The sequence below is a fragment of the Acipenser ruthenus genome, chromosome 2, assembly GCF_902713425.1.
Source record: "Acipenser ruthenus chromosome 2, fAciRut3.2 maternal haplotype, whole genome shotgun sequence".
Classification (NCBI taxonomy): domain Eukaryota; kingdom Metazoa; phylum Chordata; class Actinopteri; order Acipenseriformes; family Acipenseridae; genus Acipenser; species Acipenser ruthenus.
Genome location: NC_081190.1, coordinates 29,567,505 through 29,707,468, shown reverse-complemented (window position 1 = coordinate 29,707,468; position 139,964 = coordinate 29,567,505). Strand labels below are relative to the sequence as shown.

The 139,964-nt window shown below is 37.4% G+C and overlaps 3 protein-coding genes and 3 long non-coding RNA genes across 15 annotated transcripts; 3 read left to right on the top strand and 3 right to left on the bottom strand.

The window, feature by feature from the left end:
- Nucleotides 1-236: 236 nt before the first annotated feature.
- LOC117411714 (uncharacterized) lies at nt 237-2,315 on the bottom strand. Its single transcript, XR_009307910.1, has 3 exons — nt 2,218-2,315; nt 1,858-1,946; nt 237-557 (listed from the first exon to the last, which is right to left on the bottom strand). It is a non-coding gene; the product is annotated as an uncharacterized LOC117411714 (long non-coding RNA).
- A 45-nt stretch (nt 2,316-2,360) lies between these two features.
- Nucleotides 2,361-9,866, top strand: LOC131698907 (uncharacterized). Of its 5 annotated transcripts, none has more exons than XR_009307903.1 (5): nt 2,361-2,505; nt 4,083-4,312; nt 5,003-7,606; nt 8,029-8,130; nt 8,413-9,866. XR_009307903.1 is itself a non-coding variant. In XM_058993634.1 (5 exons), the coding sequence occupies exons 4-5, from the start codon at nt 8,061-8,063 to the stop codon at nt 9,293-9,295; spliced, it is 1,125 nt and encodes a 374-aa protein (XP_058849617.1). In that variant the 5' UTR covers nt 2,393-2,505; nt 4,083-4,312; nt 7,431-7,606; nt 8,029-8,060; the 3' UTR covers nt 9,296-9,855. The 5 variants fall into 5 exon arrangements, 4 of the variants coding, with proteins under 4 accessions (XP_058849617.1, XP_058849623.1, XP_058849615.1 ...); XM_058993634.1 differs by having other exon boundaries at nt 2,393-2,505; nt 7,431-7,606; nt 8,029-8,302; nt 8,413-9,855; XM_058993640.1 differs by lacking the exon at nt 8,029-8,130 and having other exon boundaries at nt 2,396-2,505; nt 7,431-7,606; nt 8,413-9,854.
- LOC131698908 (uncharacterized) lies at nt 7,015-12,177 on the bottom strand. 2 transcript variants are annotated; one of them, XR_009307904.1, is made up of 3 exons: nt 11,871-12,171; nt 10,983-11,112; nt 7,015-7,106 (listed from the first exon to the last, which is right to left on the bottom strand). It is a non-coding gene; the product is annotated as an uncharacterized LOC131698908 (long non-coding RNA). The 2 variants fall into 2 exon arrangements; XR_009307905.1 differs by lacking the exon at nt 7,015-7,106 and adding an exon at nt 7,809-7,947 and having other exon boundaries at nt 11,871-12,177.
- Nucleotides 12,178-15,621: 3,444 nt separating this feature from the next.
- Nucleotides 15,622-54,808, top strand: LOC117963307 (sushi domain-containing protein 1-like). Of its 5 annotated transcripts, XM_034902783.2 has the most exons (25): nt 15,625-15,932; nt 17,063-17,203; nt 17,579-17,734; nt 18,386-18,538; nt 19,312-19,491; nt 22,110-22,250; nt 22,625-22,780; nt 23,442-23,594; nt 24,368-24,547; nt 26,500-26,652; nt 28,126-28,305; nt 29,437-29,616; nt 30,335-30,514; nt 30,980-31,159; nt 31,690-31,869; nt 32,956-33,135; nt 34,003-34,182; nt 36,365-36,544; nt 40,156-40,244; nt 42,131-42,317; nt 45,835-45,928; nt 47,271-47,526; nt 50,174-50,213; nt 51,410-51,503; nt 54,060-54,808. In XM_034902783.2, the coding sequence occupies exons 1-25, from the start codon at nt 15,836-15,838 to the stop codon at nt 54,085-54,087; spliced, it is 3,738 nt and encodes a 1,245-aa protein (XP_034758674.2). In that variant the 5' UTR covers nt 15,625-15,835; the 3' UTR covers nt 54,088-54,808. The 5 variants fall into 5 exon arrangements, 3 of the variants coding, with proteins under 3 accessions (XP_034758674.2, XP_058849599.1, XP_058849603.1); XM_058993616.1 differs by lacking the exon at nt 18,386-18,538; XM_058993620.1 differs by lacking the exon at nt 32,956-33,135.
- A 6,328-nt stretch (nt 54,809-61,136) lies between these two features.
- Nucleotides 61,137-67,902, top strand: LOC131698905 (uncharacterized). Its single transcript, XR_009307899.1, has 6 exons — nt 61,137-61,700; nt 64,905-65,021; nt 65,138-65,223; nt 65,345-65,494; nt 66,349-66,627; nt 66,749-67,902. It is a non-coding gene; the product is annotated as an uncharacterized LOC131698905 (long non-coding RNA).
- Nucleotides 67,903-90,506: 22,604 nt separating this feature from the next.
- LOC117411687 (ceramide glucosyltransferase) lies at nt 90,507-133,206 on the bottom strand. The gene is made up of 9 exons (XM_034902778.2): nt 132,903-133,206; nt 118,927-119,068; nt 103,388-103,490; nt 101,332-101,433; nt 100,958-101,070; nt 99,468-99,646; nt 97,647-97,733; nt 96,872-97,061; nt 90,507-93,925 (listed from the first exon to the last, which is right to left on the bottom strand). The coding sequence occupies exons 1-9, from the start codon at nt 132,998-133,000 to the stop codon at nt 93,755-93,757; spliced, it is 1,185 nt and encodes a 394-aa protein (XP_034758669.2). The 5' UTR covers nt 133,001-133,206; the 3' UTR covers nt 90,507-93,754.
- Nucleotides 133,207-139,964: the final 6,758 nt, after the last annotated feature.

The window sequence follows — 139,964 nt, the reverse complement described above, 5'->3', positions numbered from 1 at the left end:
CTAATTAACTTTCAATCACATTTTCTGGGGCTATTATGGTTTAACAATATACGTGTATAAAGAACAATCTTGACCACAACATTTAGTAGGATTTCCTTTGGATTTATCATAGTGGAGACGTATTGTCATAACATGTTCATAGATTTTTGCATGTCTAGGGTACATTGTTTGACACACTGTTTCAATCAATTTCAACTGCTCAATACTTAAACTTGATTGGATTCAGAAACGTCAGAAATAATAATGCACACAATGTTACTTTAAAAATAGTTTTATTTTACATGTGCAATATTTAAAATACCTGTTTCCATATATATTTTGATTAAACCATATTTAATGAAAAAGGGTCAGTTGAGCATCAAATGTAATTTTTATTTATTTATTTTTTTAACATTGAGTTTCTGACACAAGTTTCTAGTTTCATTCGTGTTTATATTCAGTTCCAAATCGAGGGTTCAGTTTGTGGTCTTGAATGTTTTTTCCAGTTGCCATTTTGATGCGATTCTTGTTGCGTAGATGACATATCCCCAGGACAGAACCACTATTACGAGAAGTATCTGAAGTGAAAATTAAAAGTATAGATGTATACAGCGTGTTATATGAGGTGTGTCAACATCACATGAAGAAATAATAATCTTACTAGGAGTAGGTAAAATAATAATAATAATAATAATAATAATAATAATAATAATAATAATAATAATAATAATAATAATAATAATAATAATTTGTCAAATCAGGAATACAACATAGCAGATATAAAAGTAAATTCTTCAAAACTTCTCTGAAAACAAGTTTTTAACAGACAAGTTAGTGTATATTTTATATGAACTTCATTGTTGTCTCATGAACTTCACGTTGTCTCTTTTTAATCTCTGAACTTCGCATAGGCTAGTTTTAAAACGTTAGAATTTAACTATATTTTTACCGTTTTTTTTTCCAGATTTAATGTAAATTGCGTATTTTTTTTCCTAGATTTAACCACAAAAAGTTCAGATGTAGCTAAATACATAAATGTTAAACACATTCTTAAAAGTTTTGAAATTTGTAGTTCCAGATATAATTTATAAGTGTTGAAAACGCGCATCACAAATTCCACATGTAAAGTCTATAAATCTTTGTAAGTCTTTTACACTTCTGGGTTTCTGACAAATCGTGAATACAATGCCAATAATAATAATAATAATAATAATAATAATAATAATAATAATAATAATAATAATAATAATTCACATCAATCATGCATGTAATAAATAAGGCAACACATGTGTTTCAAAAATGTCAAATCTTTTAAGAATGTGTTTGTTAACATTTATATGTAGCTAAATTAAATCTAGAAAAAACAAATGACAAAAAAAAACACGATATATATATATATATATATATATATATATATATATATATATATATATATATATATATATATATATATATATTAGCTCAAAGAGCCAGCTGATATATATATCACGTAGTTGGATGCCGCCATTTCGGCTCAGTTCACTGCAGTTTCAAACATAATTTATCTGGTTCTACAAGTCCTACAGTCATCGTCAACTGTCATTTTATGTATTTATTTAAAATGTTCTATCCTTTAAAAAAAACTTTCATAAGAGGCGCGCCCCACCAGTACGCTGCAACTGACACACAGTGACCGTTAAAATTACGCAGGGCGCCTCACCCACCGCTTGCTTTATTTATTTGGTATACCACGATCTGTACAGAAAAAAACAATACATTCATTCTTCGTAAACGTGTTGTGTCACTTCTGTCTAATGCTTGTGGCACAGTACAGTACTTAACAAAGATAAGATCCTGTCGAGTACACGTTCGCTGACATCAATCATTTAAAAAAGTTACTTCAGTTCTATCCTGTCTGAAATTTAAACGCCAGAAGCAGCCTCAGTCTTCCCGTAGCAACACCGTTGTAGCAACATAAAGCGAGTTACCTGGAAATAAACAAAGCATACATACGTCATGGTGTGAAGTGGTTAAACATACTGAAACGCTGGGAAGATTATTTAATTAACTACTGAAGGCAAAGTCATAATTTTTTAAAGTTTGCAGTGGTGGTTTCATTGTATTATTACCAGAACTGCATATCCCTGTTCCACCTGGCCTTGTCCCTTTAGCAATACTAGTACAATTAACAAATTGAGTTGTTTGACCTCAGGAATACTGAGTTTTTATTTTGAACACAATCCACATATTTTTGCTTACTTGCCCCTCCAAGTCGCCAGGGGGTATCGTCAATTCGTCAGGTTTATGTGTGGAGTTCAGAGTGTCCCGCTAGCACAGGGGAGAAGTTTGCCCCTAACTTCGACTGGCAGGCAGGTCTGCCTATTAGGCAGATAATAAAACAGCTCTCTGCGAAAACCCGCCTCCTCAGTTACATCACAAAGGAAACACGCCTTCTAAGGGCAAAAGCTGCCTGTTTCCACGCCCTCACATTCAAACTGAAAACTGCGCGCCAAGGTTTTGCAGCAGAACAGATTTGGAATGAAAAAGGTAGGATGTTTTATTCATCTTCTCAAAATACACCGTTTTTAGCAGAACGTATGCACACAAAGGCATTAAAAAATGTTGAGTTACGCCTTAAATATGAATATCTTCTTCTGTTAAGTTGTATTATATAACGTTTTTTTTTTTAAAGTGTAGCTATCATTTCAAATTTTAGTGATGCTTAATCTCTACCTTTGTCTCGTTTTGTTGTTCAAACGTATATTTTAATTATTCACTTTATGTGCAGCATAGTATTTATGCTGTACTGTGTGTGCAAGTTGTTCACAGTGATCCACAACATTCAGTTACACATAATTTATAATTGCTTTGCTGTTAAAAATGATAATACAAAATATAATAAACTTACCAGGCATGTCAGCTGAAGTTATGCTAATGTCCTATGTCTTAAGCAAATATTGGTAACAGAATAACAAGGTTGGTTACTCTAAACTAAATTATTAATTTACCAGCTGGTAAGACTACTGTAGTTAAAACACAGAGGCCTGGAAGGCAGGTTTACATTGGCTGGTTTACATTGGCTGGTTTATATTGGGCACATGCCTGGCAGGCTGGTTTATATTGGGCACATGCCTGGCAGGCTGGTTTATGTTGGGCACATGCCTGGCAGGCTGGTTTATATTGGGCACATGCCTGGCAGGCTGGTTTATATTGGGCACATGCCTGGCAGGCTGGTTTATATTGGGCACATGCCTGGCAGGCTGGTTTATATTGGGCACATGCCTGGCAGGCTGGTTTATATTGGGCACATGCCTGGCAGGCTGGTTTATATTGGGCACATGCCTGGCAGGCTGGTTTATAATGGACATTTGCCTGGCAGGCTGGTTTATAATGGGCACTTGCCTGGCAGGCTGGTTTATAATAGGCACATGCCTGGCAGGCGGGTTTATATTGGGCACATGCCTGGCAGGCTGGTTTATAATGGACATTTGCCTGGCAGGCTGGTTTATAATGGGCACTTGCCTGGCAGGCTGGTTTATAATAGGCACATGCCTGGCAGGCGGGTTTATATTGGGCACATGCCTGGCAGGCTGGTTTATATTGGGCACATGTCTGGAAGACTGGTTTATATTGGGCACATGCCTGGCAGGCTGGTTTATAATGGTCACATGTCTGGCAGGCTGGTTTATAATGGGCACATGCCTGGCAGGCTGGTTTATAATGGGCACATGCCTGGCAGGCTGGTTTATAATGGGCACATGCCTGGCAGGCTGGTTTATAATGGGCACATGCCTGGCAGGCTGGTTTATAATGGGCACATGCCTGGTAGGCTGGTTTATATTGGGCACATGCCTGGTAGGCTGGTTTATATTGGGTGTTTAAATTGGGCACATGCCTGGCAGGCTGGTTTATAATGGGCACATGTGTCTGGTGGCATTTGATGGGCACTGTGTTAATGTTTGCATAAGGCTGTTCTCTATGTTTTATTCTTAGGAGGTGAATTGATGATGTACGTGAGAAGGTTCCTTTAAATGTGGGTCGAAATCCAACTTTTCTGAGTGATTTGTTACGGAATGACACACATCACTGAGAAGTTGTTTAACTTTTTATTTTCTTCCTTTTAGTGAGATAATGGAACATTTCTGGATCTCATCACTTGAAGACTCTCTGCGCAAGGAGTCTGACGCACGTGTGCAGAGAACGATACATATTGTAAAACGAGGTTCAAGAGAGGATTTTATGCAAAATCACTTGACATGTCTTAAGGAGAATGGAACTGGCACATTTGTAGCTATCAAAAAAAGAGGGGAAAATCACTTTCAGTGGCAATGTGAAAGGTCCAATAAACCAAAAGGTAAATCCTCAGGAGCACCTTCAATAACTCGTGCCAATAGATGTGGAGCGTACGTTTCTTTTACATTTGTGAGCAACAATTCTACACATGGGCGCAACTCAGTATGGTTTTGCATTTTATGCTGTGCTAGTGAAGAGCAACCAAGGCCGAGGAATACCTGTAGCATTTTTTATTGTGAGTGAGGAATCCAGTGACATCTTGTCACTGTCTGAAAAAAGTTCAGCAAGCTGTTGGAGAGTTTCAGCCAAGATATGTTTTAAAATTCATAGTTGAAGTTTATGTATGAAATGCAAAGGATAAACAGATTAAGATGAGTAATTTACATGGCAATGATATTTCATGATTGCATAATTTACAGCTTATACTGTAGAATGTTTCGGGTGGTAATGTGTCGTTTGATATAAAAATGTGATATTTGAAACAACATAATGCCAATATAGGGTTTAATTTAAAACTGAGTTTAATCTGGTTTATATAGTTATCTTATTATGTAGAATTTTGTTTAAAAAAAAAAAAAATTAAAAAAATTAGCAGTCCATCCAGTAAAACTACAAGTATGGCAGCAATCAACCATCCCACCCATCTCACGCTACCCGATTTGGCAGCCTTGTAGCGGTACAATCAGCTTTCTTAATTTACGAAGTGATAGACAGATTAAGTATTACTTCCTTTTTATATTTCCCTTTGCAGATGTGTCATGGTAGATAGGGACATGAAAGAAATCAATGCAGTACACACAGTGTTTCCTTATGCAAAGGTGTTGCTGTGCTGGTTCCATGTACTTCAGGTAAAAAACCAAAACCACTTTCAGTTAGGGGTCATTCCGGGTTGATTGCAGTGTAGCAATGACTTTGGTCCATACCAAGTGGACTAAAATGCAGTCTAGCAAATGCTGCAAATTAGACCTGATTGCACCGTACCAAAACCAAATAGTTAATCATGTGAATTGGTTCAGCTGATGTGAACATGCAGAACACGTTAGACCGCCCATGTGGACCAATATCAGAAGCAATGCAGAAGATAAGTCACATCAAACTTTTAACAGTTTAAAACCCTCAGTAGAATAAATGTCATCTAAAAGAGTTCCAAAATTTTCCATAGAGGAAAAGATGTATTTAGTACACCTAATTAAAAACTACATTAACAAAGCTTACAGCACCAGCAAAGAAGACGAGAATGTTGTATTACGTAAAATGGCATGGAAAAATATTGAACAGAATTTCAATGCTAACCTTTTGGGGCGGCCGCAAATTTTTCAGGATAGAGGTGTACAGTACTAACTGTAGTCCAAGCACATGGACTAAACCTCCTCATTCCACTAGTTCAGGGGTGGCCAACCCTGGTACTGGAGAGCCACAATCCTGCAGGTTTTATAGGTCTCTCTAAATCATCAAACACTAATCAACTGGCACCCATGGGAATTTTGACCAATTAAGACCAATTAATAATGTCAATTAAGTTATCAAGGGCTCGGTTAAAACAAAAACCAGAAGACCCTGTGGCTCTCAAGGACCAGGGTTAGCCAGTCCTGCACTAGTTAGATGAATCAAGTGGACTAACTGGTACAGTGCAATCGACCCTCAATGACTAATTATTTAAATATATCTATAGATAACCTACTGATTTCAATTGCACTTAGTATAAAAGTACTTGAGAGTGGGTATTTATATCCATAATGTAGAATTCATATACAAGGTCTTAAAGCCTTATATCAGGGGTAGGCGACCCTGGTCCTGGAGTGCCACAATCCTGCAGAGTTTGTAGGTATCTCTTAATCATCAATTATTAAATCCCTGGAACAAATGGTAATTCTGATAAATTAAGCTAATCAATGAGTCAATGAATTTATTAAGGGTCTTGGGGTAAACAAAAAACTGAAGTGTTTGTGGCAGTGGTTCCCAACCCTGGTCCTGGAGGACCACCTACCCTGCTGGTTTTTGTTCCAACGAGCTCTCAATTACTTAATTGAACCCTTAATTTAAGCAATAGTTTAAACTGGACTTTTCAAATCATGTAACTTATAAAAAGTTGGAGAATTCAAGTTCCTTATACAATTTTACACCTAACTTGGAACCCCAACTGTTTAACAGAATTAAAAGGCTCTGATTAGGCAAATTATTAGTTCGATTAAGTAATTGCAAGCTCGGTTGGAACAAAAACCAGCAGGTTAGGGGGTCCTCCAGGACCAGGGTTGGGAATCACTGGTCTGTGGCACTCCAGGACCAGGGGTGTCTACCCCTGCCTTATATATTCAGAAAAATATCTGCCTCCTCCCAGACCAGCTTTTGGCAAAATGACAGAATGCAAACTTGTGTGCATTATAAAATAAAAAAAGATTTTATGGTAGAAATTTGGTATCTCCTAAGTCTGAAGGTTACAGGAAGGGAATTGAATGACAATCTGATTGATAAAAAATGAAAACATTGTTCCTTAATGTGATCTAACAAAAGTGAAACAAAGTAGCAGAGTCAGAAAACTGTTCATTCCAATTGCATTTTACATGCGTCTTCATACTTAGATTTGATTATACTTGATTTATTATAATGATCATTTTTATTATGTAATTTACACAATCCATGATACATAGCAAATTCAAAACTAATATACAATACGTTTTAAAAAATCAGTGTACAATAGTTACAATTTTGAAAGCAAACAAAAAACAGACCATGTGCTATAGTACTTTCTAACACAGACTTAGACAGTGATAATTATCAACGTTTAGTTTTTAGTTTTTTAAAGGCGGTACACAGATGGATTGTCCGACGTGATGGAGGATGCAGTCAGAATCTGTCTGCAAAAAATGAAGTGATTAGGTCTATGATTGCCTTAAAACAATGCAGTACAGTAAGTTTCTTTTTCTTTCTTTCTTCCACGTTAGCAAACGTCATAAGGTGCTGATCTTTATTGATGAGTTCAAAGTTTGTTTTTTAATTTCCTTCTCACCACAATAATGACATACTGTTGCTCATTCATGGATAATCCATTTACCATAATTATACTACCCATCTTTGTAATAGAATTTGTATATTGACAAACGTGTATTTTTTGAAAAAAAATTATTTGGTATGCATGTCTTTCTGTTAACATTTTTTTTATTTATTTTCATTCATTTTAGGCTGCCGAGTTTGAAAAGATGTCAAAGGAAGTGATTGTCAAAACAGACAGATAAACTGGCAGTTCAGTAATTTCACAGTATCTACAGGACCATTGGTTTCGAAATGCAGACATGTGGGCCAATTTTGGACGGAGAGTTTACCACCAAGACAGTGAAACGAACAACCTTGTTGAGAGGTATGCATTATGTAAAAATAGTGATTAAAACAAAAACATAAGTTGCAGCACTATAGGCAAGAGACAGACTTGTCTCGAATCCTGCCTATGCCATTGCCAGCTTTGGCCAGGAGTTCTGAGAGGGTGGCGCATAATTGACCTGGCGCCTGCAGGTTCAAGGCGTTGGCATTTCTAGCTGCATCGACTCCTCCAAACGATGTGTTTGCTAGGGGGTGGGAGCTCTGGGCTTGTAGTGCGAAAAATAGCATATGGCTTTGACAGTGCTCGTATCGGAGGGCGCATGTTTTGTCTCATCCCTCCTGAGGAGGCGGGGAGTTGTTGCGGTCAGCCAAGTTGAATTGCTGATAAAGGGAAAAAAATTGGTGATACTAAATAAAAAAAAAAAAAAAAAAATTGCTTTTGCTTTTCTTTTTTTCCCATAGATTTTTTTTCAGCATGAAGTATCAGTTTCTTCATGGCTATGCAAACAGACGAGTTGATGAACTACTTCTACTACTTAATACCAAGGTGGTCACTTACTAGAGGTTTGTGTAACATTTCCAATACTAGCATTTTTATGTGGTCTAGTGTTGCAAATGAGTGTTGGATTTCAAAAAATAAATACATTATACTTTATATTTGTAATTTTCTAGAACATAAAGTTGTTGTGTACATTTATTTCAGTATCTGTACAAATAAGGAGATAGTGTACCACAGGTAAATGCATTTTTGTCATGTATATAATTTACACAACCCATAACTTTTTTTAGCATGTGAATAATAGAATACTGCTCTACTAATTGTATTCTGTCTTGTATATGGTGCAGGTATCTGGAAGGTCTTCATGGTGCTCAGAGGATTTCTGATTCCAAAACACAGGATACTGCAGAATCTGCATTACGTATGAAGAACAAAGGCCTTCAAAATAATTTTGTTTACAAATCAGGTGGCCATTGCACAGTGCCTTCAGAAGCAGATAAAGCAAAATGTTATGCTATGGATTTAATTAGCAGGACATGTGAATGCGCCGTTTCTGAAAGGGGTAATTTGTGCAAGCATATTGAGTTTGCAAAAATGATGTGCAAAGAACAGGGGATTGATATTGATGGAATTCGAAAAGAATTAGCCAGTTCACTAACTGAACAGCATTGCTATGAGTGGGATGGAAAACATTTAATTGTACATTGTGCTGGTAGTTTTGGAGTAGTACATGTGCAAAACCAACAGTGTACCTGTCTTGCCAATAGTCTTGGAGAAATATGTGTCTGTCTAAGACTTTCTGAGTTAATTGGTACACAGAACCCTAACCAAGAGGTAACTGACTGCTTTGTGAATACCACAGCAAATTGTCAATCACACAATAAACAGTTGTGTGTAAAGAAGATGATTTCAGACTTAAAGGAGTGGTGTGACAGCAGTGATTATAAGGAATCTCCAGAGTTGAATGCTGTAGTAAAACGTGCACACCAACTAGCATTTGGACAGTATAGCATGGCCAGCAATAAAATAAAAATTATAAGGCTGCATGCTTACAGAAAACGCATTGAAAGAGCAAGAAGCCATGCTATAGACATGCATTCATATCAGCTCAAAGAACCCCTTAATCAAGCTTTATATACCCATAGACCTGATTCCAAATTCAAAGTCTGTTCCTTTAGAAAAAGAATAATTGGTAGCAGAGCAAAGAATCGGATACTAAAATCGAGCTGAACGTGTGCTGTTATGAGCCCACGCCTTTATTTTTGAATTACAGAATGCACACAAAACTGGACAAAGTATAGAGGTTAATTACAACTGTTAAGGACCTCAAAGGTCTCTTCAAGTAAGAGTGAAATAGCTATTTCACTCTTACTTGAAGCAGCATGTTATCAAAAATAAAATATATGTTGCATAGTTCTAATTGCTGATGATTGTATTCTGGCCAAGTTGGTCGATATTTGATATGGTATGTCTCCCTTTTCTCTCTTAATCAGATTACTTAAATAACACTTAAATGTGCATTATTGTAACACTTTGTAAAGAAGTTGTAAAAATATGATTTGTAGTAAATAGAAAGTGCAATCTTTAAGTAGCGAGTAGTGTAAAAGCAAATTGTTAACATAAAAATCTAAGCCTGAACTGAATTTCTTTCAAAGGGGGAACATGTCAGGGGGTCATTAGAGCTGAGAAGTGGGGAGGAGGGTTCTTCTGTACAGCACTTTTTTCCACAATTGGGTCCAGTACTTTGTATTGCTCTGTATCAGTCTGTTGAAGCATGTATGTGCAGTTTTACATTTCAATACTGCTAATATTTAAATCATAAACAAATAAAACAAGAAACTATAAATATGAGATGTTGTACAGTACCTTTATTTATGTATGTTTATGGTACATTTTTAAATATATATTTAAGAGGTTGTATAGAAAAGAAAATGCCTTACGTAAAATGCTATTTTAGGTTTTCTTTGCTTAGAAATGTTCTTAATGTTTTGAACAAGCCCTTTTTTAAAATAATGAACATATATGCAAAGGATGCCTTATTTTCAGTGTCATCTAAAACTACACATTCTGCAGTTTTTCTATCTGGGAATCGGCACATTTTTGAAGTACAGAACTGTAAACATCAAGCATTTGAAAGCCCAGTCCATGAGTAGCCATGTCAAAGTCCGTAGCACTTTCATTAATTTGGTCTGTTGTATTCTTGATGCCATCGAGAAATAAAAAAAAATTATATATATATATATATATATATATATATTTTTTTTTCTTCTTCTTTTTTTAAATAATGAATAATACAATTAGTACTGCAATACTCAATAAACCAGGCATGTGGTTTTATGTAAGCTGCTTTTAGCCTCAGACACTGATTTTACCCAATATTTAATGAGGATTGTTTTTAGCTCCTAACATTTTATCTTGTAATGGTATGTAAATAAAAACAAAAAAATATTGAGATGACCAGCGGAAAAAATCACCCTGAAAAATCTGCAAGTCTATTTAGAAGTTTTAATGTGTACCTTTACACTTTAAAAATAATAATTTGTGGCTCACAAGTGGCATAGCGGGTAAAGGCAGAGTGCAAATCCTGCCTTCTGTATTTAATATGATATAATTGTGCTTCCACAAAATGAGTGCCATGCATAAAGAACTGGAGAGGTAAAATATATAGTTTAATTAAGTCTTCTGTTGACTTTATTTTTACAATTTTGCACATTTGATTGCAATCATATATTTCTCTGGTTGACCCCTCTTTCTAACTTTATTGTTTTTTACATAGGAAATATTTTGGTCTGATTTTACTTTTTCTATATTTAATATTCATAGTGTATTTTTTGTTACAGATTTGATGTAATTTAACGTTTTGGTTACAGTACACCTGCGTTTTTCATCACTAGTGTAAAACAGTAAAGAAACATACTTAAATTCATGAAGCTTTCCAATGGCAACATCTTTGGTTGTGATCGAGCCCTCCAAAACTGCGATCCTGTCAAAAGGAATCATCCTTACTGCCAACTTGCCGATGCCCACACCTAAATCGCAGGCTTCTCCTGAAGACAGAAAAGTGTTACTATTATTGTAACAATCAACTTTTAACGTACAATAAGACTGACATTACATTTTCTATATTCACAAATAATGGATTTATTTAATGATAAATATAATGTTTACTGTTTGCATGTTACATTTGACTTAAGCTGGTGCCTGAATGCAAGACAACTTAGAATGGAAACATATAATTAGATTGTTAGGTTTTAAAAACAAGGCTACCCACACTACACTATTAAGATAAGGTATTTTGAAGCTGTTGAATGCAGTGGTCTGTATATTGTACCATGTGTTATACTACTAATTGATATGTTTTAGTGTGTTGACATTGCACTGGACATTTACTAATGTACCCTCAGTCAGTTTGGAACACAGGGAAGTTACAGTGGTTGTTGGGCCAGGACTAATGCCAACTGTCTCTTAAATCTTCTTTTTAAGCTCACTCTTTTTATTTTTCTCTACCCTTAGATATGCAACCAGGGAATTGGCTGACACATTCTCAGGTGGACCTATCCTTTTCCTGATCTCCTCTGCTGTCACACTGTATCTTTGGGGGAAAGGTATAAGAATAATAAGATACAAAATATGGCCAACATTGCAAAATTGATACACAAATGTAAATTTAATGAAACCATAAAAAGGTATTTACTTAATTCAGAATTAATTTAATTCTGCATTAAGCCTTTGGAATGAACTTGAGAATACTTAAATTATGGAATGTTCCAATATCACATTAATCTGTTTATTTATGTTATATTACCTTTTCTTTCTCTTGTTGAAAGAAAGAGGGAGAAGGCTCTCGACTTCAGCAAATACTTGTGGTGTAGCCATGCTGTCGGGTATTACAGCTGGGCGAGGCACAGCCAGTGATACAGGTGGATGCTGAAGTGACACAGCGACTGTGCTGGAGGAAGGAGGGCATGCCTGTGGCAGTGGGGAAGCAGTGTCGCTTTCTCAACAAGCAGCAGGGGTTGCTGATGTAGCATGAGCTTCTTCTGCATGATTTTTCACTGAAGGAAAAAAATACAACACCTTACTTGTAAATAACACTACGTTTCTTGTTTTAAGAGCAACTATTGTAGGTTGTAGAAAATGTTGGTATATGGTCTAATGTGTTGTTATATGGTCTAATGTGTTGGTATATGGCCTAATGTGTTAGTCCAACTGCATCAGTAAAGTATCTGATTTTTTCTCTTTCATTGTTAACATCCTGACACAGATCCTAATGTGTTGGTATGACTCTCAGTAAAGTATCTGATATTTTCACTTTCATTGTTAACATCCTTTCTAACAACTTATAACACTTTAAAATGTATGCGCCAAAGTGCTGTCCATGAGCAGCAATACTGAAGACATTATTGTGGAGTGTACATTTTAAAGTGTTATAAGTTGTTAGAAAAAAAAAAAAATCAGATACTTTACTGATAGTCATACACATTAGGCCATATAACGTTTTCTACAAACTACGATAGTGGCTCTATACATAAACTATTCAGTAATTTGATAAAGTACACTTCCTACGCTTTCTGGGAGGCATTTCTCTGAGAAAAAAATATCAGAATGAAATTATGATAATGGCAAGCTACAGCATATTTTTTTTTTCAATCACAATTTTTTTTAATCAGCCTGCCAGCCATGTGCCCCTTATAAACCAGCCTGCCAGGCATGTGCCCATTATAAACCAGCCTGCCAGGCATGTGCCCATTATAAACCAGCCTGCCAGGCATGTCCACATTATAAACCAGCCTGCCAGGCATGTCCACATTATAAACCAGCCTGCCAGGCACGTGCACATTATAAACCAGCCTGCCAGGCATGTGCCCATTATAAACCAGCCTGCCAGGCACGTGACCATTATAAACCAGCCTGCCAGGCACGTACCCATTATAAACCAGCCTGCCAGGCACGTGCCCATTATAAACCAGCCTTCCAGGCATGTACCCAATATAAACCAGCCTGACAGGCATGTGCCCAATATAAACCAGCCTGCCAGGCATGTGCCCAATATAAACCAGCCTTCCAGGCATGTGCCCAATATAAACCAGCCTTCCAGGCATGTGCCCAATATAAACCAGCCTTCCAGGCATGTGCCCAATATAAACCAGCCTGCCAGGCACGTGCCCAATATAAACCAGCCTTCCAGGCATGTGCCCAATATAAACCAGCCTTCCAGGCATGTGCCCAATATAAACCAGCCTGCCAGGCATGTGCCCAATATAAACCAGCCTGCCAGGCATGTTCCCAATATAAACCAGCCTTCCAGGCATGTGCCCAATATAAACCAGCCTTCCAGGAATGTGCCCATTATAAACCAGCCTGCCAGGCATGTGCCCAATATAAACCAGCCTGCCAGGCATGTGCCCATTATAAACCAGCCTGCCAGGCATGTGCCCATTATAAACCAGCCTTCCAGGAATGTGCCCATTATAAACCAGCCTGCCAGGCATGTGCCCAATATAAACCAGCCTGCCAGGCATGTGCCCATTATAAACCAGCCTGCCAGGCATGTGCCCATTATAAACCAGCCTGCCAGGCATGTGCCCATTATAAACACCCAATGTAAACCTGCCTTCCAGGGCTCTGTGTTTTAACTAGGGGCAGCAGTGTGGAGTAGTGGTTAGGGCTCTAGACTCTTGACCGGAGGGTTGTGGGTTCAATCCCCAGTGGGGGACACTGCTGTTGTACCCTTGAGCAAGGTACTTTACCTAGATTGCTCCAGTAAAAAAAAAAAAAAAAAAAAAAAAAACTATATAAATGGGTAATTGTATGTAAAAATAATGTGATATCTTGTAACAATTGTAAGTCGCCCTGGATAAGGGCGTCTGCTAAGAAATAATAATAACTACAGTAGTCTTACCAGCTGGTAAATTAATAATTTAGTTGAGTTGGGTTGCTTGAATAAGACTTTCCAATTAGTTTCAAGACATTACAATTTATTAGAACACTATTAATTAGTTATTTTAAAGCTGCGCACGCACGCCCTCCCACAGAACAGCTTCTCACAGGACAGCCGCTGACAGCAGGACCCCAGCCTGCAGTTATACCTGACGCGATTCAAGTTACAACTGTAGTTGCTGTCATATCGCATTTAAAAATACAAGTCATGTGTAGAACATCTATTAAATATTTGGCAACGACATGCCCTGCTCTTGGTTTTTATAAGTTTCGATTCCCCGAACTCTGTTTCAAAACCACTTTTAACTGATGATTTTCTTTTTTTTTTTTATTGAGCAGCAATCCTTCTTTTGACTGGCATGCTCTTTCTAATCTCCCATTCACAGCATGTTTTGTGTTAATTTTTTTTTTTTAAAAAGCGGGTATTTTGTACACGAGTGAAGAGTGGGTGTGTCACTGCAAAGCTTGTTAATGGTCAGATAAGGGTGTTCTGTTTACTATCTTCTTCCATGGCTGTTGCCGTTGCCATTGGCAACGTAAATGTAAAAAAAAAAAAATAGCTGGGCCTCAAATTTGCAACATGCAGGTACCGGTTTGTTCAGTTTGACAATTTTTACATGCTAGCACTATAAAAATGATGACTTTGTGGTCAATTTAATTAATCTACAGCAGGGGTCTCCAATCCTGGTCTCGGAGGGCCGGTGTCCAACTGTACCCTAAATTACTTATTAAGTGCTTATTAGAAGCTTAATTAGTCCAATTAATTTAGTGTACAGTTGGAACAGAAACCAGGAGGGACAGCAGCCCTCCAGGTCCAGGATTGTTTAAAGAAGGCCTGGTTTATTACGGCAAGGTTTAGGTCAGGGGTCTCCAACCCTAGTCCTGGAGAGATACTGGGGCTTCTGGTTTTCATTTCAACCAATCTCTCAGTTACGTAATTGAACCAATTATTGGCTTAATTAGTCAAGATTAACAGGTGTTCCAGATCTTTAGCCACTGATGTAAAGACACCTATAAAACCTGCTGGATAGGGGCTCTCCAGGACCAGGGTTGGAGACCCCTGCTTTAGGTTGATGATGGTTTCCAAAGCAAGAGCATTCCCACTACTTTATGTTTCAGCACACATAAGGGTCTCAGTTGTGACATATATTGAAGGAAACCTTTAAGGTTTCTTGCCTTGGAGGGACAGTTTGTGGGACAAAGTACAACTTAAGTAGTTGCTAGTTTACTTAATACAAAAGTCAATAAATGCAGTGACCCTGTAGAGAATTCCACATCAAGGAACCAAGAAACTAAAACATCTTCCACCAAGTACTGTTTGAGTCTTAGGACCAGCAAAATGGACAATCATTTGTAAACTAGATGTTTTTGAAAGAGACCTAAAACAGTGTTCTACTCAAAAATATCCTTTTTACATTTCAAGTGGTAGTAAATAAAGTTATGAATGGCAGAGTGACACGTTTTTTACAAGTCTATATATAAATATATATACAAGGAGCTTGGTGATTCTTGTATAATAATAGACCAAATATAGCTGCTGTCATGTCTAAGTCAGTGACACAGCACTTTATCAGTGAGGCTGTGGTCTAAGCTTAGAAGTCAACAGGAGGGCATCCAATAGCGCGGTCAGTACAATCATGTTTAACTGGATTAGATAGATTCCCCTCCAACACCAGAAAGGCGAGGAAACTCGTTTTTGAAAACCACCTTTTCCAGCCTGTTCCGAATCCCGGTTATCACTGCTGGTCAGAAGTGAAAAGACAGCAGACAGGAAAGGGTCTGAGATGTGGATAAATAGAAGAGACCCCACTCTGGAGAAACCAAAAGCAAATGAAAAGGAATATTGTCAGAATGGTGTGGAGCAGTGCTGAGGGGTGCTTTGCCTTGCTTCTGCTTCTCATGTTCACAAGAGTACAAGAGGGTCAGGGTGAGAAAACTTAAAGACAACCCCTTATAATCCTGTTGTGTATTAAAGTTACATTTCTAGGAAAGTAGACAGATACCTGAACTTGTGCCTTCATCAGTGCTTTATGTTTGGTATTATGTTTGTCGTATTGAAATAATTTTCTTTGTAGTTTTACAGCAGAATTTAGTTTTTGTGCAAGAGCAGCTTTTCTGAATGGTAGATAACAATTTGATCAGTATAAAACTAAAGGTGTTGCTCAGAATAATAATTCACCTGTTGTTTATTTCTAGTTGTAAACCAATAAAATGGTTGTGTTCCTTTCAGAAAATGTGCCTTCACCCTTGCACTTGTTTCAGTATTTCTTCAATTGTTTTAAGGAAACTGGTACAGGGTTTAATTTCTATACCAGTATACCTTTTTTTTTACTTCTGAATTTATTATACTGTATATATTCTATCTAAACATAAAGAATTCCATGTCAGCAAAATATATGTATGCATCTGAGAAAGAACACTTTATGAAGGTTTTTCATATATTTTTTAATAGGGTAAAAAATTGTTAGGGTACTTTGGCAAAAATAACTGACACAGAGGGAATTACAGTAATCTCTGGTAATTATTCCCCACTGGGCATGCCATACTGTAATGGAGGAATGTCACACTCTTCATATAACTGGAGAGCCAGCATTAACTTGGTATTAACATGTATGTCACACATTTTTGCATATGCAGTCTCTGGAGAATTGCTTATAAAAAATGTGATTAAGCGTGTCATTGCTTTTGTGTATGAAGCCATTGTAAAGTGTGTTTGTTTCAAGGCTCCAATGAGCTTTAGAAGGGCATATACTGTAGGATAATGACCACTCTACTCAAAATGTGAGAAGATCAATGAAGCTTATCATTTTATGTTTTTAGCTCTATTTTTTTTTTACATTGATCTGCTGGTGCTCAGGGATATTACTTCTGGTCATAAGGTCTTAGACAGGTTATGTGGGATTAAGGGCTTGCGAGTTTTGTGGTCATTGACATACAATATATATATATATATATATATATATATATATATATATATATATATATATATATATATATATATACACACACCAATAGATAGAGATTAACAATCAAACTGTATCTCTCTGCTTTTTTAAGCCATAACAACTGGTAACACCGTAGACATCTGTACCACTTGTCATGCCAATGCTACGTGTGACAAGAAGACAGATGGCAGTGGTGGGATGGTCTGCAACTGCAAGTATGGGTTTCTAGGAAATGGGAGGACACAGTGCCATGGTAAGTCTTTACTTTTCATTCTTTCAAAGGATCTAAACTAAACCACTGGATTTTTTTTTTTAGAAAAACTTTATTATAAGAATTAAGAACAATGTCTGATACAGAATTGACCACTATCAGGAATGAAGAATTGAGCATGAGAGTGGTACACAGATTTGGTGGGCTCAGCCAAGATAAGCCATGATAATTTCACAGAGATGTGCACTGTGTATATTGTAAGATTTGTCATGGATCTTATAAGACTATATATACAGGGTGATTAGAAAGTAAGTTTACCACATCAACGCACCATATCACATATAGTAAATGTACGTTCTAATCACCCTGTATAATTAAATTGGCAGCAGAACAATACAGCTTGTTCTTCTTACACAGACAAAGACGAGTGCCAGATTGGTGCCACCGACATCTGTGGTGAACACACAGCCTGCTATAACACATATGGGAGCTTCTACTGCACCTGTCTGGATGGGTACAGCCCCTCCAACAGAATGGCCTCGTTCATTCCAAATGACGGAACCTACTGCGATGGTATGTGGCTTAAACAGTCTTATTGATAAAGCTTACGCAATTGGTCAGAAGTGACCATTGCACTGAATTCTGCATAGTATGCAACACAAAATTTTTTACCCACAAACATTACACATGTTATTTTATAACAGTCTTTTTTAAACATACTGCTGATAACAACAGTTAAATTCTGAAATAACCTATGATTGTACTGATAGCAAACATAGCTAGCAGCACAACTAATGCACAACAATGTACATTAATAGTACACCAAAGCACCAACCAAAAAGGAAATGCATGCACATATTAGAAATAACTTAATATTAACAGGAAATAGCTTTTTTTTACATTTAAACTGCACTTTAGCCTACACCGACACCCTTTCTAAATAATTGAATGTATATTTTTGTGATTTGGTACTATAGTTTCATATGAAAGTAGCCAGGGGTTCAAGACATCAGAAAGCACTATTTTTGTAGGGTCCATATGTTTTGCTGAAAGTATAAATTATGCATGCATTCTTTTGTTTTTCATGTTTGGCAATATAGTCAAATTTAATTCCTCTGCAAAATGACTTTCTCATGTTGTAAATGAACATGTGAAGGGCAGATCAATCTTACTCAGTAGAGTTTATATTGTATTGTTCACTGACGATTCTTTGTTTGTTTTAAGATATTGATGAATGTCAGGTCAGTGGTATATGTAGAGAAGGAGGGCTGTGCAAAAATCTCCCTGGAGCTTTTAACTGTACCTGCGCTGAAGGATACACAGTAACAAATGCAAGTGAACCATTCAATCCTGTCAAGTATGCAGCTTTTTGCAAAGGTAAAAGAAGCTTTTTTCAGAGGTAAAATAAAAAATGCAAGACACACTTTAGTTTAAAGGAATGCTCTTCAAAGCTTTTCGGAATGTATTTCTCATAAGGTTGAAGGCATGATCATTACTTTCTCTTGATAGATAACTAACTGCTTCTTCTAAACAATAGAGATACTGTAAATGCAGATTGATCACATGACCCAATTGTAAAGATTGGGAGCACAGAGTAAGATATTGTAATGGCTTTGGTTTTCTACTGCTACATCACTGTTACTGAATTCAAGATTATGTCAGCTGCCGTCACTGGCACATCACTCAGGTCTCGCAGGCACACATTTACCCACGGGCATAGCTTTGTACCGCTGCACCTTTATGCTGACTGAATTTGAATGTTTTTGATCTGTTTATTGTCCCATGATATGTGATATTAATCATCACGTATCACTGTTCCATCATGTATCAGTGGCATGTTTATTAAACCCACCAGCAAGAGTATTATAAAAATGATCACTAATGGTTGACCTAGGAACTGGGGGCAAGTATTTCTTCTCCCTGAAACAGCTTGTTAAAGATTTGCAATGGGATTGTAAATAGAGTGCTGGTGGACATCACAAAACTCACAATCAAAGATATTACTGAGATAATAGTAAAAATGTGTATGTAAATTATACTAGTTCATATACTGAGTGCATAATGGCGAACTTGTTTTGAATAATAACACTACTATGAAGCATTACATTTTCTTATTTAACATTTTATTTATTTTTGAATTTTTTTTTCAGCTGTGGATTGTGGTCCCCCTCCTATCATTCCGCATGCTTACCTGCTTTCAGAAACTGGAACAAGCTATGGGAATGTAGTTAAATACAGTTGCTTCCAACGGTATGTCTTGAAAAGTGGAAATGACACAACCGTATGTAACGCAGGGGGAGAATGGGAAGAGCCCAGTTTGGTGTGTGAAGGTAAGTCTGTTAATTATTTTCTGGTTTTGACATTTTTTAGTTTTGTACAGTATGTGCATTTTGTGCAGTTTGTGTATTGGTGTGTTTTGAAGTTTTGGTGTGGCAAAATTTAATCCATTTTAAAGGAGAATGAATATATATATATATATATATGGTACAGACACATACAGGCGGTCTCCCTTTGGTAAGATTAATGTCATGCTGTAGGTACCTATGCCTACCTATTGAGAAAAATATGAAAAATATGAAACTGCTCCTAGCAACTGATACCATGTTTCCATTGGTTTGTAAAAATGACCACCTTGTCACTGGTTTTGTCTACAATCCAATCTTCAACTGGAAGTTTTACAACAGTCAGTGGGCAGCAGTGTGGAGTAGTGGTTAGGGCTCTGGACTCTTGACCGGAGGGTTGTGGGTTCAATCCCCAGTGGGGGACACTGCTGTTGTACCCTTGAGCAAGGTACTTTACCTAGATTGCTCCTGTAAAAACCCAACTGTATAAATGGGTAATTGTATGTAAAAATAATGTGAAATAATGTATAATGTGATATGTTGTAACAATTGTAAGTCGCCCTGGATAAGGGCGTCTGCTAAGAAATAAATAATAATAACGGTCAACATTTTTGGTGTAATTGTCATTTATAAATGAATTCACCATCCTCCAGTGTTTCCCTGACAGTTTGTGGGACAAAGTACAACTTAAGTAGTTGCTAGTTTACTTAATACAAAAGTCAATAAATGCAGTGACCCTGTAGAGAATTCCACATCAAGGAACCAAGAAACTAAAACATCTTCCACCAAGTACTGTTTGAGTCTGAGGACCAGCAAAATGGACAATCATTTGTAAACTAGATGTTTTTGAAAGAGACCTAAAACAGTGTTCTACTCAAAAATATCCTTTTTACATTTCAAGTGGTAGTAAATAAAGTTATGAATGGCAGAGTGACACGTTTTTTACAAGTCTATATATAAATATATATACAAGGAGCTTGGTGATTCTTGTATAATAGACCAAATATAGCTGCTGTCATGTCTAAGTCAGTGACACAGCACTTTATCAGTGAGGCTGTGGTCTAAGCTTAGAAGTCAACAGGAGGGCATCCAATAGCGCGGTCAGTACAATCATGTTTAACTGGATTAGATAGATTCCCCTCCAACACCAGAAAGGCAAGGAAACTCATTTTTGAAAACCACCTTTTCCAGCGTGTTCCGAATCCCAGTTATCACTGCTGGTCAGAAGTGAAAAGACAGCAGACAGGAAAAGGTCTGAGATGTGGATAAATAGAAGAGACCCCACTCTGGAGAAACCAAAAGCAAATGAAAAGGAATATTGTCAGAATGGTGTGGAGCAGTGCTGAGGGGTGCTTTGCCTTGCTTCTGCTTCTCATGTTCACAAGAGTACAAGAGGGTCAGGGTGAGAAAACTTAAAGACAACCCCTTATAATCCTGTTGTGTATTAAAGTTACATTTCTAGGAAAGTAGACAGATACCTGAACTTGTGCCTTCATCAGTGCTTTATGTTTGGTATTATGTTTGTCGTATTGAAATAATTTTCTTTGTAGTTTTACAGCAGAATTTAGTTTTTGTGCAAGAGCAGCTTTTCTGAATGGTAGATAACAATTTGATCAGTATAAAACTAAAGATGTTGCTCAGAATAATAATTCACCTGATGTTTATTTCTAGTTGTAAACCAATACAATGGTTGTGTTCCTTTCAGAAAATGTGCCTTCACCCTTGCACTTGTTTCAGTATTTCTTCAATTGTTTTAAGGAAACTGGTACAGGGTTTAATTTCTATACCAGTATACCTTTTTTAACTTCTGAATTTATTATACTGTATATATTCTATCTAAACATAAAGAATTCCATGTCAGCAAAATATATGTATGCATCTGAGAAAGAACACTTTATGAAGGTTTTTCATATATTTTTTAATAGGGTAAAAAATTGGTAGGGTACTTTGGCAAAAATAACTGACACAGAGGGAATTACAGTAATCTCTGGTAATTATTCCCCACTGGGCATGCCATACTGTAGTGGATGAATGTCACACTCTTCATATAACTGGAGAGCCAGCATTAACTTGGTATTAACATTATTTAGCGTACATTTTTATGAATATCAGATTCAGCAGATATATCGTTTCATACATCATTCCATCTGTATGTCACACATTTTTGCATATGCAGTCTCTGGAGAATTGCTTATCAAAAATGTGATTAAACATGTCATTGCTTTTGTGTATGAAGCCATTGTAAAGTGTGTTTGTTTCAAGGCTCCCATGATCTTTAGAAGGGCATATACTGTAGGATAATGACCACTCTACTCAAAATGTGAGAAGATCAATGAAGCTTATCATTTTATGTTTTTAGCTCTATTTTTTTTTTACATTGATCTGCTGGTGCTCAGGGATATTACTTCTGGTCATAAGGTCTTAGACAGGTTATGTGGGATTAAGGGCTTGCGAGTTTTGTGGTCATTGACATACAATATATATATATATATATATATATATATATATATATATATATATATATATATATATATATATATATATATATATACACACACCAATAGATAGAGATTAACAATCAAACTGTATCTCTCTGCTTTTTTAAGCCATAACAACTGGTAACACCGTAGACATCTGTACCACTTGTCATGTCAATGCTACGTGTGACAAGAAGACAGATGGCAGTGGTGGGATGGTCTGCAACTGCAAGTATGGGTTTCTAGGAAATGGGAGGACACAGTGCCATGGTAAGTCTTTACTTTTCATTCTTTCAAAGGATCTAAACTAAACCACTGGATTTTTTTTTTAGAAAAACTTTATTATAAGAATTAAGAACAATGTCTGATACAGAATTGACCACTATCAGGAATGAAGAATTGAGCATGAGAGTGGTACACAGGTTTGGTGGGCTCAGCCAAGATAAGCCATGATAATTTCACAGAGATGTGCACTGTGTATATTGTAAGATTTGTCATGGATCTTATAAGACTATATATACAGGGTGATTAGAAAGTAAGTTTACCACATCAACGCACCATATCACATATGATAAATGTACGTTCTAATCACCCTGTATAATTAAATTGGCAGCAGAACAATACAGCTTGTTCTTCTTACACAGACAAAGACGAGTGCCAGATTGGTGCCACCAACATCTGTGGTGAACACACAGCCTGCTATAACACATACGGAAGCTTCTACTGCACCTGTCTGGATGGGTACAGCCCCTCCAACAGAATGGCCTCGTTCATTCCAAATGACGGAACCTACTGCGATGGTATTTGGCTTAAACAGTCTTATTGATAAAGCTTACGCAATTGGTCAGAAGTGACCATTGCACTGAATTCTGCATAGTATGCAACACAAATTTTTTTACTCACAAACATTACACATGTTATTTTATAACAGTCTTTTTTAAACATACTGCTGATAACAACAGTTAAATTCTGAAGTAACCTATGATTGTACTGATAGCAAACATAGCTAGCAGCACAACTAATGCACAACAATGTACATTAATAGTACACCAAAGCACCAACCAAAAAGGAAATGCATGCACATATTAGAAATAACTTAATATTAACAGGAAATAGGTTTTTTTTACATTTAAACTGCACTTTAGCCTACACTGACACCCTTTCTAAATAATTGAATGTATATTTTTGTGATTTGGTACTATAGTTTCATATGAAAGTAGCCAGGGGTTCAAGACATCAGAAAGCACTATTTTTGTAGGGTCCATATGTTTTGCTGAAAGTATAAATTATGCATGCATTCTTTTGTTTTTCATGTTTGGCAATATAGTCAAATTTAATTCCTCTGCAAAATGACTTTCTCATGTTGTAAATGAACATGTGAAGGGCAGATCAATCTTACTCTGCTCTCCTCAGTAGAGTTTATATTGTATTGTTCACTGACGATTCTTTGTTTGTTTTAAGATATTGATGAATGTCAGGTCAGTGGTATATGTAGAGAAGGAGGGCTGTGCAAAAATCTCCCTGGAGCTTTTAACTGTACCTGCGCTGAAGGATACACAGTAACAAATGCAAGTGAACCATTCAATCCTGTCAAGGATGCAGCTTTTTGCAAAGGTAAAAGAAGCTTTTTTCAGAGGTAAAATAAAAAATGCAAGACGCACTTTAATTTAAAGGAATGCTCTTCAAAGCTTTTCGGAATGTATTTCTCATAAGGTTGAAGGCATGATCATTTTTTTCTCTTGATAGATAACTAACTGCTTCTTCTAAACAATAGAGATACTGTAAATGCATATTGATCACATGACCCAATTGTAAAGATTGGGAGCACAGAGTAATATATTGTAATGGCTTTGGTTTTCTACTGCTACATCACTGTTACTGAATTCAAGATTATGTCAGCTGCCGTCACTGGCACATCACTCAGGTCTCGCAGGCACACATTTACCCACGGGCATAGCTTTGTACCGCTGCACCTTTATGCTGACTGAATTTGAATGTTTTTGATCTGTTTATTGTCCCATGATATGTGATATTAATCATCACGTATCACTGTTCCATCATGTATCAGTGGCATGTTTATTAAACCCACCAGCAAGAGTATTATAAAAATGATCACTAATGGTTTACCTAGGAACTGGGGGCAAGTATTTCTTCTCCCTGAAACAGCTTGTTAAAGATTTGCAATGGGATTGTAAATAGAGTGCTGGTGGACATCACAAAACTCACAATCAAAGATATTACTGAGATAATAGTAAAAATGTGTATGTAAATTATACCAGTTCATATACTGAGTGCATAATGGCGAACTTGTTTTGAATAATAACACTACTATGAAGCATTACATTTTCTTATTTAACATTTTATTTATTTTTGAATTTTTTTTTCAGCTGTGGATTGTGGTCCCCCTCCTATCATTCCGCATGCTTACCTGCTTTCAGAAACTGGAACAAGCTATGGGAATGTGGTTAAATACAGTTGCTTCCAAGGGTATGTCTTGAAAAGTGGAAATGACACAACCGTATGTAACGCAGGGGGAGAATGGGAAGAGCCCAGTTTGGTGTGTGAAGGTAAGTCTGTTAATTATTTTCTGGTTTTGACATTTTTAATTTTGTACAGTATGTGCATTTTGTGCAGTTTGTGTATTGGTGTGTTTTGAAGTTTTGGTGTGGCAAAATTGAATCCATTTTAAAGGAGAATGAATATATATATATATGGTACAGACACATACAGGCGGTCTCCCTTTGGTAAGATTAATGTCATGCTGTAGGTACCTATGCCTACCTATTGAGAAAAATATGAAAAATATGAAACTGCTCCTAGCAACTGATACCATGTTTCCATTGGTTTGTAAAAATGACCACCTTGTCACTGGTTTTGTCTACAATCCAATCTTCAACTGGAAGTTTTACAACAGTCAGTGGGCAGCAGTGTGGAGTAGTGGTTAGGGCTCTGGACTCTTGACCGGAGGGTTGTGGGTTTAATCCCCAGTGGGGGACACTGCTGTTGTACCCTTGAGCAAGGTACTTTACCTAGATTGCTCCTGTAAAAACCCAACTGTATAAATGGGTAATTGTATGTAAAAATAATGTGATATCTGTATAATGTGAAATAATGTATCATGTGATATGTTGTAACAATTGTAAGTCGCCCTGGATAAGGGCGTCTGCTAAGAAATAAATAATAATAATAATAATAATAATAATAATAATAATAATAATAATAATAATAATAATAACGGTCAACATTTTTGGTGTAATTGTCATTTATAAATGAATTCACCATCCTCCAGTGTTTCCCTGATAATTTAATTTGTTCACAGGCCTCCGTTCGGCCTTGCGATCGTGGTCTAGAAGAACATTATTACTGTTGGAGCACAGCAAAGGATCTTTAAAATAACTGCAAAAAATAACCAAATTCCATTTTAATAACACTTGAATCTAAATGACTGAAACTACACTACTGTTTTTGTTAAAGATATAATAAGATATAATTTGGTATAAAATGCTTTTCACTGGAAGAAAGATATAATCAGTGTTCATGAGGATAGGCCTCTTTTACCTGCTGGCAATTCATCAGCAGCACTCAAATACTACATCTCTTGTTGATCATGTGTTATGTCACATGGTTCAACTACGTTGCATGATATTGCATAATGAGTTGCATGTTTTTAAATATCATACAATGTTGTTCTGAACAATCATACAAGATATGTCAAACAAAACTGGCAATGGTCATAATGACAGTTCATGGGATTACTTTATTAGAATGCAATACTAAATAGTAATTGAATCCATGTATATCTACATTTGAATTAACTCCTCTTATTTTAACCCGATTAGACAATTCGATAAGCAAAAAATAACCTCATAGTAATTTGTTATTGCGAATTGAATTATAATGAACAATACAGGGTATTCTAGAAATGGAGGTGCACTTTGCTGGAAGAGGAAAAAATGGTCCTAAATGAAATATAACAAGAAAAATTAAGGAGGGACCGTCTGAAAAGCCTAAAAATAGTATTCCTCTGTCTCCTGCTGTCAAACCCTGTTGTATTTTTGTGTTGCCTTCATTCCTCAATTATAATCAGTTCCTGGGTTTTCTACATGTTACATTTGCATTTCAAAGCATATGTAAACTAACATTGGATTCAGTTATCAAAAACGCATTCGAAAATATCTTCTATAACCTCTTTTGCTTGGTAATTTATTCAAATGTTGTAGAATACTATTCCTCTGAAGTTTCATTTGTTTTTTTATATTTGGTACCATCGTTTAATATGTAAGTAGCCAGGGGAGCATCGGAAAGCACTCTTTTTGTAGGTTTTCCATATGTTATGATGAAAGTATAAATCAGGTATGCATTTTTTTTTCATAATTGGCCATATAGTCAAATTTAATTCCTCTGCAAAATAACTTTCTCATGTTGTAAATGAACATGTAAAAGGCAGATCAATCTTACTCTCCTCTCCTCAGTAAAGTTTATATTGTATTGTTCACTGAGGATTCTTGTTTGTTTTAAGATATTGATGAATGTCAAGTCAGAGGTATATGTGGAGAAGGAGGGCTGTGCAAAAATCTACCTGGAGATTTTAACTGTACCTGCGCTGAAGGATACACAGTAACAAATGCAAGTGAACCATTCAATCCTGTCAAGGATGCAGCTTTTTGCAAAGGTAAAAAATTGCTTTATTCAGACGTAAAATAAAAAATGCAAGACACACTTTAGTTTAAAGGAAGTGCTCTTCAAAGCTTTTCAGAATGTATTTCTCATAAGGTTGAAGGCATGATCATTATTTTCTCTTGATAGATAACTAGCTGCTTCTTCTAAAGAACAGAGTTACTGTAAATGCAGATTGATCACATGACCCAATTGTAAAGCTTGGGAACACAGAGTAAGATATTGTAATGGCTTTGGTTCCTCTACTGCTAGATCACTATTGCTTAATTCAAGATTATGAGGAACGATTGGTCTTAAATGAAAACTAACAAACATGAGGAATAAGGAGGGCAGTCTGAAAAACCTAAAAAGAGCTTGTTTTAAATCAGCTTCATATTTTCAATGTTATGGAAACTCCTCGGACAATATCAAATGGTATCATTCATGTTGACCTATGACCTTATGAGGCTGCCATATTGGTCATGTATCTTTTTGGATGATAAAGACTTTTGCGCTTTGCAGTATACAACTGTATTCTATAATTCTCTAGGCCAATTGAGGTTATTACACAAGAACAAAATTAAAGGTGTTTTACATACAAATTGAACTGTTTCACAGCCACATTGTTTTAACCTTTGACCATATAAACACCATGCCCCTAGAGCATAACTATTAACCTGCCTCGCCTGCAATTACAACAGCAAGAATATTACATGTGTTATTTCTCATCCACTAGGGGAAGAGTGTTGCAGGGGGACAGGTTTATGGTTACACTCTGGTGTTCTAGATGTGCTTCGAGGTTAGACAGCAGAACCTTTAAAAAAATAGCTCCTGGTGATTCCCTTTTGGTGCAGAAGGTGACAGGACTGGAGTCTGAAGACCTCTTTATTTTTGGACTCTTTTGGGGTACTTGCTTACTTTGCTGCCACACACCACTTGTTAATGTAAAGAAGGATTATACAATACAGAAGAAAGGAATTGTTCTGTTTATTCTATAAACGGTTACTGGGAAAATGTATGGAGAAAAAAGTATTTTAAAATAACTTTATTTATCCCATTTTTAAAATGAGTTAGTAATCTGAAAGAATGACAGTGGGCCATTAGTCAATTGAGATTATATGACCCTACATTGGTTAGCATTGGACTTTTATTGCCTAACATATAATGGCCCCAGTTACTGTTCTACATCTATTGTTGTGTCCTTAGGTCTCACACACATTGCAATGAGCTTTGGAACTTGTTCCTTAGCCATATGTTCTTTATCTTGGAATTACATATCATACTAATAGCACTATATACAGTACAGAGGATTTGTAACGTGGGAATATGTTATTCTCTTTTAAAAACAATATAGGGTTTTCCAGGTAAAAATATAATAACCACTTGTGTTTACACGTGGGTGACATCGGTACTAAGTAATACCAAAAATGGAGTTACATAGCCAGACTGAAAGTGAATAATAGCAGCACTGTGTTGATTTCCCTCCTAGAGATTGACTGCGGTCAGCCCCCCATGCTGCCACACACTGCTATGCTGTGGAACAGCAGTGCAGGACTGGGCAGTGTGGTGCATTATAACTGTAAAGAAGGATTTTACAGAGCTGGAGGAAGGAATTTCTCGGTTTGCACTAAAAGCGGTTATTGGGAAAATGCCTCTTTACTTTGTAAAGGTAATGATTACTGCATGAGTTTTTGTTCCTAATGTTTTCCAGCTCATCATAAAAAATATAAAACAAACAGCCTGCTTCATAAAAATTTGACGATGAGTTTTTTAAAGCCTGTTATAGATAATTAATAAGGCTTTTGTGAAACCTTGTCGTTAGTCAAATTGATTATTTGTTTAGTTTGGTGAATGCATATGTAACTGGAAGGAAAGCCACCAAAATTAAGATGCAGATGAACCATCTTAAATACAAATCAGGACATGCACCTGATACCAATGTGATAATTAATACCTATTAGGCCACTATTTCGTCTGGTTGCATGTAGATGCAGCTGCCTTGTATGTGGAATTGTTCAGGGCCCCCTGGTATTTACTAGCGAATGTAAAAGAATCAGTGGGATACCATTATAATACCAGTTTAGTACTCTTGAGTAAACTGTGGAAGAACCAATAGTAGGCCAAACCATTACCAGCAATGCAGTACCAGAAAACAAAACCTGATACGGTACAGGAGTATCTTTTGCATCTTGTACCATTGAAATAAAATACCTCTATATTCTACCACTGCCATTTTACCAATAAGCCATTATAGATTCTGCAATTAGTTTGCTGTTCTCTGTTAACTCCATATGAGGAGCTTTGTGTGATTCCTTTTGCACTTGAAACTACAAATGGAAGTGTAGAAATGTCGTATCCTTCATGTTTGAAAAATGTCCACACAAGGTCTGTTTTAGATAAGTCCCTCTGTGTCAGATGATGACATTCCAAACCTGTGGGATACTTCCAGTTACTGTTGTTTCTTTCACTTATGCTGCCATGTTGTAGGCATTCTCTTTCTCTGTAAGAGCTGAGCATCCCACACAAGGGAAGCAACAAAGACACGGCAGTAAATTCGTAACACTGAATCTCTGGTACAAATAGACAGGGGAGGGGACTTGCCACTTCATTGATTTATTTTGGAGATATTATTCTGACCGGAGTTGGGATTTACTGGGACATCAGGGTTCACGCTCCCTGTATTATAATCAGCTTCACTTTTGTTATATGGACTGGTCCTCCTGGGTCCCACTGCCAGTTAGGACTGCCATAGTCACACTCATAGTGAATAATGGCAGCACTGTGTTGATTTCCCTCCTAGAGATTGACTGCGGTCAGCCCCCCATGCTGCCACACACCGCTATGCTGTGGAACAGCAGTGCAGGACTGGGCAGCGTGGTGTATTATAACTGTAAAGAAGGATTTTACAGAGCTGGAGGAAGGAATTATTCGGTTTGCACTATAAACGGTTACTGGGAAAATGCCTCTTTACTTTGTAAAGGTAATGGACTTCTTTTGTAATAACCTGCATGTTTTTTTTTGTTTTTTTTTAATTGTTACCAACTCCAATGAAACAAAACTTGTTTATCAATCTACCTTCATACAAAAACAACCTTTAATGCTGTTTCCAAGCAGCTAACACTTTGAATACCAGAATTGTCCTGAACTACTGCAATTCAGTTCACCCTTGGGAATCAAAGGGGTCTGTTCAAGTTTAATGTCTAGAAATGCAAAGAAACACAATGTGGCACAACATAAATTCCAAAGATCTGAGTATTGTAGTTTGCGCAATACATCTATGAAAACTCAAGTGATATAATTCACAGATTATGTTACCTCAGCAATATCAGTAATAGAAGTATGCCATACAGTACAACATTAGACTGTTACAGTCACATATATGAGATACAGATGTTGTGTGAGTATACTCTAAAACAGCATTCAGTGTCATCTTACCTTTGTCATGATTAGAATGAACACATCTTTTTGGCTAAATGCATTCACCATTTGCCAGTTTACGGATTTATAAAATCTGTTTGATTGAAGAAAAGTTATCACTTTTAATTTTACTTAACTTTTTACTTTTACTTAAGTACGTTTAATTTTCTGCTTCAACTTTTGTTATATGGACTGGTCCTCCTGGGTCCCACTGCCAGTTAGGACTGCCATAGTCACACTCATAGTGAATAATGGCAGCACTGTGTTGATTTCCCTCCTAGAGATTGACTGCGGTCAGCCCCCCATGCTGCCACACACCGCTATGCTGTGGAACAGCAGTGCAGGACTGGGCAGCGTGGTGTATTATAACTGTAAAGAAGGATTTTACAGAGCTGGAGGAAGGAATTTCTCGGTTTGCACTAAAAGCGGTTATTGGGAAAATGCCTCTTTACTTTGTAAAGGTAATGATTACTGCATGCGTTTTTGTTCCTAATGTTTTCCAGCTCATCATAAAAAACAAAACAAACGGCCCGCTTCATGAAACTTTGACTATTACAGTTTTTTAAAGCCTGTTACAAATGATAAATAAGGATTTTTGTGAAACCTTTTTTTAATAGTGTGACCTGTGTCGTTAGTCAAATTGATTAATTGTTTGTCTTTGTGAAAGTGTATGTGACTGGATGGAAAGCCACCAAAATTAAGATGCAGATGAACCATCATAAATACAGATCAGGGCAGGTACCTGAAACCAATAACCATTCATGACGTGATAATTACTATCTATTGGCCACTATTTCACCTGGGATACCATTATAATACCAGTTTATTACTTTGAGTAAACCTTAGAAGAACCAATAGCACTGTTAGGACTGCCGTAGTCACACTCATAGTGAATAATAGCAGCACTGTGTTGATTTCCCTCCTAGAGATTGACTGCGGTCAGCCCCCCATGCTGCCACACACCGCTATGCTGTGGAACAGCAGTGCAGGACTGGGCAGCGTGGTGTATTATAACTGTAAAGAAGGATTTTACAGAGCTGGAGGAAGGAATTATTCGGTTTGCACTATAAACGGTTACTGGGAAAATGCCTCTTTACTTTGTAAAGGTAATGATTACTGGATGCGTTTTTGTTCTTAATGTTTATCACCTCGTCATAAAAAAATCTAAAACAAACAGCCTGATTCATAAAACTTTGACACTTACATTTTTTTTAAAGCCTGTTATAGATGATTAATAAGGTTTTGTGAAGCCTTGTCGTTAGTCAAATTGATTATTTGTTTAGTTTTGTGAATGCATATGTGATGAAGGAAAGCCACCAAAATCAAAATGCAGATGAACCAACTTAAATAGAAATTAGGGCAGGCACCTGAAACCAATAACCATTAACAAAGTGATAATTAATACCTATTAGGCCACTATTTCATCTGGTTGCATGTAGATGCAGTTGCCTTGTATGTGGAATTGTTCAGAGACCCCCTGGTATTTACTAGCGAGTGTAAAAGAATCAGTGCTTTACCATTATAATACCAGTTTAGTAGTCTTGAGTAAACCTTAGAAGAACCAATAGCACAGTTAGGGCTGCCATAGTCACACTCATAGTGAATAATGGCAGCACTGTGTTGATTTCCCTCCTAGAGATTGACTGCGGTCTGCCCCCCATGCTGCCACACACTGCTATGCTGTGGAACAGCAGTGCAGGACTGGGCAGCGTGGTGTATTATAACTGTAAAGAAGGATTTTACAGAGCTGGAGGAAGGAATTATTCGGTTTGCACTATAAACGGTTACTGGGAAAATGCCTCTTTACTATGTAAAGGTAATCGATTTATTTTGTACTTTTGTTTATTTGCTTTGTTTTCAGCTAATGAGCTTCCCTGGGATGTACAAACCCACCCTATAGGGGGCATTAGTGATTTAGGGGCTGATGTAAGGATGCGTGCAAAGTGATTTAGGGCTGGAAAACACCCATTTTGCAGCAAAAATCTGCGTTTTGCAAACTGTGTTTAGCTGCCATAAAGTGGGACTTTAGCGGCCACTAAAAATGCGGCATATGCAAAGACTCTACATATTCAAACCCAAGGCGTTATTGTCTCACTCTGCAGGTCATCCTAGACCTAATAGCTGAATTACACCTTTTCATCACCTAGTTGATTGTCCTCCAGCAGCATTGACTTTGTCCACTATAGAGGACCATATGACCTCTTTGGTAGCAATTTCATATTGAGTGACCTCAGCCGTAAGGACTCTCGGCTCCTCCTCAGAAAACCTTTCTTTTGCATGCGCCAAGAGGACTTTGCTGCCCTTCCTCTGACATATATTTTTGTTTGATTTTCATTCTCCCAAAATCTCATACAGCGCCTACTGCTCTCTGTATTCCTAAATCACCTCACCTCTGGGCTGTAAGTGCAGCTGCTAAATACCCCGATGCACAGGCGGCGCTCACTGTGACCCTCATTATCATGATTGCAGCTCATTATTTGTGTGTGTTGAGTAATTTGCATTGCTCTTAAGCTTACATAGGCCGTAGGGCCTTTAGGTAATTTAGATTTTGCAGCCGCAATTGTTTGCACTACGCCTATCTTTACATCAGCCTCTTAATGTCTATGTGCTGCTACAGACTAGATATATGACTTGCAGAACTTCAGTGTATGGTGATGAATACTGTGTATGTTGAGTGTGGGCATAGGGCAGGAGGTTAAATGGAGGGACAATCACTGTAAATCGCGACAGTTGTCAACCCTTGTGTTCATTGTGAGTGCCTACAAAAATCTGCATGCATAGTAAGATTAAACTAATCAGCTAGCCAGTTTAATCTGACTAACTCATGCAAATGAATAATTGAGTGTCTTGAATTGAAGTTTCCTCGTCTATCCCTTTACTAATACTTGCTTTCAACATATAGAAATCAACTGTGGCGTGCCAGCGCTGGTACCTCATACTGACATTCTGTGGGACAAAACAGCACATCTTGGGAGTGTGGTTTATTTCAAATGTAAAGAAGGATTTTTTGTAGAGAGAGGAAAAAATCGCTCTGTTTGTACAGCCAACGGATTCTGGGAGACTGTTACTCTAACTTGTAAAGGTATTTTTCTATTTATCAAATGCAAACCTCATAAGACAAGTAAAGGAATTGGGTAATTGCTATGATACTAATAAAATCAGTAGTACGTAAGAGCAAATTCAAATGAGAGGAAATAAATACAGTAAATAATTACGTTTGAGAGTGATTATGACTAAGAGCAGTTAAACTTAAAAAATATTTGTTTATAAGAGTAAATTCCATTAAGAGCAAGTTGTAAGTACAATAAATGGATAAGAACGATTTAAAATAAGAGCAATTACACGTGGTTACGGTTACTTTTATGAGTAAAATCATATGTAGAATCTCAGCAGTGGAGCCTAGTTTAACACAGGCACAGAAATGACAGCAAATATTTTTATTTGCCGTTTTACCAAGAAGTACAATCGTATTTTTACACTATATTCATCGTGTCATTTTTTAATGACCTCTTTAAGTTTTTTTTTTTTGTCTATTTTTAACAAGTTATTTAATTGGGCAATATTAAAAAACAATTAACAAACTTGTAATTAAAAAAAAAAAAAGTGAAGGCTTTTAAAAGATGTCGAGATCCTTCCACACCACGTTTCATCAACGCATCAACCGCCAGCATTCTGAAGTAAAACGTTAATATATTTCTTTTTTCATTTAGGACATTTACAAGGGTATTTAAGGTTGCATATCTAGTTTATGGTTAGTGCTGATATTTAAGGTGTTGCTTCATTGTTTTAAATGAAGACTGGCCTTTCAGATTAAAGATGCAATAATAACATAAAACTTTATCTAACAATGCTACTCTCAGCCAATTAATACCACCTTAAGTCACATTACATCACACTCCTATGTTTGTCCACACAGTAACTAACTTTTGATTGCTTCTTTAACATACAGAAATCAACTGTGGAATACCACCGCCTGTACAATATACTGATATGCTCTGGGACAACACCTCACAGCTGGGGAGTGTGGTTTACTATAAATGCAAGGAAGGATTTTACACAGAGGAAGGAAAAAACTACTCTGTTTGTACAGCAAACAGGCGATGGGAAAATATTACTCTAAAATGCAAAGGTATTTGTATCGCACTGTAAAATTTACAACACTGTATATAAAATATGTTTTCAATGTTTTTTTTTTCAGTCCCTGTAAGATTAATGGTAATATGTAGTAATGCTATAAGGGGATGTATCACTTTTTTGGTTTTTCAATTTGGTTTCCATAATATACTGTACAGCAGTGTACAGTAAGCAATAAGAACTATTGTGGTACTGTAAGGAGAGGTTGGATTCTGAACCATGCACACAGCATAATGGATTTCTATGAAAAGTTGATATTTAATTTGTTAGACTATTAATCAACTAACAAACCTGTCAACATTTACAGTGTTATAATGGGATAATTTGCTGCAGGCAAGACTAAAGCTGCTAGCAAGATGTAGTGTCCCTAACGGTCCAGGTATTGTTATGGTTCATGAGGACCAGGGTTGAAAATCATTGTATGAACTCGTATGAGTTGTCAGTATGTAAGAAACATTGATCTGAACAGCAGCTGACCACAATATCGCCAGTAAATTACTGCCAGGTATAAATAAAGCTATAAATGCCCAAATAGCGGAAACTCTTACAAAAATTGCTTTACGTTTTCTGCAAAAACCACATTGCTTTGAGATGGGACTTTCTGAACGGCAGTGAGTCTGTGATTTTCTTTCCTGCAAATTTCCCAAAAAAGTTCCAGACTCTGTTGCTTTGAAACCAAAATGACTCGGGGCGCTGTTTCATTTTTCAATAACTTTATCTTTACTTGATTGCACTTTAGGTATGCGCAGCTAAAGGGAACAGAGGACATTATCGCTCCTGTAAACATAAGCCTGTCTTACTGGATCTTTTTTGGTAATGTAATGAGATGTCAGGCTCAACATCCAAACAGTTTAGCAGCAGGCAGGTCTACATTATCAAAATATGAGGGGACGGGTGACTTGTACCACGTTTCCATGAACCACATAACCCGTGCTCGAGTTGAACACCCACACCTCTGTTTCCTTGTTTTTAAATGACTCCAGTTGGTTCCCAATTTGGGCGGGAGCCCGAATTATCTGGTCCGATTTCACTCCTCGGGCTGGTCTGAATTCTAAAGTCTGAATTCGGACTGGGAGGAAATTACATCACTAAATGTCAATCAAAAATGTTGTAGGGGGTGGGAACGTACCGTATAATGGGACATTTTGGGTGGTATGAAAATCGGATTTGCTACTTTTTGACGGTTTTTGAATTGACGTTTTTTACATCGCATGGTCACAAAAAAATGCAACACATTTGGCTGTTAATTAAACCCTTGTAAAAAAAAAAAAAAAAAAAAACCCTTCACTTAATGCTTTTTTTTCTTCTTCACTTGTCCGTGAACAACATCTAAATGAAGTAAATACATTTCATTTAAACGTGTCACCCTTTAGTACATGAACAGTGCAGGAAACAGTTTGTTCTAAACACTACATTAGGTTACATGTTCAGAAATTGAAAACACAGTTCAACCTTGAAAAGATTCCAGAAGTTTCATTTTGAGACTTAATACTTGATAATTATATTTAGAACTTTAATTTGACAAGTGGGTCTAGCAACTTAGCCTGCCGCCACATTTTACAGTGGGCTTAGGCTCAGATTGTACAACTACAGATCAAGTCAAGTCTGCACCCCCATAATACAATTTAAATCATTAATTTGGCATTTGCACAAGGTTGTTATGAGTAAATGCCTGCAGCAGGGGGCACACTTACGCTGCAGTTTTAGCACAAGCAGTCTCCAACAATGCAGACGCTGACAGACTAGTACACTTCAGCTGTAACACACACACTAGAGACAGTGGAAGTAACTACGTTACTTGATATTAAACACAGCAGTGCATTTGCAGTGGCATGGGAAGGGTGTAGTGGGCTAAAGGCTTTTAACCTGCTTTTAGTACTACCTGTAACATCTCGAAAACCACAAGTATTGTATTTTATGGGTAGTGGAAAATGACGATTTAAAAATTAATATATAGGTCCTGGTTTAAATAAAAATGTTGACTGTTTGTGGATAAGTTCAGAATCCTTCAAATCTGATTGGACTGTTTTGTATTTTTTTTTTTTTCTCACAGCAACATAGACTGTACTTGATGATTAATATCATGTCCACTTTTTTATACCCTAATTTGGAATATTTTAATATATATATATATATATATATATATATATAATAATGTTTGAATTGATATTTTCTAGAACTGGACTGTGGTTCTCCACCAGTACTAGCCTACACAGAGATGCTGCAGCCCAACACAACAAGCCCAGGGAGTGTGGTTTATTACCAGTGTATAGACGGCTTCACCAGCAAGGGAGGAAGAAATGTTTCTGTCTGTACAAAGAGAGGAGAATGGGATGCTGCTACATTAATATGCAAAGGTAAGCTTTACTTGGCCCCTGCCACAGGGAACAGTTAAATGTTAGTATGTTAAAGCTACGGTGCCCTTAATTACATAAATAGTTTTTTTTTTTTTTCTTAATGCCACTACATGGTGTTCACTAACTGAAGAGACCATCATCAATGAGCTTTAGTGTTCCAAGGGTTTCACTTTTTATTTTGAAAATGATATTCAGTAGTAGGTAACACAATGGAAGACACAGTGACATTTCAATACGCTGTTGCCTAGACCAGGAGCTCCCACACTGTGGTCCGATTTGGCTGTGGAAGCAACGACATTCTATGTAGTTTTATATACCGCTGTTCTATTGTGATATTGTTTTTAACCTTTGTGATGTCACTGCTGGTAATGCTGTGGTTTGGCTGGTTTCATCAGGGTAAACTGGTTTGTAATAAAAAATAATGGTATATACATTTTCAGAGTTGTTAAAGCAAGCAAAGAGGAGGTCTGATGTATGTTACCCAGTTATCATTGTTATAAGCCACTAGGCAGACTGCCACAGAATCTCAGAGTCTGGAGTCAAACATGTCTAGACTTGAGTTTTCCAAGGAGTGCTAATAGGGGGCCACAGCTAAACAGGTGTGCCTCAGGTACAAAAAAAAAGTTTGGGAACCCATGGCCTAGACCACATGACCAGAAAGAACAGAAATAGGTTACATTTTTACTAAAGGCTGACCAAAACGTGCTCTCTGGAAACCCAGTACTGCAGCATTCATATCTGAGACTAAAACCTCTTGCCAATGCTTCTCCTTCAGTCCACATTAATAAATACATATCGGTCAATCTTATTTATTCTGTCCTTTACTCTCTGCAAGCTGCTGATGAAGTATGTTTTATTGTGTCGTTTGTGCTCTATGATTGATTGATTGTATTTTTATTGTTTTACTTGACCCCCCCCCCCCTCTGTACTAGCAGTACTCCCTCTCTGTACTAGCAGTAGGTTGTCTTAAAAAAAGAATAGACTGCATTGTTCTGGGTAATTAGATACATGGTTCTCCCATCACTCTGATTATTATCTACATTTATATATACAGAATATACATTTCCTGCTTAGTACTGTGGGTGACATTCATAAAGGAAACCTAATGCTTGCCTTAACTTTGACCACAAACTCATGTGAATGTCTTTAGTTGTGTAGAAACTGATCTGATGGATACTGATGGTATGTAATACACCACATAAGAACTCAGATTGGTGAGTCACTTACAGGGATATCATTCCAGCTGTCATTCCAGCTGTCACCTGCATAGACGGCACACCAGAAACACAATAGCACTCTGTGTGACAGGGAAGCACAAAGTCCATTTTTGGGCAGAGGAATAGTCGGTTCAGCCAGGGCAACTACACAGGGGCCCCGCGCACTCAGAGGGCCTTAGAGGGGTCCGAAGGTTTGGAGAAAAAAACACTAAGTAATAATATCCTTCACATTTATATAAGAACATAAGAAAGTTTACAAACGAGAGGAGGCCATTCAGCCCATCTTGCTCGTTTGGTTGTTAGTAGTTTATTGATCCCAGAATCTCATCAAGCAGCTTCTTGAAGGATCCCAGGGTGTCATATACAACAACATTACTGGGGAGTTGGTTCCAGACCCTCACAATTCTCTGTGTAAAAAAGTGCCTCCTATTTTCTATTCTTTATTATTATTTTATTATTTGTTTATTTAGCAGACGCCTTTATCCAAGGCGACTTACAGAGACTAGGGTGTGTGAACTATGCATCAGCTGCAGAGTCACTTACAACTACGTCTCACCTGAAAGACGGAGCACAAGGAGGTGAAGTGACTTGCTCAGGGTCACACAATGAGTCAGTGGCTGAGGTGGGATTTGAACCGGGGACCTCCTGGTTACAAGCCCTTTTCTTTAACCACTGGACCACACAGCCTCCTATATCTAATCTCCATTTGTGACCCCTGGTCCTTGTTTCTTTTTTCAGGTCAAAAAGGTCCCCTGGGTCGACATTGTCTATACCTTTTAGGATTCTGAATGTTTGAATCAGATCACCGCATAGTCTTCTTTGTTCAAGACTGAATAGATTCAATTCTTTTAACCTGTCTGTATACGACATGCCTTTTAAACCCGGGATAATTCTGGTCGCTCTTCTTTGCACTCTTTCTAGAGCAGCAATATCCTTTTTGTAACGAGGTGACCAGAACTGAACACAATATTCTAGGTGAGGTCTTACTAATGCATTGTAAAGTTTTAACATTACTTCCCTTGATTTAAATTCAAAACTTCTCACAATATATCCGAGCATCTTGTTGGCCTCTTGTATAGCTTCCCCACATTGTCTAGATGAAGACATTTCTGAGTCAAGATAAACTCCCAGGTCTTTTTCATAGTTTCCTTCTTCAATTTCAGTATCTCCCTTATGATATTTATAATGCACATTTTTATTGCCTGCGTGCAGTTCCTTACACTTTTCTCTATTATATTTCATTTGCCATGTGTCTGCCCAGTTCTGAATGCTGTCTAGATCATTTTGAATGACCTTTGCTGCTGCAACAGTGTTTGCCACTCCTCCTATTTTTGTGTCGTCTGCAAATTTAACAAGTTTGCTTACTATACCAGAATCTAAATCATTAATGTAGATTAGGAATAGCAGAGGACCTAATACTGATCCCTGTGGTACACCACTGGTTACCTCGCTCCATTTTGAGGTTTCTCCTCTAATCAGTACTTTCTGTTTTCTACATGTTAACCACTCCCTATTCCATGTGCATGCATTTGTTTGAATCCCTACTGTGTATGCATTTATATATTCATATCATTGTAACTACTAGTGCCAGTAATTACGTTTGTATTCTCCCTCGTTTTATCAGGTACTGCTGTTCTCTTAATTATGTTTTTAAAAAAATGGTTGACTTGAAATGAGCTTACTAACTTTTTTTTTTCTTCCCTAATAACTGTCTTTGCATGGAGGCTTGTATGAGGCCCTGTTTTATGTTTCGTTGGCGTCTCTTTTTCGAACTCTGCAACCACTTGTACTTTAGCCTAGTGGTCTCTCAATATTGCAAAACAGTTTCCTGCTGTCTTCATGGAAGGTTTGGGGGTACTGTTCAGCATACTTTTGCAGTTATATTCTGTGTGCACGATTCATCCTGTAGTTTACGCCGAAGCTGTTAACGGGTGCTGCTGGGTACCAAAATATACAAAAGCAAATTAGCATGCCATTATTTCTGATTGGAACAAAATGATTTTTTGTGCGAGAATTTCTGTGAATTTCTGTGGAATCCTGCAGGGACTGGTGATTAAACGTGTTGGCTTGTGATTAAAAAGTGTGTGGTATTGGAAGTAAAGATGCACACAAAATGCAATTCAAGGTGAGTAGAAAAGCTTCTTATTACATGTTGTCGTATACTGTTTCATATACGCTAACATTCTGAGAATAAAATATTGTTAAATATTGAACAGTTGACTTGGCATGTTTTGTGTTTATAAAAGTATTACATAAAGGTTGGGGCCCACAATAAGTCCTGCACCGGGGCCCATCTTTCTCTTCCTCCACCACTGGGTCAGAATATATATTTTAAAATAATTACTTCTATGCTTGTTTTAAAATTCTTTTGTATTTCTTTTCTTTTTTTTGTAGAAATCCCTGCCATCAGCGAACTTAGTTTTAAAGAAGGATGTTTAAAATGGAGAGCACACAGAGATGACAGACTAAAGGAAACATACAATGTGAGTAGGGTTCTTTTGTTGATAATACCGTATTCCTTCGAATTTAAGACGCACTTTTTAAACCAGTTTTTTCTTCTTAAATGAGTATAGTGATGCATGTATTAAAACAAGAGGTGACTGCCTGAGTACACAAACATGACTGACTGCGCTAGAAGAGACAAAGACGTCACTGCCTGATCTCAAATCACCCGTGACTTGCAGCCAGACATTTTCACAGAAGCGTCATTAGCTGCTCCCTGAGGAAGTCGTAGAGAAGTTGTGGTTACACTGCATGATTAGTTTATTAGTTACAGCGCACATCATGACTGTAAATTTATGAATCATGCTGAATTTATGCATTAATTTCTTTCAGTTTAGGGGCAAATTTAAAAACCTGTCCTTTCTCAAATGTGCACAGTATGCCTCTTTTACATTTTAGAACCTTTCTTAGGGTTGGAATTTTAGAAAAAAAGGCAGGTAATAGTAAACTTGTACAATGAGGGAGGAGGGTGGGAGGCTGAAGGAAATTCAAATGTGGATGTCTGCAGCTAGCAAGAAAGGTTTCTCTCCCTCTCTCTCTTTTTCATAGCTAAAGTTTAACCAAAAGTTTAAAGCAAAAAGGAAGCAAAGGACAGTCAAAGTTATTCCCTTTTTTGTTAAACTAGATTGTTTTGCTCTACTGAATGTAATGTTACTACTGGTCTGGAGAAGGGATCTACGAAAAAATGCAGTTAAAAAACATTTGTTTAACAAGCCTCATAGCTTGAGTGTGGCTTGGCTTAGATCCCTAGCGCAGGGCCAAATTAACCAAGACGGCAATAACACCATTCACCATAATATCTATGGGGCCCCCAAAATAATGCTTATCATAGGGCCCCGCCATCCTTTAATCCAGCCCTGACTACAGCCCACAGAATCTGGGATCTCGGTTCAAATCGAGGTGTTCTGTAGCACAAAACCATAAGCAACAAAAAGGCTGCAAGCTGGAATTTGACCAAATTAATCAAAAAAAAAAACACATGCAAGCAGGAACTGATTCTGGACATGCATTGTTTGTGTAAAATGTTGATTTTGCAACACTTTATAGGCAAGATATCTACCAGTGCATGGGGTTTGTGGTGTGTAATCTACATTCTGTAATATAGAAATCTTGAAGCAAAATTGGTCTATGACAAGATTTACTAATCTTAACTCCAAAAAAATGCAATTTGTAAACAAAGGCTGTCACGATTATCTTATAATACTTTTAAAATGAAGGAAAACTCTGAGAGTCAGTACTTGGAATTTTGACAGAAGTTAAAAGCGGAAGTTTCAGTTCTACGCTGCAGGGAAGTTAGTTTTATCTCAAAGATAAACAATTGCAATTTTAAAACAAAACCAATTCCTTTATTTACCATGTATATTTCAGTTACTGGGGTCAGTGAAGGCAGCAGTTCAATTTTGGATCACAATATATAGAGTTCAAATAAAAATTATAAAATGTCAGATTCACACTAAAGATAATTTTAACAAAAAACACCTTGTGCAGTTACTATACACCTAGCTATATCACTATTAAAAATAACATGGGGTTATTGACCCCAGTACTGAGGAGGCTGTGTGGTCCAGTGGTTAAAGAAAAGGGCTTGTAACCAGACGGTCCCCGGTTCAAATCCCACCTCAGCCACTGACTCATTGTGTGACCCTGAGCAAGTCACTTAATCTCCTTGTGCTCCGTCTTTCGGGTGAGACGTAATTGTAAGTGACTCTGCAGCTGATGCATAGTTCACACACCCTAGTCTCTGTAAGTCGCCTTGGATAAAGGCGTCTGCTAAATAAACAAATAATAATAATAATACAGAGACTTATATTCATTTGTTACTGCTTCAAGTTCCTCACATATGCTAATGGTATTTTCCCCATCACAGTTTAAATTGGATGGGCTCAGGGGCTATCAGAAGGACTTCCTGGATAAAAGGATAATCAACTTTACCTCAGGAGACGACACTCCAGAAATCTGCTTGAACCTGCAGCCGGGGACAAACTATACCATCAACATTACTGCACTGTCAGTAGGGTATTCGATACGGGCCATCATCACTACAAGCATTACGGGTACGTGCAGACTGCTTTAAGTATGGGCTATCCTCAATTAGCAACTGTCTATCAGAATTATCTTAACTATTGTTTTCCTGTGGCTTTAATAGAGCTGAGAGAATCATGCCAAACCTCTGTAAGTACAGTTTGCTTAACCAGAGAGTATCCATTAACCTGTTCCTCGTCCACACTCGCGTGGATACAAGACAGACATTAGTAAGAATGTTACGTTTTACAAATCAATTGGTCGACCCCATGTGCAAGAATGTGATGTTATAACACCAATTTAAATTGGGTTTAAATGCTAATATTTACTGCAAACCCTTTTATTTTCACAGCTTTCTTTCGTAATTTTCAAGAAACTTAATAATAGGTGACATACTGTACATAAAGAAAATGGATGACAAACAATAAAAGTGTTGTATTCTGTAGGTTACAGTAACACACTGCAGTGTAGTATGTAATTCAGAGCCATTTAAATTAGCTATTAAATGGACATGCCAGAATTAGCTAACTAAACTTGGTTTACAATATGTGGGAGTGTTTACCCTTTTGACTTCCACGCAAATCAAATGTTTGTGTTCCTCATATTCCACCTCTTGGCTCTTTTTACACCGTTATATTAAAATGTTTTACAAACACACAACATCAGATCATTCATATAATCAAAGAGGTAACACTGGATGGGAAATGTTTGTGTCAGTTTTAGAAACAGCTCTGTCAAATTCTTATCTCTAACACATCTACAGCTATGGCCAAAAGTTTTGCATCACCCTATAGAATGAACACATTTTGCTTAATAAAGTCAAATGATACGTGCTGAATAATTTACATATTGAATCACATACCGCCTTTTGGTTTTCCGTATATTTAATGAAAAACTGACAAAAATTAAAAAATGTGACATTTCAAAATCTATCATGAAATACTGTACTACTACAGTATTATAGACTTTTGCGATATTTTGTAGTTTTTTTGATTACATTTTTTAAAAAAAAGTGCAGTTAGCACAAAAAGTCAAAGTACTACTTATAGAAAATCTTTATTTACAACCATAATGCCTCTGAAATAGGTGGAAATGTGAAGGGCGGGGGGTAAGAAGATTGTGAAGAGCTTATAAGAATTTAGGAAGAGAAGTAAATAGCATCATATGACAGGAACAGAAGTACAGAACTCTTCATTTTAAGCTGTCATGACAACCTTGCTGTATGCAATGAATTATAAAAATGTAAGTAAGTCCATCACACTTGGAAAATTGGTCCTCTATGAATATGACAATCCATGTGATTTACAAGGAGACACGTATGGTCATCTTAAAGAATGATGTTTTCAAATACCTTTTACAAACTCATATATTGTAAAACAATTGGCAAAATATGAAATGCGCTGTCACACAGTGAACTACAGTTTGGTCAGTTTTGTTAATTTACACATACCCATGTGTGTACGTTTTTCTGTCAAACAAAACCTCAAACACATCAGAATTTATTTTGAATCTGACATCCATGCGTGTGACCATTATTCCTCTGAACTACTCAGATCTGAGATCTGGGTCAGTCCAAACTTTTGCTCTGAGCAGCTGAAATCTCTGAGTGTAATATGTGAGTTTTTGAAAGCATCCTCAGTCTGGTTAATACAGTGCCCCCTGTTCTTATTAACATTCTTATCATCACACTTTCGTCACATGGCAACTAAATTATGTTACGAAGGAGACCTTAAGTCAAGGGCTACAGCTTTGAAAAGGTTCTGAAACCCAAACAAAGTGACTAGTAGTCATGAACATACAAATTGATAATCACACATTTCATTGTGATGTGCTAAACCAATTCTATCCAGTCCAATCCAGTCATTGAAATAAGTCCCTGTGTTTTCAGAAGCAAGAGACCACCCATTTCCATTAAAACAAAATATTTCCATTAAAACTCATTATATAAAATGTACAGTAATTGAAAGGGGGATTGTTCACACATATTTCATGCTCCAGCAGATCCTGAGAGAAATGTCTATTAGTATTCTAGCTTTTGGCCTTGCGTGGCCTAAGAGTGAACTTCAGATTGCAAATGTTTTCCATGATCAAATTAGGGTTAAACTCATTTGCCTTGATTTGACAGAATGCAAAATGTGGGTTTAACCCACTCATCGTTAGAATTTAAATTCTGGGACAATAATGGGCTCAGTTACTTTGGCAGTACAGTTTATTATTATTTGTTTATTTAGCAGATGCCTTTATCCAAGACGACTTACAATGTGAACTACACATCAGCTGCAGAATCACTTACATCTACGTCTCAACTGAAAGACGGAGTACAAGGAGGTTAAATGACTTGCTCAGGGTCACACAATGAGTCAGTGGCTGAGGTGGGATTTGAACCGGGGACCTCCTGGTTATAAGCCCATTTCTTTAACCACTGGACCACACAGCCTCCTCATTTTATAGAACAGAAAAGTAACAGAAGCTCTTTTGGTATGAATGCATGGGGGCTTGTTATTCTATCCGACTTGTATTTAAAAAAAATAATAAGGTCCCCAAAAAAATACTGTATTAACTGCAGAGGATCTGGAGGCTGCCTGGGACAGAGTAGATGATTTAGGAAAAAAATAATCAGAAAAATGTATTTGTTCTGTCTGTATCAAAAGTCTTATCTCTGATTTTGTAATTGTCTGTTTTATTTGTGTTTAGGTGAATGTAAACAATGATTTGTAAGGTGCAAACTTCAGTTCAGCATTCCATTCTCAGTTTAGGTTTTCTAATTAAAATGCAAATTAAATGTGTAATCAGCAAACGTGAGGGGAAAAAATGGCCGTGTCAGGATGCAGCTGTGGCTCGCAGTGTAAGGGAGTACTGGTCTGGCTTGCTCAGACAAAGTCTGCCCTGTTTAGTGTGGATGCATGCCTTAGTTAGTGATTGGGTTTGTCTTGGGGAATAATGTTCACATAAGAATAGTCTGTATAGAAAGTGTTACTATAAAGAAACTGCATTTAATGACAAAACATAAACTGCCCTACCTGAAAATAAGTTTTTCAGTATTATGTAATTAACATTTATCTTTGTATTTGCTTCAAAATAGGGCCAATAAGGTGTTACAATTGGGCACCAGATTAAGATTCATAAATGGACAGTGAGTCATTGATGAGTCATTTATGAATGTGGCAGGAATAACAAGCTCAAAGCTAGCTAAAATCCACCATTAGATATGTAATACCCTGTGCTTGCATTAAACACACATTGCAAACGATGGATAAAACACATTATCCTGGGATTAAGATTCATAAGTGGACAGTGAGTCATTGATGAGTCATTTATGTCATTAATACAGGCCTAAGGTTGATTGTTGCAGTTTTTCAACATATATTTTATACAATTTATTTGTTATTCACTCAATTTGGATGTAGTTTCTTTTAGTATTTCTAAAGTTATTCACGTTTAATAAAGTGTCATCTATAATGCCCTTCCACCCAAGTTTAAATGTATACAATAATCTCATCAGGTTTAGGTCATCTTTAATAAAACAATTTTCCCTCTTTATGTTTTTAGATCCTCCGGTACCACAAGTTGCATTCATAGTTGCAGAAGGCCCATTGCCTCCTCTAAGACTCCTAAGAGCAGCAGAAACTAATGGCCCGATAAGGTTTTCCTTTTTTTTTTCCTAAATCCTCAGTCTTGTTAAACATAAATCAGTATGTCTTTCTCAATGTCTTCAAAGACTTCTAGTTGAAATGTTTGTCATTTTAAATTAAATGTTAGCACTATTAAGTTATTGATAATAATAATTTCATGCATTTTACCTTCAGTGCACTGCCATTGCCTGTGTACAGAATGCCTCAAATTCTGTGGGTAGATAGCACCACGAGGACAGTGTCTTCAGACCTTTCAATTATTTCCTACTGGAAATCCCTGGGTCAGTCAGTTGATTCATTAATGTGTTCTAGGGTTCAAACATAATGCAATAGTTTTATTCCTTGATGAGGGGACATCAGGATTTAAAGGGACTTTTTTCTGAAAAAAAAAAAAATCCTTCTTTGCTTTTGAACCATCAGAAATGTAATTTCCTCATTATAAACTAGCTAGTACCATTCTATGTCCTGTATATTAACCTGCTGGTGGGCCAAATGACTAACATGATTATAAGCCTGCCATTGCCCTTTTTACAGACTAAACTTTCACAGGAAACCAACATGTTTTCTCTGAGATGACTAAATAAATAATCTCATGATAGCTGCAAGGCTTTGTATATTTTGTACTGACAATGTTATTTTTGGTTTCCTTTGTTTTGTTATACCCAGAAATAAGCATTTTCATTTTCTCATTGTATTAATTAAATCTGAAACTATTCTGCCGTTAAAGACCAGTTACCCACTGTGCGTAATCTTCAACCATCTCTCAGAGCTTGGTAAGGGATACTGGATACAAAGCCTATGTAAAAAGACTTATACAGACACTATAGTACACTCCAATTCAGGTCTCTGAGCCAAGGGTTTTGCGTGATATAACCAAGTTTATATTAAAATCACATAAACCAGGGTCTGAGTGGCTCATCTGGTAAATGCTAGACTATGTGGTGTGCAGAGTGAGCCATACAGTCAGGGGAGTGACAGATACACATCGTAGCTATAGTTGCCCATCTTCACTAGGAATTCCACAAGGGGCGTTGTATTAGATCTGGCACTCCCAAGAATTAGGCAGGCAAATTCTACAGGGACTGTGTCACCTCCCTGCAATACAGCAGCCCATACTGGCCAGGAACATCTGTAGGCTTGCCTTTGTCCTCCAGTAGATGGTAGCTCAACAGGTTTCCAAGGCTTAATCACTGTAACTCCATCATGCAGATTTGTTATTGAGTAAGAAAACTTTGGAAACCAAACTGCATTATAAATAACCAAGATAAAGTTAGGTATGACAGCATTATAATGTGAAAGTAGGATATTTCCGAGTAGACCTTTATGACTTACATGGTATATTTATATTTCCAGTCTTTATCAGGTGGTTGTCTTACCAATGGATGGGCCCCTTGTGTTCAACTGCAGCTCTCTCAATATGCCAAACTTCTACAGTAAGAAGGGGGGAGGGGGAGCATATGTGACGGCAGAGCTCTATGCAGAGGATATAGCAGACGAGCTGGTCTTCAATGTCGGAGACCGCCAATACTACGGGGACTACTACAATGCTCCTTTAGAGGAGGGGAGGGGCTACAACGTCATATTGAGAGTGGTTAGCGAATGGTGCCAGGTAAGCAGCTTTTATTTATTTATTTTCATTGACTAAATGGGAGTTAAGGATGAGGCCTGCACCCACTTTTCAGTCATTCCATAAGGACTGTTGCAATATTGTAACTGCTTCAAACCTTATTTAGTGCTTCCTTCATTTTATTTTAAAAATCCCTCTATGTAATTTGTGACCTTTCAGTATTATTCTTGTTGTTTTATTTGCTTTTATGCTCATTGGTCACTTTATGACCTCACTAAATATTGCATTGGCCCACATGCTTTTGTAGCAATGTCAGCCTGGAGTGGGTGTGGTATAGACTACACAAGGTGCCTTAAGGCGTCTTCAGATTGCGGACTGTTCGTCCAGGTCTGGGGCCTACAACAGAGTCAATGAGGGGGGCAGATTGGGGTCACCAATGAGGTGTTCAAGTAAATTCTTCTACTTACATACAAATCTCTTCATAACTCCGGCCCCTAATACTTGTCCTCCTTGTTGTCCCGCTATATCCCCACACATAATCTGAGATCCTCTGGCTCTGTCCTTTTAGTAATTCCCAAGCCAGAGCGTGTAACTCTCGGCAGCCGTTCTTTTAGCTCTGCAGCTCCTACACTCTGGAACGCTCTTCCCTTCTTTGTTCGAACTGCTCCCACACTCTCACTCTTCAAGTCAAAGCTAAAAACTCACCTTTTTTCATTGGCTTTTTTCTTAATCTTTTTATTCTATTCTGCTTTGCTGTTTCGTCATTTTAAATGTCCTTTTTAAAATTGTTTCTCTTATTGTCTTTTATTACTTACTATTTTTATTTAGGTATTTTATATTTTTAAATTTTTATTGTTTGTTATTTTTTCATTGTATTGAATTGTTTTAATGTTAAGCACTTTGTGAAGGTGGCCAACTTGAAAGGCGTTATAGTATACAAAATAAAATTTGATTGATTGAAACTACAAGCGCTAAAACACAAAGTGGTCATATTCCTGCCCATATATGGTCATTCTATTTAGGCAGTCCAGGCAGTCTGCTGTCTTTGCAAACTAACAGCATTAAGAATATATAAAGCAACATGGTTACAATACATACCTTCAGGCAGTCTAAGACATATAACAACATCTCTAAAGCTAATAACAATCCTATCCTATAGCATGCTTCAATATAGGTGAGATGTAAAGTCAAGATTATACTTACCCTCCTGCAGAGAAGTATGTCTTAAAATATAAAACAGAAAAAAGAAAGGACAGTCGTCCAAACTCGAGGCTCTAAGTACAACACCAGTAGCCAGCTTCACAGAGAGATCTGCAAAAGGTGGACCAGTTAGTCTGTGTTACCAAACTCAACTGATACCTAATTGTAATTTTGCTCCCATATTTATAGGATGTTTTCTCTCCTTCGTGCATCAGAAGGCTTAATTAAATCTAAACATAAGAATCCTGGTACCCCCACAAGGCTTAATTAAATCTAAACATAAGAATCCTGGTACCACCACAAGATAAGAGTAAAAAGCAAGAAGCTCTCCTGTTCTAAGTTGTAGCTGCTGATAAGAAACAGCTATATGCAAATTCCAAGAGGCCCCATCAAGGTTATTAAATTAGGTGGTCAGAGTCTCTCATTTAGGCTAACACAGATTTCTGCAATAATATAAATGTTTGTACTGCATTGACGAAGTTTCTATGAAAAGGATTTTTTAATAATAAAGATACAAGCTTGATAGCTGACATTTGGTGAGTGCTTGGCGTCTGATTGTTTAATTTTGAACATTTATTTGAGCCTTCAGCTCCCCGTGAATACAGAACATTGCTACACATGCTTTTTACAGCGTGCTCCTATTTCTTTAATAAAATACCTGAACCTTATTATAAGTAGGTTGAGGTTAGAATTCTGTTTGGGACAGACCACTCCAGTAGGCCAGGCTATTCTAAGAAACTAATGTGGTAACAATATTTATCGTAAGTTGTGTAACTAAGATATAAATTGATATGCAATCAGATGTTACTCTGTATCGATTTCTTACTGAATTGCTGTGATGTAATCCCAAGGAATACTTCATTAAAATATAAGCTAAGGTTACAATTTCATACAGGGGTGCATATAAGAATCGACACTCCTTTGATTAATTTCAGTATTATGCAATAAATGCTGGTTTTTGGTTAATGTTTTAACGCTGAGGTGGAAACATTGAGGTTCTTGGTCCAGAGCCCAGTTTTCGTTGCTGGATTGAGTTGAAGAGTTTATGAGTGAAAAAAGTTATCCCTGAGATCATTTAAAAAACGTGTTCATATTATGACTGAGTTGACAGGATGCTGAGATTAATCCAAATAAACAGCATACCAAATTTTTGTATCCCGAATGTGTGTCATAAATTTCCTTTTCTTTATTTTGATTTTGGACAGCTTCACACGCAAAGGAAAATGTGACCTTTAACCTGGTATAGCTGTGCTGCGTTGTAGTTTGCGAGACATGGTTCGTAAAACTTTGTAGTATCTTATCGAACAAATTATGGAGTTCCTTTCTCCTCGTTCCAAAAGGATCTTGTTAGACATGGTTAACATTTGAATTAAAAAGTGACAATTTTCTGACATAAGCGGAGGAAGATCTTAATGTAACCATGGGCATATTCAAAACTACATGTGTGATTACCTATTTTCTTAATCTTACCTTTCATACTTGTCAACAGGTGAGGAAACAGTCCTGTGTCAATTGGGCTCAGACAAAAGGTAAGCACTTTATGGATTGACTAGGTTTTTGAATGCTACTGCATACCGTGCTCGAATTGAATGAAACTTTTCACGGACTTTCTTTGCAATAGAATATGCATTTGCCAGTTTTGTGGCAAACCCCACAATGGTAGTGGTAGTCAATATGAACACTAAATAATTTAGGACAAATAAGCTAATAAATAAATGTACATTTTTAGCATTAGACTGTACTGTATATGCCATTGCATAGCCGTTTTACCAAAGTAACTCCTTTTTAAACTGCATGCAGTCAATTATCATAAAGTTTCACAGCCTAAAGGAGGTTTTCCTATGTAACATACTTACATAGGTATGCAAGCTTTATTGATAATTGCTTAACTTTGTACTTGAAGTAGGTTGATTTTCCTAACTAAATTTAGAGTGACTTCAAAAGCAAAGAGGAAATAAATCAATTCATATTGACTCACTGTAGTTGTCAGAGATCATTAAATGCAGAGTTTTGCTCTTTGTTACCCTGAAGACAGACAGTAAAGTATTTTGTCTGGAGGAAGCCTTAGGGTTTTCTTTGTAACACATGCTGGAGGTTGTTCCAATACCCAAAATAAAACCAGCAGTATTAATAAAAAATAACATCTGGTGATGTCTACACAACTATATCCAGGTAAGTTTGCTAGCTTACGAAACACATATTTCTCCCTAAAATCTCTTCACCGCCAGCTGATGCCTAAGAGATTGAGGTGATAAGCCCTGATGTGGATGCACAAGAGTGTTTCCTTGAGGACAAGCTTGGTTTTAATGGGGGGAGTATCCCTTATAAAAGTTTACCATAGTAAAAGCACAGCAAAGTGAAATAAAGCATAGTGAAAGCATGGTAAAGCATTACAAAGAATAGCGAGGTACGGTAAAGCATATTAATAAACATCGCAAACCAGGGTAAACTATGGTAAATGAATAGTATAACTATGTGCTTGGTTTGGTTTAGATAACTAAAATACTGATTGTTGATTGTAGCAAACACAATATAATACAGTATGTTGTTTATCTCGACAAAACTTACAGAGAGAGCCCCCTGGCAGCTACTTACCCCTGTTGAATATATTATTTTAAGACTGACCTTTTCCATTCATATTGCTTTTGATTGGGTCATGTGCCTCTATTATGTGAGCCCTTGCTTGTGATGCTAACAGTCCTTCATGTGAGTTCTTCTCTTTCAGGGTTATCACACACCATACAGCATGTGACTATTTTGGCTGGAGGATCAGTGGGAGTGATAGGATTTATTTTATTCCTGGGTTTTTCCATTGTTTGGTATGTACTGTGGTAATGAGATTACTCTATATACTTTTATATTACTGTTGATATTCGGCATCATTTCCACGTGCTTGTTTTTTGCACATTACACACGGGCCAGATTCTCAAAGCTATTTCCTCCAAATCTTAGTGAAAAAAACCCACCAAGAAAAAAAAAAACAATAAACTAACCAAAACAGAAATAAATGTAGTGTCTTATAAGGATTCTTAATTTGCTTATTACTCGTTTTAAAATTGTTGTATTTTTAAAAATGGTTTATATTTATCTCGTGGAAATGGAATCTGGACCATAGTATATTAACTAATGACGTATTGCTGGGGTTCCCAGACCTGTTTACCTGAGGCTCACCTGTTCAGCTGTATTACACACTGCAACCCAATATTAGCACTTATTTGGAAAAATGACTTAAAAACATTTTAAAACCTGTAACACTGTAAATAAACTTAATCTGATGTATTGGACAGATAAGAACATTTGCGTTCATGAATTAGCTTTTTATTCAAATACTGTATACCACTTATTATTTGAGTACCAATACTACAGTTATCATAATTTGTTCCATTGCATTCAATGACAAACGTTTCGACTAGACGACTTTCTCAATGTATTGAAGACATTAAAAAAAATCAACTCGACCTGCAGAAGAAAGGTACTTTAAAGTGCTCCTATTTTTTTAAAATAAATTTCAGGAGGGAAATGGTTAATAACAAACCCCATTGTTACCACATTACTGAAATTGAAAACTCGAGTCCTTATACTTCTGTACTCTGAGATTCTGTGACAGTCTGCCTAGGGGTTTATAACTATGATAACTGGGTGACATACATTAGACCTCCTCTTTGCTTGCTTTAACAACTCTGAAATGTATATACCATTATTATTATTACTGATGAAACTTTAGCTAAACCACAGCATTACCAGCAATGGCATCACAAGGGTTATAAACAATATTGCAGTAGAATTCCTATATTGTGTCCCTATCCTTCTGAGGACCCGCTAGCTCTAATTTTTAATGATAAATGTACACAAAGTGAAATGCATACCCACATGACATTGAGCACCCAGTCTGTCTGAACAGAGAATGTGTGTTAGAAGAATATGTCTGGAATGCAGCATGTGAAGATTGAAAAGTAAAACCAGGTCAAAGTACAGAACATTTTACTCCTGAGTGGAGGAAAGTATCTTAGATCCATTATTTATTTGTTTATTTAGCAGACGCCTTTACCCAAGGCGACTTACAGAGACTAGTGTGTGTGAACTATGCATCAGCTGCAGAGTCACTTACAACTACGTCTCACACGAAAGACGGAGCACAAGGAGGTTAAGCGACTTGCTCAGGGTCACACAATGAGTCAGTGGCTGAGGTGGGATTTGAACCGGGGACCGTCTGGTTACAAGCCCTTTTCTTTAACCACTGGACCACACAGCCTCCAGGCCACTTTTAAAACCGTACATTAATGGTTTGACGGATGATGTTTTAAAGGGCAGGGTTGAATAAAAATATACGTAACAAAAAAGTTAAAACACAGATCTAATTTCTGCAATTATGCAGTAGGATATACCAAACATAGATGCACTGTCCAACACAGGGATTTCTTTTCTGCCTTTTTAATAGTATCAGCAGTATTGTTAGACGCTACAGTGGATATCTCAACAGTAAAAAGCCCCCCCAAGCCAAATGTATACAAATAATATAGATAAAGGACAGCAGACCTCTGTGTATGAGGGTATATAGGCACAAGCAGAAGTAAAGAAGGACGACACATACAGATGCTCACTGTCTATTATATACTGCTTTACTGTTAATATACACGTTTTAAAAATCCAGCTATATGTTTTCTATTAATAGCCAACCCTTATAGAGTCCATTGTCATTTTCATTGAAAAGAGTGAAACCGGGTAATGAAGAGAATAATCATTAAGTGTCTAAGCTAGGTGGCTGATTGTGATGCCACTGATTTAAATTGACTGCAGCTGAAGGGAATTCCCTAGCGGTGCCTCAGGTATGATTTCTTTTAAAGCAGGTGAGATCAACCGTACCAATATTGAGAATAAAGTACAGTAGAAACTTCAGTATGGTACAAGTGATATCATGAATTGGGTTTCTTTGTAATTTCTTATGGAAACACCAGGTGAAGCGTGCACTCTGATTGGCTGAAAGATCCTTAGTGGTCTATAATGAAGCACACAATACTGCATATACTGGACGATTCATAAACAAAGCACCTTAGGTTTCAGTCATGGCAGGCAGGAACATATAAGGTGAGGGCTTAATTTGCAAGTCATAATGCAGCAGATGCCTTCCTTGAAAAGCATCCGGCCTGGCCGAGTCACACGAGCGTGTAGTTGCATAGATTTGTGTAAATTACTATGTGCAAAGCCAATGGCAAAGCTCATTTCAATCATGCTCTGTTTTTATTTTATATTTGGTGCCTTGTTTCTGAATCGCTGTGTACTTTATATACAGTATACCATAAAGTTTTACATAGGATTCGGCTAAATGTTTTTAAAGACATCAGCAATTTGCACTAATCATGATACCTCTTCCCAAGGTGCTGCAAGAAGAGACAAGACACGTGATCAAATGGCTGACAACATCCTACAGTACCACTTCTCACTGTGATTACAACTCTTTCATATTGATGAACAAACTGTTCCCAGATTCAGACATGTAGACCATGGAAATGCTTCAAGTATTCAATTCAAAGAAGTTGATTTGCAGCTGCTCTGATTAAAGCCAATTTAGTGCTTAGCTTGTTTTTAGGAGTGCTTTAATGGTCAACTTAGGGGTTGTGGGTGTAATCCAATCAACGTTTTAATTGGATTTAGATATTTATAGAAAATGCCTCTATTTGCTTATATCGTGGTTTGATGAAAATCACCACCACTACCAACAACTAATGCCAGACAGTTTTCTAGCACACAATGATTCCAGGGGAGTTCTAAAGAGGAGTCTTAGTGTGCTGTATTAGTTGGCTCTGAATCTCTAAGGCCATTTTTTATATTGAATTTGATACCTAGATAACAATCACCTATTGGGAAATGTGTAGGGGTACCTCATATTTTACATCAAATCCAATTTGGGGTGCCTGGCAGCCATCTTGTGAATTTTCCCATTACCACGATTGCCCCTTAGTCAATGGATTCCCCCTTAGTCAATTATTACCCTTTGTACCGTGTAACAGTTTGTTGAGTCGAGTTTGGAACGAATCCGCTCAGAAATGTATATCCAGTGACCCTTTTTTTACATAAATAAATAAATAAATAAATATAATAAAAGTAGGTGATTATTTTGTACATGTGTGTATATGTATGTGTGTGTGTATATATATATATATATATATATATATATATATATATATATATATATATATATATATATATATATATAAAGGAAGTTTACAAATGAAAGGAGGCCTTGGGTTGACATTGTCTATACCTTTTAGGATTTTGAATGTTTGAATCAGATCGCCGCGTAGTCTTCTTTGTTTAAGACTGAATAGATTCAATTCTTTTAGCTTGTCTGCATACGACATGCCTTTTAAACCCGGGATAATTCTGGTTGCTCTTCTTTGCACTCTTTCTAGAGCAGCAATATCCTTTTTGTAACGAGGTGATCAGAACTGAACACAATATTCTAGGTGAGGTCTTACTAATGCATTGTAGAGTTTTAACATTACTTCCCTTGATTTAAATTCAACACTTCTCATAATATATCCGAGCATATTGTTGGCCTTTTTTTATAGCTTCCCCACATTGTCTAGATGAAGACATTTCTGAGTGAACATAAACTCCTAGGTCTTTTTCATAGTTCCCTTCTTCAATTTCAGTATCTCCCATATGATATTTATAATGCACATTTTTATTGCCTGCATGCAATACTTTACACTTTTCTCTATTAAATTTCATTTGCCATGTGTCTGCCCAATTCTGAATGATGTCTCGATCATTTTGAATGACCTTTGCTGCTTCAACAGTGTTTGCCACCCCTCCTATTTTTGTGTCGTCTGCAAATTTAACGAGTTTACTTACTATACCAGAATCTAAATCATTAATGTAGATTAGGAATAGCAGAGGACCTAATACTGATCCCTGTGGTACACCACTGGTTACCTCACTCCATTTTGAGGTTTCTCCTCTAATCAGTATTTTCTGTTTTCTATATGTATGTGTGTGTATATATATATATATATATATATATATATATATATATATATATATATATATATATTAGTGAAGGGTTTTAGTCCTTCGGGTTCTTTTTCAGCACTTTAAATGACCCAGCCACACACAAAACTTGATTTTTAAAAGCACTGTTGCGCTATTTTTTTAATAGTCACAAAAACCAAAATAAACAAAACAAACACTTAGCTCTTTACGAGCACTAACTAGACAGGCAGGTCCCTGACTCACTCGCAGGACGGCTAAACCGTTTACCTGCCAAACACCTTAAACAAAAACCATACAGGTTTAATGCAGCATACTTTTGTACCTCACGACTGCCAGGAAGCAGAGCACTCCTTTCTGTCTCCTTCTCCTTAGCAGCCTAGAACAGACTGGCTGCTCTCTTTAAATACCCTGCACCTGGCTCTGATTTACAATGATCACCAGGTGCAGGGGATAATTAAATAATAAAACAATTAACAGAAAAACAATTAAACAATAAGCGAATTAACAAAATGTGCATACGTACATGTTTTCTGCAGGGAGGATATTAACCCCCTCCCTGCTGTGTTACAATATATATATATATATATATATATATATATATATGGTATGACTTTTTTATGTTTTGAATTTTGAATTATTTGTGACAACAAAAAAAAGATAATTTAAATATTACTTCATCAGAACCTGATTGTCTAATAAAGCATGTTTGCAGTAGGTTCATAACAGTTAAAATGCTATTGTTGAAAGCATAGCTCTAAATCAATTATCAGTAAGCCTTTGAGAGTGCCTTACCAAATGTTGGATACATGAGGTTATTTTCTTTGTAATAAACTTATGTGCAATAAATCGTGTTTTTCATTGTGTGGTGTGCCACACCCATGTCATGCATTCATTCGATCTGCATTTAGAATTGTTGTGAGTGAATCAAAACTTCAAATCTTAAGTTGCACTGTTTGTTGAACTCCAGCTGAATCAGAACCTGCTTTGCTAGAAATAACGAGATATCTTAACAAATAACATTTACATATTTTAACACATCAATGATATCAGAATGTTATAAACCAATACACACTCGCAATGCATTGCAATACCACAGTACCATGTCATTACCAGTGTGCTACCATAAGAGGACTGTGACAGGGTGGCTGAGTGGTGATGTCACGGCAGAATCAGGCACGAAAACAAACTGACACCAATACTGCAGTTCAAAAGAAAGAATCGGCTGTGCCGTTTTTATTCAGCAAAAATAAATAAAATATTTAAACAAAAACACTGGCGCTCACAGAGCAAAATAAGAGTGTAAACAAAAACAAATCTCGAACACAAAATCAACAATAAATAATAAATAAACCATACAGGTCAGGCTGGGCAGTCGTTGTCACTGTTCCTGTATGTTATAATTTAATTTAGTTTCGTTTCCATACGATCGCTCCGCTCTCGCTCTCTTCACTCCTACAACACCCACCACCAGTGCCGAGAGCTGCAGGCTTTTATTAAGGTGAACCATCTCCCAATTAGCAACAAAATTAATCCCGTAATTAATTCGGGAGATGGTTCACCTTCTGCACAAGTTTTTTAAACTGGATGGGACTACCCATCCACGCTAAACAAAATATAAAACAACAACACGGCTATGCCGACAATACATAAATACAAATAAAACAATACAAAAATAATAACACACGGCGCCTCGCCGTCCTATAATGCAATAAATAAATCATAAAACAAATACAAACTAACACAGGGGCGGAGGGGGAAACCCTGTTCTAAAAATAAAACGAACAAACACATATCAATAAGCAGGGCTAACTACCGCCCTGCTACAAGGACCAATTCCATTACGCTCCCATTGCTGGTAAAGAACTGATTATATAATGGTATGCTATTAGATGAAGTAATTCTTTAAGGCCATCATTTATAATGATGTATTTATTTACAACCCCTTCATCAATTAATTAAAAAGCCAATGCATATAAATCATGGCAAAATTCAGTTTCTGGAAGTGCAAAAACTCTTGTTCATCAGAAAACCATAGCTATTTCAACCAGAATTTCCTGTTTCACAGTATATACATTGTTCTGTTAACCACATCTCCATCCCTCCCCCCCTGCAAACAGGCCATGGCACTTCACCAGACACCACAAACTTGTGCTTCTCTGGAATGCCCCAATTATTTCATAAACCGCTCTGAACTTTCCACTTGACTTGACCAATGAATTTCCAGTTGGTTTAGAACATTTCAATGTCTTTATTTTTTAATGTTATTAATGATGTGACAGTATTGTTCTATTAAAATGTATGTTTAAGCATATTTGCAGAATTAAAATATTGATATAAAAACCCCTTTCCTTTAGTGATAAAATATGCATTTCCCACTTGACCAGAAAAGGCCAGTTATGTATTTATTTTTTTTAAGACAAACGCAAACAGAAAAGCAAACGATAACTTAAAGTTAAATGATTAAAATAGCAATATTTTAGTTTTCAGCTAGGTTGTTATGTATTTATGATACAAATTGTGAACCAGAAATGCAATGCTTGATAGCCCCCAGACGTCCAGATGAGTTGGAGATGTGGTTGATTGCTCATGTCTGAGCTGACTAAAGATGCTGAAGTGGAGGCAAAGGGGAAAAAGAGATCTGCATCTGTAGAAATGGCAAACATATTGTCAAGTCTGCTTTTTGAACTGAAGGACTACCATGTTGTGTGTTGTTTGCAAAACTCGCTAAAGCAACTGTTTTACTACACAGCGATGTATTTCCTGTATTGTGAAACTGCTCTCTCCTAACAGACCGTTCAGTAAATGCTAATATATGATACAGGGCGCCACCAGAGAGCGCTCTGCTATTGAACTCACCCCAGGAGTGGTGGAGATATCTTGCGGGTTAGTTTGGAAAAACTGTTAACATCCAATACAGCTTTTGCGATATTAGTCTATTACAAGACCGACATCATTCTATACACATTGTTGACATTTCTCATGTTCCTGTGCAGTTCAGTATGCGGTTGTGGGATATACAGTGCTGCTTTTCAATAAGTAGCCACTACAATACATATTTATTTCATATTAAACAGTTAGATAATGCTCAGTGTCTATAGATTGAATATTTTGTACTGGTAACTACTGATAAAACCTCGCCGGATCCACCACAGATTCAAAGTATATTTAAGGACAGGGAGCTTTACGGACCAATACAAATACATGGAAAGATAAAATAATAAGATGAATGTGCGTAATAAATATATGTGTTTACTGTGCTTTCTTTTCAACTAAAAGATTTGCATGCTCTGTCATGACCCAAAGTTTTGCTTTGCAGTGTGGTTTTCAACAAATGGGTTCATGGACAAGCTCGGGCATCCACTATGACAAGCCGGCTGCACGGGCATCCACTATGATGCCCCTTATTAAGTCACTTAGATCCACCTGAATAGTTGTATATGCTTACTGTATATGCTGTAGGTGTAGAGGATTACATGCTATTTTTATTTTATTTTATTTTATTTATTTATACTGGGAAGGTCAAGTTAATAGCAGATTAGATATGATTCAGGCACATACCATTACACATAATGTTCCTGTTCCACATACATGGCGTACATGCAGACCATGCCCACTCTGTTAGTCAGCAAACTGTTGTGTTTGTATTAATCTGCTGCACAAGAGGGCTCTGCCCAGGAGATGTAGTTTACCAGATTGTCAGGCTTGCAAGCATTCAGAGCTGTATTATCTTCAGGTTTCAGGATTCATCAAAAGTGACTGAAATGTGAACGTATCAATAAAGCATTTCATATCCTGTTAAGAACATGTTCACCTCTTTGTCACAACTCTACATTACTTAGTAGTGGGAGCTTTCACAAATATTGCCCACATGGTCATAACATGTTATGCATCACGCCTGGAAATGTGTGCCATCATGAATTAAGATCTGCTAATTCTAACTGTGTCTCCTCAGTTCACAGTTTAAATGTATCACAATAGCTTGGCCATTCACCCAGGGAAAGCATATTGTCCAAGTTATTGCCTTATGTTATCAGCGTCCTGCTCCGCACCACACACGCACACACATATTTAACATATCTTAAAAGCATTTATTCCAATCTGTAACTACTATATGAAAGGAGAAAAACACTTGTTAATTGTTTAAGACTGTAGCCAAACTACAATCTAATATAAGTTAATTGAGAACTGGAGTAAATGAACAAGTATGCCTTTTAGAGGTTTCAAGATCAGGGATAACACAGGTTTCTCCGAAATGCTAGGCAACCATACCTGATACCAGACCTAGCGGGACCACCCTCTTGGGCAAGTTCAGTCTTCATGCCCATCCAATCCTTGTCATCATAATTATGCCAACTTGTGTGGTGGTTTTATATGAAAATGTAATACAATGAAAGCCCTTGGGTAACAGCCAAGACTGAACAGCATTTCTAGACTTACAAAGACATTCAGTTAGCTCTGTAAACTGCATTTACTCATTTTTTTATTTAAAGGCACGGGCTCTAATCTATGGATCTGTGGTGCAATATAAATTAACCTTGACTGACACCCTGTGCAATGGAGTTTTGCTAGAAAGTTAATCACAGGGCCATGATCTCATGTCATTGCTGCTTAGTAACAGCCTAAGTTACGATCGGCTATTTGAGACTCAATGTTGCTGACTGGACTGTGATACTTTTGTTGTCAGCTGTGACCCTGTCCTGCTACACAGGATAAAGGTCAATGAAAATAATCTGCTTAAATAGTAGAGTAGAATAGGGTTGCCTGTTGTCATAGGGATATCAGTGGTTCACAGAAAACAGGAGGCTCAATAGATGGGGGTTGACATTGTACTTGTGCACACAAATTTGTTTTTTCTAACACCTAAATATTCAAATGTTATATCTGAGTTGAATAGCATGTGTTGCCATTTAGAGCTAAAATGTTCACTAAAAGATAATAAAAAGCAGGTTTGAAGGACATTTTGACACTTACTGTGGTTGTTATCTGCTAGAACCCCAAAGCCAAATAAAAGTTCCCAGGCAGGTGCTTTGTTTTTATTTTTCCTACTTTAATACCATGCACAAAACTGCCACTGCCTATTGTCAGAGTGAGGTTGAGACACACCTGCTCATATGTTTAATTCATATATGTGATTCAACAATAAAACAAAAACAATTCCCAAGGCTCAGTGTGATGGAACATAGTGCTAAAGCAGGAATCCAGCGCTGTCCCATGTAAAAAGTGTGTGGATGTACAAGCAAGCCTATATATATAGGTTTTTGCATACACAACTGTTGTAAATATTTGTATATATGGGGTTTTCACTGGCAGAAAAGCAGTTAAAATTGTACTCTCCATCCTGTAACAACAGGTCCTAATTGGCAACATTCACAAAGAAGCCAGTTACACAACACTGTTGGAATACCTGTGCTGAAACAATGAGGCTTCATGTATAGTGGAATGTAATTAGTTTATTTTCAAGTTAAGTGTGTAAATTACCAGTGAACAAGAGTATAAAGCTGGAAGAGAGGGAAGACAGGAGGAGAGTGGTTCAAAGCTGGAAGGGCTTGCTAACAAAGGCTTTGTCCATGTGTAACCAGCAGATGCTTATTTTATTTGTTGCAAGGGCGTAAGTAAAATCTATATTGCCTCTTTAGTATTGGGTTGTTAGAATGTCATTATGTGAAGCACTTTAATGGTACACTTCTGAAATCCAGTCCAATGCAATTGATGGGAGTAATCAGTGGCTACAGGGGTTTGCCTCTTCAGTTAGCTCCCCTTGATTTTAACCAGGTGCGCTGTTTTGTTAATTGCTGTATTGGTTTGTTTTTTTTATTTAATTCTTACATTGTACTGCTGTGTTCATTTTACTTTTTGAAAGTACCTGTTTGTCCTTGTTAATCATCATTAATAGAGTTAATCTGCTTGTTATTTCTCCCCTATTTAATCGTGTCTGAGAGAGAGAGGAACAGCAAGGATGGGCTGAAGCAGAGCTTGTAGTGTCTGTGTTAAGAAAGTGAGAATATGCATTCTTTTGCTTTTGGGTAAGTAGAGGTGTAGTTAAAGGGTACGTAAGGACCTTTTTATGTTATTGTGTTACATGTTCCCATGTGTTGCTACAACTGTTTACATAAGGTGTGTATATTGTTTTAATTATTATTTTTTTTTACATTTTGACCACTTTTTTAAACTATTAAATTGCATTCCCATGTACCTGCATGGACCTCTCTACATTTCCCATCATCCTTCTGCTCACATATGTAACTGAGATGGATTTACAAGTGAGCAGGAGGATGATGGGAAATGTAGTTCTGAGAGGTCCATGTGGGTACATGGGAAGCCATCTTGAGGCAGGGAATGCAATTTGTGGCGCATCCAGTAAAGGCACTATAGTCTGGACGTTGCCGGTTCGAGTCCAGGCTATTCCTTTTCTGACCGGGGACAGGAGCTCCCAGGGGGTGGCGCACAATTGGCCGAGTGCCGCCCAGGGGGAGGGAGGGTTAGGTCAGCCAGGGTGTCCTCGGCTCACCGTGCACCAGCAACCCCTGTGGTCTGGCCGGGCGCCTGCGGACTTGCCTATAAGCTGCCCAGGGCTGTGTTGTCCTCTGACACTGTAGCTCTGGGTGGCTGTATGGTGAGTCTGCAGTGTGTAAAAAAGCGTGTGTTTGTCTTGGCCCCTCCCGAGTCAGCGCAGTGGTGGTAGCAGTGAGCTGAGCCTAAAAATAATTGGACACTACAAAATTGGAGAAAAAATAACAAAAAACTAATTGGCGACTACTAAATTTAAAAAAAAAACAAAAAAACAAACACACACACCTTATGTAAACAGTTGTAGCAACACATGGGAACATGTAACACAATAAAATAAAAAGGTCCATATGTACCCTTTAATTGTCAGTGAAGTTTCTTGTTGTGATTTACTTTTTGTGTGGTGTAAATTGGGAAGTGGAAACTTCTTTCACTATAGTGCAGCCGACCCACTTGTGTGTGGTTCCTGTATATGCGCTCTACTGAAGTCTGCTGCCTCTGTCATCTGCACTTCCTCTCTCTCTGTCTGTTTTTTTTTCATATGTGGGGAGGCTTCTCCCCATTGTGAGCTTGTTGTAAACCTTTGTTTTTGCTTTGTTTAAATCTTTTTACCAATACCCAGACCTGGGATGCATATTAAAATGTAGCTGTAGTCTATGCATACCTCTTTTTACAATAAGCATTGTTTTTAAACTTTTATATAGTTAGCAGGCATTACACCGTGTAACAATTTTTTTTTTTTTTTGGTTCCTGGGTAGTAAGTGTTATTTCCTAATTGCTTATGCCTCAAAAGTATAGAAAATGGCTATTATTCCCCACAAACTTTGCTTTTGTGACCAGGACAGTGATATTTTGAAATTTACCTATTTTCCAGAACATTCCAGATAGATTCAGTGCTGAGTAAACTTGGAGTAACTTCTAGAACTTTCCAGTAATATAAATAGTAGTATAAATACAGGGGCCTTAAGCCCACCAGTTCAGTTTAGTTCCAGCTGCCTAAGTGGATACATATCTGCATTTTTCATAGGTCATGGGAGACTTAAAAATGGTGGCATTCCTGATGGGTCTCCAAGGCGGTTTTACCAAGTTTCCCTGCTATCTTTGCCTTTGGGACAGCAGGGACACCAAGGCGCACTACCACAGGCGGGACTGGCCACAGCGGACCGAGTTCTCTGTGGGGAGGAACAACGTCAAGTGGGAGGCACTGGTGGACCCGCGGAAGGTGCTGATGCCACCACTGCACATCAAATTGGGCCTTATGAAACAATTTGTCAGAGCTCTAGATAAGGAGTCGGCAGCCTTCAAGTACCTTCAAGACTTCTTCCCTAAGCTGTCTGAGGCAAAGGTCAAAGCCGGTGTCTTTGTCAGACCACAGATAAAGAAGATCCTGGAGTGCAATGAATTCCCCAAGAGGCTCACTAGTAAGAAGAAAGCGGCTTGGAACAGCTTTGTCGCAGTGGTTCGGGGCTTCCTGGGCAATCACAAGGCCGAAAACTATGTGGAGCTGGTTGAGACTCTGGTGAAGAACTACGGCACAATGGGCTGTAGGATGTCCCTCAAAGTCCATATCCTTGATGCTCATCTTGATAAATTCAAGGAGAACATGGGAGCGTACTCGGAGGAGCAAGGCGAGCGCTTCCACCAGGATATACTGGACTTTGAACGCCGCTACCAAGGACAGTATAACGAGAACATGATGGGAGACTACATTTGGAGGCTGATTCGTGAAAGTGATTTACAGTATAATCGTAAATCTCGAAAAACTACTCACTTCTAAATCTTTTGTAGTCATTTTTGTATTACTTTAGTATAAATACATGCTAATTTGGATTCATATGTTGTTTTTTTCTGACTTTATGTGAACGAAAAGACACAAATTCGCCCGTTTTCTCATTGGAAATAGGTAAATTTCAAAATATCACTGTCCTGGTCACAAAAGCAAAGTTTGTGGGGAATAATAGCCATTTCCTATACTTTTGAGGCATAAGCAATTAGGAAATAACACTTACTACCCAGGAACAAAAATTGTGTTACATAGTGTTATCTATCACAAGTTTACTTACCTTTATTCTTTTTTTTGGTTTACTCTGTTAAGTGTGAATTTTCATTATTATTTGTAGGTCAATTTCTATGTGTGGATTATTTTATGTATATTAGGTATTTAAGTAGTATGCTGTTTTCACAATTTAACCCTTTTTGTAGTTATTTTGTGTGTTGGGGTTTACGCTGTGGGTTGAGCCGAGCTGCGTCTCCAGCCACCCACCCTTCTTGTTCCAGCTGAAATAAAGCCAGGGTTTGATCTGTTTTGTGCAAGTTCTTGTCTTGTTTTTTTTATTATTATTATTGAGAGAATACTGTGACCCCACCTGATTGAATATGGACCTGTGGTGTAATTTTTCCTGGGTTTGACGTCGCCCCCATTTGGCGCAGTTGGCTACAATAACTTTTTATACAGCTCTAATTGGCCAGGTGTTACAACTTGGCGTAGTCGGCAGGATCAGGCTTAGGGTGTCACATTGCTGTTCTTTCACAACCCAACAATGTTAGAAGGTGCTTGTGAAGGTAGTAATTCTGGGACAAGGATATGTTTCCACTTGGATGGAGATTGCAATCCTACCAGAGAAGGAATGCAGTTGTGCTAAAGATGACTTTATAAAGTTAAATGAGCTGTATGGGAATCGTGCCTCTGCTTCTGTTCGCACCCTGTTATTTAATTGCAGGCAGAAGGCTGAAGTGAGTGTCTGGGGGTTTGCACTACGCCTTCAAGAACGTTGTCAACAAATGATGGCCCGAGAAGTGAGGAGCATACGACATGAGGATATTCTGGAATAAGAGAGGTGAACTTGCGAAGGGAGCTTTTGGCTCGAGTGACCGTGACTGATGACCTCGCTTTTGCCAAAATTAAGTAGGAGGCCGTGATGAGAGATGTCTAGATAATATTGTACTTTGGCAGGTGCTAGGAATCGACCCTGAGAAGAGGATCAATGAAATCTTAAGTCTGAGTTGAGAATGGAATTAACTAAAGATTTGGAAGAAAAGGTCAGTGGTCTGTCTCATACTTTGTTACAAGGGATCTGTGTAGAAATTCAGAAGCTGGAATCAGTAAACCATTCTAGAAATGTTTCCCCATCTTCCACAAACCTCCTGTCGGCCTGTCAAGATTGCTGGGATGCAGGAGGTACTTCTTAATTGCTGTCGGAGAAGTGGCCCTGGAGGGAGAGGTTATGAAACCCTGGTGGAGCCAATGGACATGGGGACGGGACTTCTTGTGGCTCGGACCTTAGTTGCTGTTCGCAACGGGAAGATGCAGGTATGTGTTCGAAATTTAGGGAAAGCATCTGTGTTTTTGCAGTGTTACCAAAAGCTGGAGGTGTTGCACTTGATTGACGTAAGCGATGTATATGATGACGGCCTGGACCTGTGCCCTAAGCAAGGAAGGACAGTGGAGGTGAGGTTGCAGCGGGTAAGTGAAGTGGAAGGGGGCAGTATTGAGCAAACAGTCCCTGCTGTAGACTTGGAGTGAGTAGAGATACTTGACTGACAGAGGCAGCACCTGGAGGCCTTATTGCTGAAGCATAAGGCTGTGTTTTTGGAACATGACCAGGACTATGGGTGACAGGGACAGTTCACCCCACCGGTCAGGCTAGCCCGGATTCCACCAAATATATATGTAGAGGTCAAGTCCTTGCTGAGAGGGATGATGAAGGGACAGGTCATTAAACAAAGTACTAGCCCTTAGGCTTCCCCGATTGTCCTTGTCCAGAAGAAGGATGGGACCATACGTTTCTGTGTAGATTATCGACAGCTGAATAAAGTTACTCGCAAGGATGCTTACCTGCTGCCCAGAATCGAAGAATCCTAGATTAGTCTGAAAAAAGCTAGTTGGTACTCCACTCTTGATTTGGCCAGTGGGTACTGGCAGGTCGGGATGAATTCAAAAAACTGTGAAGACTGCTTTCTCAACTCCAGTGGGCTTATATGAGTTCAACCGCATGGCTTTCACATTGTCCAACGCCCCGGTAACTTTCCAGCGTCTTACGGAGAGTTATCTGGGAGACCAGAATCTAGAGTCCTTGCTTATTTATTTGGATGACATTATTGTTTATTCTGTTGACTTTGATGCTCGCCTAACTCATTTGGATTTTGTTTTTTTGTCTTAAACAGCATTGCATGAAACTGAAGCTTGCCAAGTGCTGCTTGTTACAGAAACGAGTACAGAATTTAGGTCATGTGATTTCAGAACACGGTGTCTCTCCGGATCCAGAAAAGACACCAGCAGTACAGGAATGGAAGACTCCCACAGCTCTCAAAGAATTGCGCTCCTTCTTTGGTTTCATGGGATATTACCAATGATTTATTCAGGACTTTTCCAAAATCACTGTGCCTTTACATCAGCTGCTTGGCGGGACCTCCCTCAAGGGATCCGGTAGAAGACCTGCTTCAGTAAGTGCTTTGAAATGGATGGAAGAATGTGACTTGGCTTTTCAACAGGTAATACAGTTACTCGTAAATGCCCCTGTATTAGCATTTGCTGACTTTAATCTTCTATTTGTTCTTTATACAGATGCCAGTCACCAGGGGTTGGGGGCTGTCTTAGCCCAAGTGCAAGATGGCCAAGAAAACGTAATTGCCTGTGCAAGCTGGAGTCTTCAAGCAGCTGAGCGAAATGACTCTATAGTTCTTTTACGTTGGCGTTATTGGCGTTGAAGTGGGCGATCACCGAGAAATTCCACGAGTACCTGTTTCAGGTCCCAGTTTACGGTCTTCACGGATAACAATCCACTTGTACACCTGCAGAAGGCTCACTTAGGAAGAAAGAAACAGCGCTGGGCAACACACTTAGCTGTTTATCACTTTCAGGTGAAATATCATCCCGGCCGCGCTAATGAGAATGCTGATGCCTTGTCCCGTATGCTATTGAGTGAGGCTGGAGTTGAAGAGGATAGGGAGGCTTTGGAAGTGCTTGCTTTCAAGGATGTCCGGATGGAGGTGGTGCAGGTACTTGTAGTCATGTTATTTCTCATCTGCAACTTGTACAAAATACTGCTGCTAGAGTTTTAACAGGGACTAAGACAAGAACACATTACTCCCATATTAGCATCTTTGCACTGGCTTCCTGTCTAGTTTAGGATAGATTAAGGTGCTGCTCTTAACCTATAAAGCTTTAAATGGCCTTGCTCCATCTTATTTAAATGATCTTCTAGCCCCATATGTTCCTAAATGCTCACTCCGATCACAGGATGCCTTGCTTACTTAATATTCCCAAAATTCAGAAAACAACACAGGTACTAGAGCATTGAGCTAAATTATTAAATGTCCTGCCTAGCCCTGTAAGGAAAGCTCCCAGTGTCTGCTGCCTTTAAAAATAGACTAAAAACTAATTTTCCACTTCTAGCTTATATATCTTTAAATGTTTTCTTACCCTTTCTTGCTTGTTTTACTGTTTTAATGATTTTTTTTTTAGTTTGTATTCTGTTAATTTTTACTGCGTATTGTTACTTTTTGTAATATGTATTCATGTTTTTATCCTTGTAAAGCTCTATATAAAAATAAAGATGAATCAGAAACTATTATTTTACAAAAATAAATGATAATTATTATTTTAAATTCTAGAAATAATTTCTACCACATCAGGTTTTACTAGGCATTAAGGACAGTGTTTCAGAATGATATTCATTACGTGAATGGCTGGTAATGCACAGCATGGACGAACCTGTATAGTATATAATAAATACAAGTAATTTCAAGCTCAAAACAAGTAGCAAAGATAAAATAAATAAGACCTATAGATTCACATCTGCAGGTTTATTTTTGATTCATTAGTTAGTAAAATATGTCATTTTTACAGACTATGCTCTTGCTCATAGTTCCTGCTTCCCAGCAGTGTGCTGAAGAATGTGCCTGTTTGAGGGTGAGTTATTACCTCTGTAAGGATGGTAGGTTGAATGACTCATACAGTCCTTCCCTGAATGTTGCGCTGTCTTGCTGTTGTGTTAGGCCAGTGTTACTGGTAAAGAGGCTCTAATTACTCCCTGTTTTTTTAAAGGGTGCTGGCAAGAACTTAATTAAAGGGAGATGAATCTTTTGTTGAAATTACTTGTTGGGTGAAAAGATAGGTCAGGCAGCCGAATAGATATCATCAAGTTTGCACAGGGGGAAAAAGGAGACCATACAGTACTAAAACTGTCCATGGTTACTGTATATTTCATTAGGCAAAAAATACAACTAAATGCAAGACCTTCAACAAATGTGATAATGTGGTATGGAAGCTTGAGCTTGTATTAAACAACTTTTCCCCTCTTTACTAAAGAGATGTGTCAGTATTCACTTAATCTCTAAATGTAAGTTAGTACTTTTAACACCATTAAAAGTCAGCCATTTTGCAGCATTAATTGTGTAATTATTCTATATTACAAAGTTATTGTGTCCAAAACTCTGGCATATATAATACAGTACATGTTAATAACAAAATCACATATTTATATATTGTCCATCATTTAGGCCAAAAGAGGCCAAAAACTGCATCTCCATAAAAATCAAAGGAATATAATTCTAAAGGCAGGAGCAATATAACAAAAAACTCTTGGTTTAGCCAACTTCAGTCAAAACCTGAGGAATACAGGGGTGGCGCATCTGGTAAAGGCACTCCGCGTGGAGTGCAGGATGCGCCCTATAGCCTGGAGGTTGCTGGTTCAAGTCCAGGCTATTCCACTGCCGAGCGTGGACAAGAGTTCCCAGGTGGCGGTGCACAATGGGCAGAGTGCCGCCTGGGTGGGGAGGGCTTAGGTCGGCCATGGTGTCCTTGGCTCACCGTGCACCAGCGACCCCTGTAGACTGGCTGGGTGCCTGCAGGCCTGCCTGTAAGCTGCCCAGAGCTGTGCGGTCCTCCGACGCTGTAGCTCTGAGGTGCTTGCATGCAGAGTGAAAAGAAGCTGACGGCACACGTTTTGGAGGATGCGTGTGTCCGTCTTCGTCTCTCGTGAGACAGCGCGGGGGTGGCAGATGTGAGCCGGGTTCAAATAAAAAAGAATTGGGCTTTCCAAATTGGGGAGAAAAAATAATTGCTGATTCCAAATTCAAAAAAAAAAAAACCTGAGGAGTACAACATGAACATTCATGGAACATCCCATACGATATTTACTACATGCCCATAGCACATGATTGTCATAGTTAGGATACAATTCTTACTGTACTTTTTAGAAGCATTGCGGCACACTATATGCAGGATATACTTGAGTGCAGTTTACGTGTTTATGTGTTTCATAAGCCACAACCAACATCAAATACTAACCCGTTTTCCTTGCATCTGTCAACAAAATACAACTAAAACCAAAGATTGTAATTGAAACATTGATTGTATAGTATATTTAAGCACAGTTTAAAGTACGATTGATCCTACTAAGTATTATTCTTTGCTTTACCGCCCTGCTTTGAGCATGTTACAGTAATGCATTATATTCCAAAACACTGTACTTCATTCAACAGTTATTTTCCCGATCTTATCACTTAGTTGTAATGGCACGTATTAAATAACAAAGGTGTAAGTACAGTGTACCATTTTCAAGTTTCTAATGAATTGATTAATAGTCACTGGCAGACTGTAAAATGAGAAGCTAATGAGCAATGCTATGTGTAAACTGATTTGCTCTACAACATTGTGGTGTCACACTGCCTGAGTTTCTGATTTGTTTTTGGTGCAAGGATGTTTGGCAACTTCTGTTTTGTGTGGAAGTATTTTTTATTGAACTTAGAAAACCTCTCCTGGTAGAGAATAAAAGGAAGTTGCCAAGCTAATAACTACAGAATGTGTTGATGCCATCACTTCTTCAGAAATCCACCTACCTGACCTGTTCCTTCATGGCTGCAGTCTTTAGATTTATCAAAGCTCTTTTGACTTTACTCAGACAGTTGTTTGGTTAGTTTGGTGCTTTCTCTTCTCTTTATTGGCTAACACATATTGAGACATGATTGGAAAAAGGTATGGTATAATATGAATTCAAACTGAGAACAAGAGCAACATTTGTTGGAAACGATCCACCATGAAAGCAAAACTAGATCACAGCCGGAAGTCTGTCATAAATAAAAGCATTATTTGTGCAACTTTAAGCAAAAGTGCTAACAATTCATTCTGAAACCCGGTAATTCGACCCAAAAAATCCTTTGATCTTTTCTAAGAAGAACGTGGTGATCTACTAGACTGACAGTAGGCCCGGAGTACTGTAATGTACAATTCATTTTGTTTAATGTTTTAAGTGAACGCCTTGCCGTCTCCTAACACACTTTGACTGAAATTTACTAATTCACTTCTTGCTAACCAGAACTTGCAGGGCTGTAAAAAAAATAAAAAGTACACACCAATTACTCTATAATACAACATATTTAACTAGAGTAAATACCAGAAACCAACAGCATGAACCAGTTGTTTATAGGGGTGGTCGGGAGCTGTTTCAAAATGTGCTGTATACAGAGGCAGTGAGCAACCAAAATACTGAAATGCTCTGCAATTTTTATTTAATCTTTATTTGGAATTGTTTACCAGCATGCTCAAACCCTCCACCTCTTAATAATACTGTGATCTTGTCACAACCTTACTCACTGTTCAGTGTACACCAGAACCAAGTATCGTGGAGCGAATGTTTATGTAGGATACTGTGTCACAGTGTTTTTACTGCACTGTACTTGTCTTCACAGATACTACTTCGGGATTAGTTTAAAAATAAATAAATGAATCAACACTAAAGGCAGTGACATACAAGTAACATACAATACAGAACCGGGAGGAAGTTGAACTCGTTGTGAGAAGTCATACAAGATCTTCATATGACTCACTTCTAACCTAAGTGTAAGAAAACAATACCTCCAACTCGCATTCTAATGGAAAGAGTACGTCTCTTGTCACTCTCAATTAAATCATACATCAGAGCAATGAAGTTGACTTACTTTGTTTGACAAAGAGTCACTTTTAAAGCTCACCAGATGTAGTACCGGGACTTCATGCACAATTTTTTTTTTTTCTGAAGATGAGTTGTGTAATTTCATGTCTTTGTGTGTTTATTTGTATTTTTTATTTGTATAAAACCTTTTATTAACAATCATTTTGCATGTTGAGATGTTGTTCTCAACACAAATATATGTCAGACGATTGTGTTGTTTGTATAAAAAAGGTTATTCTGAAGCCAGTACATTCTTTTCACTAGAGAATGTATATGCTTTGTAAAATGCTTTGTGAGTGAATAGACCACATGATATCAACCTTTTATGTTGCTTGAGTAAATATTTACCTCACAAGACATAGTTAGCCACTTAACATCTACTGTATTATTGCCAAGGGTTAATAAAAAGGTATATTGATTTAGGTAATTATACAGTATATCCAGGGGTGAAATTCTGCTGGTATTATTATTATGGAGTAATTATTATTTTATTTAGTGTGGTGGAGAAACTAGCTGAATATTCGAACGACCATTGCTGAACATGAATTTGAAGGCAAAAATCCACGTCAGTGTTCGCCATAAATGACATAGTTGATAAATATTAGAAATTATTATCACAACACATTTTGCCTCGCAATAATTTAAGCTAAATAATGCCAATACCAAGATTCATGACAATTGGATAAGCAGTTCTCCAGATTTATGGAGAAATGTAAACGGGACATGTGTACCTTCAGAAAAACCTACTTGGGTTACAAGCTGTTTTTTTTGGGGGGGGGGGGGGGGGGGCTTGGATTTAATTAACTTCTGTGATATATAATATATATTTAAAAATGTTAATTATTTCAGATTTTAGTGGTTATAAAAACTAAACATTAACCTTTAGTCCTATTATCAGTTGACCTATGGCAATTCTAACAAGAAATGGGGGGTTCATATTTCCTAATGTACTGTATGTGCTTTTGAATGCTCACATCTAAATTACTTGCTTTGCTTTTATGCTGTGCCTACTTACTGTACAACACGCTTTACATTGTATAAAGTCACACATTATAGTTCCCCAGTGGTATAAATGGTTACAAATCTATTCTATTATCCCTTACTGGTAATCAGTTTGGTTTCTGAGGAGCTGTATCACGGTGTGGTTTCTAAAAAGCTTGTAATTACCAATAATGACCACCTGATTCGGTACTGATACTTCCTCCCAATGGAACTGGAGTTATCAACCCACAGTTTATCCTCCATTCACATCAAAACTTACCTCTTTTAAGAGCTCTCTCTCTTTCTCTGTTTTAGAAACAAGCAGCCAAAATAAAATCAAGCAGCAGTGTCTCTGGTTTGAGAGATACCACCACTTGCTTTTAAAATGCACCATTTGCCACCAAATTCTTAGAAATATCATCTGGGGTTGTAGTACCTTTCAACAAACCAATCGTTCACAATTAGGAAGACAAGCTTTTCATTAAATAAAACCCATTTTATATGCAATGATGTGGTTTGTTTCAGTCATGTTGATCATTAAATGCTATTTTGTTTAGTTCTTGGTCCAAGGCTCACATCTGTAGCAGATTCCTATTTGGGTTGATATGAATGATTTTACTAAAACCCTGTGTATTGGATGTTTTATGCATTGAAAAAATATGAATTACTCATGATAGCAGTGTGGAGTAGTGGTTAGGGTTCTGGACTCTTGACCGGAGGGTCGTGGGTTCAATCCCAGGTGGGGGACACTACTGCTGTACCCTTGAGCAAGGAACTTTACCTAGATTGCTCCAGTAAAAACCCAGTTGTATAAATGGGTAATTTTATGTAAAAAATAATATGTAAAAAATAAAGTAATTGTATCTTGGAACAATTGTAAATCGCCCTGGATAAGGGCGTCTGCTAAGAAATAAATAATAATAATATGTATATAAAATACAAGCAATACCTCCAGACGGTGCACACAAACAGCCACGCCCATCCTAAACAGGAGGCAAGATTAAAAAGCACATTAAAACAAACAAACCATTAAGCAATCAAATGAAATTGCACTGGGTGAAGCGGCGCAGCCAACTTACCAAGCCTCAGATGGAACTCCGATCGTTAAACACAGCAGACCAGGAGGAGAAAATTAAAGAAACTAAGCGGCCTTTCCTAAATACAACCAGACCTGGTGTTTTATAGGTAAAAGCAATCAGGTGATGATTAATCACTAATCTAATTAGTAAAGGCTAAGCCACCTTCCCAGGTTCGTAATGTCCTACCTGCTACAATACATATTTTACTGTTTAGTAAATGTAGGCCTGGTAATGACTGAAGCCTGAAATGCAGTGCTTGAGCAACACATGGATCATCAGTTTCAAAGTCTATGTGAATTCCATTACATGCCACTATAAAAGCATTAAAGTTATATGTTTTATACAGCTATTACATGACACGACCCAGGCTGGTTACCGTCAAGAAAGAGACCCAGGAACAAAAGCTGCAGTTCAAGCATTAAAGAGCACATGTATTTAACAAAACAAACACAAAAACAGTAACAGTAACAGTAACAAACTGGCACAAAGGCCAAAATGAAGAGTCAAACAAAGGCTGGGCCTTCACCTTCAGTGAAGTTACAAACAAAACAGGTCACACACGGACAGGTTTGCATTCCTATATTTGTGGGGACTTCTCATTGACTCTCACTGTATTTTTATTTACTATTTCTAACTCCAGTCAGACAAAACTCCACACGGTGAAAGTCGACAACAAACTAAATATTATTATTATTTATTTATTTATTTATTTATTTATTTATTTATTTATTTAAAGGCATATTTAGTTCTTAAAAAGGTGATTTATGACGTGGGGACGTCCCCACAACGTAGTTTATTCAGGAGTTACTACCTTTGTGGGGACATTTTCTCAAATTTTGACTGCACATTGATATTAATACACACCCACACCCACACTCAAGAATCAAAGTCTGAACAACAAGCAATTTGAAAATAGGACGGAAGACAACATAAGATGATATACCAACAATAAAGAAGTCTGTGGATTTAGGCAAAGTGTAATTTAATCCTCCAATTCACTGTTTACTATGTAATTACTAATTAAACTTACCCAGATTATTAGCAAATGTCTATGACTGTGAGTCATGCACACCTATTTTAAAAGGCTATGGGCACATACTTCATTATTGTTCATTATTCAAAATGTTAACCATTGAATCTCCTTAAAATACTGTGTTTTCACAAGGTCTGAAATATGTAATCCCATTTGTCAAAAGACATGAATAGTAACAAACACTGAGTCTTTTCGATTGACCCAAACACAAAACTCCACAGTACTAGCCTAGAACTCCTGCAAAATCTAATCTCAAACCAGCATGAAAAATTACAAATGCAAAAATATTCATGACCAATAAAATACAGCAATGTCTAAAAGCTCTGAAAGGTGGCATTCAAAATATGCAAAGTGTTTCAAATCTGCCAAACAAAGTAAGTGTTTTGAATGGCTATGTTATTACATTACTCTCTCTGTAAAATTATTGTCATCTCCACCCTAGCCTTTATATATAAAAAACAAGGTGTGAGCAGAACCTACATAGCCTCAACAATTTCTGACAACATGACAGTGCAAGTCAGTAAAATGTATGATTTTTGGTTAGGATCTTGGACATAAAAAATGTATTACTCTTGGGGTCTAGCTGGCACCCTTTCATATCTTGGAACCTCTGAATGCCTGTGTTTGAATCCAGATATTGAAATGTAGTGTTCTTGTCTACACATTTGAGACCTATATAGTGAATGCATGTGCAATGGAGAATATATGGAATTATTTGTTAACAACAATCAACAATCCACTGTAAACAGCTTGGCACATTCTGATTGAGAAACAATTATTATTATTTATTTCTTAGTAGACGCCCTTATCCAGGGTGACTTACAATTGTTACAAGATATCACATTATTTTTTACATACAATTACGTTATTTTTACATACAATTACACATTTATACAGCTGGGTTTTTACTGGAGCAATCTAGGTAAAGTACCTTGCGCAAGGGTAGAGCAGCAGTGTCCCCCACTTGGGATTGAACCCATGACCCTCCGGTCAAGAGTCCAGAGCCCTAACCACTACTCCACACTGCTGCCCCAATAATTATATTTCAGAATGCAGGCTATATGTTATATTCCTTAAGATTTCCATTACATATGAGTAGATGTTAAAACATGCTGATTTGAACTCAGCTGTCATTAAGATAAGCACAAACTAAGATATAGCTTTACAGTAAACTAATGTGCTCCATCTGTGTCTCCATCCATTTGCGTTTCCTTCCATCTGATGATGTAGATATCCTTCTGCCTGATGTTGATGGCTGACGTGTAATGCTGGCTCCAGGGATCAGCTTATTTTGCCTCCCTAGCGCATCAGCACACACAACGGCTGCGATGCTGGCTCCGGGGATCAAACACAGTGCAGTCTCTCAGCGCATCAGCATGACCACCGTCTGGATTGAGCTAAGTAGAGTACATCTCTGGGGTCTTCAAGTGGGCACCTTCCATCATCGGTGTTTCGTCGACTAGCCCACGACACCTCAAGAGGGCTCGACGGTGATTCTGGCATCCCAGCATCATGCCAAAGCGTGCTGATCCAGACCACAAGACAATATCTGGTTAAAGGTTAGCTTATATTAATATTATTACATTTGTATACCTTGTAAGCACAGCTGAAAAAGTAAGAAAGTTTAAAATCCATAACCACATTGACAATTTAATTTTTAAGTACCTGGTAAGATAAGATAAAAGAGACTTTCATGAAAGTGCTAAACAAAGGTACAGGGTTCAAGTATATTCTGTGCTATTAATGCTACAGTGGTTATAGTAAAGTGCAGTAAACATGGAGAGTTCAGACTGACAAGGCTGTATTACTCATATAGCATTGGAGAGCTTTATTTCTTGCTGTGTATTAACCGGTTCCTCCTCCAACTCCTCTTCCCCACAGTTTTTCTGCCCACTCCTCCTGCTCCACTTTAATAGCATTTTGGTCTTGGCAAAGACAAACAAATCATAAAGCTGAACTGTGTAGCTGCTAGTGACTCATATTGTATGTGCAGCAAGACATAGGCGAGCGAGGAGTCAGGAACAGCTTACTTCACGCCTACCTAATAAGCTTGTAAGCGTAACCTGTGGAAACACTATTTTGTACTTTTAGTGTGTTTCAGAATTTACAGTGCTCAGGTATTCTGTTTGTTATTCCCGCAGTTTAAAATCTTTTTTTTAAACTCCTGCTCGGAAAAAAGTGCCGACAACGAGCACTCTTGTCCTTGGAGTTCTCTGCTTTTTTTTTTATCATTTGATTAGACAGGATGCCTCCATGGAAACAAGGTTAGAATGAAGGGAATAGACAAAGTGAATATAATTATATTTGGGTAATAGTGTTAGTGTATCTATTTTTGTGTATAACGAGAGAGGAGCTCATCGAAAATCAGATTATCTACTGTTATCATAGGAGGCTGTGTGGTCCAGTGGTTAAAGAAAAGGGGCTTGTAACCAGGAGGTCCCCGGTTCAAATCCCACCTCAGCCACTGACTCATTGTGTGACCCTGAGCAAGTCACTTATTCTCCTTGTGCTCCGTCTTTCAGGTGAGACGTAATTGTAAGTGACTCTACAGCTGATGCATAGTTCACACACCCTAGTCTCTGTAAGCCACCTTGGATAAAGGCGTCTGCTAAATAAACAAATAATAATATTCAAGCAAGGCCTTATACTGTAATTCATGTCTTAGTTCCATATGGTTAAGTTAGACTATAAAAAATGGCAACATTCAATCAAATAAATATTCAAGTGTGGCAGTATGTAGAGTGGCGTCTCTGTATTTTTGATATGTATGATAACCTTTATACATCTAACAGAAAATTACTATTTAAGATGAAGTGTTGATTACGTTTGTTTATTCCAAAAATAATGTCCACAAATTCATAATGAATTCCGACTGAATACTGTAGGAATAACACCTGAATATCTTATGCACTTCCACTCAGTTCTGAAGTAGTTCATTTTGAATTCTGGCTTGAATTACCCGTATTCATTCCATGATCCTTTGTAACAAATGATGCTGATTACATTATAAGGGCCATATTTTGAAAATGTTTACTCCTGTCTAATTAACTTCTTTTTTAACAGACAAATAAATCATATTAATGTTACCAAGTGAGAAACAAACAACTCATGGTTGCTTAGGAGACTTTGTATTACATTATTTAGTTGTTTGTCATATTAACAGGTGTTTTTCTCCATGCAAAAAATGAATTAGTTAATTAAAGACTGGAGTAAATACTTTGAAAATATAGCCCGTTGTTTCTTCTAGTTTTACCTTATACTTTTTGATTGAGTGTTTGATGTCATGGGCAGTTTCATATTCCAAATTATGAACTATGACAATTCAACCCCTCACAAGCAACAAAGTGAAATCTGTATAAAACAAGGGACATTTATCAAGCATGAGCAGCCCTGCTTTCCATTGATATTAGATCAACACAGGCAGAATAACAGACAGATGCAAGCAGCAGATTGAATTCATTACACCTGAGGTTACTATGCTCCACTTCTTTGTTGCTGGCAACAAAGCATATCCAGTAGCACAATCTGTGCCATATTAGACTGAATGATTTGTTAACATGAAGTAAAATGTAAATGTGAAAAGACAATCGTAGAGAATCGTAGAATACACCTGTGTACTGAGTATGAAGGCAATCTTGAAGAGTTTTTCAAACAGGATATATACTTGTTGGTAAACAATCAAAATTTGACAGTGCTGTTTCTAAGCTTGAAAAACACAGACACAAGATATAAAATAAGTATATTTGTAGCAGAAACTGTGGCATCCACAACCATTTTTTTCACAGTGTAAGTGTTCAAGATGAATGACATTGTCAAGTCCCCTTGCACTCCCAATTCCAATGACAAGAAATCTCAACATGGCTTTTATTACAACAAATAAACATATGTAATAAAGATTCCACCTATGCTTTTGGGTCTTTTCAACACTTTACTTGATTACTGGCAGATTTATATGGCTTAATAACAGGTATTCCATTGCTCTTTTTTCTAAACTTCTAAAATCCAAGCCTAAATTAATTAACCTGATATGATCACTTAGACATAGCTAATCAAATAATATAGTTCTTAATGTCACACAGTTTTGTAGTCTCTTATTTGGCTACATACCTAGAGAAACACATATTTGGTTTAGACATTCTTTAGAACAAGTTACTGAGAGTATCAGAATCTGACAGTCTATGAAAGGATCTGTTAGCCTGTCTGTCTTGAGTAACACTATGAAGTATTATTTGCTCAATTCAGCCTGTATCAACTCTAGATAATCTGGGCCTACATTATTTGGGCTGTGTTGTGTGGAGAATTGATGATTCAGCAGTGTGGAGTAGTGGTTAGTGGTTAGGGCTCTGGACTCCTGACCAGAGGGTTGTGGGTTCAATCCCCGGTGGGGACACTGCTGCTGTACACTTGAGCAAGGTACTTTTCCTAGATTGCTCCAGTAAAAACCCAACTGTATAAATGGGTAATTGTATGTAAAAATAATGTGATATCTTGTAAGTCGCCCTGGATAAGGGTGTCTGCTAAGAAATTAATAATAATTCATTTTTTAACAAAAACAAAGCATAACCTAGGGTTATGGTATGACTCAATGTATACCAGGACAGTTTAAGACAGTTCAGGCTTTTCAACTCACATCACAACACAGACCTGTCTCAGGTACCTTTCACAACAGGACTACACTTACAAGAATCCATTGGGGTGTGGGTTGAAAAGCCTGAACGTCCTAGTGTAAAGAGTTAGGTCTTTCTGATCCGGAAACCAAAAACTCACATGATCCCAATATGACAGCCATCTTAGGTCAGAGGTCAACAATGTGACGGGTACCCTAATTATTATTTATTTTTATTTTTTTTACAGTTGCACTCATAATACATTTAAAACATAGATAGAAAATATATTCCTGTTTATTTTGGGTTAAATTCTTTTTTTTTAAGTTTGTTATTTTACAATGTTGGATTGTTTATTCTTATGGACATATTCATATGATTGTTTTAACAACTTTGTTGTTTATACTTTCTGTGTAGAGTTGATGTTGATTGTTTTTTAGCGGAATATAATGCTGATTAAACTTCTCATAGTCTCATAATCCCCCTGAGGATGAGGTATCTTCTGCAGGGATTCAGGGTAGAATTCTGAATGGAGGTTTGGTTCTGAGAAGAAATGCGCTACCAGGGTATTTTTTTTAAATGTATATAGTTAATAGTTTCAATTACAATGCCTATCCCAGTACCAGGGTCCATCGTTATAGGACCCACTGTATTTTCTACAAAGATTCCAGCTATGTGTGTGATTGTGAACCAATAATACATTGTTGCATACTGTTTTCCTATCACATGGGTAATTTGTAAGTAGTTTTGCAGTATAAATGAAAATGCGTCTCTCTATTAAAAAAATGCACACTGTTCAGGAACAAGAATCTAAAATACTCAAATATCAATAAAAAGGGAAGCTGCTGTTGCTGGAGAAATGTGTACAGTAAAACTAAAATAAACCCAGGACAGTACATAAATATGATGCCTTCATCTGTATTACTGTTTAACACTAGCGAAGGTTATGAATAATTGTCTGCTTGTCTTCTTAGTTTTACCTCAGTCCAAACTGAGTTTCTTTGGCTTGGAGTGCCATGTTTTATACTGTTTTGACACCATATGTGACCTCTGCTATCAAGTCATTTATCTCTGTTGACTTATGACTGTATTGTAACCATGAAGACCTCTAAGGAATGGCATACCAGTAGCCTTGTTGTTATCTGGCTTGTTTGATTTGTTGTCAAGGTCAATAGAAACTAGTCTATCCTGAAGAGCAGATTCAAGTTTTTTTCTTTCTCTCAAGTGAACTCAGGATTTTGATCTGTTTGGTACACCAAGTTGAAAGGGTTAGTAATCATGTTTAAAAACAATCTGGGTGTGGAGGAAACAATTAAAGCTTAATTATCAGCCTATGATGTGCTGTGGTTCTCATTGTTTACAACTAAAACAGAGGTAGCCCGCTATGATAGCAACGCTATTAATCCTAAAAATAAAATCCACTTGGCCCAGTCCTTTTTTTTTTTTTTTTTTTTTTTACCATGACACAGGTTTACGATTTCAGTGTCGTGCCGGTGGAAGTTATCGTATGGAAATTAAGGATGGCTATGCTAATATTTTGGATGTCACTCATGACGTACTATTAAAGTGCACTATTTTATAAATGGTGTTACAATGACATTGTACGAGTTTAGAATGATAGAACAGAAGCGTTCCAATTTCACTTACATCAATCATGGTCATCTGGGGTTATTACAACTGAACCGTTCGACTTGTCATCCTGTTTTTTTGAATATATTCTAAATAAAATACAGTCTACAATTTATATTTGGTATATAGGAGAGGTAAATAAAAAAAATGCATACTAACTAAAAACTAAACAATAACATACATGTTCAGTATGTAAACCCCCCTTCTAGGTTTGTCGTTTCTTCTTATTACAGAAAATGTGAGCAGATTTAGGTGCTGGTAAAAACATCACTTGCACAGGGGTCTGGGGTTCTTTTTCAGGGTCTTGGGGAGAGGTATACAAGGGAAAGGGGCACAGGGGAATAAAGCAGGTAAAAGATAGAAATACTGTATTTAGATGGGTGAATAATCTTATACAGAGCAAGAGGGTGGTGGTGGCAAAATCCTGGATCACTCACTGACTCACTGTGTGACCTTGAGCAAGTCACTTAACCTCCTTGTGCTCCGTCTTTCAGGTGAGACATTGTTGTAAGTGACTCTGCAGCTGATGCATAGTTCACACACCCTAGCCTCTGTAAGTCGCCTTGGATAAAGGCGTTTGCTAAATAAACAAATATTAACAATAATCAGGAAGTGTTTTCACCACGTCCTGAAGTGTCACTGTCCCTGCATTTTTCTCTCACGTACTGCTAAGAAAGTCATTTGAGGCTTCTCCCTCACCATTCTTTTTAAGGCTTTTCTCAGGGGCATATCTCTACTCCCCTCCACAAACTGGTCAGGTAAAACATTTTATTCAAACGGCTCTTCTGTCGAGCATCTCTGTACACTACCAAACAGCTGTGACTTTTTAAATCGCTTGACAGCCCTAATATAAACTAAATATTTTAATAAGCAATCCATCAGTGGTTCACCAAATAGTATTATCTTAGTACAATAGTACATTCACAAGACATTGTACCACATTTGATTCTGTAGATATACTGCAGCAACACTACATTTCACGGTTGAACTTGAATGGTAGGTTTTTTGTTTTTTTTATAGGACGTCCTCGTTGGTTAATTCAGGGCTGGGAGGGGTTTGTTTTTTGTCTACAATACCTTCTTGTCCTGTAATCTAAAGTGAAACATGAATCCTCCTTGGGGGTACTCGTAACAAATGGAGTATTGAAACTTCAGTTCAGTAAAACAACCCCCTACACACATTACATTATCTATTTTTATTTTTTAAACAAACAAAAAAGCAAGTAACGTGTCTTCTTGCATTTGATTAATTTACCCATTCTATTACAAGGCTCTACTGCTTCATCTAGTGGGCTAGGATGTAGACCTTTCATTTTATAATCATCACTTAATGTGTTTTGCTGGGTTGTACTGAACTACTGAAGCTAGAAATAAACTGTTTAATGGCAGAGGCTGTGCACGGAAAGCCTATTACCCCTCTAGCTGGATGAGTAGTCAAGATAACACTCCTCATACAGACAAACGTGTTGCTGTCCTCATTAAAGCAATGCACAACTACTCTGTATCTGTGTATGTCTGCAAAAAGACAAACAACTCAAGGGAGCAAATCCAGGTAGTTTAAGTGTGGAAGGTGCTAAGAAGAACGCAGAGGGCTAATTAACAAGCCTTTCATGCTTTTCAACTCATATTCAGACCCCAGGGGACACAAAACCACCACACAATTTATCAACAGTCTCTATCTGAGAGGTCTAAATGGTAGCAGTTTTTTAGAATTGAATTGCGTGCATGTAACTTTGATGGAATTTGTTCTTTGCATTAGTCATTATCAGCTGATAAGTCAGAGGGTGTGTAGTTTTGGTTTGTTTTAATCATGGGAACTAGCATGATGCCAAAAGCAAACAGGTACTGTGCTCTCCCTCAGATAGCCAATCAAAGTGATACATTCAGTTAAATCAGTTCTGCAGTGTAGAAACACTCATAGTCTGGAACCAGTTAAAAATCAAAGAAAGTATTGCGCCTGGAAATGAACAAAAAAAAAGTGCTATAGGGATTTAAGCATCTGTAAAGTATTCTGACATGCAAGGCAGTTCCGAGAGGTGTTTCACAAAAACAACTTTAACAACCAAAATTCATGAGAGAGAATTTGTGAAAACAATGTCTGTCAGCGTTTGTCTACTTGCCTACAAACACTCTACAATTCTTAAGATTTCCATGGAGGTTTAAAATACTATGGGTATCCCTAGGAGAGCATTATCAATGGCCTGGGTTGGGGAGGTGAAATTAGTAGTGACTGTTTCACCTCAGCATGATACTGTAGCATCTACTGGCTAGGCACACTGAGCTTGAGGGAACACCTACAGGGCTGGCCTTCATTCTCCTGGGGCTTGTACGTCATCAACATCAGCTGTCAGGCTCCTGGGTATAAGGTAGCAACTGGCTTTGTGGTGGGATTGGAAGACAACCACCGGTTGTCAATTTTCCTGAGCTATATTCATTTGCATGAGCCAGATGGAGAGTTAATGACCAAACAGCATATTTATTGGACTAGGGCGACTCAGCTTACAAAAACATAGTTCAGTGTGCAGAATAAACTTCCAGATCTAATATGTTGTCCATCCTATAACAAGGGGAGCCATATGGTTCCCAATTAATTCACTGGGACAGCTTGGGACTACTATTTAGCATTTTTAACACCCGCTGGTAATTTTTTTTACATCGTTACACTACTGTGGACTACTGGCCTGGTGAGCTCAAGTATACTGTACACCTGCAGGGCTGGCTTTTGTCCTCCAGAGGCCGGTAGCTCGCTGACGTCCTCTATCTCGAGTTCCAGGGTGTAAGGATGCAAATGGCTTGGTTGTGGGATCAGAGGATGTCCAGTGAGCTTCAGTTCTCCTGAGCCCTGTGGGGAATCGCTGTGGTGAGGGAAGATAGTTGGACATTCTAAATTGAGGAAAAAATCTGTATTAAAATAATTAAGCACTCTAAAACAATAAAAATAAAAAATAAATAACAGGTGTGTAGGAAACGCTGCTGCTTTCAGTTGTGTGTCTTGTCTGAATTGTACATTTTAAATAAAATAAATGTATTAATCTTATCTGTCATGCTCTTCCATTCGCTACATACAGCAGTCTATAATATTATACTGGAAACTGCTGTCCCATTATCTTCATCAAATGTTCCATTATTATGTAATAAACAGCTGCTTATCAATAATCACTTATGACAAAAGCAAAGGAGTCTGGCAACTATTACAATCTGAGAGCTTATTTCTGGTTATTACAGCACTTTTTTTTTTTTTACTCAGTATAGTCTCCAAGTGAGATATATTAATTGTTTCCGATTGGGTCCTGCTGTTAGCCAGCTGGATTGGACTAAAGCACAAGGTCAAATAGGATGAGTCCACAGTTGAGCAGCAACTGGAAGAACTCACATCTTGGCTCATATTGCTTTTTTCTACTCTTATCATGACCCATTGGTTTTATTTGTGCAAAAGCATCTGATTTAAAAGGGTTGGAAGAAATCTCTTGTAACCTATCTTAATTGGCAAAACATGTGGTATAGTACAACAGCATTCAGGAAAATCCCCTACTTGTTCACCTGATTTAATCCCAGCAGGTAATTTGACCTTCTGTCCCCAAAGCCCCAGACAAGTTCTTAAAAGACACAGGCACAAGATACAAAAACACAGTTCAACAAAATGCTATTAAGCCAAATAATTTACAATGAATTACAGTCAATTGTGTATGATCTAGCAAAAATCTAGAGTAAAACAGTTCCTCCAAGTTTGAGTTAATTATTTCAGTGGATTCGGCCGTACAGAGTGGATAGTTTGTCTGTAATCTTCAAGGAACACCAGTACTGAGTCTCAGTTGAAAGAAACAGGATAATCCTACAGGCTTGTCATTGAGTAACAAAGGTATAACTGGTTTTGTGCTGTGTCTGTTAAAAACTATTGCGATTAGTAGCAGCCACAGACCTGCCTAAAGGAGGTTCCCACAAGACCAATACAATCTTGAACTATGCTGATGAAGATCTAAATCAGTTTAACAGGTGTCAAACTGAAATAAAATCAATGTGAAAAAATGTGAGCAAAACGGTAGTAATTATTTATGTAGGCATGTCCATATTATCTTACAAAAAACATTTGAGAATATCTGACTTTACTTATGACAAACAGAAGCATGGGAAAGTAATTTACACTTAAGTCAGCAATATACATTAAGCATAATCGATTCCAATATTGCAAATTAAAGATGACTACTGAATTCTGTAATATGGGATTTCAAGAAAATATCAATAAACCAAGCAAAGAGGCAGATCTACTGTTTGGAACAGAATTTATATCACCTACATTCATTAATCAGGTCAATATGTATAGTATTAGCAGGGTGAAATTCTCCATACAAATAATGTAAATCACCTAGCCCAGACCCCATTAAAAAAGGGTTTACAAAAAAACAAATGACATACTGTTGCTGCCTGCTGTGTTTTATGTATTCCTGCAGTATCTTTTCGACATAATCAAGATTGTTTTGGTATTTGTATTTCCTGGGTGATAAATCAGTCTTGACCAGTCATATTAATTTCATTTATATGAAACTGTCATGGATCTTCACAGAGTTTTTATTGGTTTGCCATCCGTATACTTTACAACCTGTAGGGGGTAAACAACTGCATGAACAGATTTATTAATATCCATGAAAGGGAACCATTCAAACCATGTAGTACAAATTCTAAAATCCAGCACATTGAAAAATGCAATGAGATGCTGAAGCAGGCCCCCACCAGTGAAGAACAATGAACAATGCAAGAATACTACCTGCTAAACCATACAGCAGCCACACGGACACTTTGATGACGGACATTATTAATACTGGAGTGCATTAACATCTCTGGACCGGATGGGGTCTGAGATGATGTCTGAGAAGTCATATTCATGGCAAGACCCCAACATGATATATGAAAATAACTGCTCAAAACGGATTTAGGATTGAGGACATTTAAAACAAATATATATTTTTTCAAATGGGGGCAATGTTAAAAAAAGTAAAGTTGTAAACCTAACAGTAAGTTCTATATTACTTTAAAGGTACGTATCACACTTTCTTATATGAAAGACACATACATGGTCAACATATTTTTTTCAATGGAAATTCATTAGGCAACATTTTTTAATGCTCTTGCCAGGGGATCAGAGTTGCTTTGCATCAGCTATGCGTAAGTTCAACGTAAAGTATCTACTAAGTCTACATAAAATAGCTCATTAAACACACAGTATGTCCTGAGGGCTTGGTTTGTCAAATCACTTGATTCATACTCTTCAAGTCTAATGACAACCTGAATAATTAACAACTAAAGGCTACAATCTTTGTAGTACAAGTCCCTAAATGAGATGTATGAGTTGCTTATTTTTGGTTTGGTAGCTTTAGTGGCTGCCCAGCCCAACCCTGGGAATACGTTTAAATAATAATAATAATAATAATAATTAAAAAAAAACGAAAAAAAAACCCATACATCTCCAATGCATTTGCATTAGCCTACAATAAATTATAGGAATACTTAATCTGGAATACTTAATCATGTAGTATATGAAAAGAAAACCTATATCTTAAGTTATATACTTGTACTTTTTTACTGTTTCCCCTTTATCCAGTAAGTCTTTTCCTAATATGAATTATCATCACTTAAATTGTGTACATTTTCCTATAAGATAGATGGTAAAAGTATATTTTTTGTAGCAATTACTGGAAGTAGTAATAAAAAAAACTATGAAATTACAGTACTCATTTTTTTAAGTACTGTAATTTCCTGACAAAGTGACATGAACCGTTATAAAAGTTTACCACGATAGGTTTGCATGGTCATTTAGCAGTTTTCCCATCCATTGCCATAGTTTGCCATGCTTTTTAAAATGCGTAAACATACCTCTCTGTGATTTTCAATGCTTAACTTATGCATTAACATGCTTTAGTACACTGCTGTGCTTTACTATGCTTTATTACGCTTTGCAATGCTTACTATGATAAACTTTTATAATGTGGAGTAGTGGTTAGGACTCTGGACTCTTGACCGGAGGGTCGTGGGTTCAATCCCAGGTGGGGGGCACTGCGGCAGTACCCTTGAGCAAGGTACTTTACCTAGATTGCTCCAGTAAAAACCCAGCTGTATAAATGTGTAATTGTATGTACAAATAATGTAATTGTATGTAAAAATAATGTGATATCTTGTAACAATTGTAAGTCGCCCTGGATAAGGGTGTCTGCTAAGAAATAAATAATAAAAACTTAAAAAAACATGTTCCTAGTTTAATATTATTTATTTACAAAACCTCTGGCCTTGACAAAACAACTTTTATTGCAATATGTAGATAACAATATTTTTAAACTACTTCTTAAACTCCATTTTTCCTGTGGTTAGAAGTACTGCAGTTTTTTAACAGTTTGACAAAAGCATCAACACTTATTTTGTTGTAAATGTACAGTGGCTCTCAAAAGTATTCACCCCCCTTGGACTTTTCCACATTTTATTGTGTTACAACATGGAATCAAAATGGATTTAATTAGGAGTTTTTGCCACTGATCAACACAAAAAAGTCCATAATGCCAAAGTGAAAAATAAAATCTACAAATTGTTCTAAATTAATTACAAATATAAAACAGTAAATAATTGATTGCATAAGTATTCACCCCCTTTGCTATGACACACCTAAATAAGCTATGGTGCAACCAATTGCCTTTAGAAGTCACATAATTAGTTGAATGGAGTCCACCTGTGTGCAATTAAGGTGTTTCACATGATTTCAGATTAAATATACCTGTCTCCGGGAGGTCCCACAGTTGGTTTGTACATTTCCTAACAAAAACTACATCATGAAGACAAAGGAACATTCAAAGCAAATCCGGAATAAGGTTCTTTAAAAGTACCAATCAGGGGTAGGATATAAGAACATTTCCAAGGCATTGAATATCCCCCGGAGCACAGTAAAGTCCATTATTAAGAAATTGAGAGAATATGGCACAACTGTGAATCTGTCTAGAACAGGCTGTCCTCAAAAACTGAGTATCTGAGCGAGAAGGGCACTTGTCAGGGAGGCCACCAAGAGTCCTATGGCAACTCTAAAGGAGTTACCGTCTTCCACGGCTGAGCTGGGAGACACTGTGCATATGGCAACAATAGCCCGGGTGCTTCACAAAACTGGCCTTTATGGGAGAGTGGCAAAAAGAAAGCCATTGTTGAAAAAAACTCACATCAAATCTCGGCTAAAGTTTGCCAGAATGCATGTGGGAGACTCTGAGACCAAGTGAAAGAAGATTCTATGGTCTGATGAGACCAAAATAGAGCTTTTTGGCCTCAATGCTAAGCGCTATGTTTGGCACAAGCCTAACACCGCACATCATCCTGAGAACACCATCCCTACCGTGAAGCATGGTGGTGGCAGCATCATGCTATGGGGATGCTTCTCTGTGTCAGGGCTTGGAAAGCTTGTGAAGATAGAGGGCAAAATGAATGCAGCAAAGTACAGAGAAATCCTGGAGGAAAACCTGCTGAAGTCTGCAAGAGACCTGGGACTTGGGAGAAGATTCATCTTCCAGAAGGACAATGACCCCAAACATACAGCCAAAGCCACACTGGAGTGGCTTAAAAACAAAAAGGTCAATGTCCTGGAGTGGCCCAGTCAAAGCCCGGACCTCAATCCATTTGAGAATATGTGGAAAGAGTTGACAATTGCTGTTCACCAAAGGTCCCCATCCAACTTGACGGAGCTTGAGCAATTTTGCAAAGAAGAATGGGCAAAAATTGTAGTGTCCAGATGTGCAAAGCTGGTAGAGACTTATCCAAATAGACTCATGGCTGTAATTGCTGCCAAAGGTGCCTCTACCAAATATTGACTCAAGGGGGTGTATACTTATGCAATCAATTATTTTCTGTTTTGTATTTGTAATTAATTGTAATTAATTTTGTAGATTTTATTTTTCACTTTGACATTATGGACTTTTTTGTGTTGATCAGTGGCAAAAACTCCTAATTAAATCAATTTTGATTCCATGTTGTAACACAATAAAATGTGGAAAAGTCCAAGGGGGGTGAATACTTTTGAGAGCCACTGTACCCTGCATAGTTTGTACCTTGTATTTCTGCCACTTTAGCATTGAGAGCTGGTTTCAGACCTAGGTTATCACTAATCTTGGTCTATGCTTAGTTCAACATTAGTGCTAATCTGGGTCTGTGAAACCAGACTTTTTGGGGTTTATGGCTTTTACTTAGGTTGTTGCTCAATTGTGAATTCAGGCATGGTAGATGCTGTGCGGTCAACAGCACATGCAGATAAACTAAGTTATTTTGTCATATGTATTTACTAATAGGTTTTTCTATAATATCTTTTTTGGGGCCTTCTAGCATAACACATTGCTTCACTTTTAACAAAACAAAGTAAAACATTAACTTACAGCAATCCGGGTCACCAAGCAATGTCACATTTGAAAGTAACCCAACAATCCTTCTGTCCAACCATTACCCCCTGGTTGCAGAAAAAAAATCTAACCAGTGATAATCGTAAAAAATTGAACAGAAAATAAAGATATATTATAAATACAGTCACAGACAAAAATATTGTGAACCTATGCTTATTGTACCACAATTCAAGGTAATAGATTAAGGACAAGCAGTTAGTAAGCTTTAACCACTTTTTAATATAACAAAAAGCAAAATACACAACTGCTAGTAATTTAACAAATAATCTTTATTAAAAACAAAAAACATTTTAAGGATTCATTCACGACAAAAGTACTGGCACCCGTATTAGTATTCTGTGTGCCCTCCTTTTGCATCTTTCAGACATTTATGATAATTCTTAACCAGTATGTTAGATCTTGTTGGTGAAATCTGGGCCCATTTTGTCTTACATATTTTCTTCAGCTCAGACAGATTGGATTCACAATGCTTGGCTGCAGCTTTTTTCAGATGGGTCCAAAGCATTTCTATTGGATTGAGATCTTCAGGAACTCCAGAGTTGACTTAGCCGTATGCTTTGGGTCATTGCCGTGTTAGAAGTTGCCAATCAGCCTACTAGGAGCTGGTATCATTGTACTTTGTAGAATGTTTTGATACATGGCGGCATTCATTCAATCTTTAATCACATGAACGTCTCTAATCCCCAAACTGCTAAAACAGATCTTGATCAAACCATATTTAACTGTAGGTATAAGGTTTTCTTCATTGAAGGCTTTCCTCTTTTCTTTCCAAACATACTGTGGTCCATTTTTTGGAGGAAAGTTATATTTTAGTCTCATCTGACCAGAGAAGTTTGTTGAAGAATGCTTTACATTGAATGTTCATGTTTTAAGAGTGTTTTTTCAGGGATGTCTATATGCACACAACTGTTCTGTGTTCAGGTCTTTGTACGGTTCTTTTGTGCAATATAGCCTGTTGCTTCGAAATGTTTCTTTAAATCCTTGGCTGTTAATCTTGGAGTTTTTTTAGCTGCTCGGATGATGCTCCTACCTGCTATGCCAGTAACTGGATGCCACCTTTCAAGCGTTTCAGTTGAATGTGTTCTGTGGTACTTCTTGATTATTGCTCTTATCATGGATTTTGGTATTCCAGGTTTCTTTGCTACTGCTCTGTAGCCACTTCCTTTGTTGTAGTCTGCTACAAGTGCTTTTTCCCCCCCAAACATGAATCCAGTTAAATACAATTACAAATTAGATTCTGTTTGCAACCATGTATTTGTGCATTTTACCAAATCACTAAATGTTAGTGAGTTTGGTATAAAACCGGTCTCCTTTCAGTTTCACTGTATCATTTCAAATGGCAGTACTGTATTATGCACAGATGGTTAGTCGTGTTGTCACATTATTACATACTGCTACGCAAGGTTTTTTTCATGGTAGGGGCAACTTTTCCTTTTTTTCAGACTTTGTTAAAAGCGTATTTCTGTTTTGAGTGGAATATCTTGCATTTTCTGTTAATATCAGAAGTTGTACTTAATTATACTTTGTATATATACTGTATGTTTACGGGACAGAATTCTTTGGGCGACAGCTATGGCTAAATGTTTTGCATCACCTAGAATTTTAGGATTGAGAATTAAAAAAAAAAAAAAACACAACACACCACCCACACACCATGAACATAATTTAGTTATTTTATTTAACATTGTGTAATCAAAGAAACTACATGATAGCATAAAAAGTCTACCAGAAGCCAGAATAGTAGTACAGTATTTCATGTTAGATTTTGACATGTCACATTTTTCAATTTATCAGTTTTTTTGTTAAGTATATTGAAACCTACAAAACGCTATGCAATTCACTATGTTAACGTAACATTATTCAGCAGGTTTCATTAGACTTTATGAAGCAAAATTAGTTAATTCTATAGGGTGATGCAAAAGTGCTGGCCATAGCTGTAGTACTGATGCTGTGGAAACTAGGAAAACAAATTAGTTTACCAGATAAGAAAATAATACTTTTAAAAGGTTTTATGGTTTCACCCTGTAGAAAATACTGCCTATTGACAGATGGTGTGGGTTTAATCCTAGTACAAAACAGAAACATACCTAGAATACATATACCTAACTGTAGCCTTGAGGAAGGTAGGCCAAATACTTGTGCAATGTGCTGGTTTGATTTTGTTGTGTGCTGTTGTGATGAACTAGTTTTAGTTTGATCAATATGTCATTTCTTTATATAACTTGTTTAAATGTTTTTACTGCTGTACATTTTAGCTGTACACTATCATTTATACCTGTATCTCCCCCCCCCCAAAAATGGACACATCAAAAAAACCAACAGCTGTTCTAAAGTAGTAAACAAAATCCAAACAAACACATTGCATCAAAAAAATAAATAAATAAAAAATAAGAATGACTTCAATAAAGCTTTAATTTTTTTCTGTAATCACAGTTTCCAGCTGTGGCTTATGCATTCAGCTTCAGAATACAATATAGAACAGTCAAGAATTCATATCTACAAAACAATAATTTCATGAAAAAACACAATGAAGTTCGTCCAGCATTTTCTTTTTTCGTTTACACTGCTCGGCAAAAAAAATAATTAAAAAAAGCTGCCTACATAACAGCTAGTTAGGCTTCACTTGAGCAGTGATTGCAATGGTATCAACCAAACTTCATGAATACACTGCAAATAAAGTATCCACAACTATACATATTTCACAAGACAATATATATTTTTTTTTTTAAAGAATGGTGGATCACAACTAGACTTTTTATTTTGTTGTTGTTTGCTTTTGTAATCCGTTCAATCCACTTCATCTTGATATTATACGATTTGGTGAAAACAGCCAGAAGACTGAGAACACTGGAGCCTTTATTCACATTCGTAGCAGCCCTTCAAACCAATTACATGTGTGTCATAAGGCTAATAAACAGTTAAGACTTGGTCCATAGATATACTAGCAACTATAGCCTAGCCACCTGCATGTGCATATAATACAGGAGTTCTGGTTACATATACAGTGTATTCATGTTCTAAGCATTAAAAATAATCTGCAAAAACACACACATTTTTACACATGTATTCATAAATATACACCTTACATGAGAACCTTCTCCTTAACCAAGTTTGATTGGGTTGTTCACTTTGAAACTGAAGGCGGGTTGCTTTGTTTAAAAGCGGCTTGCCCCAGATGAACTCAATGTGTGTAACACAAGCTCAACAGGTTCAGTAGTGTCTAAGAAGTCATTTCTACAATGTACACGCATTGAATGCTTGTACAGCTGCTTGACACTTAAGGTAACTGCATCCAGTCTGAAATTGTATCAAGTCTTTAAAAACACAATTAAGGCTCAACTATGACATACTATAGGACCAATATTATCAGGATGCTGCAAAAGGCTCCAGTCTTATCCCCAACCTTGTTCACCCTAAGTAAACACAATGTATACAAAAAAAGTCCAATTCCCCACTGTATAACATTCCAATCTTTTCAGCCATCAATAAAATACACACAAAACATGTGTCACGGGAGAAAACAGGAGGTACAGTGTCCCTACTAACGCCCCCCCCCCCCCCCCCCAGCCCCGCCCTCTCCCACCGTCACAAGGTGGAATACAAAATTATACTCAGTACAAAGACTATTCACAAAGGCGGCAAATAACAGCAGACTTGATTTGATAGTCGATAATGCAAGAGTTCTGTAATGACGAGAAAGTGTACTAGTATGGCGTCTACTATGGCATGTATTTAAAATCTTACTTTAAATTAAACAGTTAGTCCACATTTACTCATTTACATGCAATATTACATTCATTTAAAAAGTCTTCCTGAACTATGGTATATTTTTGTACGAAAATATTGAAATGATTTCCTAAAATGAAATGTCACGTATCAAAACAGTTTCATTCATAGCCTCTATATTTATTTAGCCAAAGCTATAATACAGCAAGTAACTAACTGTGGACAGAGAAGAGCCAATGATTGGCTGTTCGCCATTTTCTTTACTTCTGTGTTTTTATCCCAGCCATCAACTCAGGGTTAATTATTTTGAATGACATTAAAAGCACCTTACTAATATCCCCACAAAATACTTCAAAAAGACAACCAAGCACAGAAATAGATTTGTTTTCCTGAAGAGCCTGACTGCTTGCCAAAATCCCCAAATATACAAATTAACCCATCAGAACCCCCGCCCCGAGGCCTAAAACTACTTTATTCAGAATAGGAACTTGGGGAAATGCATCAGTAGACATGCAGGTTTTGTGTGAAGTGCCTGGTTTAGTATACGGCAACCTGCTTACACAATTAAGTTAGAAATATACAAGACGTGGAAGCTTACCATCAAGCACTTTTTCACAATTAACCAATTAGGACTGCCAGCCATCCACTTTTTTAAAATCACAATATTAGGGGCTTACCAACTAATACTTTTCTGATGTTGCTGCCCGAGCCAATTTTGTAAATAGGACGGCCCTACTACTTTATGTAGAATGAGATCCCTTTTATAGATTTCCATGTCAACATTTCTTCAAACTTCTTAAACCAGATTTCAATTTTTTGTTTAGATAACACTTTATTCTGAAAGGGTGAAATAAAAGTCAATAAAACACCAGTTTGAAGTCTACTTTTTTCCCCAGTTCCTTTTTCCTTGGTTGTCCCGTCCCCCCACCTACCTTTTTAGGGGTGATGAAACTACATTTACAGTCTTAAAAAAGCTAGCTGCAAGTGCCACACAAATAAATAATAAACGCTTTTTACACACACAAGTAAAAACTATCAAAGGTTGAATTCATTAAAAGTTTTCAGGGTTCTTCTCCCCCCCACCCCCCCATACAAACATAATGTATAATTTTTTGCATTTGTTGCATTTTTTTTTTTTTCTCCTTTTACATAGTCCCAGGTTTTTGTTGCAGTTATACGTCAAGGATTTCCTCAGCTGTGCCTCCGCAGCGTAACCTGTAGCGCCCCGTCCTCCAGCTGATTGTAGGGTCCCACAAGGCTGATAAAAAGATGTGTATCGTCATGGATTCTCTGATGAACCACGCCACTGCATAGTCAAGTTTGGAAAAGCACGGAGATCCACCCTATAGAAGAAGAAATAAGGAACAACGGGTTAAATCAACAACAAAATAGGCTGATGCCAACTTAACAATACAACACTGATTTATTTCCTGGAAAACACCTCATGGTGCTGTACAAGTTAAATCCTAATAAAATGCATTGTAAACTGAGATTCCATAAAAATATTGAAGATATAGCAACCCTTGTTCAATCAAAAGTGTGAACATTTGTATAATACTTTATTTCATCCCCAGGGGTGTTCAATTTTTGAAAAGAACTTGTTGTCCAAGGGATAAAATACTAGAAAAATCTACTTGCTGCCTCCACGTCGCACAAAACACACACACAAAAGTAGAATATAACTTGTAGGATTTTGGTTTTATTTAACAGTGAACACAATCAATCAACTATTATTATTATTATTACTATTATTATTATTATTTATTATTATTATTATTATTAAATAATAATAATTTATTTGATTAACAGGGGCCAATCTAGCCTTTAGCTTGACAGGCTCACTAAATTCTTCAAGATACACAAAAGGTTCCCTATGACCCCACCTCACCTCAACAAATGTATAACATACTTTAAGGAAATGTTCCTTTCAGTGCAGTTTGGAACACATTTGCTAGTAAATTTAAGTAACATTCTAAGGAGTTCAATAATAAGCAATACTTGAGAGTTATTAAAATATAAAAATAGCTTCTGTCTGTTTTTTTCCCCCACTCTCTCTCTCTCTATAAGCTGAATCCAGCTCCTGATGTACAGGTGTTTTAGTTTTTTGCATCACAGATACAAAATCACTGCCAACTATTACTGCTGATTTGTGGAATTCTGATTTTTCTTGACGTTCTTTCAGTATATCGCTTCTGTTCAAATGTAGTAATTATCTTTTTTTTTTTTAAATAGTGTTTAAATCTAACAAAAAATGTAAATGTTGTAAATAGCAAAGTGGGTTAGCAACACTAAAATCGAAAGAACAAAACATTATTACATGTTTTGACAGGGAAAGTTTTCTTGAAATGCTTCTAAATAGTAAACTTCACTTTTTTTTTACCTCAAAGCTGACTCAGAAATAAATTTTATAAATTACACAACACGATTTTTTTAAATCCGCTAATACTTTAGTAGCTATGGCGTTTTGTTGTTTAAGTTTACTAGATTGCTTCATTTAAATGGCAGGTTCATGCATTAAGAAAGCAGTATCACTTATTTGCTAATTTACAAAAAAAGTAAATACGACAAATTTAAAAGATTAGTCTGTGCATTGCCAGAGGCTCTCTTGGCAGCCATTTCTAGGTTTCTTTGTAACTAATAGAAGATCAGCTTTTCCCACAGCTAGCCAATCAGAAGTGATAGGGGTGGGACGTAAACACTTTTTAAAATGTTTGTGTGTAGGTGCTAGACTTCCGCAATTCAGTTTTCAAAAACTTGCGTGGCTCTCTAAAAACACACCCGGAGTGTCTTTCTAGCAACAAAACGAAGAGGAAAAATTAACAAAAACTACTTGTCCGACGGGCAAAGTATAACGGCAAAACTTGCTGTCCCTCACACAAATCTTGTTGTCCCGGGCGTTAGCAATTGCATCCTATGTACAAGAAGCTAGGTTTTTTTTTTCTCCAGTTTTCATCCAGTATCAAAAAAAAATAATTACATTAAATATTCAATTGCTTTAAATGTTTAACTCCCTTTTGCTTATATTTACTGGACCAGACATAATATGCAAAACAATTGCTATCCAACTAATTCAAACACTGCTGGAAAAGACCACTTCCAATATTCCCTCCTTGGTAGCAAAGATTCTCAATCTATTTGTATTCTAACCGGTTTTATCTCACAAATTGTATCTGTAGCCATACTGATTCACAGCGAAATTCTAAAGGCTGGACAGAGAGAATGACCCCATGTTATGAATTTTTGCAATTACACATTATTCAAAAATATCATTTAGTAATGTAATGTAATGTAATGGAGAGGCACTACAACATTACAAAATTACAATGTGTGCATGTAAGCCTATTTTTAAGATAGTAGGGGCTCTAACAGAAAGACCGGTCATCCACAGTTTTCAGAAATTACTTTAAGGGTCAAATGATCTTCAGTACCTGAACATAAGCAGAATCGAGTCAATGAAAACTCAGTACTACAGTAGAGGGATACGGGTCGCAAGCAACTAACTGCAGTTTCAATACAGCAGACCACTCTGTTTTCACAATACACTTATTTGGTTTAAATCTAGCCAATCAACATTTTACACTGTCTTCACAACCCCAGAACAGTTTTAACCTCTTTTTTTATTTGTGTAATTGATTTCCTTCCTATGTACAGTAGTTTCACTTTACAAGGATTGCCAACAAATTCTTAAATTAATTATTAAATTCAATTAGCTTTTTGGGCATTACTATTGCCTCCCATGTAATTGTGCATATCACTTTTTTTCTTCACTCATGTATTTTACAGTAAGTTAATTCAGATAAACTGTGACACGCTAGTACAGTACTTTTGCTGTAGGTCACATGGTTAGAATACAGCTATACCATTTGCACTACAACAAGTAATTAGGTACCAGGAAGCAGCAGCCACCTCTCTTCTATAACATTGTATTTGCAATATTTACATATTCCAAATGGGAGGGGGCAGTTATAATAGTACAAGGTAAGACATGGATTTTAAAACATTCCTTTAAGATAAAAGGGATTAAAATATCTACTGTACTAGTCTAGTTTCAGAGTCACAGAAGGAGGTCTTGAGCTCTGCTAGAGTTAGGAATACAATTATAAGTGTTCCCTACAGAGTTACAGGGAAAAGCACCAAAGTCCAGTGTCAGCATTTATACATTTTGCTGAGGAGTGTCTTTCTTGTTTGCAGTTTTAAGCAGAAAGACTTGCAAGCTTGCTGGAAGCAGAAGCCAGGCGCTGCCAAGCTTAAAGAAGATGACGCTGTTGTAATTACATAGGTTTCCTTACCTGGACTCCTCGGAGTTGGATGTAATCTGATATAAACCAGGCTAGGCAATGACACATGAAAAACACCATGATGTCCCATCTGAAAATATAATGAGCTGCCCAGCCGATTATTAGGCTAGCCACAAAACACTCTGAGATTGGCTCGCAGATAATCGTGGCTGGAAGCATGTTAATTCGTAGTTTGGCCCATCTGAAACCAAAATGAACACAGTCAGTTTGGAAAAGGTAACAAACACGGAACTCATTTTGTCATACTGATGTTTCCTTTAGATGACCACATTACAAAAACACATACCTTGTAATGGTGTCAGATAAACATGGAGATGTGTGGACAAAATGCTTACACAGCTGACAGGATTTATTTATGTAGCCAAGCTGTATATGGATTGTGCTTAAATATTCAGTTGCAACAGATACAAGCTACCAAAAAATTAGAAAGTTTAATTTTTTTTTTTTTTTTTTTTACTGGAGGCTTTAACCACTTTATATAGATGTTTGGATTGTACATTCAATGTTTTATTTATTCATTTTTAATCCAGGAGGCTTTACAAAATGGCAGAAGTAATATACAATTGTTTTCAAAGGAAAAGTCATATTTTTATTCACATACAAAAATATTGCATAAAAGCAAACTATAATTACTATTATTTATTACTTCTTTCTTAGCAGACGCCCTTATCCAGGACGACCTACAATTGTTACGATAATGTACGCTAGTAAACTAAAATAGTCAATCCAACAGGCTCTTAATACTATAAAAAGAAAAAACATGTACCTGATCATTCGTGACTGGAACTGAGAAATTGAGTAGGAACCAGAGTTTTGCATTGCTACTTGTGTTGCCATGGAAAACTTCCACCCCCTAGAAGTAAACAAGGAAACATTCAATCATTCACTTTGGAATTAGACAGATGCATCTTTAATATATATTGTTTGGCTAATCAGGGACTGGGAAAATCCTTTTCAGCTACTCCAGAATAGCCTCTTAAGTGCCCTGATGCTCAATTGAATAGCTCAAACTTCCTCAAACTGTATAATGCACAGTAGTTTAGTCTATGTGTATTTATTATGTAAAATATGACATATCTGTACTAAAAGTGTTTAGTAGCTTTAATATTTTTGCATCTTATGAATTGATCCATTAAATATGAACATTTAAAACAAATTATCAATGTTAATTTGTGCTTTCACTTGCATAAATTTGGCTTTGTGTGTGTGAACTTCAGAGCTTCAGATGGAATTACCCTTTTTTAAAACAGATCATAATATTGTAATGTATCTTTGATGAGGGTCACTACATAGTTGGTACAAAAAAGAAAATAGGTCAAAAAAGGTTAATCTGTTAGATTTTAAAAATTACTAGTTAACAACCAATACTCCACCATAGACACACCTATCACTAAGGCTGGAAGAAAATAGCGGGACATGAATTTGTTGCGGAAACTGCAACTTAACACAGACCACAATTTTTTATAGTTGCCTCAACGTTTAAAGTGACTATAAAATGTTTCTATATTTATATGTCATTTTGTTGCAAACTAAACTGAAACAGAAAAGGAAATGTCACTCGCATTGTCTTTTGCTAGTGGGGGATTGGTATGCCTTATCATCCTCTCTAGCCAATCAGTGATCTTCTTTCCCGTTGCTATGATCAGCAACAGGAAAGAAGACTGTGGGCAGTCATGCAAATACTGTACTTGCTGTTAAATTAAAACATTTTATTTCAAATGGTGATAAAGCGGGAGTCTTAAGAACTTATGTTCTGGTTATCTATGTGTATGTTTTTTTGGGGAGTTTTTTTTGCCATCTTGAAAGTAAGTACATATACGTGTAAACTGTTTATATTTATGACCGCACCGAAACTGCAACTTTAATACACAGTGGCTGCAACTTCTTGATAAAAAAATTCACCATTTTCTTACAACTTTACCTATCACTTATTTACGGAACACCAGAAACACTAGATACACGTGTGACATACAGACAGTGAAACAGACTGACAGGCAACCTCCACATAAATCAGAGATTATGAGTTAAAAAAAAAAAAAAAAAAAAAAAAAAAAAAGCGCTTCAGGTTCTAGGAAGTTTAATCATAATTAGATGCAAAAACACTGCAGGGGATAAAAAGTTAGATAAAAAGTTAATGGGGTTCAGTTAGCCACTCGTTCCTTGGGTGGAGTTGGGTGGCATGAGAAAGTCTTGTTTCTATGCATGGTTTTAGGTACTACTTGTAAATGAAAAAAGACACATTTGGGATGAAGATTATTCATTATTAGATTTGTATGAGAACCATTTATGGTTATGTGGTTTTATTGCAGCAGCCTTATCTCTCTTGGTGATTACACAAGTACACATTTTAAAAGGCCAGAGTTCTCTTATTTAATTCCAATCTGTACAAATGGTAAGCATGCATTATCTGGATTGTTCACACAATTTAAAGCTCCATTTGAAGTTTTTGCACATTGCTTCATAAGTGACCTCTCAAACATTAATTTTTGAATAATAGTAACACATCATTGTGGATAGCAGAGTGGAACCATAAGGCGTTCTACTAAAGGGATTGAAAATAATAACATTGCTGTTAAACTCTTCCTACCTGTCAGCAATGGCTTTGGCCATAAAGTAATCTTCTGCGATGTACTGTGCGAAAGCAATGAGACCCCCTGCTTGATCGAGCACATCCTTCCTCATCAAGCAGGACATTCCGGTTACACACTTAATGCCAGTAACATTAGCTGAGATATAGGAACGTGGGTGAGATGTGCCGAAATACACCTGGAGCAAAGAACACAGCTTTAGTATCTTCATTTAAACCACAGCTACCCATTTTAGTCACTTCAATGCTCCAGCTGAATGTAAAGAAGATGCAATAGACATTCATAAAGAACTGGAATGCCAATGGTTTTGTTGTGTTTTTTTTAAATGCAATTACTGCCACACCAAATTGTTTTAAAAATTTAGCCCAATGTGTGTATCTGGCAGGTTTCGTGTTATTGTTGAAGGATTATAAAATACACTATGCAAACTTTGCAGATGAACTTTAGCTGGAAAAATAGAAAGTGGAAAGTAGTTCTATTTTGAATGATAAGACTTTGCCAAGCTTGCAGGAACTAAGCAGTTCAACAAGGAACCGTGTGCTTTGTTTAATAGAAACAGGAACGAGATATTTTAAAAAAAATTAATATAATCTGGGATAAACATAGCAAAAAAGAATCTTATTGAAGGTCCCAGAGAGAGAGAGAGAGAGAGGAGTGAGATTCTGTTTTGATATTATCAACAATAAAATCAAAAGTCATCTGAATTCTTGGTTTGCAAACCTCTTGGCAGGGACACTGGAAACTACATTAACTACATTAATAGAGATGGCTAGGTATTAATTGATCAACTCTCTATTATTATTATGAATCATTTAGCAGACACTTTTATCCAAAGCGACTTAAGAGACTAGGGGGGTGAACTATGAATCAAACATCTGCTGCTGCAGTCACTTACAACAGGACCTTGGTTTTACATCTCTATAAGCAATAATCTTCATTATATATGTTTAATACATTACTTAGCAGCAATTGATTCAATTCATTAGTAAATGAATTTGCTAAATACCCTGGCTACAACCAGGAAACACTTGGGGACAGGATCTGCACTTCAGGGATGTGGTTATGAATGACACCCCCTCCTCTGCATAAAGTACATGTATAATGTAAGCCTTTCTGTTAAAAAACTGAAAGTGACCAAGTCAATTATTAAAAATCTCAGAACAGTCAGCATGGACAAATCCTATGTGTGTGATGTTGTGTAAAGAGAGGTAGGTTTTTAATTTGTGAAAGACAGCATTTTATTGATTGCCACAGAATCAATGAGAACAGTCAACTTCTGCATTGTCGCTTTGTGGCATTATTTTTATTGTTCCTACTGTACACCGATTCAAAGTAACAGAGAAACACCTGCATATTGTCATTTCTAATGAATTTCAAAAGAATGCATGCATGACCTCACATAAACCTTTGAAATACAGGTATGCTAAATGCTTCTTGGTTGCCTTGTGGCTAAGTGGAATGGCTAAACTTGATCTAAAACCGCCATTACCTGTTCTAAAGTGGCAGCAAAGCCTTGTCTGTCTGCTACATATGGGAGCCCATGGACAAGACCCACTTTTTCTGTCATCTGATTGGCCATGTCTGTCAAAGTGTCTGGTTTCACTGCAAAATAGTAAAAACAACAATACTGCTTTTAAAAAGTCTGTTTGGAAGTACAGATCACAATGCAATGGGAGTCATATTTCCAGCCCTGTTCATACACCCCCACCCCCTATTGCATTTGCAAAGGCAAGACTTATCAGAAATATACATTTTTTTGTCCATTACTCGGAAGCCTCTAATTTTTATATTTAATTTATTTACTAAAATGGATTTACCACAAAAAACGAACAATATTTATTAAGACGTTATTATCAGTCTTACCTCGAATACCACTGTCACAGATCCAAACCAGGTCATACTTGGCTACTTCATAGCCTGGCATTAAGTTGTTTATTTTTGGGTTAATGCCAACTTTTTTACCACCTGTAAAATCAAATCTGAGGTTACTACTGGCCATGGCAAAGATCAATACATCTATAAGTTTATTGACAGCAGGAAATGGAATGCACAGGTCATGCAGAACATAACCACAACATGGGTATATGATGTACTGTAAAAAGACAACAAGGGTTTAATTATTTACTCATCAGAATGCAAATTGATTTTCAATACTTTGCAAACTGGATTAAAAGAGAAATGCTTTTTACTTTCCTATAATGGAAGGTTGGGTGCTGTGTTTATAGACCTTCATGTTTAATTCAGCATTATATAGAGCTGTGCAATGCTTGGCCTTATGGAATAGAAACTGAATGTCAACCCCATGTTGTCTTTTCTTTGAACAGCAGATAGACAAGAGCGCTCGTGGTGTTTACCATTAACTGTTAAATTAATGAATTGTTCAAAGTACAGATTGGATGCGGTTTCAAATAATCTTGACTGCTCTGAAAATATAAGATTTGTATAGTGGGAGGTAGTTTGTTTGTCAATTGAAAACCCACTTACAGTACCATGCCGTACGTGCGTACGTCACGTTTCCCATTCTATTCTATGTTCGGTTTCTCAGTCTAGCGTTTCAGGTTTCATTCTCTAAAGCAGTGCTAGTACTGTAGAATGTGCAATGAAAGTTGGGGGAGGGTCAGGTGACATTTTTATCCAATTGCGTGACATGTAGTAATTCCAGTCTGTAGCTGTGGGCGTTTAGAAGGCTGAGATATATTGCAGGAAGCCATTCAGCTTTTACAAGTATATATATAGTGATTTAAATTATTATTATTTTTTTTATTTATTATTAGTTTTACTTGTTTAGTTATAGTTCATATAGTTTTTAGCGAAAGCTAAACATGGCAATGTACGTGGTCTTTCTATAATGAACAACGGGAGTGAAGTTGGTTCGGAGGATTTTGATACCAGCGACAGTGATGCTGACTTATCACTCAGCGATTATGATGAAGAGGATGTGGAGCCAAGAACAGTACAAACAGAAGAGCATGCAGCTGCTTTACAGGTAAGCCAGCTGCAAACGGGAAGCTGTTGGGTTTGAAATGGCAGTGCTGTAACGAAATACTATCAAAACACAGTGCTGGGTACAGGCAATGCGGCAGGCAGATCCATCACAATGCCTTGCGCAGTAGTAGCTGTGTACACGCATTTGTGACTATCCCTCCAACGCAAGCGAAGCAGACACCGTAAAAAAGATACAGGGTCTGCTACGAAAATGAAAACAAAAAAGGCACAAGAAAAATATGTGCAGTGGTTGCGAAGGCAACCCCGGGTTCTGTTGTATTGAACATTTCAATAAATGGCACAGAGCAAGTCGATACTGGCACACGTGTTTGATTTTTATTTGTTAATTACTGTATACTGATTATTATCGTTATTAGCAGCATTTTTGTTTTCATTGTTAAAAAAAAACAAAAAATGTTTTTATCTATATTGAAAAAAAAAAAGTTTTCATCTCTATATTGAATATGGGTATATAGTACACAGCAGCATAAAGGGTTAATGAAAAACACAGTTCAAGTCATTTATTTGTGTTTCATTTATCATATGTTAACATTTTATAGCAATTACAGGTTTGAAAACATTATTATTTTTCTCAAAATCTGGTACCTGGGAAGGGGTTTCATTTTTACATCTGGAGTGGTTAAACCATGTGTGCCACGTACTAATCCTAACCTGTCTAAATTGTCTTGTTACAGTGAACACTCCATAAACATTCCTGATAAAGGTAAATGCAGATCTGCACTGTTATGCAGCCACACACCGATTTAGAAATGAAAATCTTAACAGTAGTCCACTTTCTGGCATGTCAAATAAAATTGGGATGTTCACTCTACCAAGTCTTCCAGCTACTAACACTACACATTTCACTAACACCACATACATGTGCACTGTTTAGCACAGAAAGCAAGAAGGGCAAATGTCATCAAGTTGTTACCTATAAATAGCCTGGCATCCACATTTGGGTATTTGCCCAGCAGCTTTTTACAGACATCGATGGCTGGATCATCATGGTCTTGGACACACAGGAGCACTTCATACTGGTAAAAACAGAACAAGGAAACAAGATATTAATCTCAGAAAGAAACAAGAGGCTAGCATAGTAGACAAAGTTTGACAGCCTGCAACTTGCAGATGAGAAAATACAAATCTGTTTTCTGCAGACCAAGCTTATTGACCGTGTCTTCTCTGGAAACTGGGCCCCTCAAACTGGCTTATCAGTCAGAGAGAACTACAAAATAAAATGTCATCTTAAAAGGTTTATCTTCCCTTACCATATAGCATTCTGACCAAGTCCCTTCATTTTGGAAGTTTTCCAAACCATCACAATTAGCAAACATCAGATAAAGTAGTTCTGGTGGCACCATTTCAATCTTGTGTTTGTTGTCTGCAAAGTGAACCAGGAGTTTTGTATATGTTTCTGCGCAGTGCGAGTGGTCCTACTGTAAGCTTTCACAGTGGTGTCACATCAAACTGTGACAGTCACTTTATCTACAAATCTTGCATTCTAATGTGAGAATTTTGAGCTTACACTTGTGATGAATATAAAACATTGCTTTATAGTCACAATCCCCATATGAAAACCTCCATTTATGCAGTCGTCCAAAGGATAAGCTTCAGCAGCTTTCTCGGTCTTAAAAGTGTAGTGGAAAATTGCAGGGAGTGAAGACACTGGGGTGAGGATTACGTATGGACTAGAACATGCAATTAAAAAACTTGGTTTGATCTGCAATACTGAATGCAGTTTTCAAAAGTTGCATGTACTACTGTACTGGTATGCAATTCAAAAGATGTTCCAGTGTTTCAGGATCACCTTAACATCCCTGTGTATGTCATCATTGAGTCATATTCTTGGCAAGCAATGCTTCTGTACTGTAACCAGGAAGTTCAATGTTCAAATCTGTTGAGATTGCTGAATAGGAATGTTTGCTGTCAAGTCAAACCAGCAATGTGACAGCAATCTACAAGATCAGCTGCTGGGTAGTTTCACAGCTTTATTCCAGACAATGGATGCACTCTATTTCAATGAATGACATTTTTCCAACAGTATGTTGGAAACACAAACCATTTCTCCTTTGTCAGAGGTGCGAATCCAGTATATAACAATAAAGCATTTTATGGACCAATGTTATTTTCATGTTCTACTGCGCTATTCAAATCGGAAGCTGTGGGTGTCCTCCTATAGTCGGGAAGTTTGTTTGAACACACTACTGTAATAGCAAAAGCGTCAAACAATCAAGTACAGTATGAACCGCCTTCACAGTTGGAAGCCTATGTTATGAGTCTGAACAGTGCCAGAAAAATTCTTCAGAGTATGGAGATCACATCAGTGCTTTGATGGAAACTTTGTTGATCAGACGCTGTCATTTTAAAAAACATTTATAACCTCCCTGTAAAACTACAGCACTGTAGATGTTGCATTACAGAGGGCTTGTACACATGTTCTAAAATAACTCTTTCGTCAAGCACCAGATTGCTAGCCCCAGGAAATTAAATTACAGAACAGGCAATAGGCAGGCCTTGAAATACTTAATTCCTCTATGCTCACAGTAACAGCTGCCACTTGTACAGAAACAGGAACTGTGACAAACATGGCCAGGCAAACCTGCTGTCTGTAGTGATCACAAGTCTTTGCTTAAGACACACCAGATAATACACAATGCTTGCTTTTTTTTTTATCAGCATTGATACAACCAACTAGCTACAAGTTTGTCAGGGTTGGATGCCAAAAACAGTCTAGAATCTAAAGTCCCACAAAGCTGCTCATGCTTTATATGCGCCTTTGTTCACTTTGGGATTGCTGACTCGCATGCATGTTGTAAGAGGAAGCAAACAAAAAAACAAACAAACAAAGATGGGCCTTTCCTGAACTGAATGTGATTTTCCCCTAAAACATCAGTTGTAGGCGGCATCCACGTTTTAGTTTACAGTAAACTATTACTACATCATGACATAGAAAGTTTAAAGAAATGTCACTTCATGTTTTTACAATTTCTTGTTCTTTGTAATCAACTGTACAAAGTGAATATACAGTATCTGAAATAATAAAAATGCAGCAATTTCAGCACACAGAAATAGTTTTATTGGATTCTTATACATCGTGTGCTTCTCCCCCCGCCCCCCTGCCCCTCTGCAGCCTGTTGCAGAAAGCCATTATCAGCACAAGCAACAGAACTGAAATATATCAAGCACTTCTCAATGAAAACCATCATTCTTGTCAGATCCCAGTTATTAGGCTGGGACCTGCCCTGAACCTCTGAAGGGTAGAACAATGAGGAACACTGTCATTTCAATTGTTTCAGTCTCACCTCTGCCAGTGAACGAGCACTGTGGGTTAGCAAGCAAAGAGGCTCGTCATGAAAACAATACACTTGGAAATGTAATACCCTCAACATAATAAAGCTTAAAACAGCTTCAAAACTGGTTAATCAAATTAGGGACTATTAGTGTCACAAATGATAAAAGGCATATGTCACAGTGTAAGCTGCTCATATCTTTTTTAAATTTTTTTTTATAGAAACTGCAATGTACTGCATAGAGGGCTTAAAAAAAAAAAACCCCACACACAACAACTAGTGTTCATTATGTGCTTATTTTATTGATGTAACCGGATAACCAGGATGTCTCCTTTATCCAGACCAAGGGTCAGCAGGGTTATCCCCAGGCCTTTTCAGCCTGGTGGGCCGCCCGGTGAAGTGGCTTTCGCTGCCCGGCTGAAAAAACCCGATCCGTCCGTCTTGCAGATGCTACTGCGCCTTTAACAATAAGGATTGATTGCGCTTCTAGCAGACTAGATCACTTGCACGTTGCTGGGTGAAAAAAAATAACATTGGAACCACATGACAGCTGTGTTATGTCTTGACAAAACATTTAACTAGTCAGAGAGTTGAAGGGGTGGGTTTTCTGTGTTAAGCACTTTGAGAGGCTAAAACGTTAAGACTGCTAAAAAAATAATCTTATTTTCAGAGCAAAAATAGTGACAATGAATGCCGGGTTTTCAAAATAAGCCGGCGATCGGAGCAATCCACCGCCTAATACTATATTTGTGCCGGCTACTTTATGAAAAATATTAAGATTTTCAGGTATTATCATTGTCCATTTTGTCATATTATTGTACTGTAAGGTGATATATAGTACAAAATAGCTATACATATTCATCAAACAAAAAAAAAAGCGTATTCCTTTTGTTGCGATATCGTAAAAATATGTACCTAGGTGCTTGTGAGAGATATTTGGGGTTCATGTATAGAGGCTGTACGCCTTTAAGAAGAAAGGCGTGATGGGATATCAGAAGGAACACTTGTCAGCTGATATACAATTACAAATGCTTAAGTGCAGAGGTGCTGGATTATTACACTCCGGTTTCATGCAACAGTTATGATGGTGACCAAACGTGTGCGAGTACTGTTGTGTAATAAATGGTTAAAATGAACAGTTGCTTTCAGAAAATGTGGAACAGCGAAAAACAAAAATAGACATGCATTAATAAGTGAAAAGGTTACCGTTTTTTTTTTTTTTTTTTTGTGTGAGCTCCAATAACCCTATGTTATCTTTCGCCGGTGCAGTAACAGCTTCACAAATGAACCTCAATCCTGACCACCTGCCATTGGTTAGCGTTAGAAGGAGGGGGATATTAGTGACTATTTAAAAAAAAGTTGAAAAAGACTGTACTGTTGTCATGCCTTTTTAATAAACTATGAACTGGTCTACCACCTCCGGTACATCTTGCCTCCCTGATCTCCCTGCCATTCAACGCTGCCAATTGTGATGACAATTACTGCATTTTTCTACCATAAAAAAACGTAGTAAAAAGACACACACACACACACAATGTGTGTTGGTGTTCACCACTCCTTTTAAGGATTTAAAACAATTGCTGTAGATTTGCGCATTTGCTTATATATGATCAGTACAATTATGTTAGACTCCAACTCAACGCGAGTTGCCCTGGTTTGTATATAATTTTATGTATTGCGTCATTCAGGTTTCCTATTTTTCGTTACATATCACCCGCTAGACTGCAACCCCAATGGAAATAACCGAGAACCTCTGGTCTAGGTGAATAGACCCCATGTGCTCAGACTTTCTTCCTAGCACCACTTCTGCTTTCTCCCCCCTTTTCCTGCTCACTTCCTGTGCAGGTCCCCTCAGAGAACTCAAACATGTTGCTAATAACAGAATCTCTTAGTATGTGCTCAAACATAACCTCTAGTTCTACTGACAGCAAATATCCTGATGCAGCACTTTGATAATCTTGTTTCTCCATTTAGCCTAATTATTGTATAGAAAATGCCCATTAACAGACTGAAACTCACAACAGAACGTCTCACTGGCTTCATATTTTAATTATTTCTTGTTTCATAAAAAAAAATAATAATCACAAAACATTTGACTTTTGGACAGAATCCATTTGACAGCCACAACATATCTTGACCTATTACCCTTTAAAGATGTCTTAAAAAAAAAAAAAACATTGTGCAAAGCTGCCAACCTTTTCTGGGAATTCCCACAAAAAGTGCAGTCAGAGGGAGGTCTACTGTCCTGAAAGGCAGTGCACCAAGTCACAGGCACCAGATTTAAGTTTAGATACTCATGATTCAATACAAGAATAACTTCACTGGTCTGGAGTGGCTGCAGACAGATTAAAGGAATTGACCCCAAAATCTAAATGGAGAACCTCTGGGAGTTGAAATACACAAATGCTAAAAGCAACCCCTTAGCTTTCCCAATACCTCACACAACACTTCATATGCTAAAACCATGAACCATCTGCTGAAACTGCAGATGAGACTAGTGTGCCAAGCGACAGTGTAGCCTGTACAGAATAGATGTTATCAGACCAAAATACATTACTGATTTATAAACACAATTCTTGTCCCATTTGTGTCCTTCAGGACTACCGTTTATCAGATTCAGTCACTGCAAAGAAGTCTGAGTCTGTGCTTTACTCAGGGAGGTGTGGAAGAGGGTTATGAAGATCAAAATACAACTGTAGAATCTACTGACTGCCACACTGGTAGAACACTCCTGCTGTGCCATGGTGGAAATGGCAATAGTACATTTGTTAATTAAGCACCACTTGCTTTGAAAATGTTTCAAAGATTTTAAAATCACTGGCACCACATTGGTTTTGGCACTCCCAGGGATGGGGAGGTGGGATCCGGCTTAGACGGCGACCCCTACAGGCCGAGTGAGTTTGGGGGTGGAGATTTGCTGGGCTGGTCTTTGTCCTCCAGAGGCCGGTAGCCTGTGGACATCTGCTCTCCAGTTCCTGGGTGTAAAAAATATGCTGATTGGCTCGTGGGATTGGAGGATGCCCACTGAGCCTCGGGTCCCTGAACTATGTGGAATCATTTTGACAAACTACAATTCTTTGGCTGGGGGTCTGGGGTTGTACATGCTCTCAGATGCATTCTGAGCAATTCTGAACCACTTTCAGAAACAAATTTGAACTTGACTTTGTAGAAAAATAAATAAAAATCAGAAATTACTTCACTTGCAACTTGTCATTTTACCACATAGATCAACCTGGTAAATCACACATTAGGCTAATGAAATGTTACTCAAACCTTTTACATGTATGCCCAATTCACATAATATTAATTTTATAATACCTCAGCTGCAATAATCATATACAATCTCTGCTTAACTGATGTTGTAAATATAGGGTTCATACAGTTTTTGTGATACAAATTTCAAGGACTTTAAGGACCATTTTGTCAATGTTGATAAATAAAAACCAACTGTAAAAATAAAGCTTTTCAATTAACAGTTTATTTAACTGTATAATAATAAAATTCTAAATGATACTCACATTGAGTATAGATAAGCTCTGGACCAGTACACTTTCTTATTCAGTAATACTGAGTCAGTGTTGGTACCTATAGGAGTACCTATGTTTAATTCTAAAAGCAGCACAACAATTTAGTGTTTTAATGTCAGAAGCAATAGTCCAAAATGTTGTGTCTCACTCATAGGCTTTGGTAGTTGTTAGTTTAGTTTGTTAAAGTTTAACTTTGATAAAAAGTGGGGTGCAAACTGAAGGACCAACTGCCGAGTATAGAGAGGCAAATTCATGTATTTTTTAAATGTTTTTTTGCAATTAAGAATCTCTAAGAGCCTAACCAAGCAAACCTTGCTGTTGTGAAGTTACAGTTTTAGTAATTGCAAGCCGACAAAATTTGGCAGGTGTTTCAGCATAACACTTTCAATATGTACTTACTGAGCATGCATTAATTACAAATAGGCTACATGCAAGTAGCACCAAATGGATGAAAAAGGATGAAAGCATCCTCATACACATCCAAGAAAAGGATGGTGTTGCACTTGAGCTGCTTCAAAAGATTATACAAGGTTTTTGACTAGATCTGTGAGAGAAGCTGGTGATGCTTCAGCAGAGGTGTAAGTTTTGTCTAACTGGCATAAAGATAGGTGAAGAAAAATTAATCTTTAAAATGTATCCATATTCTGACGGTGTTTACTGCATTTGTCTTTACAGTGTCCATGAAAGTCATCATGAGATATATACAATGTTCTGTGTAAACGTAATTGAAAATAAATTGCTTGTACAACAGAAAGTGTTACGCATTGTGGAGATTTTCATATAAATGGTGAAAGATAATGAAGGTGCTGATGCATCAAATTTCAGCTGAGGCTTTTTTTGTGTGTGATCAATTTGGGTAGAAACAGCACAACAGCAACAAAAACAGGAGAATGCGAGCATATTTATGAATGCCAGTTTCAAGATTTAAATCAGTCTTTATAGTAATCACTATTCCATGCAATTTTCTCTTGACTTGCAGCAACTACCGCCTAAAGTATCGACTTCAACGGGATTATCCTCAGCTTACTTTCCACACACCACATTGCTGGAATGTTAGTGAGTTGGTCTTCAGCAAAACAGTGTCTAGCAGTGCTCTACTCAGCAGCAGATTCTGTACGAAATCAGAGAGGAGCACAGAAACAGAAACAACATCCAATGAGGAGGATGCTGATGTTGATACACCTGTCTTCCAGCCCAGACAGGGAGCTCCAGCATCAACAGCTCTACTCCTGATGCTGATGTAACCAGGACTCTTTTCAATGCTGCCCTAATGGTGAGAAATGCCATGGAGAATACTCCTGCCATCACTGCTCCATGGCCACCTACACCTAATGATTTTACTGTGGATTCTGCAAAGGCAGCTATTCCCATTGAACTGTACAACATTCTTGCTTGGATGGTAGGAGCAACAAATGAACCCACGCCGGCAAATTATGTCGACGTACCCGACGATTTGACTGTGAAGCTAGTGTCTCTCGGCCAAGATATGTGTACCTCACTTCTAAAGGTCTAAAGCAGACACCAAAGTCCCTATGTCTTGGGCTGACAATTCGTCATCTCACTGGATCCTCCCAGTTGTTATCTTTAGTCAGCAAATTAGGGCATTGTGCATTGTGTGACACGGTTGTCAGGTATGATACAAGCCTTGCTGAGTTGCAGCTTTTGGAGGGTGCAGAGAAAATCCCTCCAGGACTCACAAAGAGTACTCAGACCATACTAGTTTGGGACAATATTGACTTTGATGAGGAAACTATCAGGTTGTGGCACGACGCACCACACCAATGGAATCATGCTGCAAAATAACACCCAGGGGTCTGCACAGACAATGGATAGACAACCTCTGCACAAGGGAATTCTCTCCCTCAAACATCCACTTGCTGTTCCCATGGAACCATACCTTCAGCAGAAGGGGCCTGGAAACCTGCGCCTAGATCCATACATTCCATTAACAAATGACTACTACAAATCAAAGATTTCGTCAATGCTTCAAATAGAGATGGTGTATGTTGTTATGAAGTTTGTGGCTGGTGATTTGTGCACATTACCAGGGTGAACAGGATTCCATAGTTTAGTTCAGCAGAAGAATATTGTCTCAAAGTCAGCTATTTATTACCTCCCTGTCACCGAATCTTCTCCTACAGAGATGGCTACTGTAAATACCATTCTAAAATAAAAGTTTAGAAATTGCTGATCGACTTGATTTGGATTACCTTGTCCTGGTTTTCAACCAAGCAATATACTTCAAGGCACAGCACATCCGTTGGAATGGTGAAAGTTTAACAAGACATTTGGTGGTACGTCTTGGAGAATTTCACACCTGTATGACATTCCTCAGTGTACTTGGTAAAAGATTGGGTGATGGAGGGCTTCAACATATATCGATTGAGTCTGAGGTGGTTGCTCTGGGATCAATCAATGCTGCATTGAGTGGCCATCACTATAAATCACAGCATGAGAGCACACAAACTTGTATGAAAGTTTGCAGCATCTGCGTCTTAAGGCATTCTTTGGTTCGTTATTACCAGTGGAGGAACATGCATATATCCAGATGTTTAACAGCATGATGCCATCATTTACATCTTCAGCCTTTAACAAACAATCTGCCTTAGATGAATTCACCAGTTTTGTGACAAAGTATCAGACTTTTGTGCAGAAGAAAACACTACATTTGCCTTTTGGATCTCCTATATTGATATGGTACAACTCCTCCTCATGTTCATCAGCGGCACTCGTGAGTAACTGGAAGATTCACCTGGCTACTATCAGAATGATGATGCCATGATTTTTTGCTTATGATCGGACTAAATTATGCCAGGTATGTCCGAGCATATTGGCTGGAAATACTCAGCCTACCGACCACACATCCATTCTCGTCAATTGCCTGTGATCAAGCAACTGAACAAACCCTCAATCGAGATTCAAAAGACTAAGGGTGGCCTCACCGGGATGAGGCTAAACAGTGGGGCAGTTCATCAATGGATACTTTCTCAGCATGAAAGAGCTGCTACTGCAAGGCAATGCGAGATGATGGCAGGAAAGACTCCTGAACTGCGTGATCCAAAATGTCAAGATAAAACCAGATCAAGGACCGGATGAGAATGATATCATGAACATTATCTCCACCATCGAGTTGATCAATCCGTTTGATTCTGACCAGGATGCACTGGTATGCACAACGCCTGGTGTAGTCGCAAATGCAGAGGTTACGAACGATATCGTAATAGCTGAAGACAAAGGAGAACATGCTGTGATGGAATTCATGGAAAAACGCCTTGTTTCCTCTTTTCAGAATATATTCTCGCCTATCAAAATGCAGAACCTGAAAACATTTACAGACCAGATAAAAGGAAAGACCATCAAACAAGCTCTTTGCAAGGCTGCTTATTATTGGCCAGAAATATAGACCTGCGAGACATTCTATCGTTTTCACTGGGACCTGTGTCATTCCCACTGGCAAGTGCAGATGGTGCTCTGGCAAAGACCAATGAGGCTGCTCTCCTTGAAATCATGGAGAGTAAAGGTGGTGACTGTCTCAGCAGCACAGTACCAGATGGTAATATCATCATCATTGATGGTATGGCCATCGCGTTGACATCATTACTGATCGGTATGTTGACGTTAACATCAAAGATATTGAATGGTTACCGCGAGCAATGGATGGCACAGAACTCATTCAAATTCACAAAAAAGAACATAAAACACTGTATCAATGGAAGAAGTTCTTGGCAGATGTCTGAAACAAAGAGGTTCTGGTTAAGTTTCTGTTCTCTGTTTGGACGGCCACCACCTTCCGACCATTGACACAAGACATTACTTTATATGTAACTCATGGAGAGGAGTGTCACCGGCTCTGTGTGGTGGAATCAGTGTTGACAGTCAGTGCCACTGAGGAATTGAAGTGTGACCACGAGGAAGCCAACATGCAAATTTTCCTCCATGCCAGTGCTAACTATAAGGACATTATTATTCACAGTCCAGATACTGACATTGCTGTTACTGCTGCCTCGCTCAAAACAAAAATTCATGCAAATATATATTTTGCAACTGAAGTAAAGAATCAAGCACAAATTATTGATCTTCAGAAAGTGACATCAGCCCTCGGACCGGAAATTTGCGAGTCATTGATTGGACTTCACACATTTCACAGGTTGTGATACAAGTTCTTTCTATGGGAAAGGTAAGAAGAAAGCATTTGAACTCGCAATGAAACATCCAGTATTCCTTACTGCCTTCAGGCAGCTTGGACCTGAATTCATGCTCAAAAGAGTCAAACGTTGCCTTATTAGAGAAGTTTGTCTGTCATCTCTATGGCCAGCCATCATCATCAGATGTGAACGAGGCCCGACATAAAAAGTCTCCCATCTGGTCTCCTTATCTCCTGCAGAGCAGAGCAGAGCAGAGCATGCCACCGACCTCAGATGCCCTTCAACACGCCCGTACAGCTACTTACCAAGCGGCCATTCTGAGACGCTCTGAGCCAAAAAATATTGGCACCCTCACCTGTTGGGTACAGATGGAAGATGGTGGGAAATTAACTAACTATCTGTTGTGTGGATGACACAATACCCAGCTCCGGACAGTATTTTGCAGATTGTGAACTGCGGCTGGAAGTAGTCCAAGTGTGAGGGTGGCAGGTGTTCGTGTCGTACCGCAAATCTATCCTACACCGATCAGAAATTGCAACAATGTTGATAAAACGGAAGCCGAAATTGAACTTGACCAGTGTGATTCCGATGAAGGAGATCTTGATTTATAAATGTGAATCCTCAGTTGAAATATTTTTCCTTCCTTTATTTTTTATTGTATTTACCTAGACCAACATCAGTTATCTCTGTGTACCGGTATTTATGTACATTATATGATTTTATGTTCCTTTCAATCTTGTGTTTGGACCTTAGCACTAAACCTACAACCAGTATAATTGGAAATATGTACATTAACAGTAAGTAATTGGAAAAAAATGCTAGTTTTTAGGCACCTGCTGTGTAATAGCCAAATTGCCTAGATATACCTTTACAATCCACTAAAAGTAATTTTTTCTAGCTGTGTGGCCATTTTCAGTGCTCTGTGATCATCAATTGCAGAGCTATTGTGACACAAAGATGGTCTGAGATTGTTTTTATGAACATATCACGATCCATGCAGTTAGAGTAGTAATGTCTAGAACATCATGAAGTTTCAGAAGGTAGGCTTCTTTAGATTGAGAGTTAATGAGAGGCAAACATGGCTCCAGGCTCAAAAAACGCCCTTTTTGATCCTACCATGTCACAAGCCTGTGGTGACAGAAAACTGCAGGATAAAACATGGAGAACTTTTTACCCAGAGTCAGGCATAAAAAAAGTCTTTGGCATGAATAGATCACAAAACTTAGGAAATCTAAATGGTCATTGCCTACCACAGATACAGTACAATCTTTAAGATGCATTTTGCTTCTAGGAAGCCACCCGACTGCAGATTGATTGCATCTCTATTATGGATATGAATTACAGACTTAGTGAATTTAAAGTCACATTGTGAGTTTGGGTTTGAATGTACAGTATGTCAGATACAGTGGAATTGCCCTAGTACAAAAAAATGTAAAACCCTAGTGGTACTATTCCACTAAGTAAATGACATGATCATGTGTAAAATGATACTGAAATTGACTTGAGTCAAGAAATGTTGTAAGACATTTTCATCAGAAGAAGTGTTTTACTGCAGATTTGCAAAACTGACAAGGATATTCTGAAACAGTCAGATGGAAGGACAAGAAAAACTGCTTCACAAAATCCAGAGTTGATGACACAGTGCATTCATTACCCTACCTGTGCAAGATTCCAAGTTCCGTCACAACTGACAAGCCGTTCTCTACACACAGTATGCAAAACTCTAACATTTGTTTAAGCAGATGTTCATCATATGACAAGAGGTGTTCTACTGCAGAATTTCACTTTGGGTATTACTACTGTAAACTGCGTGGGTTTCCTTTACCTTTTGGTTCTACAGTAGGTAAGAGTCAAAAATCCATCACACATGCCTACTCTTCTGAATCTCAGCACACAGCTACCAAAATAAACTGTAAATATTGTAGCAGTGTACAACAAGAGGTGGGCACAAGTGCCTTTTGAGTTTCCTTAATTAAAATAAACACAGATGCTATCAGCAGCATTACGGTAAGCATGAGACTGGGAAAAGGAAGCTAGATGAAGTAAAAAAAACAAACACAAATAAATTACAACACTTAAAAGAAAGTGTTGTACACCTTCTTTGGCAAGTTTGCAGGTTGATTCTGGGAAGAGAGGAAATCTGTGAAATTGTGTTTGTGTGTTGAGCATTTCAGGGAAATACTGTTCAGTCAATTAAATTTAAAACATCCCAAAGATGATGGAAAAATAAGGTTATACTTGTACATGTAAAAATGCAAGACAGAAAAAAGGACCAATGCCTCCTAAGTTAAATCTCTATTATAATAGCTTCTCTGGACATGTCTAAAAGACACCTGTACTTTCAGACCCCATATCCTGACACTATCATTAACTTAACAAGTTCCATCACAAGTGGAAAAGCTGCAGCTCTAAAGTGTGACATACAGCATATACAGCACTCCGCTATATCCCTGTCACCAGGGTCAAGCCTTCCCAGAGAAGACAGCAACTATTGTACTTGATCCCGGGAGTAAAATAATGCATTTAAAATAAATACATGAATAATTTGGCATCATTTATTAATTTCCGCCAAAATTATGTTCAAATTTGTAAAGGGCATCTCATGTATTGGACTTCAAATACTGTACTATGTACGTACTGTTTACTACTTTTCAAACATTCATTCCTCCACAGGTCAGCAGTGCAGAGAGGGAGTTCAGGAAATGCTTTAACTTAACATCCTCTGTCACTGGAGTACTACAGCACATGTGATTACAGCTGGGAGAACTAGGCAGGGACTCGCAGCAAGTCCTAGTGCACTGAACTGTGCCGTTGGGTACAGAGTACCTATCCAAAAGGATCATCATCAACATCCAAGAACAGCTGCTTAAATCAGGAAAATGAAGCAGAAAGTCTCAGTGCTACTAGAATTGCTACACTACACAGTAGAACCTGCATCTCAGACCCCAATAGGGATGAGATCCCCTGCAAAGGAAATAATGTTGATTGTTGTACGGATGCAGGGTGTCTGTCTGTACATCCCTCTAGCTGTGTGTCACACTTACATTTGTGTATTTCTCTTAAACACTTATCCAGTTTTCATGAACCTTGGCATTAACATTGTTTAACTTGAGTTATTGAGACTATCAGATTCTGGTGATACAGGGGCTTGTCTGTGTGTCTGTTCATCCATTCTTCAATATGTCACACTTATGCATAGGCCCCCTATATCTGGAGAATCTCTTATCAAACTATGATTAAACATTTCATTGACAAATCTTATTATATATTCTGTACCTACCGTTTCTATATGGCATGGTTATAAATGTCATCATACTAATAAATCTAATTTTGATTACAGCTGTGGCAGGGATGTATGTTACACTACCGTCCTAGTAAGTACTGGGACAAAAATAAATGTCCAGTTAATACCTGTCGCATACTTTCCTAAACTGCATTTAAATAAAAGTAGCAAACCTTGTAATATTTCATGCACCAACTGGTGAAGGCCAATACAGTTTACAGAATACAGCACCTTTAAATAAAGAAGATATTCCAAATCTGGGTGTTAAGACATTAAAATAAGATATATACTTTAACGACAACTACCAATATAAATCCCAATAAGACATAGCACACAGATGAGTCTTCAACTGCCTTAACTTGCAAATTATTTTAAAGAGCAAATCTGAAGTGGCAGGGATTCCATAGATAAGCATAGCTTGCAAGGAAACAGTCATACTGTAAGTTGCCTGTCCTCTCCTTGACTGGGTGAACCAGTTGGATACGTGGAGGTTGAACTCTCAACTCTCAGTCCAAGTTAGTTCCCTCAGACACAAAGGGTCGGATTTATCAAGGTCATTACAACAAAGTGCAAATTGCACATTCTTTGTGAAACGTGTAATGTTACAACATCAAATGGTTAATTTAGGGACCTACATGTGAACCAGTTTCACCCAAAAATGTGATGCACATTGTACAGCTATGGAATTTTGCTTCCATGTGACAAATGATTTTGACAAAACTACTGTAGAAATTATTGTGAATAGTTAACAAGCTGCATTACTGCACTTGAACCTCTAGCATACTGCCTGATCTTCTGTAAAATGGCCAAATTGTCTATTGTATATTAGCAGCTGCAGTGGAAAAGGATAAAAGTAGCATAGCTGTCTACTATAGAGTATAATAAGGCCTAAATCGAGAACTTAATTCACCTCGAAACTAAAACAGGAATCAATCTCCTGGCTCCAAAAGGGAAAGAGTTGAAAAGCGCTGTGCTGGCCTGTTGTGGGTGGGTGGAAAGAGCTTTTACTGCCACATTCTTGGATTTGATGCAAACACAAAGGAACGAGTCTCAGTCTGAAGGTCTTATTTCAAGCTCTCTCCCTCTCTCAGGGAGCTGACCAGTTACGTTTCTGGACTGTAAGCTTGCTAATATAAAAGAGTAAGAGAAGAGCATACAGTAACTGTAGCCAGAACCATTTTAATTGAATTCCAAATTTCTACCAACAGAAGAGAGATAAGTGCCATTAATAACACATTTTGGGGAGCACACCCTAACCTAACAAGCCACAGATTACAGCAATTGACAGAATATTATTGTAGGATCCGGGGCATGGATTAGCATTACTAGATCTGTGCGGGATTATATCCAACTCTCCTCAGAAACTTGTACAGTATAGAACTCACATACTGCACAGTACATTAAAACAGTGGAACAGCATAAAGATACTATATGGATATATATCAGTTAAATACATTGTATTTTACCCTTCTGCACTGTATACCGAGATCAGCCTACAGTATTATTTGCAGGGAAATCCATAAAGAGAGTAGCAAATCAGTTTCCTTTGTGGTGCATATCCTGGTGTTTCACATAAAGTGACTCCAAAAACAATGCTAAATTTCTAAGTAAAAAACTATGTACAGTAAAATGATGTAGCTTATTTTACCAAAACTGTACCACAGACTAAAAGGATGCGTTTGTTGGATGTGAATGCAAGGTGTTTAGTATATTGTACAGTATGCCCATTGAAAGCTTATTCAGCAATAGCAAGGAATAACAAAAAGGGTCACTGGTTATAGTGGTAATAAGCAGAGTTCCTGTGAGGCTGACAGAAGGCTCTGTATTCAAGAACCAAAGTCAAGTCTCAGACGTACGCAAGTCGCAGGAGTACGTGCTGCATATTAAAACCTGTCCATAAAACATTTTCAGTGAAAATGCTCTCATGTTATAGTAGCATACAATGTAATGTTACAAAGAGTTTGAGAAATAAAAATCTTCTTATATTCACTAAGCCATTTAAAATGTGGGCTTCATTTTAGTTTATTTGCTTGGTTTTGTGCAACACATTTGCCACTATATAAAGAATTAGACCACTTGCAAGATTTGTCAGGTATTGTACAGTAAATAAAAAAAGCAATACAGGGGCTTAAATACAAATTGATGTGCTACTCTTATCATCCTGTCAATAAAAAAATATTAATAGAAAATCTATGAATAAAAAAAAAAAAGACAGATATACATACTCTGGGATAATCCAACTCAAAGAAGGTTTCTAGGTTGCTGATGAGGTTGGGGTCCACTCCTTTCAAGGGCTTCAGCAATGAGACGCCTGCAAGCTTGCTGTAGGGCTGTTTGTCTGAGGCTTTCTTGTTGAGATGAAGACGTCTGCAAAGAGGTTGTTACACCACAGCTTTAACACACTGCACAACAGTAGATGGTCATAGGCTTGTCTGTAACACACTTCAAATTAGAAAGTGAAACTGAAGCTTGTAATAATGCCTATTTTGATGACTAACATAACCTTAATATAATGTCAAAGCTTGTTGCAAGATTATAGTATTTACCTTCAGTGTTTCTCATTTATACAATTTTCTATAGTTCACAAGTCAAGAACACTGCAGAGTTTCACTCCAACAATGGCCAATAATATTAAACACACTTCATCTAAAATAATTTTTAATTAGCTTAAGCAAACTTTCAATGAGAAATATCTTGGTTCATTTATTTTGTATAATACTTCTCATGGAAGCATGTCTAATTTTTTTATCTACAGTAAAAACAGTAATAATGGGGTTGTACAATGTTTCACACTTCTGTTCAACTATTTAATGTAGCATTAAAACAAATAGAAAAAAAATGGAACTTACTAGAATACTACAAAAAAGTTTTTAAATATAACCATTATACCCATATCCTCCGCTGTATGTAGGAAATGACTGGACACCAAAAACATCTAAATAAAGTTTTCAGTTACATTTTAAAAACAATAGTTACAATGTGGTCAATTCAGAGCTGAAACACCATGAAAACAGGAAGGAACTTGCTGGTTCAGTACTAGTTTTTGAAAAAAGAGGTTTAAAAAGAGTGCAGAGCATGAGGGCTGATTCACAGAACAGCTGAAAAGTACTGCACAGTATTCAGAGCTGTGCAATTTTTTAAAGAAACTTGTTTGTCCAAGGGACAAAATGCTAGAAAAATCTACTGCCCTCTCCCCGTTGTACGAAACACACAAAGAGCCCCCAAAACACGGATTATCCAGCCCTGCTCACGGAGGTTTCGTCCTGTATGCCTGGGTGAGGCTATTCAAATTACAGCAAGATCATGTTGCTCAATGTCATAACAGTAATATTCAGCCACCCACTGACATCACCAAATAAAAATCCATTCCCGAGACCCAGTGATGTATTCATTAGGAATGTGGAACGACTGCATGCATGATGTAAAGTACACTCTGTATTATACATCGAGTGATCATTGTTATATTCTTGTAACTTCTCTGTTGCAGTGCATGTACTGTACAGGTATGTATCCTGCATTGGTTCACAAATTAACCAAAAATACATTTCACTACAAAATGACACAGTACAATTTACATTAGGTACCTTTGATTCTAAAAAGAATAGATTACAGTGTTCATCAATAAATACAAGCAACCATTAACTTTGAACACATTCAGACGCTTCTGAATAAGTAAGGCTTCTGAGTATTAGAATGGACAAACCACCACAAAAAAAAAAAAAAAGGATCTTTACCATTTGTCTGGTGTTGATGCACATTTCACTGCATGCCCCACAAGATTCCCACAGCAAAGTAGTTTAACCCATTTCAGGGTTTTTAGGCTAAAAACATTATTTAAAATAAAAAAAAAATTGACTAAAGTGATTTAACATTTAGTAATGAGTAAGAGCAGTTCATTGGCAAAAGTAAAATGCTGAATCTTTAGTTCCAGGCTGTCGGTTTGAGTTGAGGTCAGCAGTACTGTAACTGAAAGTCATCCATTATTATTTGTTTATTTAGCAGACGCCTTTATCCAAGGCGACTTACAGAGACGAGGGTGTGTGAACTATGCATCAGCTGCAGAGTCACTTACAACTACGTCTCACCCGAAAGACGGAGCACAAGGAGGTTGAGTGACTTGCTCAGGGTCACACGAGTCAGTGGCTGAGGTGGGATTTGAACCGGGGACCTCCTGGTTACAGGCCCTTTTCTTGAACCACTGGACCACACAGCCTCTGATGACTGTTTGCTGGCTTTAGCTTCATATACATTCATTTTACATTCCTGAAAACCCATTTCATCCATCTCATTTATTGCCTAATAACGTTAAATACATTAGCAAACAATGAGGATTTCACAAGTTTGCTTCTGAAACTGAAGCAACAAAACAGAAGTTCCTGTCAGAAGTTGATTTGCAGACTACACAAAGAAATCAGCAATTGCTGTAAATGAACATTTTCATTGCCAGCATAAAGTAGGACTTGATTTACTGTAGTACAGTATTTAGTTATCCACTAAATTACTTTGACATAGTAATTTCAATTGTGTACATTGATTTTGTATATACAGTATCCAATTACTGTACAATGGTTTACACATCAAGACATTATAAAATGAACAGGAGTACAGTACAAAACAAATAAAAATACTGTGCCAATTAGGATTTTGTAATTCATTTAAAGCTTTACTTAAATTTGCGTTTGAAGGACCATGTGCATGTAGCCAGAATTACTATAGGCAGATTCTGACTGTTTCGGTTTAGCAGTAATGTCTCTTGTTAAACCACACTGGGGAAAATGTAGACTGCAATTCAACACATTTTAGCACTTTTGATTTTCATTTATTCATATTACTGACTGGCAGCCTATTGTAAATTGGCAATAACTTGTTTCTCTTGTAACCAAAACACACCCCTCAGCTTAAAAAGACAATGGCTATTTTTCCAGCAGACCCGACATCCGAGGCAGAAACATCCTGCTTCGTGGATTGAAAGAGCAGTACCTTCCCCCTCATCCCAGTAAGTTACTGGGAAAAGTAATATGGTACACCACACCATGCAGCCCTCAAATTACCTTAATATTCACAAAGTACAGAACCACAATACAAGCCCAGGGGACATGACATATGTCCTTCAAAGCACTCACGGTAGATAGGAGAGGCATCATGCACATGCCCTAGATTGTCTATAGAACCTGGGTTACATCACACAGGGAAGTCCTTTCAATACAACACAGGAAGTCGAAACCTAATCACGTGCGACAGTCTGTAAATCTATAAAAGCATGTTCTTCTGCTACAACAACAAAGTTATAGAAAGGCTGCCGTAGTAGCAGCTCGTCAGATTTCTATTTCCAAGGCAAATCACACAGCTACTCCCCTCCCCCCACTGTATCCTGCTTCGTACACCACTAATCAAGAACCACAACTAAAAGGAGAGCTGAATGAGTGCTGGGCTTCAACTTCGAGTCGACTTCAACAAACACTGTATATTATTTAACTGATCAGTTTTGCATATTCCAAGTTCTATGGTTATAAAAGGGGAAATTCCTACAATATTTCTCCTCACCCTTTTTGTACAACATGCCAAACAATTCTTGTGCATTGTTCAAATGCCATGGTAACAGGTGTGTCTTCAAGGTTTCTGTAATTTGGGCTACAGTGTCTGTGCTGTAGCTTGTGAGAACAAGTATGGGCTTGATCCATCATAATGCAAGCATTGCCATTCCAGAACAACCAAGAGAATGTCCCAAAGGACCCATTGATCAATCTATCATGCCTCTAAGTCTCAGAGAACCTTTCCAGTTTAAATGTAGGTCTAATGGATCGCATGACTCGTGAAAATCACATACTGTACATTTGAATGCAGTACAGTACATTGTAGAATAGGGATATTTTTCTAATTTTACTATTTAGTGTAGCTCAGACCCTTAATCCTAACAACCCAATAAACATTGAAAGGGAAATAAAAATACTGTTCAGCTTTAAGCTTGTTGAGTAGCCAATGCAATCTTAAATTGCATTTCATTATCAGTCCAGGGTAAGACAATGTATGCACATTGTGTCTCATTGGACACAGTCTGTGTAACTGAAGGGAATGCTTTGGATGTCGAGGTCCATATAATCCCATCTCATTTAAAAGGCACTTAAAAAAAGCTTTCACTCTGGTAATAATTCTGCACTACCTCCCAATAGGAGTAATAAAATTAAATGCTGAAACAAATTTAAATGAAACCCCAATTGGCTTTTAAGGCAACACAACATTTACTGGATGTTTTACAAGTCTATCAAATTATCCAAACTTAATCCTTCTATTATTGTACTCCCTTGTGATATGTGTATAATGTGAAATAATGTATAATGTGATATCTTGTAACAATTGTAAGTCGCCCTGGATAAGGGTGTCTGCTAAGAAATAAATAATAAAAAAAAGAAGTGACAACATACTGTTCTGTCACTGTTTGCATTTTAATCAAGGCAATATTCTGAAATGCAATTTATTCTCCCAGAAAACAAAGAATACAATGTCTGGACACTTTAGACATGATATGATTTTAAAAGAGGTCTTGTATAATATAATTTATTTTACAATGTCTACTCAGTGTTCGCACTACGCCGCGCCATTGCGCCAATGCCTCCCTGAAATAATAAATGTCCCGCTGAATTTTTCTTAACGCGCCTGTGTTCCTAAATCCTATGATACCCAATATCACAGTAAAATAAAAAAAATATATAGAAATATTGTGGTTTTTCAATACCGTGTTTTTTTTTAGCTTTTAAAACAAATCTCTGTAATTGTGTGTTTTAAAAACAATATGAACTAAGCTTACTCATTTCCGCTTAGCAGACGTGACCAACTACCCTGTGCGCTCTGGGAAACTTTAATTACTGCAGCTGTAATGGCAAATGCGGGAGAAAGTTTGGTGTGGAACGATTTTGGATTTCAGGCAGATAACAATGGCAATCTGGTTGAAGGCAGACAGCCAAATGTTGTAAACATGGGAGGTAACACCACCAATTTATTGAAACATCGTATAGATTGCCATCCTGATCTCTTTGCTGAAGTTTAGTTTCTTTTACTGCAGTTTCTTCAGTTCTTTTAGTTTAAGTGAATCCCAGAAAACGGCAGAGTTCTCTTTTTATATGTAAGAAATAAAGAAAAGTGTATTTTACACCAAGTATTGCTCTTTCCTACCAGTTTTATTTGAATTTTATAGGTCAATGGCAATGACCTGGGAATACACTGGAACTTGTTTTCACCAGAAAAAAACTAACATAAAATGTGTGTGTGTGTGTGTGTGTGTATATATATATATATATATATATATATATATATATATATATATATATATATATATATATATATATATATATATATATTAGGGGTGAGACCGAATAGTCGAACATTCGACTATTCGATAACGATGGCACCTATCGACAAGTGAATCCAACATTCGAAAGCTAAAAAAAAAAAAAAATGTATATATTGATTTTATTTTAAAGCCTGTACTGCTGATTGGCTCTCTATGTAGCGGTAATGAAGATTGACTGGAGGGTGGGATTTGTTATTTCTTGTCTGTGATTGGCTAAACTAGAACGTACCTCGGCTAACGATGGCTTACTCACAGAAAAGTTCTGCATAGAAATACTCTGACAAAGTAAATGAAAACACTGTTAAGTGTAAAATATGTGCAGTGCAATTAAACTACCACAAATCTACAACTGGTATGTTAACCCACTTAAAAGCCAAACACCCTTCTGTGACGCTAGCAACGACAGAAAAGAAAAGAGGACCGCAACAAACCGCCATTGCATCCTTTGCGGTGAGGCCTCGTCAGTGTGACAACGTCGTACGTGCTGAAAAACATCAGCCCTTATTGCTAATATGGTGGCAAAGGACATGCTTCCCATAAGTTTTGTTGAAGGTGAGGGATTTCGGGAGTTGATGAAATTTGTGGAACTCGACTCGAAAAAAAATGCATGCCGATTCAGCAGCGTCTGTCCGCAGAAACTTGTCAAAGGCTGAGAAGGTGGTGATTACTACAGATGCGTGGACTGCACCGAATACCGAGTCGTACGTCATAATAACCTGTCATTTCATTGAGGATTGGGAAATGAAAAACGTAGTTCTACAGACTCGCGCCACGCCAGAGAGGCATACAGCAGAGAATCTCGCAAATGTGTTAAACACCGCTGTAGACCATTCGGGTTTAACTAGGGGGGAAATCACTGCCTGTGTTCACGACAATGCCAGCAACATCACCTTCGGAGTTTGTTGAATGGGACTCGAATTTGTGCTTTGCACACACTCTGCAGCTCGCCTTCAACGATGGCTTTAAACTTGGTGCTATACATAATGTAGTCGGTGCGGCCAGCCGTCTTGTGTCGCATTTTCATCACAGTGCAATAGCTACTGAGGCTCTGAAGTTGAAACAAAAACAAACAACTCTGCCTGAGCACCGTCTGCTGCAGTATTGCCGGACCTGATGGACATGCTGATTAAACAAGAATAAGTGAACATGATGATAATAATGGACATTGCTAGCCTAACTATTCCTAAAGTTTTAGTTAGGATTTTTTTGCTTCCATGGAAGGCTAGTGCGTTAATGCCACTCAGGCCTTTTTGTTCATTCATTTATTTATTAATATTATTAAGATAGCTACATACATAGCAAGCTGTTGCCGATACAGGCTATTTATTTTTTATTCACTGGAACTCGAACGCACAGGTATGTTGCCGATTTGATTTAACGTAGACCGGTAGTCTATATTTTGTGTGTGGTTTGAAAACGTAGGAAAAGTAAATCGTTTAGTTAAGTGGATTGTATAAATTAGCTAGCTAGATAGTCTAATGCATTTTGTATTTCGCTGTTATGACCGGAAAACATTATTGCCACAAGGATGCTAATGTTAAGGCATTTGCCTCGCAGCTCACATTGCTAAACTATTATTGAATGAAAATTAAATTAATAATTGAATAAAAATTATACTTTTTTTTTTTTTTTTTTTTTTTTTAATTGTCACAACCTTTATAGTTCATTTGAAATTGTAATTAACGGAAAAGCTTGTGACAATATCGGTAAAAATAATAACACTTGCTTGCAAAATACGAGAGTCTCACACGAGAGTTGACGGTATGCTTATGTTATTGCTGCTGTTATGGCATTTCTGTATGTTTCCTAATAGGAAGGTATTTTTTACATAGCCTAATGTTTATTTAACAAAGTTGTTAAAGTTGTTGTGTTAGCTAAGTATTTTAAAATAAAGTTCAGAATTTATTGCAATTGCAATAATTGTCACTTTGCATTATTTCGCATTTAATGTACGTCTCATTTTGAATGGGAGGCGGGGGGGGGGGGCGACTATTCGATTAGTCGACCTCAACAGCTGTGGAATTATCGATAGTCAAAATATTTGTCGTGCACATCCCTAATATATATATATATATATATATATATATATATATAATATATATAGTAAATGAGACGCTCGTCACACAGTCTCGCTCGGGTTCTTTTCCCTTCCAAACACGACCCAACACACAAGACAAAGAAAAGCGCTGACGCGCACGTTTAATTATTACAAAATAAATAAAAAAACAAAATAAACTCCTAGCTCCTGAGCGCTAACTAAACATTTGTCAGAAACCTATTCTACTAAAATGAACCAAACAGTTAAGCTGTTTACCGGCTGAAAAACACACAGTTTTTAAAGATGAACACAAAAAGTCTTCACACAGTACCTTTTAGTACAACCGCACACACCATTATTCAGGCTCTCCACATAGCAACAGCCCTGAGAAGACTGGCTCCTTAAATACCCTGCACCTGGCTCTAACTTACAATAGCCAGGTGCAGGGGATAATTAACAATAAAATAATAATAATCAAATGCACGTGTTTTGGCAGGGAAGATTTTAACCTCATCCCTTGATGGGATTTCAGGATCACGTACTTCTTATACTAGAAAGAATGTGTGTATGTTTACGATAGTCTTGATGGTTATCGTATGGATCACATGGACTGTTGTAACACTTAGGATTCACAATCTAAAAATAGTTTGTAACAAAACTATTGCATCCTATCAACATTTTGGCAGAGGACAAGAGCAATTGAGAAACCCTGCCCAGAAGCTTCTGTACAGTATGTAATACAGCGTGGTTGGTTTCAAACCAGTTTAATGCAGGTAGTTCAGGATATGGTTGAGACAATCCCATTCCAATGAGCTAAAGGCACTCTCCTGTGGTGTCAATGGGTGTGGTTACTTCACAGTAACCAACATCCTGTTGTGCCTTAATGCTAAATACTGCAAACTGATGGTAAAATTGGCATGGTCCGACTATGATACAGAAAGTTTGAGGTGGTAGTACTGTAACAGGTGTCTGTTCAACTATAGCAAAAGGACACAACTGCCCACAATTGTTTTCTAAACCCATGTCCAAAAGCTCCTCTGAAATGAACCTACTTCAGACAAGAGCTGTGGTCCAAAGAAGCTGTTAAAAAACAAACTTGGAAACACTAGTCAAATAAATATATACTGTATTGTTAGCAAAAATAACTTTAAAAAAACTATTACATTTGATGTTACAGTTTGAGACATGTATACATTTTAGATGACACTAGGCTATTCGGTAAATTGTAACAAAAGATACACACAATATTTACCAGGGTAATTGGTCAACACTGGGAAAGGGGATGCAGCAAGTCAGAATGTTAATACTAATGTAATGAAGAGGTCTCAAATTACTCCAGTGGTGGTACATAATAGTTGAGTCAGTCTCTCCAACGTGTGTGTCATTTAAATCCAGATTGCAGAGGTTAAAAGTGAACAAGCTAATTAGGACAAACAAACATACAGTACAGTCCGAGTCCAACCCATCCCATTTTGTTAAAACAGGGTGCATACGGTATTGATCAGCAGTTCACACTGTAGGTTTACGAATAACCACAAACACCAGTATTATTTGTTTATTTAACAGACGCCTTTATCCAATGCGACTTACAGAAACTAGGGTGTGTGAACTATGCATCAGCTGCAGAGTCACTTACAGCAACATCTCACCCGAAAAGACGGAGCACAAGGAGGTTAAGTGACTTGCTCAAGGTCACACGGTGAGTGAGCCGGGATTTGAACCGGGGATCACCTGGTTAAAAGCCCTTCTCTTTAACCACCAGACCACTCAGTCTCCCACAGTGTTAGAATTATTTTATAAAAACAACATTTGTTTTTAATATTTTTCTTCTGTCTCTTGCTCTGTATGTGTACGGTTGTATTCAAAAGAAAAATAAATGGCCATCATCAACATAAGTAGAAAATAAAACACATTTTCAGTATACTTAAACTTAAAAAATCCTTTAAAAAACAGTTTGCAGCCCTTCTATTTTTTGTGCTTCCCTCCCTCTAAATTACCGAAACTACTTATTTTCTGCCTACACTTACAGTACTGTACAGTATGCACTGACTCCCCATATCTTCTGAGAAATGTTCAGTTACTGTACCACAGGAGAAAGGGAATTTCTAAATGCTCTGGGAATTACATAATCAGGCCCACATACTCTCCCTCTCTCTGAAGCCTGTGTGTGACGCAAGCACACTGCAGATTCTGTCATGCAGGGCAAACAACGCTGTAGTCATCATTTCTGGACTGCCGCAGTCCCACATTCCAGTAAATTTCTCAATGGAGGAAAACACAGCAGCACTGAATTTGGAAAGGATTCAAAAAGCCAACATCACTTTACTCAGAGGTCATAAAAGAAAAATACAAACCAAGCGTTCAGTGTGCTAGGGTTTTTCACCTGTACTGCAATACAAACAATTGACATTTACAATAGGAAGCAAGCAACAGCTGCTTTAAATGCATAAGTTTATCATAATGAAGTACACAAAGATGGAGTGTTATTACAGGTTGTAGGCACTGCTCAGTCATCGACACATTCTAATGGTACTTGGATACTTTTGGGACTGGCCTATATTAGTCTTAAATTATTTATTTATTTATTTATTTATTTATTTTAATTGATTATTATTCATGTTATAACATGGAAAAACAAATCCTCTAGCCCTTAAAGTAATATCCATTTGAACTGACTGACATTCCCTGAGCAGTCAGCTATCTCTCTAAAGAAACCCACAATGTAATTAAATAAGGATTAGATATTTATTAGACAATTACTATGTTCAGTTACTTTGGGTGCAATTTAAAAATGCAGCCACCTAGCAGTTTGATCCATTCCATCCCCCATCCCCCATCCCCCCCCCCCCCCCCCCCCCCCCGTAATCTTAAACTTCAATTCAAAATATGTATTGACACATTCATTTATAACTTTTGTGATTTACTTATTTATTTATTTATTTTTAATTCTGGAATTAGTTGCACACTTTAAATAATACAATTCCCTATTGATTAGAAAAAGAATCTCAGGTTTGCCCAGTAGTCTACAGTGGGTCTACAGTAACAGTTGAGAAATAGGAACACAAGAAATTCCAGCTCAGAATCAACGGGATCATTAAGATTAAGCCACAATCTCCCTGAGCCTTAGACCCCATTCACACTTGCAATAGGCCGTCTTCTCATATGTGAACACTCCAAAAAAAAAGAATAGGCAGCCCAGGGCCAACCTAGATTTCAGTACAATCAATCAGTACTCCCATGCATGCAAAAGGTACATAGAAAGGTGAATGTTCTGCTAGCCAAGACGGCAGTGGATCAATATTGAAAGGTAATTATTCCTACATCACACAACTTTAATTACAAAAATTAAAGTTTCTTTCACATAATTTGAGCTGCAGTGCATTCATAATTAAGCTTAATTTGTCACTGACCCTTTCTTCCTGTTACTTAGTAACTAAGCGATAAATATAAAAACTGCAGGATTGATCAATAATTTGGTGACTTGGCATACTCAGCCACCATTGTTTATTTTGCATGCAATGATATACATAGCTACAGAAGTGTGTGTCTTTACATTAAAATGATGATCATTTCTTTAGCTGCTTGCTTTTACATACACATAAAATACTGTTCTCATCCACAAATATTAAGATCGTTGATGCACCATAACATTGTCAAAATAGTATATATAGTTTTTTTTTTGTTTTGTTTTGTTTTTAATATATACCATAAAATTGCTACTGTGCTGCATTGAAAAATATATGAGTAAGAAACATCTGCTACAAATCAAGGATTATTGTATATCCCGGTAGCTCTTCCATTCTGAGTGCAGGCTATCGTTCCAAATATAAAAAATAAAACAAAGAAAGCAATTCGCTACAATTTAGGCCTATTTTCAGTCAAGTATATGAATTTGCAAAGGCTCCTTAAACCACAAATGTGAACGGGGTTGCAGACTTAAATATGCGGTGGCCCTGGGCCAGCACAGTAGTTCCACCAACTTTAACAATAACATTTTTTTTTTTAAAAATTTTAAAAAAAAGTATAGGCCTATATTGTACAACATGGTAAAAACAAGGCAATATCAACCCAACAAAATGTCAGAACGGAGGTCACAAGTGGCCTTTTGACGTGAATCTTACAGGACACTTTCTGTATAGGCCTAGTTAAATAAGAAAAATTAAACCATATAGCTCATCTTAAATTCCATCTGGAAAAGTACAGAACATTTTGTAAGGCATCAACAAGTTGCATTTCCTGAATTTGTATTTATTTATTGTATTTCCCGGCACAGCTTAGATCAGGATCAAACACGGAAAAGGTGTCTCTCCCCACCCCCCCCAACAAATGCAAAACTAAAAACAAATTCTGCAGATTACTGTATGGTTTCTGGACTACTGGAGTGTTTGATTTATTTGTTTCAACCAGACTTCACCATATGTGAAAGCGTACAGACTGTTTGAGTAATATCTACATAGGTTAAAATAATGTGGTTGCTATTTAGTTTTATTTATTTTTTTTTAGTATTTTTTTTTTTAAATAGGCAACACAGTTAACAAAAAATCTTAGAACAGCTGTGTACCAAATGTAAAGACAATAATTCATAGTGCAGTATACAGCAGAAACCTAAAGTGGCCACATTAGACAACAATATAACAGCTTCCCTCCTGGAGAAGCTGAATGATACAGCAATAAACACTTCATATGTTCACAGGCACCAAACAAGTTAAAATAAATATGCAACAGAAAGTAACCCCTTCCCTGTATGACAGCAGTGGACCACAATATTACATTCCATGTTATTGTTATTATTTAGCCTTCTGTGCAGGGCTCTACAGAAAGCAGAACAGCCTGGTTTGTTAACAATGTTGTTCTGCAAGGCTCACAGCGTAATCAAGCATGGTACCGTAATTCTAAAGGGGAATTTGAAGAAAAGCCATGAGAAAAATGCTGCATAGTGTTTAGATCAGATTAAATGCAAACAGCCTATAGTATTGTATTTTTCTCTCATCTCACAGTATTTCCCCACACTTCAGCGCCCATTATGCACCAGTCGATGCTTTATAACATAAAAGCACAAGATATATCTTGTTACATCAGAGCAGTACTCAAAGTAACATTGTACTTGGTTCTTCTTCCCTTACTAAGGTACAGCACCTAAAAAAAGAAACAGCCAGTTCATCTACTGTATTTATTTACTGCTGGCCGAAGCACTAAGTTAGAGGGCAGTCTCCAAAAGGGTTTCGTGGCTAAACTGTTGTTACAGTGGGTTTAAACTATATAAATCATGCTATTATTATTATTATTATTATTATTATTATTTATCTCTTAGCAGACACCCTTATCCAGGGAGACTTACAATTGTTACAAGATATCACATTATTTTTACATTACATGCTAAAAGAGAGTAACATGTTCCTAACTCCACCGTTTAGGATTTTAGGAGGGAAAAAAAAAAAAAAAAAAATTTCAGGTTAACCTATAACTCCTGTACTGTAAGTGACCAGTCTATCACCAGCACAAACAAAGATGGGTAATATGAGAACAGGCACTGGGACACACCCATTTATATTAAGCAACTACAATATTGAGCAGCAACAGCAAATCGGCGAATACAGAAATAAAAAAAAAATGAATCGTCTTAAAACACCCACTTGGGACAAACATTGGATTCTATCTAGTACATAAAAATTGGTGGCCCGTTATGATCATGTCGGTGGGTCCTGTGGTCCTAACTATTCATTGTTTCATTAATTAAAGCGCTGGCTTATTCAGTCACGATCTTGTCATGTGAGCTGATCCCTGATCATGTACTACATTCTCTGGACACTGCACAGAGAACCTCGAGGCGCAACGATGGTGCAGTTTTGTGAGGAGCTTTACAGCATTGAGCTCGCTAGCACTACAGTAGCACTGTATTGTCAGTCGTACTTTGCTACTATATTATGCTTGTTATCTGGAAACGACAATAATTGTCCCCACTACAAAAAATGACTAAAAACTAAATATGTTTTGAAACATATGATTCACATAAAAAAAGGTTTACAGTTGATAATTCTGCAGCTAAATACAGACTATTAACACTCATTTAAACGCCCACATTTAATTATTTAATTTAATTACGCAGCAATTGTCACGATTTATTTTCAAGCAGTGGAGTAAATACACACTCGGAATAGCTGTATTTCAATATTATTATTATTATTTTTATTATTATTATTTTTATTTTTATTATTATTATTATTATTATTATTATTATTATTATTATTATTATTATTATTATTATTATTAAGCATTCCTCACTATTTTAGATTCTTACAGGACCGCTCAGCATTAGTACGGCAGCTACAATGAGGTTCTTATTTAAAATTACAGCAATATTTAACAGTTCAAACATATAGGACGGTGTATTGTCCTTGTTTCCTCGATGGAAAATAGGACTACGGTGTTTACTACTAGAAAAAGAGACAACACTCAATAGAAATGATTTTTAGCCCATTGTTCAATTTGTATATGAGAAAACAAAACAAAACATACTATAAGGCTTACTGTAAACCACTTGCTGTTAATATTTAAAATATTTTAATCAAACTAACAATAAACAACAACAAAAACTACCAGCACACAGTGTACTAAGATACACATTTTATTCTGGTTACTAAGGTGGTGATATAAAGCAAATCGTACTGATGTACACGACTGGTGACATCTAGGCCTAACGTAAACCTACTCTATTTTCACTTGTCAACGCTTTCCAATGGCAAACTCGAGTGCCCGGCTACACAACACAACACAGCAAGCAGAAAACACAGTGTTAAAGAAAGGCTCTGACTTACACATAGATGATGGACATGAAGTGCATAAACCACAGGACGAGAAAAAGGATGAATCCGAAGATGGCGAGCCCCTGTAGGGCAAGTTCTAGGAGGGCCATGTCTGTCTGGTAAGCACTACGATCAGTACTTTCTAAAGGAACGCTGTGAGGCGACTGAAAAAAAATAGACCATTCAGCAGAAACAGCGAGCAACAAAACGCAGAAAACGAGGCGGGCCGCCTTTCAATAGTGGGCGGACCAAAGCGATTACGTTCGAGTTTTTACCAATCAAGCGAGTTCAATTCAGGTCCCAGTCTTCCAGAGAGAGAAATACTGGAAGTAGTACCGCACGGCATGTCATAAATACTCTGTGTAACCGTGACTAATCTTGGGTGACAATGTGAATGGCAAATAGTAGCATTAATGAAAATGACGACGACGGCAAAGAACACATGACACGAGTTTCTGTTATTGCTGTAAATACATGGTACTTTAACATGCCATAGTTACAGTGCTGATGCTTTCACGTGCTGGATCATTTTTACTTAATTCTTTACACCTGTCTGTGCGGCGTCACTGCGTTCTGCAAAATAACTGGAACTGCAGTCATATGTCCGCATAGAGTCTGCAGCAACCGCATATTGCAGGCACTGACTGCAGAATTACGCAAAAGAAAAAGTCAAATTATGAAACCCAGCTGAAGTTAGACACTTATTCGATATTCTGATGTGACTGAAACCTGAAGTTTATTGTTTATGTTAGCAATGGTATTAAAATGCCTTTCTTATGTGAACGAGCTGCCGTGTCACTTATTTTCAAAAACGTTGGGTAAATGAAACGCATGAAACTTTGTGCAAATTATAGGATTCTGTTTGTTTTCTTGGCAATACAGGGACTATTTTTTGATCGTATATATTAATGTTTGAGGTTATGCCTTCACTGTTTAGTTGCAGAATATCCTAAAGTATGACTCCATGACTGCTGTCCTCGTCTTCTTTTACTGCTTCACATCCCATGTTATCAGCATTCCAAAAAGGGTTTTATTATTACAGTAGATATCTAATTATTGTACAGAATGGATATACATTTTAATTTGGAACAACATCTGAAACTCAGAGCACAATATATGTGGTAATTAATATGTATTTTGACAATAGAAAAGCATTGATACAATACCAATACAGTTTATTTCCAGTCTAGAAGGACATGCGCATTTTCAACAGGCTTTGTAATATAAAGCAGTACATGGGGAAACAATGTTAGTTTTTCAAACAGACAACTTTGCAACTGACGTTTAAGTGCATGTTTTTATTCAGAAACCATAATAATTTAATTCACAACTTCAATCATTCACACAATCTATGAAAAAATAAAACAAACTAGTAATTAGTTTGTTTTATTTTTTAATTAATAACTTGCGTGTTTGTGACTGGTGAATAAGCAACTGGATTCTTGTTCTTTATATTGGTGCCGTCTTTGTCCCCCTCAACCTACACTATCTAACAACTACATCTTTGGAAGTTAAATCTATACATATATTCTGTGTTTGGAGATAGGGATGTTTTATATAGCTACAGCAAGGCGACCAATAAGGAAAACAATATTATTGTTTCTCTATTTGTGCAGTATCGGTAGGCCTACCATTTTTGGAGTGTGTCTGTCTTAGAAAGGGAGAGCACAATAGACTGAGAAAGGAAAACAACTATAAAAACAGCTAGTAGCCTTATACTAGTGGGGCTTCGTGAATGCAGCAGCTAACTACATCGAGAGTAGTAACTTCCTGGACTATAATATTATTAATATTATTAGGCTGCAAAAAAATATATTGTTGGATTTTTTTTTCATATGGAAAATAAGGAAAGCTATATGTACAGCTGTGGTCAAAAGTTTTGCATCAGAATTTTAGGATTGAGACACAATAAAAAATAAAACTAAAGCAACATAATTGATACATTTCATTTGACAAAATGATATTGCAAAAGTCTACTGGAAGCCATAGTACTGTTAGATTCCGACATGTGGCATTTTTTAATTGTTGTTAGTTTTTCTGTAAGTATTTGAAAAACTACAATATATATTGATCAGTTAGTTGCAGTCGACTTTATGAAGCAACATTTGTTAATTCTTTTGGGTGAAACAAAACGTTTTGTCATAGCCTCTTCCGGGGGCAAGGGCAATAAATGTGGTGTCAATATTTTGTGCGGAGTGTGTACTTTCACGTGGCAGCAGTGGTTAAGTGACACAGCAGCTCGTTTGCCTAAGGAAGGAATTTGAATATCATTATGTTATCAAAAAAATGCCTTTTTAGTGAAGGGAACAACAGCAATAAACGTCGGGGGGACAGCGATTGTTAACATAAACAATAAACACTAAACTTCAGGTTTCAGTCACATCCAAATATCGAATAAGTGTCTAACTTCAGCTGGGTAATTAACCAATATCTTGTACATCATTTGTGTGACAAAAAGGACACATTATGCAACATATTTGTCATACAGAACCCAAATGCAATACACTGTACCACTAACTGGTTTCCTCAACACCTTATTGGCGGACTAGAGGAAATGTATTACTAACGGCATTCTACAAGTTATTGAAATGTGTGTTGAAATTGAACTTTGGTATGCTCAACTAGCTGCTGAAGCGGAACAGTGAGGATGGAGATTCCAGGTTTACCCAGTGGAGCTTGGTTGTCGAGGATTTGTGGCACACTCTAACCCTTTTTCTCAGAGACGTCGGATTCAGTGGCCAAGAGTTGTGTCGCACAGTGAAGAACTTATCAGAAGCAGCAGAGAGAAGCAGCAACTGGCTGTGGTTGAGATGGAAAGATTCTGGTTGGGGATCTCAAGTACAAGCTGGGCTAAGTCGAGAGTAGATGTTAAAACTTCATGCTGATTTGAACTTAGCTGTCATTAAGATAAGCACAAACTAAGACATAGCTTTACAGTAAAATAATGTGATCCATCTGCGTCTCCATCCATTTGCGTTTCCTTCCATCTGATGATGTAGATATCCTTCTACCTGGTGTTGATGGCTGAAGTGTAATGCTGGCTCCAGAGATTAGCTTATTTTGCCTCCCCAGCGCATCAGCACACACAACAGCTGCGATGCTGGCTCTGGGGATCAACCACAGTACAGTCTCCCCAGCGCATTAACATGACAACCATCTGGATTGAGCTGTAGGGTACTTCTCTGGGGTCTTCAAGTGGGCACCTTCCATCCTCTGTGTTTCGTCGACTAGCCCACAACACCTCAAGAGGGCTTGACAGTGATTTTGGCATCCCAGTATCACCCCCCTCCGTCCCCCACTCAACTCTACCCAGCTTACTTACCCATACATCAGCGTTTCTTTCTTTCTATTGTGCTTGAGATCCCCAATCAGAATCTTTCCATCCCAACCACAGCCAGTTGCTGCTCCTCTCTGCTGCTTCAGATAAGTTCTTCACTGTGCAACACAACTCTTGGCCACGTCTCTGAGAAACCAGGTTGTAGAGTGTGCCACAAATCGTCGACAACACACCTCCACAATGCCTGCTCATGTTTCCATCTGCCACTGGTATTGACTTTAAAATTAATTAAATATCTTGTGAAAAAGTCTTTTTTTCTAAACCGTGTTCAGTATCAGCATCACTTCATGTAACACTAAAGCAGGATCATGATTTTGTTTGTACAGTATGTTATCCTTTTAATGCTATAGATAACAAAGCTGAGGACACTGTAATGTAGTGAGGAACAACTTTTCACCAACAGGGTTTCCTCAGTGTAAAGGAATTTACACAAGTCTCTGTGGCAAAATACAGTGCCTTGCGAAAGTATTCGGCCCCCTTGAACTTTGCGACCTTTTGCCACATTTCAGGCTTCAAACATAAAGAGATGAAACTGTAATTTTTTGTGAAGAATCAACAACAAGTGGGACACAATCATGAAGTGGAACGAAATTTATTGGATATTTCAAACTTTTTTAACAAATAAAAAACTGAAAAATTGGGCGTGCAAAATTATTCAGCCCCTTTACTTTCAGTGCAGCAAACTCTCTCCAGAAGTTCAGTGAGGATCTCTGAATGATCCAATGTTGACCTAAATGACTAATGATGATAAATAGAATCCACCTGTGTGTAATCAAGTCTCCGTATAAATGCACCTGCACTGTGATAGTCTCAGAGGTCCGTTTAAAGCGCAGAGAGCATCATGAAGAACAAGGAACACACCAGGCAGGTCCGAGATACTGTTGTGGAGAAGTTTAAAGCCGGATTTGGATACAAAAAGATTTCCCAAGCTTTAAACATCCCAAGGAGCACTGTGCAAGCGATAATATTGAAATGGAAGGAGTATCAGACCACTGCAAATCTACCAAGACCTGGCCGTCCCTCTAAACTTTCAGCTCATACAAGGAGAAGACTGATCAGAGATGCAGCCAAGAGGCCCATGATCACTCTGGATGAACTGCAGAGATCTACAGCTGAGGTGGGAGACTCTGTCCATAGGACAACAATCAGTCGTATACTGCACAAATCTGGCCTTTATGGAAGAGTGGCAAGAAGAAAGCCATTTCTTAAAGATATCCATAAAAAGTGTCGTTTACAGTTTGCCACAAGCCACCTGGGAGACACACCAAACATGTGGAAGAAGGTGCTCTGGTCAGATGAAACCAAAATCGAACTTTTTGGCAACAATGCAAAACGTTATGTTTGGCGTAAAAGCAACACAGCTCATCACCCTGAACACACCATCCCCACTGTCAAACATGGTGGTGGCAGCATCATGGTTTGGGCCTGCTTTTCTTCAGCAGGGACAGGGAAGATGGTTAAAATTGATGGGAAGATGGATGGAGCCAAATACAGGACCATTCTGGAAGAAAACCTGATGGAGTCTGCAAAAGACCTGAGACTGGGACGGAGATTTGTCTTCCAACAAGACAATGATCCAAAACATAAAGCAAAATCTACAATGGAATGGTTCACAAATAAACATATCCAGGTGTTAGAATGGCCAAGTCAAAGTCCAGACCTGAATCCAATCGAGAATCTGTGGAAAGAACTGAAAACTGCTGTTCACAAATGCTCTCCATCCAACCTCACTGAGCTCGAGCTGTTTTGCAAGGAGGAATGGGCAAAAATTTCAGTCTCTCGATGTGCAAAACTGATAGAGACATACCCCAAGCGACTTACAGCTGTAATCGCAGCAAAAGGTGGCGCTACAAAGTATTAACTTAAGGGGGCTGAATAATTTTGCACGCCCAATTTTTCAGTTTTTTATTTGTTAAAAAAGTTTGAAATATCCAATAAATTTCGTTCCACTTCATGATTGTGTCCCACTTGTTGTTGATTCTTCACAAAAAATTACAGTTTCATATCTTTATGTTTGAAGCCTGAAATGTGGCAAAAGGTCGCAAAGTTCAAGGGGGCCGAATACTTTCGCAAGGCACTGTATGTCTGGTCATCCAGCATATAGCAGTCACATTTAAGATGAAGCAGTCACAGGGAGCAGCAACACTATTGCAATTTGTGGCCAGATAGTGATTCCGACTCACAATTGATTTATATTGTAAACTGGTCAGAAAATGTATGAAGCTCTCCTGAAGCCAAACAAAGGGTTGGGATTACCTGAGACAACAAGATTTGATCCATATTGGGGGAAATTAGAGTGTGGCAGTAGACAAGCTCATTTCTCCAAATATGCCTGTGACGGGGTACTCCCCGCTCCAGTGCATATTATATATACTGTATATGACGGCGAAAAGCCTGTGATACTACATATTATTATTTGGCAGGATGAGCGAGGTGCCGTCCGCCATTATCTGTTATCGTTTTGTATTGTTTTAAATACCTCGTGAGAATGTGTGACTGTCAGCTACTGATTGTTTAACTGGCTGACAGTCACGCAAATTATGAAACTCGTGCAGACTATGGCCGAGGGTAATACGATAATTAATAGCTAGTTAACCCCTTGGCCATAATATAAAAGACCGGCAGTTTGGCTGCACAGGTAGAGAGTCTTCGTGAGTGGAGAACGGGAGTAGCGGTAGCGCACAACAACAACAACAACAACAACAACAACAACAACAACAACAACAACAACAACAACAACAACAACAGATTCTATGAAATAACAATTGCTACTCATGCTGGAAGTACCAGCACGATACTTGTTGTTTCAGTATTGTTTGTTTTGGCCCACGTGCCGTTTTGTGTCAGTGTTTTGTTTAAATCGTTTATTTGGTTATTTAATAAAAAGCTGAGCGTCCTAGCATCTCAGTTTCGCCCTGCAGTTGCCCAGTGTTGTTGCATTTATTTCCTGGCCTGATGTCACCTCTACAGTCATCCTTGTCACAATGCCCTATGCTAGTTCCACAATAGTACATATTTTATTTTTGGCCTTCAATTGTAGGCAGAAATCCCATCTTAAAAACCCTTGTCCTTTGGTATATGTTGAGATGATCAAATTAATTTCACCTGAACAGATTCGACTTCAAGTGAAAAGCTTGTGTTACGCTCAGTGCACCACTTAGATTCCTTACTGTCTGTGTTCCTGTACTGTACTAGCTGTTGATGTTCGAGAACGTACATCACTGTCATCACTGGACCAGTGGAGGGGGAAGAGAAAGATGGGTCTTGGTGCATTTTGGACCCTGAAGCATGTGTTGTAATACTAAATGAAAGAAATGTTTAATTAGAAGGCTTTCTGAGTGTCTTTGGAAGCACCTGTCGGTGGAGCCACTGATTTCTGCTCCTTATCAAAGTACGATGGATCTTCTTTCCGGGTTACTGCGTGTTTAAAATACGTGTGTCTAGGATCTTTACGTCCAGGACCTGGAAATTGCAATTAAGAAGTGAGGTCCCTGTTCTTTTGGGTTAAAATTATTTATAATTGTACTGCACCTTCAAAAGTGTAACAAGAAGATGAGAAAGGGAGTAGGGCTAGCTCAGTAACTATAGCAACAAATTATAAAGTGAGGCCCACTGCACAACCAAGAGTGAGTCCTTAAGATTCCTAGATGTGGCGTCTGAATTCAATTTAACTATTGTAAGTAATTTCAAGGTCAGGAAAGAGTTTTTCTTTGTTCAGAGTTTATTTTAATGAGTCA

What these genes read in the sequence shown, in the direction of transcription:
- LOC131698907 (XM_058993634.1), top strand. Translation starts at nt 8,061, where the DNA reads ATGGCTATGCAAACAGACGAGTTGATGAACTACTTCTACTACTTAATA. An exon ending in AAGGAGATAGTGTACCACAG is followed by an intron (nt 8,303 to 8,412) that starts GTAAATGCATTT and finishes TATATGGTGCAG; the next exon opens with GTATCTGGAAGGTCTTCATG.
- LOC117963307 (XM_034902783.2), top strand. Translation starts at nt 15,836, where the DNA reads ATGAAAAGGAATATTGTCAGAATGGTGTGGAGCAGTGCTGAGGGGTGC. An exon ending in GTATGCAGCTTTTTGCAAAG is followed by an intron (nt 18,539 to 19,311) that starts GTAAAAGAAGCT and finishes TTTTTTTTTCAG; the next exon opens with CTGTGGATTGTGGTCCCCCT. An exon ending in TATTACTCTAAAATGCAAAG is followed by an intron (nt 34,183 to 36,364) that starts GTATTTGTATCG and finishes GATATTTTCTAG; the next exon opens with AACTGGACTGTGGTTCTCCA.
- LOC117411687 (XM_034902778.2), bottom strand. Translation starts at nt 133,000, where the DNA reads ATGGCCCTCCTAGAACTTGCCCTACAGGGGCTCGCCATCTTCGGATTC. An exon ending in CTGTGACAGTGGTATTCGAG is followed by an intron (nt 101,071 to 101,331) that starts GTAAGACTGATA and finishes ACTATTTTGCAG; the next exon opens with TGAAACCAGACACTTTGACA. An exon ending in TCCAACTCCGAGGAGTCCAG is followed by an intron (nt 93,926 to 96,871) that starts GTAAGGAAACCT and finishes CTTCTTCTATAG; the next exon opens with GGTGGATCTCCGTGCTTTTC.